Below are 126,766 nucleotides of genomic sequence, written 5' to 3' on the forward strand. Positions count from 1 at the left end.
CAGGAACACCTGTTTGTCGAAGCAGGCAAAGAGGGAGTGATTTTGATGCTTCCCACTAGGAGTCACATTTGGTTGATGCAGGCAGGTGGGGTCCGGGAACCTGGAGGGGATCCCCAAGGACCAGCCAGGAGGGTCCTGGCACCATGCAGGATAGAAATCAAACATGAGCCAGCGGGAGGAAAGCAGAACTCACTGAGGGTACGGAGAGAGTGCAGGTATAGACAGTGTCTGGGAGATCCAGAAAGGAAAAGGGAAAGAGTCTTTTCTTTGCTCTGGGTCTGGGGGTTTTACAGATTATGAGCTAGTGTATATGTCCTCTCAGGAACCTGGTAGAGCGAAGACAAGGGTCCAGGTGTCCTTCATAAAACAGTGATTCCTTGGGGCCCAGGGGTCTTGGTTGGGAGATGTCCATCACTCGTGGTCTGGAATGTGCCTATGATGGCTTTGGCCAGTCATTCTCACCAAATCTTTCCTTAGATGTTGTCTGTTGTGTCTGTTGTGCTGGGAGACTAAGAAATCATGAGCTCCTTGTCCCTTACAGGGAGGACATGCATTATTTGCACTATGAGGCACGTGTAAAGTGGGGGTCAGGTTCTAGCAAGAATAGAAGGAAAAGGAGCAAAACCCAGATTTTTATGGGCTCTCAGGTCCCCTACATCTTGGAGAACCTCAGTTCCAGCTGTATGTAACCAGAAAACCACAATGTCTGCTTTGCCAACCAGAGTATGACTGTGCAGGGCTGTGAGTGACAGCCCTGTTTCTGCTCAGCATTAATCAGGGTTCGAACTGAATTTTCAGATTTAAAACCATTTCCTCCATCTCTTGAAAAAAACAACTTTCTTTTTCTCAAAAAAAAAGTATTTTAAATTCAACCTTATTCAGCACAGGAATTTGGGTTTTTCTTGGTTTTGACACCTTCTGACAAGTTACTCAGAAAAGGGGTATCAGTACACTGGGTGAGAAGTACTTAAACCCATAGATGGGGTTTAAGTCAATGAAAAATGGATGTATCGAAGTGAAAACACACACCCACACAAAACCTTGTATATAGACGTTCACAGCATTTTTATTCATAATCGCCGGAAAGCAGATACAACCCAAATGTCCATCATGAGGTGCACAAATAAAGAAAATGTGGTACCCATACACTATACCCACATTAAAAAGGTGGATTAGGGCAGACATACTGTTCCATCTTCAGCCCTCTGTCTTATTCATGTTTGCTCAATTGACCTCTCTTGGGGCCACGTGTCCTGGCCCCCTTGGAGATCAGGATCCACACCTTAGAAACACCTCAGAGGGCCCAGATCAGGGAAGGCTGGTTTTGGCCTCCCATGAACCTGTCAGAGATGACATGGTCTTTCCCCCTCCTGATGCACAGGTGGTAACACAAGATCCAGTTAACGGTTAGCTGTCAAGTGCAAGCAAACCCTCTGGTGACGCCACCGTGTCCTCTGCATGTCCCCCTCACTGTACAAAATCTATGGACTAAGATCCAGACCTGCGGACAATAACCGCACAGCTGGATCGCCGTTTGCCGGATCCGTCATCAGTGAGTCACCCCGAGTAAACTGTGTGAACTGGGTGGAGCGGCTGGCTTCATTTTCTGGTCTCAAAGTGCCTTCTTGGTTTCGGGGACACTTTACCAACCCCCACTCCCGCCACTTCTAACAAAAGGAGTGAAGTGCTTGTGCCCTGCCACAGCACAGGTGAACCTTGAAAACGTTTTTCTTTTTCTATTTTTTTTAAGATTTTGTTTATTTATTCATGAGACACACACACACACACACACACAGAGGCAGAGATATAGGAAGAGGGAGGAAAAGCAGGCTCCATGCAGGTAGCCACACCCTGAGCCAAAGGCAGAGGCTCAACCGCTGAGCCACCCAGAAGTCCCCAATTTTTTCTACCTGAAAGAAGCCAGACAGAAAAGGCTACCTATGGTGCAATTTCATTTATGTAAAATGTCCCAAATAGGCAAATGGATCCAGGCAAGTTTGGGGGAGGGATTATGCGGTGAGGGGATAGGATTAGAGGAATAGAAAGTGATCGTTTCATGAGCATTGGGGTTCTTTTGAGGGGGAGATGAACGTGTTTTGGAACTAGGTAGTGGCAATGATTATACAATGTGGCACACATGCTAAAGCCACTGTATATCATTCACTGTACCATTAAAGTGGGCACAGCAGTGAATTCCATGTCTTAAAAAACATAGTCACAAGATCCAACCAATCTAGCTTCAGAATTTCAATCCACGCCCTATTTGATGATTCTCCCAGAGCCACCTGGGATCCTGCGGGGTTGGGGGGTTGGGGAGTGTCTTTTCTTGACTCATCTTCCAGTTCCAGCCTGGTGAGGAAGGAAGGGCACAGGAGGAGGCTCCCCATCCCTGGGGCTGCCCCCTGTAGGCTGGCACTGGCTATGAGTGGGGGCGTGGGGTCTGTAGAAACCCCCTGTGGGATCTCCACCTGGGTCTCCCTGGGGGTGGACCGCTCCCCTGGGCTGGGTCCCATCAAGACAACTTGAGGACAGTCACCCTCTATCTTTGTGACCTGGTGCTGTGTAACAAATCACTACAAACCTCACCTCTCAAAAACACACACATCTCCTCTTGTGTCTATGGGACAGGAGTCCAGGCATCGCTTAGCTGGGTCTTCTGCTTGACATCTCAAAGGTAGAAATCACGGTGTCCGTCGGGGCTGCTTCTTGTCAGAAGCTGCCTGAGGGGAGGACCCAGCTCATGGGATTACCAAACTCACGGGATTATTGGTGGCACTTATTATGGGCTGCGGGAGCCAAGGGCCTCAGCTTCTTTTTTTTCTTTTTAAATATTTTATTTTGAGAGAGGAAGTGAATGAGAAAGAGAGCACAGGAGCAGAGGCAGAGGGAGAGGAAGAAGCAGACTCCCCGCTGAGCCGCGATTTCCACCACCCCACAACCACCCATACCTCCACCCACCCATCCCTCCCCCGTCCCTGCCCCCTGCCCCCTGACTCCCTTTGACTCGGGGCTTGATCTCAGGATCCCGAGATCATGACCTGAGCTGAAGGCAAATGCTTCACCAGACTGAGCCACCCAGGCGTCCCCAAGAGCCTCAGCTTCTTGTTGGCCTGTCCTGGGTTCACCAAGTACAGCCAAGGAGGAATGCACACTCTTGTTTATTATTAATGATGATGATGATGATGGTGCCTTACTTAGATTTGTGGAAAGCATTTAACCGCATAAAACACACAGGGGGCCGTTTACAAAAAAGGCCATGTTTGTAAACAGCAGCAAGGATCCAAACGGAACACAGGATGGTAATGAGGGGAGCCTGCAGGGGTGTGTGTGGCCAGCCCACTGGGCCCCGAGAGTCCCCTACACTGATTGAGACATCATGTGGTGCCATCTGCAGACATTCTTCTCCAAGACACAAGGCACAGCCACTTCTGGCTGAGCCCAGCATTCCAGCATGAGGAGCTCTTGGTCACGACACATCAGTCCATCAGGGTAGTGGACCCCAGTAAACGTCTCCCCATCTTCACCGTGTGGCTGCTGGTAGCAGCAGTCATGGACAATCAGTGCGCCATGGACCCTGTCCAGCATATAGGAGGACTGCAGATTCTCTGGACAGATGGTTGGGAGCTTCCTTGGTAGAAGTTTCTAAAACTGGGGTGCCTGGGTGGCTCATTGGTTGAGCGTCTGCCTTCAGCTCAGGTCATGATCCCGAGGTCCTGGGATTAAGTCCCACATCAGGCTCCTCTCGAGGAGCCTGCTTCTCCCTCTGCCTGTGTCTCTGCCTCTCTCTGTGTCTCTCATAAATAAATAAATAAAATCTTTTTTTAAAAGTTTCTAAAACTATCACGCCTCTGTCATGTTCCTCTCTGGCAATGATACCGACTCTCATGGATCCACAGAAAGTCCTGTTGGGGGGCACTGTCTAATTAAGGGTGGGCAGGTCAGTAAGTTCTTGGCATTTTCTCCAATTTCCCTTTTATTCAAAAGGTGTCTATAGAAACCATCCTCCAAAACTTCTTGTCTGGAAGTAATTTCAGAACAGGTGGCTTTTTTTTGGCCAGTGTTGGTAGAGATGATGGTGAAGGCCAAGGTGACATGTGGGTGAGACTGGCTGCAGCTCAGGGGAGCAGCCGCCCAGACGGCCACCCCAGCCCAGACCACCAGGATGCTGGACAGCAGGTGCCCGACGAGCCTGTGGGGATGGAATTCGGACAGAGGAGCCTGCTCACACCTCAGCTGCCCCCACAGTGCCCTGCCACCTAGGTAGTGACCTAGTGACCGGGCAGCAGGACTCAGGGTGGGCATGTCTGCAGGTCCACATTTTCCCCAATCGCTCTGACATCGAGGTAGGTGGCTGTCCTGGTTCTCTTCTTCTTTTGGTATTTTTCTTAAAGATTTTATTTATTTATTCATGAAATACAGAGAGAGAAAGAGAGAGAGAGAGAGAGAGAGAGAGAGAGAGAGGCAGAGACACAGGCAGAAGGAGAAGCAGGCTCCATGCAGGGAACCTGACTTGTGACTCGATCCCAGGTCTCCAGGACCAGGCCCTGGGCTGAAGGCGGCGCTAAACCACTGAGTCTGAGTCCGGGCCTCACCCTGGGGGGCAGAGACCAGGGTCGCAGCCAGGCATCCCTGGCCTGCCCAGCCCCAGCCCAGCCCCCCTTGTCTGAGGTGGGGGCCACAGCAGGAGCTCCAGCTGATGGGTGCCAGTGGGAGGTACGACTGTCCTCCTGGCCTGGGATGCTGGGGAGTGGGAGGCCATGTGGGCCTGACTCTCCCTTGCTGCCTGCTGGGACCCCTGAGTCAGCACTTGGGGCAGAGGAATCCTGGAAAGCGGGGAATGCAGAGTTGATTTGTTAATCACAGGGTTGAGCGCCTTGAACGTCTGCAGCCTGGTTTTGACATCTGTGGAACAGCCATGAGAACATGTGCCACTGCAGGCTGAGCAGGGGTCTGAGGTTGGGGGCCTGCCCAGTGTAGGGAGCATGTCATGCCCACTGACCTGTGCCCACTGAGCCACCGGGCCACCTGCCTTTCTCTCCTAATTTGTCCAAGACACAGTTTCTCTTCTTACAGAAATGCATGTATCATATTGTTTTTTTAGATTTTATTTATTTATGTGTGAGAGAGAAAAAGTAAGAGAGAATGAGGGGAGGGGGAGGGGCAGAGGGAGAGGCAGGCTCCTTGCGGAGCAGGGAGCCTGACCCCGGCCTCGATCCCAGGACCCCAGGACCCCCTGAGCCAAAGGTGGACGCTTCACCGACTGAGCCACCCAGGGTTAGAGCCACAGGATGGAACTGTAAACTGTAAATGAGGCTCCCTCTGTGACTGTACCATACCCCATGCATCTGGGGTCCTGGGATGTGCAGGTCACCTTTGCAGTCCTTGGGGGCTATGTCTCAGAGTTTCGGAGCAAAATAATTACTGGATTATTATAATTTCTTGGAAACGATGAAGCACAAAGCTGTGCCTCTGAGGGCTCTGGCCACCTGCCCCACATTTGGCCCTTGAATGGCTGCGCTGTAGGGGATGAAAGGGACCCCACCCCTTCTGATCTTTCAGGTATTGTGGCCCCCCCAAGGAAGAGCATCTCGTCCAGGGTCAGTGGAAGAGCTGGGACAACAGCTCAGCTGTGTGTCTCCCCAGCTGGGCCTCACCACCCCAAGAGGGCCACTGTTATTGCCCCTCCTTGCAGATAGGGAGAGGCTGTTGGCAGAGGGACTGGGCGGGGTCTGAGGCTTTCTTCCTCATGACAGGTGACAGCGAGCCCCCCTTGGCAGTCACACTGCCCCCAGCAGAGTGTCAAGGCCCCAACCCTGGCTCAGGTGGCCACTGCAAACGCATATCTGTCCCGCATCTGTCCTGCATCCTCTCTGCTCAGCACCCAGCATGGGGTCAGGTAGGGGGCTGGCTAGCTGAATGCCATGGAACCAGGGAGGAGATGATTCTTTCACGGGAACTGGACACTTTCTCCGTGGGGGTGAACAGGACAGGGCTCCTGTACTCATGACCCCACCCCCCCAATGCCCTAATCCTGCCTGGACCTGGTCCTTCTGCTAGTCGGTGGGGTCTGCTTCTCTGTCTCTCTCTCTTTTTTTTTTTTTAAAGATTTATTTATTTATTCATTCAGAGAGAGCGAAGCAGAGACACAGGCAGAGGGAGAAGCAGGCCCCATGCAGGAAGCCCGATGCGGGAATCGATCCCAGGTCTCCAGGATCACACCCCAGGCTGCAGGTGGCACTAAACCGCTGCGCCACCAGGGCTGCCCTGCTTCTCTCTCTTCCTCTGCCTCCCACTCCACCTGCTTCTGCGCTCCTGTCTCTTCCATTCTTTGTCAAATAAATGGATAAAATCTTAAAAAAAAAAAAAGTTAAAAAAAAGTTAAAGAAAAAAGTTGCTGGTGATATATCCCAGGGGATGAGAAATAACAGTGTCACTGGGAAACTGGATCTCTTGAGGAAACTGCAGACTTCTGGATGCTGAGGAAACCTCAGGGTTTTCTGTAAGCAGGGTGAGTCAGAGGCTCGTTTCCCTCTGTAGCACCCTGCTCCCCCATCTGCCACCCTCCCAGCAGAGTCTGGCATGGCTGCCCTGGGAGCCAGGCCACGCACATTTCCAGGGGGGACCGGGAAGGGGAGCACTGAGTAGGGGGACAGGGGACAGCTCTGGATACCCGCAGCATCCTGGAGTATCACCACTGGTGTCTACATACCCAAGAGTTAGCCCAAAGGACCCAGAAATCCTGTCTGTCCAGATTTTTTCTATCCCGAAGTGCTGCATGACGCCCTTATAACCATCATCTGGGCTTTGGGCCAGCTGTTCCTGTAACGTTTTTTCCACCCAGCTTTCTTTTCCTTGTTCATTTAGAAACAACCTGTGGCATGCCAAGGACATAAAGATAATTTATGGGGATTCTGAGGCTGCATTGCGGTGTGGTGGCAGGCTGCTGACTCAGGCTCTGCGGGAGTGGATGGGTCTGGCTCTGGGAGGAAGCGGCTCAGAGCTTTCTCTCCAGAGCCACGCCCTGGTATTAAGATGTGAGAAGCTGTACCTCCAGGGCACCTGTTCCCCGAAAGTGAGTGGATGGGCTCCCCCTGGGGATCCAAACCAGCCTGTGGGCACTCTCCTCTGGGGGACAGTCCCCAGGGGTCCAGGCGGCCTGAGGCTGGCACAAGGCCTTCCCTCTGCCCACCCCGAGCCCCATTCTTCCTGGAGCTGCAGGGGCCGAGCTGGAGGGGCCTGGAAGTAGGAGTGCCCCTCTCTCGGACCCCACTGACCAGCCTCTTTCTCTTCACCTGTTACCCTCCATGTACTGTTGGGGGCAGGGGGAGGGTGTCAAATGTCCCTTGGCTGTGGCCTGTGAGGTCTGTGGCTAATTGTCCCCACCCCTCCTTCAGCGCCATCTGGGCTGTCCCTGCAAAGGCAGGCCCACTCACTCTGGCCCTCATGGCCATGAGTACTGGGGCTGGTGGCCATGGTGTAATCAAAGCAAGAGCTGGGCTGGGGACAGTGGGGGGAAGGAGATAGGGGGAGGTTGTTGTGGGGGGAAGAGGTCAAGCAAATGGGCCTCAGAGCCACCCGTAATCTCAGAGCTCCCAGAGTGGGCAGTACCACCCATGTCCTCAGTGGGCTCGTCAGACAGTGGACGGGACCCCTGCTTCCTGGCACTCCCTCAACAGCGTGGGCCTGCTTCCCACTGTTCCCTGCAAACTGCACCCCCATCCTCCCCTGGATCCCTCCTCTCCATCCCCCTGGCCTTGGCCTCAGCCCCTCCTGGGCATCTGCAGCCTCAGACAGCCCCTAGCTGGCATTGTGTCTGTCCCAGGGAAGACCTGCTCACCTTTTCAGAAGTCCCCCAAGAAGAGAACACAAACTGTCTGTACTCGTTTATTTCAAGGGATGGCGCACAGACATCCCACACTGGGGGCAGGGAACAAGACCGTGGCTACGGACTGGAAAGTGGGACGGTCAGTTCTGATGGCACTGCCACCGCGTAGTTTAAGGCTCTGTGTGTCTACACACGCAGTCATGCACACACGTGCACGCACACACACATACAGGTGGCACTGGACACAGAAAAAGAGGCAAGACGCCAGACGCTGCTTGCAGCCTGCCTAAAATATTGCAATTGCGTTTATTAAAAAAGTGTAAAACGGGAAGACTGTGCATCTGTCCGAGCAAAGTGGCAAACTTGGGCTTCCCTGACTCAGGGAACACCAGTGCCGGCGAAGCCGACCCCACGCACCACTGCCCACACACACACACCTGCGCTCAGGTGTGCCCGCCCGCCCTCCCACCCCCGCCACGCCCAGGCTGTGTGAGGTGGGATGGATTCCACTGGTATGTATCGTGGGGATCCTGTCCAAACAGCACAAAACCAGACTAAAATCCAAATGCTCTCTCCAGAGTAGCTCCAGTCTGCCCCAGATACCACTGGAGGCCTCTCGTGGCACGACTCCGGCAATGCACGCTGGGTGTCAGGACGGACAGCCCTGGGCATCCGGACGGAGGAGGCTCTGGGAACCTCTGGGACTCCTGGCTTGCTCTGCAAAAGCTCCCTACTCACCCTGGCTGGGGAGTGACCAAGCAAAGTCTGGGCAGGCCCCTCACCCCCGCCTCCGTCCATCACGCGGGACAAGTAGAAGCTGACCAGGAAAGAGCAGGCGAGTTGGCCAAGGGGTGTGAGGCATGACGAAAGCTGCATTTGGCTTTAGCATTAAGGCCGGCGCTGGGCGGAGGGTCCCACAGGAGAGGGACCTCCTCCCCTGGAGGAGCCCCGGGTGGCCCTCTGGGGCCCTCCTGCCGTCCTCCTGCCGCCCCTCTGTCCACAGCGGCCACGCTTGCCGGCTCTCTCTGCCTCCCCCGGGCTGGCTTAAAGTGCTAGGTGCCTGGGAGGGAGGGCTGGGGCTGGCCGAGTTCTGCAGGCGCTGCCCGTGCTGCCCACAAAGGGCTCTTATTTGAGGATGTAGTTAATGAGCAGCTGACACGCCAGGAACACACAGAGCAGGAACCAGGAGCGGGGGCTCTGCAGGAGGCCCGGGGCTGCTACCTGCCTGGCCCTCGCCGTGGAGCTCAGCATGGCCGAGAGGTGCCTGCAAGGACAGGGGAGGGTGGCGGCTGAGCCAGGGTGGGCCCAGAGGGAGTGCATCCCTACCCTTGGCAGACGTTATGGCAGGGGCCCCAGGGCACAGTGGATGCCCCGGCACACATTCCAGGGAGAGGGAGTCACGGCTGGGGGAGCTGGGCCTCTTGCAGCCTCTTTCCCATTCTTGCCGTGACAGGCTGAGCTGCACCACCCCGCCCCAAAAGTCATATGTCAGAGTCCTGAGCCCCAGTACCTCAGATGGGACTCTATTTGGAGATGGGGGGTCTTTCAAGAAGTGATTCAGTTGAAACGAGGTCATCGCAGTGGGCTCTAATCCAGTATGACCAGTGTCCTTATAAGGACATAAAGGACACAGACACACATGGAGGGACGACCCCCTGAGGACCCAGGGAGAGCATGGCCGTCCACACACATGCAGAGAGGCCTCAGGAGGACCCCGCCTGCCCGTGCCTGGACCTCGGGCTTCCAGCCTCCAGGATGGGGGACAGCGAGCATCTGTGGTTTAAGTCCCATCCGTGGGACTGTGTCACGGCCACCCCAGGGCACTCATATCATCGCCTGGGACAGCCACGGTTGTGTGTCTGCAGGCACTTCTGGCTCTTCCGACCACCTGTTTCCTAGCCAGCCTCCTCTGGTGCCAGGTGACTGACTCAGTCTGACCTACCCCAGGCTCCTCCAGCCCACGTACGGACTTTTCAGGAGCTACCAAGCATCGCCAGCTAATCCTGTTCAAGTAGGACTCCCTACAGCCTGCCCCTCCCCATCCCACCCCTGCCCAGGGCAGAGCTGGGCACCCCTGCCCAGGGCAGAGCTGGGCACCCCTGCTCAGGGCAGAGCTGGGCACTCTCTTCCCATCCTCATGCCACCAGGCCCTCTCAAATCCTGATGGGTCTAGCTCTGAGTAACACTGCAGGTCCATGGCCAGCCAGCCTTGGCTGCACTGCTGGCTCTCCTGCCCTCTCCGACATGGCACCCCAGCCGGGTCCCTGGGAGCGAGGCCTACCTGTGCAGCTCCTGCTGGGCCTCCCGGATGGACACGATGGCCTCGTGCAGTGCCTGCAGCCGCCGCGCCTCCTTCCCACACCGAGGGCAGGGGCTCTCGCTGCCTGGGATGTCCGGCCACCGGTCATGGGACACAAGGGACAGGGGATGGAGGGAGAATCAAAGGCGAGCTGGCATGTTCAGGGAGCCGGCACGTAGGGTCCCGGGGTCACGCCCAGCTCGGGCCCCTGCCCCACCTCTTGGGAGCCTTTGGGTGGAGCTAACAACATGGGGAGTCGAGGGGCAGGCACGGAGGGAACCCCCAAGCTCAGCTGGCCTCCACTCAGCCCTGGGAGACAGAAACGGCCAAAGCACAGCCTGTGTACTGGAGAAGCGTGGACAAAGTCGGGGAGGAGCAGGCATGCCCATGAGGGTGATGGGAAGTGGAATCAGAGGCTCATGCACGGGTCAATGCTGTCCAGCTCATGCACAGCCCCTGCCAGCCAAGGGAGGCACCGCAACCTCGGAGTGCACCCCCCTGGTCTGCCCCTGGGCTCGGGAAGGCATATTAGAGGACCCCAGGGAGGATGGGCAAGGTGGGCCATACACCTGACTCTTCCCACCCTGCAGAGTAGCTGGCCCAGGAGGGCTCACCAGGAATGAAGTCACCGTCCTCCTCCTCCTCCTCCTCCTCATCTGAGAGCTCTGGGCAGGACTCGGGTGTGGAGCTGCTCTCGGTGACCTGGCTGTGGCCAGAGGGCTGGTCGCTGGACTTGCGGAGCCGCCGCTCTGGGCCAGGACCCTAGAGAGAGATGGAGCCACTGCAGCTGGGAGCATACCCACGTCCCCTGTCCCCTGGCCTTGGGGACAGGGCAGCATGTTTATGTCAGGACCGCTCCAGGAGAGGGGGTTGTGCACAGTTCTGACTCATGGGCCAGGACAGCTGGTCCTGCCTCGCTGTGCAAGCTGACAGCTAGGGTTCCCCCGATGTGGAGCGGACAGCTCCAGTGGGACCTCGAGGATTGGCTGACCCCCGATAATTCCCCAAAGTACAGGCCAATTGGAGAGGCAGAGGGGGACCCAGGGTGCATCCCGGTGGGTGCCTGTGGGGGGGGCACCTGGCCTGAGGGGCTACCACAGGTGGGGAGGGTGGGGACATGTGGGCAGTGAGATACTGCAACCCTTGCTGGCTGGGAAATTGGGGTCACCAGGCAAGAAGGGCATGCCCGTCCTGCCCATGTAATCGCTCGTCTCCAGTCCTGCGCGTGGTAGGCAGCCACCACGGGCGCAGAGAACCTGCAGCACGTGGGGTGCTTGTCACACGGTGGCCTCCGTCCATGTGGCACCGTGCAGAACATGCCAGGCTTCCCTCACAAGCCGCACCCTGGTGTTTGTCTCAGGAGATCTTGGCATGCCTCCTGGAGCCTCCCTGCCTTCATTCCTTGCCTCTCCTTGGCACCTCTGTGCAGGTCGCTCTTCCTTTCACCTGGGCAAGTCCCCAGGCTGCCCTGAGCCTCCACTCCCTCCTCTGCAGGCTGGCTCTGTGGGCTCATAACATTATGGAGGGTGGCTCTGGGGAGCAGTGGGCTGGGGGCTAGCATACCTCTACCTGGTGCCCTGCACGCAGGGGTGCCCCATGAACACAGCCTCCTGCAAATCCAGGCATCTTGAGTGCCATGCAGGGCAGGGCAGGGGATGGCTGGGGGCCAGAGGAGGCCCCTCTGGGAGGGGTGAGTGTGTTTGAGCCGGTGGGGGTGGGGGAGGGTGGTAACAGAAGAGGGAGGGGCAGGCAGGTGAGAGTGAGGGTGGGGGTCCAGCCTGACAGTCCCCTCCCGCTGTGGAGGTCCACCCCAGGCAGGGCTGCTGGGGCTGCTGACCTGGTGCCTGGGCCCCGGGCTGCCCAGGAAGGCGGTCTGGTGGGCCATGGTCTCCCGCCGCATGGTGTACAAGACCCCGTCTTGCTCAAACTGGGCGATGTCCTTCAGGGGATCCCAGGGGCTACGGCTGGAGGGTCCAAAGGGCGTCCATCAGCAGGGCCAGCGGCCGTTGAGGGGAGGGTGCCCCATCTCAGCTTCCCAGCAGTGGCCAGAGCCCCCAGGGAGGGACCGTTGCCTACTCGTGTACGTAGGGCCCTGGGCAGCGGCCGGCCAGGGGAGCGCCCACAGAAGCCTCCCTCGCCCCATCATGCACTCCTCCAGCTGGGCAGGAGCCCCCAGGCAACCACCCACCGCCCGTTGGCACTCACTCCTCATGTCGGTAGCACCACTCCTGGGTGGTGGGGTCCAGGTGGAACAGCTGTGGTTTCCAGGGCATGAGGTTCTGCTGGCGCTCGCGGGTCCGCTGCCGCTGTGCCTCCTCCAGTGAAAACTTCTCCTGCGTGGCCTTGTGCTGGTCACCCTCGCTGATGGCCCTGGTGACGTGCTGCCAGAGCCTGCGAGCAGGGCACTTGCTCTGAGCGGGTGACCTGGACGGTCCCACCCCTGTGGCCTTGGAGGGGAGGCTTAGAGCAACGTCCACTTGCTTGCCCCTAGTGGCAGGGGGCTCGCTGTCTCTTGGGATGCCCGTGTGTCCTAGAGCGGCGTTGATTCACTGCGAGAGGGTCCTCCTGACCCCGAGCTCACACCTCCCTCCTGCAGGGCACTCCCTGTGGAGCTGCCAGGCACCTAGGCCTGCTCTTCCTGGGCGGGGGGCGAGGGGGTGCTCCTCTCAGCTGCCCCAGCAGGACGAGTCATCTGTCACAGGGGTGCGCTCCAGCCCCCTCCCTGCCAGGGGACTCCCGGGACGTGCTCGCAGCACGGAAACCCTGCCCGGCCACGCCAGGCCTGTGTCAGCGGGTCCCGCGGACGCCAACGGGCCTCACCTCTCTGATTCTAGCTCCGTCTGCTCCTCAAATAGCACAGTGCGCCGTTTCAGCCTCTGCCCGCGGACCTCCCCGCTCGGGTTCCAGAAGAGCTCCGTGCTTCCTCTGCCCTCCTCCTTGATAAACACTTCTCTGTCCTGTCCCAGACAGGGGCAGAGGGGTCGGCCCCATGGTTGTTCCCGCAGCCCATGGCCCGCCTGCGCCTGCCCGACGGTGGCCTCTTACCCAGTGTCCGGTGAGACGTGCCAGGACTTCTTCTCCTGACATGATCTTCCCCGAGATCTGGTTGATGCTGGTGCTGCCCCCAAAGAAAGGCTGTGGGGGCACCCAAGACAGGGCTGCTGAGGGGCCAGCCGCCTCTCCAGGACCTTTGTGCCCCTCACTGAGCTGGGGTTGGGGGAGGCCCCTTCCTCATGAGGGTGCTGGCTCTCAGGCCCCAGGACGCGGGAGGCTGGCTCGGACAGGACCCAAAGCTGGAGGCGGCCACGCTCCCCCAATGCCTCTGCTTGAGCTCAAGGATGCAGGGGGCCTACCAGGCCTGTGCGCCTCACACGAGGAAAGGGTCTGTGCCTTTCCTGGCTGTGCTGTGTGGCCTGCGGGAACCCCTTGCCCTCTCTGGGCCCAGGCTGTGCTATGGAGATGCCAAGAGCTGTCCTCTCCTCTGTGCGCATATGCTCCAGAAACCACCCTGGGGTGCAGAGGGGGCTTCCCCGTGGCTAGGGCCCACTTCTCTCCAGTACCCACCCCCCACTTGGGGGCTGATGGTGCCTTGGCCTGAGCTACCTTGAGTTTGAATTCCAGCTCAGCTTGGAAGTTGTTCTTCTCACACTCGATGGTCACTCTACCGCCCAGCTCCATGGTCATGGTGCCATACAGGATTCCTGAAACACAGTCCCTGTCAGCCCCATCACCTGTCCCAGCCCAGCAATGCTGACCCCTGGCCCCGAGGAGGCTGCTGGCAGCCCCTAGGAGGGTGAGAGGGATGGGGGAGGGGACAGGAGCCCCAGGGGGCAGAGTGTCAGGGATGGAGAGGAGCTGGTGGGGGGAGGGTGCAGAACCCAGGGCCACGCCTGGCTCCCAGAGACCCTCTGTCCCCAGAGATGGGGTCTCTGCCCCCAAGGCTGCTCCGTCCAGGGAATGTCCTGGCCCTTGCCAGCTCCTTCCTCTAGGACTCCCTTCCCAGGCTCCCTGCTCCCAGGACATGCTCATCAGCATCTGTCATTTGCTCTGCTGTTGGGGCCTGAACGTGGGGGCCTTGGTCTTCCCTGCTCACTCCTGTGCCCGGGACTGGCCTGGCGGACTTGTTTAGATTAATACATAGATTTCTCAATTAATGAATCTTCTGTTTCTGGACAGCTAACTAAAGAGAAGAGCTGTGTGTATTATCAGACACTTGGACGTGTGTGAAAAAAATGAAAAGAAAAAAATAAAAGGACAAGCCAAGTGACACAGCAGAAGGGCTGGAAACACCCCGGGGTCCGCCAGTGCTTGGGCTGGGAGCCAGGGTGCTCCTGGATGCCCCTTGCCCTGGGGGCCGTCCTGGATGCTCCTCACCAAGTGGGAGGGGCTGCTGTGGGACTCTCCACTGCTGGGGTGGGGGGTGGGGGGGTCGCTGACAGAGATGCCGCCTTCTCTGACTACACCTGCTTTTAAAGTTTTGACTTTGGATCCAGGAAAATACTGCATTTCCCTAATTACAAACAAAAATGAAATAAAAAAGCAATCACTAAGGAGCAAAAGGAAAAAGAAACAAAAGCACGGGGGAGGGGGGGGTGTCTGCCCCAAGGCAGTTGGAGGGGTCATTGCTGATGGGGACTTTCAAATCCCAGTAAGGCTCACTTAAGACAAAGTCTTAAAATGAAAGCACAGGCTCTTTAAAGTGAAATGACCAGCCGGTGAGAGTCACTCGAAGCGCTGTACAGGGTGTGTGATGTAGGACCAGGAGAGAAACCACACCTGTGTGATTTACAAAAAGGGCCTTTCGGGGATCCCTGGGTGGCTCAGCGGTTTGGCGCTGCCTTCAGCCCAGGGTGTGATCCTGGAGACCTGGGATCGAGTCCCACGTCGGGCTCCCTGCAAGGAGCCTGCTTCTCCCTCTGCCTGTGTCTCTGCCTCTCTCTCTCTCTCTATGTCTATCAAGAATTAAAAAAAAAAAAAAAGGGGCTTTCCCGCCTCCGGGAGGTCGGGGGAGGGTGTGTGTGGGGGTGATGGGTGGAGAGAGGTTGTTTCTGGCCAATGGGAATTACCAGGCACTGGGCTGACTTGAATCGGAAATGTGTTAACTCGTGATCTGTCTTTAAGAAGAAGAAAAAAAAGGTGCTATGTTTTTTTTACTGGAAAGTGCCCGAAACAATAACAAAACCACTCCCAAGAAGCAGAACTGTCTTGTGATCTGTGACCCCTGAAAGCTGGCTCCTGAAAGGAAGTGGTCACTTTGGAGTGAAATGCTAGCCTGCATCAGGAGGTCCATTCCCAGCTAGAAGGCCTGGGGGAACCCTCAACAAACAAACAAACAAGGACCAGAGCATCCCCCACGGAGGGCGAAGGCACCAGCCTGGGCTCTGCCCGCCGCCCGCCCCCCCCCCCCCCCCCCGCCCTGGGGGTGCTGGAGACAGGGGTGGGGGTGGGGGGTGGGCCCTCTCACCTTTGCAGTGGGCGTAGGGCATAGTGAGGGTATAATCCTCTGCCCGGTTCAGGAAGGTGAGCGTGGCCTTGCCGTCCAGCAGAGCCGACAGTGAGTTCCCTGCAGAGATGGGGGAGGGGACCAGTGAGTGGACACAGACCCTCAGGACTGGGGGAGCCCACCCCCTGTGTCGTGTGTTCTGAGCTCCTTTCCAGCAGGTGCAGACAGTCCCCGGTCCCTCCAGCAGTGACTGTGGGCGGCCGGACCTCTCGGACTTCACCTGCGGAGCACTTCCTCTCAGAGACTCAGATTCTGGGAAAGCCCCACCCAGGGTGCCCAGGGCACGTCTCCCAGGAAGTGAATGTGCCACGGACACCGAGCAGCAGGTAGCCCAATCGCCTGCTCTGATTTTGAACATCCCTGAAGTGGGGGCATGGACGGACAGGCAAAGAGAGGACAGTCTGGAGGGATGGGAGCACAGGGGCAGGGGCGGAAAGGGTGGGCCCAATCTGCACACCCTCTGCAGGCCGTTGGCACCTGTCCACCTGCGGATGTGATAGGCGAATAGAAGCAGATGCTTTCTGGGTGCCCACAGGGCCAGGCTTGAGGGCGGCACGGCCCGACACTGCGGCCATGGGAGTGTCCTATCCTGTGCTGACACAGTGGCCGATGGCCACGGTGGCCATGGAGTGCTTGTGATGTGTCTGGGCAACCAAGGAGCTGTGTTTCCAGTTTCACTTCATTTTGATCAGTTTATAGGGAGATACTGCCCCAGACAGCTCAGCTCTAGACGGCACCGGTGAGCGCGGGTTCTCGTCTGGGACCCTCACCGCATCCCCACAAGGGGTGCCCTCCCCACAGCTGAGGGGTGGAGGCCCGAGCATGGGCTCTGCCTGACTCCAGGGTCTGAGCCCTGCACCATCTATGGGTCCCTGACCCAGAGAGGCAGGGAGGGAGATAAACCCGGTCACCAAATCCCAGGTGCTGCCCCCGCGCCCCCCTCACCGTAAAACCGGGACTTGGCTGTGATGCTGCCACTAATGCAGAAGCCGTCCTTGCGGTTGCTGACGTGGAAGGCGGACACGGGTGGGTGGTGGGACACCTGCGGGCAGACAGGCACTGTGGAATGGCTCCCGGGAGGAGGGAGCCTGGCTTCCTGCCCCTGCCCCCTGCACCCCTCCGGCCCCAGGAGTGCTGTGGGGCTGTTCCCAGCTCTCCCTCCTGCTGCGCAGGGAAGTGGAGACTGAGTCATGGGCCTGGTTGTGGTCTGGGGTCCCCGAATCCCTGCAGAGTGCCCTAGGGGAACGGGATGTGCAGCTCCCCACCCAAGGAAACACTTCTGCTGTCACAGTGCTGTGCTGTGTCTGCGCCTCCCAGGGGAACCCCGATGGGCATATGGGGGGCCACCGAGAATGGGCACAGGGGTCAGACGGTCCAGCCTGGATGCGGCCAGGGCCTTGCCTGCTCAGCTATGTAGAAGGTGTGGCTGTTGGTCTGGGGGTGGAACCAGCAGCAGCGGAAGGTCTCCCCCAGGATGGGGTTGTAGGGCTTCTTAATCCCCTGCAAGCAATGAATGAAAAGCTCGTGTGAGGAGCTGGGTGGGCCACGGACCCCAGTGGGATGGGGAGTGGACCGATGGACAACTTGGGGAACTGCCCACTGCCCATACCCCCAGATGCCCACAGCAGGGAGGTCTCTAGACGAGATGGCCTGGCAGGCCTGTGGCATGTGAGGATGCACCCCATGTCTGCTTTGGAGAGAACATGCTTTGCCCATGGTTTACATTCTGGGGGTGGGGGTGGGCTGCCTAGGAGATGTCCTGCCCAGTTCTCGGCTCCGAGGGGGACCTGACACCCTCACAAGGTCATGCCATCCCTGGACTCTGGACAGAACTGGTACACAACCTGTTCAAAGTCCCCAGTGGCTTCTACTGACCCTTTAATAAAATCCCAAACCCCACAGCCCTGCTCCCCCGCCCACCTCTGCTTTAGCCACTCTCACCACCTTCCTGCTCCCCAAAGGGCCCAAGTCTATCCCCACTGCAGGGAACAAGCACAAGCCCCCCCCTCAGGAGAGCCCTCCTTCCGGGCCCAAATGTGGTCCAGCTCAGGCCCCCTGACCTGGTCTGAAGCAGCCAGCGGCCCCTCACACCACCAGCTGGACTGTCACTTCCAGGTGTGTGCGTGCACACGCCTCCCCCTGCAGGCCGGGCTCCCTGAGCAGTCAGTGTGTGCAGATGCCCTTGAGGACACCTGCCGCTGCCCTTCTGAGCCATGTCTGCACTCAGGCCTGCTGAGCCTGGGTCCCCAGGTGCACACGGTGGAGAAGTGGAAGCAGGGTGATGCTTTTACACTCACGTCCTGCGGTCAGGGGACGGGGTGGGGCTGCAGGACCCTCCTGTCTCTACCACCTCAGCAGCCCTTAGTTCTGGGTTCTCAGGAAGGTTTCCATGACTCTGAGACACACCACGAAAACCACAGGTCCCAGGGGCCCCTGAAGATGCAGGGTGGAGAGCCCCTTTCCCGGCACCGTTGCGTGTGGTAGCTGTTTCTTCAAGGTGTGCAGGGCCCTTCAGGGAATGAGGACCGCCCTTGTGAGCCTGGCCTGGCTAGGGGGCCTCCCTAGGTGGAAGTCAGGGCCCTGCCCCCATCTTCGAGCACCTGGGGCCACGGTGGAGACCATCGGGACCCTTCAAGGCCATGTGGACTCTCTGGGGGGCAGGTAGCTACGGGCCGGGTGGTTGGCACCCCACCTCCCCGCTGGAGCCTCTCACCTTGGGTTTCTTGTAGAAGCCGGACAGGTACCACTGCAGGACAAGCTTGATGCGGCTGTAGGCATCTCCCTCGAGGGCAGCCCTGTGACAGGCCGGGAGAACCCCTCACTCCAGGCCGGGATCCTCGGTCCATGCTCTTCCCTCCCACCGTCTGTCCACTGGGCTGGGAACAGGCCACTGGGGCCCCTCCAGGAAGGGAACCCCCACTCTCCCCCAGCCTCTCTGTGTGGGCTCCTGAGCCTACAGCTCTCTTTCTGGCCCCCACAGCCTGTAGGGTTCAGTTTGCAGGCACTAAAGCCATGGCCCTGAGCTCAGGACACTAGAACGTGCTCGGGGCCGTCCCACACTCACCTGTGATGGCTGGGGCCTGGGCCTGACGCGCAGCTGCCCCTCCTCCCTCTTGCCCCAGCTCCCTCTGGGACTGGTCTTAGAGACCGGGCCCTCCAAGGGGCTGAGCCAGTGGGGACAGTGGACTGAGCTTAGCCCGGGGCCCCAGGGCCCCTCCTGGAGACATCCACGGGGGGAGAGGCAGGGGCTATGGGAGGCTGGGGTCTCTGGGGGTGCATGGATGCATGGGAGCACCCCCCCCACTCACCTGGACAGCAGGTCGGCGTGGTAGTAGTAGTCAGAGAGCTTGTCCAGGAAGGACCGCGGCTCTAGGACGAACGTTGGCAGCACCACACGGGACAGGTCCATGCCCGGCCGCAGTTGCCTCAGCAAAACCCACATCAGACTCTTGTTCTCCTCGGACACCGTCTCCACCTGGGACGCCTGGCCCAGCTGCGGGGAGAGGGGCTGCGGTCAGGTCCCCAGCCCCGTGCTGCCCCAGGGATCCACAAAGTGTAGGTGGCAGGCCAGCCACGGCAGGCTCCGGCTGGAGGAGGTGTGCTTCCTCGGCCCGGCCCCTGGGGCCCAGCCACCCTGCCCCGCCCCGTCTGACCCTGGCCGTCCCCAGCCTGTGTCCCACCTTGGCCCAGGGGGGCACCTGCAGGCTCCCATCTGCCTCTGCTCCTTGCTGGCCTGGCCGACCTGGGCGCTCCCTCGGTCTGTGCCACCACCCTGCCCACCCCGGCTGCTGAAACGCGTCTGTGCATCGTGCCCAGCTCTGCGGCCGTGGCAGGATGCCCCTGGCAGCAGGTGCCACACGCACAGGGAGCCTCCCGCCCCTGCCCGCTGAATCTTCACGGCTGCCGGGTGACGCAGGTGATGCAGGGGCTCTGGGCCTGTGTCTCCCTTAGAAAGGAGCACCCACTCGTTGATAAGTACCTTTCCTGATACGTCTGACCTTTATCACAGCTGCCAGCACACGCGTGGAGACCGACACGGGGCCTTGTCCCTCTGGGTCTGGGGCCCCACCTCCCACTCCCCGCCAACCAGCAAACCCCCAAGGCAGCAGAACCTCAGGGAGGGTCACAGCAGCATGGCCAGCTCCATGGGGTCCTCACACGACAGGGCCGTACCGCGGGGACACTGGCCCTGGGGGAGTCCCAGCCAGCCTCGGGCAGAAGTCCAGCCCATCTTCCCTCGCTGGGGACCCTACCGGCTTCCTGCCATCGCTGCCTCCGCCTCAGGCCTGGGGCGTAACTGGACTTGGCCGCCTACCCTCTGAGCCCCACGGAGCCCCAAGCTGGATTCGGGTGCAGGAGGCAGGGAGTGTCCCATGCTGCCTGCGTGCCCCTTCCTTCTCCCAGGACTTATTCTTTGCAGTGGCCCCTGGGCACCAGCACTGTGGTTGCCCCTGCTTTCTAGAGGGGACAGGTGACTCGCCCAAGGTCACACAGCTGGTGGGATGTGAGCTCAGGGCTGTGTTTGGGGCCTCACAGCAGCCACCCCCAGGGAGCCAGGAGCCAGGTTGCCAGCAGCCCGTCCTGCATCAACATCCGTCACCACCCTCCTGGGCCGCCTTACACAAGTTGCTTTGCCTCTCTGTGCTCTCACACCTGTCCTTGAGACCCCCTGCCAGGCCTTCCCAGGTTCCCCCGCGGAGCCGAGCCTTGTCTGTGCTCAGCCTCTGGAGAGTCCCTGGGGCTGCTCGCACTCTGCCCCGAGACCCTCACATGCATCATCTCCCCCATTGTGGTCCTGTCCCTACTCCCAGCTACTACCTCACCAGTGCTGTCCCAGCTGGACTGGAACCTGTCCGTCCACCTCCCATGTGTCCTGAACCCCGATTTGACCCTTGTCCATGGCTCCCCGGGACCAAAGCACCCTTGTCTCCCTCCTGACAGCAGCTCCTCCCCAGGGACCAGGGGCTTCTACCTCCACCCCTTGGCATCCCAAAGGCCTCACCTGGATCCGGGGGGCCCCTGCCTAAACCCCCCAGTGGTTTCCCCAGCACCCTCAGCCGAGCCCTCGCCAGCCACCTGCTCTCTCAGGGTCGTGGATGTCTTGACCTTCTGCTCCCCAGCCCCTGGGGACAAGGGGCTGGCCAGGCACTGTGGCCTCTGCTTGCATCAGGGAGGCGGGTAAGGTGCAGGGTGACATCCGGCTCTCTGGGGGGGGGGGGGGGGGCAGGCTCTCACCTCCCCGAACTCCTCGTGGACCTGCTCCACATATGTCGTCCTCCTCGGCAGGCGGCCCTCCAGGGTCTCTGAGTGGGCACCCCCACTCTCGTTGGTCTTCCCGCTGTGGTCCTGGGTCTCGTTATCTGACTCCTCAGCGTTCTCTCTCTCCGACTTGTCTGAGAACGCATCGTTCTCCAGGGAGGACCCGTTCAGCCTGGAAGGGAAGGTGGGCTGTGGGTCTGAGGTCTCAAAGGTGCGGCCCAGGACCCCCCCACTCTGCCCCTGGGCAGTGGAGGAGGCCTGCCTCCTGATCTGAAGTTCAAGGGGGCCAGACTCCGTGGTGCTGGGCCCCCAGCCCCCCTTCCACATACAAGGAGACCCCACATGTCACTCCCAGTGATAGCGAGGGTCCTGGGGTCCCCAGCAGGCAGGAGACCCAGGCTTCTGGGAGGGGCCAGCCCTCGCCCGCTGCACCCCTGCTCACGGGCACAGGTCCTGGTCGTGGATGGCAGCCGAGGAGGGCAGTCCACAGAGCGAGGGGGGTGATGCGTCAGGCGAGGATCCAGGCTCCCCGTCTCGGCCCTGCTTGCACGTGCTGAGCCGTAGGAGGCTGGAGCAGCGCAGGGCCAGCTCCAGGGCGTCTAGCCAGCAGCGGCCTGTGGGGCGGCATGGGGTGAGCTCACTCCAAGCCCAGGAAGGCTCCCTCCTCTGCCAGGGACACCCCTGCCTCTTCCCTACCCTCCTGGAGGTCCTGCCCAAAGTGGGCAACGCTGCCGTGTAGGAATGCGTGGGTGCGAGTGGCAAGGGCTTACGTGGGCAGGGACAGAGGCCTAGCCGGTGAGCCCCCATCACAGAGAGACGTGTGCCGGAGGAAAGTGCCCTTCAGAGGATGCTCACAACACTTCCTCAAGGTCACAAGTCACTTAGCAAGAGCCCCACCTGGACACCTGAGGCTTTTGCATAAGCGATAGGTTTCAGGGGGCACAGGAGGCTCCCACTGGCCTGTGGCACAGGCCAGGAGGGCAGGTGGCAGACTGGAGAGGGTGCTGCTGACCGTGGCAGGCAGACTGGCAGACCAGGACAGGAGGTGGATGTGGAGGCAGAGCCAGCCAAACCCCTTCAATCCCTGCTGCCCTCCTGGTGGAGGCTGCCGGTGGGTTACGCCAGCACCACCTCCGTGGCCCGGGGAGGTGTTAAGAGCTGTGGGGACACATGTCTACCAAGGTGCCTCCTATGTCCTGCTGTGATTACTAGCGGTGGGCCTTCCACTCACAAGCATGTTGCACATTACGTGTAATTCTGGGGGGCGTGGCTGGGGCCTGGCACGGGAGGCAAGGATTTGTAGGGTTGGTAGCCCTGGTTCTCAAGGGGACATCTGGGGTCCCTACAGGGTTTCACTGCAGGCTTGACTGGAGCTTGAGGGGCCAGCCTGGGCTGTGCATTCCTGGGGGCAGCTGAGGGGGTGACCAGAGCAGTCCCCGCAGGACACAGCCAGGATGCCCAGCACCGCTAAGCGGGGCAGGCTTTGTGGTTGCCACAGAGGACTAGACTCCTTGATTGCTATGCATCCTTTGAAGCCATTCCAAGACTCCTTCTCCTCCTCCAGGAAGGCCACTCTGACCCCACAGGGGCCGTGGTCGCCCTTCCTCTCTGCTCACAGCCCCCTCGCTCATCAGGAACCCGGCTCATGCTTCAGTCCCATCGGCCTCGTCTGAGAGCTTCTTGCGCCCCCACAACCCCAGCCCCAGACTGTGGGCTCCCCAAGAGCCGGGGTGGGGAAGCGGCGTCCGGCCACCAGGAGGTGGTGTGGAACCAGTGGCTGGGCCACCAGCCGCACCGACCCGGAGCAGCCACCGGAGGGCGCTCCAACCAGGTGCGCTGCCCTGGGGAGTCTGCGGACTGGGATTCCCATCCAGGCTGGCAGGTTCCGTCAGTTAAATGAGGAAGATGACAGTGGAACCTACTGAGTCAGTGATGCCTGGTACGGGCTTCGCGCACAGGAGTTGCAATCCGGTGGCTTTAAATACGATCATCGGATCGTCACAATGACTGGGGAGCCGGGCGCTGCTATTCGTGTTCTGTCTTGGGGAAACTGAGGCTCAGGGAGGGACTAGTAGTGGCAGGCCTGCGTGGCCCGAGCTCAGGCTTGTCTGGTGACATGTGCTGTCTCCTTCCTGGGTGGCAGTGGAAAGGCCCAGATAGGGACCATGTGCAGCCGGTTTGTAATTCCACCGGGGCACCCGCTGCCTGTGGGGTCACCAGGGAGACTGCAGGGCAGGCAGGGACTCACCGTCCGACTCAGAGGCGGCCCTGAAGATCAGATAGCTGCTGGGGAGTGGCTGCGTGATGGAGCCCACACTCTCACCCTTGGGGCCCTGGAAAGAGAGAGACAATTGGGTGTCACTCGGGGGGACACCCAGGGACACGGGCAATCACGCAGTCCCACGCTGACACACACACTCGGCTTCAGGATCCCCAGGCGGGGTCAGGCACCCGGCAGCAAGACAGGAGTCACTGATGAGCTGGGGGCGCCACCCTTGGCTCTCTAGCTCTCGAGCTCTCTGATTTAGGGTGGCCAGAATCGGCACACGCAAATTTAGGAGGCCCAGTTAAATTCAAGTCTTGAGAAATAGTAAAAGTCTTTACAGTAGAAATATGTCCCATGCGATATTTGGGACATCCTTATACAAAAACAAAAAACAAAAAACAAAAACCCTATTTGGTGTTTGTCTGAGATCCTAATATAACTGGCCATTCTGGATTCCACCTGGTAACCTGCCCCCCGTTGGTCCTGGGCTGGGCAGCGTCCTGGCAAGGAGGTGGCTGGGTGAGGTCTGGGCTAGTTCCCCGGCCTCTGTCCATTGTGTCACCAGGCCGGGAGCCCCACTGCATGCTCTACCTGGAGGGCCACACCTGAGCCCCAGCCACCCAGATATTGACCCCACGGCCCCCGGCTGCTGGGTAGTAATGGGCCCATCCGGAACCCCGAGATTGGCCTCCCGGCCCCCCCTCAGTGTCTGTCCCTCTGGTCCCCTGGGGCCTGACCTCCTGAGCCCCGGGCATCCACCCCCACCCCCTGGCCCCCCATTACCTTCACGGCCCAGACAGACTGGTCCAGTGGGTGGAAGAGCTTGAAGCAGAAGCCATCCTTCTTGGACGGCCGCTCGATGAGCTCGCAGCAGTGCAGCAGGACGGTGCCCACCCACTGGCCCACCTTGGGGGTCTTGTAGATGAGCAGCACCCCCGGCTTCAGCACACACCACAGTTTGGTCCAGCTCTTCAGGGTTCCCCGGATCTGTGGGGAGGGAGCCACTGTTGGGGAGGCCAGCACCCTGGGGGCACCCGGATGGCTTGCCGGGGGCAGGGGGGCCGTGGGCAGAGTTCTCTTCTAGCTTTCAGGAGGAGCTTCTAAATCATAGTGAATCCAGGCAAATGCACTGCAGCCAGGAGCAGATTTCCTGGTGAGGCTCGAGGCCGGGTTTGAGGCCCTCCCAGGGTCCCGGGGAGCCAGCAACGGGTGCAACTATTGTCAGCTCTGTGAACCCTGAAGCTTGTCATCGCTGTTCTCGTTCCAAATAAATATTTGCTTTTGTACCTCACTATTCATAATTTTGTAGGAGCGAGAAAAGGAGCCCACGTGGGCCTAGGTCCTGGGCAGATGACCGGGGGCTGGTGCACCTGTCCTGTTCGCCCTCTGACGCAAGCCCGGGATTTGGCAGCTTTCCCTCCACCACTGCTGGGGTAGACGCAAGCCCCCGGGGCTGAGAGCACCACAGGCCGCCTCCATGAGGCCTGAACACTGGCCTCTGACCCCAAGCCCAGAAGCCGTGCAGTGTCCCCCTCCCCTGTCCCCCTACAGGCTCTGCAGGCACCCTGTGACCCCCATCTGCAGGCCAGGTCCCCTCTCAGCCTGTGCAGCGTGTCTAGGAGGCCTGGCCTGGAGCACTGCCTTTCAGATTTAGGCAGGTGAAGATGAGGCCACATGGGGGTGGCGGGAGCCGCGACTCGATGACATCTGGACACAGACACGGGAGGGGCCGCGTGAGGCAGAGGCTGGAGTCATGAGGCCGCAGCCCAGGGACGCGCGGAGCCCCGGGAGCTGGAGGGGCAGGAGGGACCCTCCCCGGGGGCCTCCGGACGGAGCACGGCCCTGCCTGCTGCTGGGCCTCGGGCTCCGGCCTCCAGAATAGCAACAAACAGCCGACGGCCGGGACTCCGATCGGGGGTGGCCAAGGGGGACAGCACACCTTCAGGCTGTCAGCCATGATGACCACGCTGGGGTCCGTCAGCGCGCTGAACAGCTGCCGCGTGGCTCGCTTCTTCTCCTGCCGGTAGTTCTCCTTCTGTACCTGGGCCAGGGCAGCACGGGCAGGTCAGGGGAGGGGCCACGAGCCGCAGCTCCCCCGCCGCCAGGGCCCCGCGGTCCAGCCCTGCGGGGGTGAGGACAGGGACAGGGAGACGAGAGGGAGGAACGGGGGCGTGGAGGCGCCTGGGGGTGGCCTGTCCCCCACCTGCTTCGGGAGGCTGGGGCGTGGGAACCTCACGGGCCCGTTCATCCGTCCCTTTCCGGGGCCCGTGCCCACCTTGAGAGCCTCCTTTTTGGTGACCTTGGCTGTTGGGGACACACATTCCTTGTCGGACCCGTTGTACAGCCTGTACTCTGCCTGCAAGAGAGAGTCAGGGGCATCGGGGTGCGGTTGGGGGCTGCAGAGGGCCAGGCGGCAGCCGGGTGGGCTGGGGGGTCACAGAAAGGTGGTCCTGTCCCCCACTGCGCAATCCCAGGGGCTGGGGACACAGAGATGGGGCCTCATGGTGGCCAAGGACAGGATGTGGACGAGAGCTCAGAGGTGCCCGGAAGCGTCCGCTCTAGCCATGGCCACGTGCCCAGCGTCTGGGCGGGGGCCACACGAGCAGCGGGGACTCCCATCCCCGGTGCCCTGGGAGCTGCTGAGCGCAGGGCCGTTCCCCGGGTGCTCTCCTGAGCCCACCCACGGCTGCAGGGGGGCGGGTGGGCCGGGGAGAGGGCTCAGCCTGCCAGGCCTCCTAGACACGCTGCACAGGCTGAGAGCAGTGGTCAGGGATCTGGGGCTGGAAGGGGCCGCGGTCCTTCAACAGATGGGGAAACTGAGGCCCTGAGGTAGGGTGAGGGTAGTTAGGAGACAAAGCCAGGCCCAAAGGCTAGCGGCAGGGCAGAGCAAACCACGGTCCACAGCCCACCCTCCACCTGTTTCCGTTCAGCCTGTGAGCTCAGAACAGTTGCCCATTTCTAAGTGATTGAAAAAAGTCAAAAGAATAATATTTTCTGAGACATGAAAGTTATCTGATGCGTGGCTGTTTTCTTTCCGATGGTAGCACGAGCACTTGAGACGGAGCCAGGGCAGCCTCAGATACTCGCTCTCGGTTCTTTCCAGAGAGTTCACCTGCCCTGCTCTGCTCTTGGGCTGGGTGCCCTGGGGCTCTCGCCACCACCGCTCTGAGCCCCTAGACCTGCGAGCAAGCCCCCCAGCCTGCCGGAGGGGCTGGCGGGACGGCAGGCAGCTGTTGGCGCCCGGAGGATCTGGGAGGTGAGGTGCTCTGCTTGCACGGGCTCACCTAATTCCCACGACAGCCCGCAGCACGGGCCCAGTTACTGTCCTGTTCGATGGACTAGGAAACCGAGGCCCAGAGAGGTAAAGTCACTTGCCGAGGCTGCGAGGCAGGAAGTGCCGTCCAGCAGGCCGGTCATCCCCACAGCACCGCATGCCAGGCCTGGCTTCAGGCGCTGGGGGTGGGAAGGAGAGTCAGACCAGCCACAAGTCACAGAGCTGCGAGAGCCAGGGGGTCATTCTCACTATCCACATCCTGCACAAGAGGAGATTGTGGCACAGAGAGGCTCAGAAACTGCCCAGAGTCACACAGCTCATGAGGGAGGGGCTGAGCTGGGATGGATCACAGAAGGGCAGGGGTGCCCTGGGAGCCGCTGAGTGCTGGACCGATGCCCGGGCACTCTCCTGAGCCTGCCGACGGCAGCCTCTGCTCTAGAAACAGTCTTTGGGCTGAAGCAGAAGTGACGATGTGTGTGCTAGACATTGGCAGCAGGTGACCGGTCTCTGGGGGCTGGGGCTGACCCACAAAGATGCTCCCAGCAGTCTTCCTGGGGAGCTGGGCCTTTGGTGCACGGCGCCCCAGCCCCCTTCACACAGGCTGTTCCCCCAGCCCAGGATGCTCTTCCCTGCTGCTGGGAGGCCCCCGCTCCTTCCTCAGGCCCCACCGAGTCACTCCCCGGAAGGCTCTTCCCGCCCTGCTGGCCTCACACCCTGGCGGCATACACCTGCCCTTGGCCGGCCCAGCGCCTTTTGCAACTGCAGCCCCATAGACAGTCCTGCTTGTTGTCTACAACTCCTGCTGGGGGCAGTGCGACCCCAGCACGCACGGCAGCAGGGGCTCAGTACCTATGTTGAATGAATGAATGAATGAATGAATGAATAAACGGGGTGACCTACCACCCAGTTCTCTTCCAGGTGTGGCTCCATGCAGTTGTGCTTGTTTTAGGCAATAGAAGTGGGCTCGGGGCCTGAGGGTCCAGGGACCTGGGGGCGGAGGGCAGGATGGGGCATCTGTGCCCTGTACCCCCTGTGCCTCAGTCCAGCAAGGCCACTCGGGCTCGGGTCACTGCAGCCCTGTCTGCCAGCTCCTCTGCCCTTGTGGCCACCCCAGGACCCTGCCCAGGCACTATCGTGTCCCCAGGCCCTTCCTCACCCTCCTGCACGCTGCTGCACATCAAGGCACAGTGCGATCACACACAAGAAACCCGAGTCAGAGCGAGGACCTCCAAAGTCTGACCATAGACACGCAACCTGTGATAATTACTTAGAGAAGCCATTTAGAACAAGCTACAGGACAGGGGCCCAATGTGCAATGGCACATCTGACAAGAATGTGACGTCTATCATATAAAAAGAGCTCTTGGGACGCCTGGATGGCTCAGCGGTTGAGCATCTGCCTTCAACTCAGGTCATGATCCTGGGTCAGGGGATCAAGTCCCACATCGGGCTCCTTGTGAGGAGCCTGCTTCTCCCTCTGCCTGTGTCTCTGCCTCTCTCTGTGTGTTTCTCATGAATAGATAAATAAAACCTTAAAAAAATAAAAAAAAATAATAAAAAATAAAAAGAGCTCTTACAACCCAACAACAAAGACAAACAACACGATTCAAAGACAGGCAGAGGACCTGAACAGACATTTCTCCAAAGCTGTTGTATGATAGTCAAGAAGCACATGAACAGATCATCAGTCATTAGGGACCCGCAAATCAGAACCACAGAGAGGCACCACCGCATACCCACTGGGACCACCACAACAGCAATGAAGGAAAACCCAGAACATCCAAGTGTGGTGGGGATGTGAGAGAGGGAAGCCCTCCCTCATTGCTGGTGGGCTCATAAACCTCAAATAGTTAGATATAAAATGCTTGAGAATTCCATGTGACCTCAGAACAACCATCTGGCCCCACAATCCTGCTTTTGGGGGCACCCCGCAGAGCTCAGTGCAGGGGCTCCAACGTGGTCGCAGGAGCAGAAGAACAAGGACAGTGCAAATGTCCACCAACGGATGAATGGACAGGCCGGGTATGGGCCGGGCACACATGGAATATTACTCAGCCCGAAACAGGAGTGAGCCTGTTACACGCTACACACCACTCCGTGGGTGAACCTCAGAACACGCGTAGAGCCAGACGCTAGACCAAAAGACCACACACTGTGTGATTCCATTTCCACGAGATGTGCAGAACCGGCAAATCCACGGAGACGGGAGGTGGAGTCGGGGCTGCCGAGCTGGTGAGGCGGAGCAGGGAGGCTCTGATGGGACTTTGGTCCGGGGCACAGAAATGTTCTGGAACTAGACAGAGGTGGAGGTCGCACAGCATGGCGGAGGCAGTGAGTGCCAGTGAAGCGGGCACTTAAAACGGCGGGGTTTATGATATTTGAACTTCACCTCACAAAAAAGATAAGATCTCTTGTGGGCTCGTGTCTTTTCCCAAAGCTGCGCCTCTCAGGGCAGCTCCAAGTGGCCCTTAGGAACCTGGGGGTGTAGGCACCTCACCCCCCGACCAGGCTCGGACGTGCTGCAGGCTTCCTCTTTCTGTCACCCGCCAGGACGTGGGCACCAGGAGGGCAGGACTCCGCTCTCTCCATGAGCCCCCCGTCACTGCACCCACAGCCGCACCTGCTCTCAGGAGCTGCTCAGACCTCATTATGGAATGGTTGGGATCTGACATTTGAACCAAGTCATGTGTTTCTGACTGTGTTTGTATGTTTTACTGGGTTGTAGAAGGTCACAATTATGTTTTTAGTGTTTTTATGCCATAAACTCATTTCTTGAAAAAATAAATAAGCCCAGTGCCCCCCAGAGGGTTAATGGATTAACAAGATACAATCCATCCATGCAACGGAATACTCGTCAGCCTGAAAAAGGCAGGACATCCTGACACCTGCTACAACACGGGTGGACCTGGAGGACGTGGTGCTGAGAGAAATAAGCCATGAAAGGACAAATATTGCGGTCCTCCTATGAGGACCTTAGAGGGTCAGTGTGTCCTGGGGACAGAGAGTGGACGGTGGTCACAGGGCCGGGGGAGGGATAGGGTCCGTGTCTCCTGGGGACAGAGAGTGGACAGTGGTCATGGAGGGAAGGCTCACACCTCCAAGATTTGCAAACAACAGAAGGACCCTGGGTCTTCCTCTTGTGGTATCTCCGGTCCCTAAATGCCACCCAGCAGCCCACACAGCTCTTCTCCAGGCCCCAGCCTCCTTGGCCTCTGTTCTCCAATAAACCAGCTAACAAGCACCATTTGTGACTCCGTCCTTGTCCCAGGCTCCCCGGATGCGGGGTTCAGAGCTGCTCCTCCAGGCACACGTGGGAGGGGGTGACAGGCCAGCTCGGTGCCATCTGCTAACCCCCATCCCCTCCCCGCTCGCCCCCAGCTACTTCCTGTGGCCCCTGGACAGACTCCCCATCCTTGAGTCCTCCCCCCAGTCACTCTTACCGGAGGTCCCTTTGTGGCAGAGCTGGGGGTCGGAGGTCCTTCATCCCTCGGTAGCGATGGGCCATTGGGCTCCATGTCCTTCCCTGCAAGAGTGGCCAGAGTAAGGACCAGGGCTGGCCCCTCCGCTGGCTGCCCTGTGTGTGAGGCAGGGAGGGGTGGGCACGGTAGCCTGGGCAGGGCAGGAAGCCAGCTGAGAAACTGAGTGACACCTGCCAGGGTCCCTCCTAGGAGGAGCCAGGAGAAGAAGCCCAGCTCCCATGACCTGCCGGGAGGAGCCCAGGCACGTGGCATGCTGGTGCAGCATGGCCTCTGGGGCCCCACAAGGCCAGGCCCCACTTTCAGAGGGAGAATGCAGTGTCCCGGTTTAGAGACACATGGCAGTTCAGGGTCCCCTCTCGCCCTGACCCTCAAGGAGCCAGATTCTCAGAGGGAGGTGGCCAGACACAGTCCCTGTACCCCGATTGGGCAGGTGTCCATTTCCCTCTCCGGCTTGGTTGAGGAAGACGAGGGAAACTCCAGGTGTCTGGATTTGATCCCGGGGAACAGTCACCCCTTCCTCAGCTCCATCTGTTTTGAAGAGGGTTCCCAAAGCTTGGGTATACAGGCAGGGGGTGGCCTCAGAGGAGGCAAGACAGTGTGCCCTCCAGCTCACTGCCGGTCCCGGGTGGAGAAGCAAAGGTGGTAACCGCTGGGGGAAAGCCATCCTGGTGGGGCCTGTGGACAGGAGCCCACAGAACAAGCCCTGGCAGGTGCTCTGCAAACCCAGGAGCCTGGGAAGGGGCCGGGGGCCTGGGGACTGAGCATCCTGCCCTGCGGAAAAGCCAGTGTGGCTGCCTGAGGAAATGGCTGTGTCCCTGGGAGTCCAGGTTCACGTGGGCCAGGAAAGGCCTAGGGACAGTGGCCACTCCAGGTGCCAGCTGGGGAGGCTCCCTTGATGCTCCTGCTTCTGCACCTGTGCCCTGATCCCAGGCCCGGGTTGGGTGGTGAGCACTTCCAGCCTCCCCAGTCCAAGGGCTATCTTCGGGGGTGTGTCCTGTAGCTGCCTCTCCTGGGGTGGGTGCTGCCTGCTGGCCTGGGGGGCTGGGGACCCTTGGAGCACCCACAGGAGTGGCTCTGTGGCAGCTGGAGGCCGGCACTGGTTCCTGCCCCTGCCCCCCTCCTCACCCCTGCCCCCAGGATCTGCCGCTCCTCCCCTCCTGGGAGAAGGTCCCTGCTTGCTGGGTCCTGGCTGCATGGGCCCACCTGTAGGGGATCAAAGACCCCTTAGACCGGTTGCCAGCCAGGACCTGTCCTCTCCCGCCCCCTGCTCCCAAGAGGGTGCAGCAGCAGGGAATGGAGGCTGGATTTACCTCCCCAGGCATCCTGTGCCCCTGGCCCATGTGATCTGACAAGGCGCATTCCATGTGGCCTGTTTCTGTATCTGCTTGTGGGGTTCTGGGTGGGAGGTCCCCAGAAGCCCCCCAGGTCCTGACAGTGTGTTGGCCTGAGGCTCTCCTGCTGTCTCCAGGGGTAGGATGGACGCTGCCAGGAAGGGCTCGGGTCCTCTCTCCTCCCTCCCGAGGCAGCGGGCGAGGGGCAGACAGGCTGGAGAAGGTGAGGTCTCCCAGGATGGGAGGAAAGGCAGGCCTTGAGGAGCAGTGGTCATGGACAGCAGGAGCACTTAGCTTAGTCTGCTGGGTGGCCAGTGAGGACTTAGTGATGGGGTGGGGAGCACGGAAGCCAGGAAAGCACCAGCAGGTGCACATGACCCTGTGCCCCGTGGGCTCTGTGCTTATCTACCAGCGGCATCCAACAGTGGACTGTTCCCTCTCAGAGCCTGGGACTCCTCTATAGCTTGGAGTACGTATTAACATCCCCATTTTACAGATGAGGAAACTGAGCCCTGAGAAGTCCTGCTGGCCCAGGGTCACCCAGCCAGGAGAACTGGGGCTGGGATTCAGGCTGTCTGTCCTGGGAGACTAGGCTTGGGGCCACCCCACCACAATGCCTCTCCAAGGATGAGCTGCCCCCAGAGCTGGGGGAAGGGAGTCCCCTGCTGACCCCCACCACCGAAAGGCTGTCACCTGGCCCCACTCGTCCCAGGGCTTACATGCCCTGCTAGCCCTTTTGTAGCAGCAGCACCTGGGTGGCGGTTAGCAGAGCGAGGCTGTCGCCCTCCCAGCTGGGGCGGCACAGAGAGGGGAAGGGACCTGCCTGAGGTCACAGAGCCGGGCTGCAAAGCCAGGAGGACCCAGGCCCTGCAGCCACCCCAGCCCCAGCAGCCACCCCAGCCCCTGCTGGCACTGACCTGGGCTGAGGGGGTAGAGCTCATTTTCTCCACCAAAGAGGAGGTTCCGGCTGAGTTTCCGGGGGTCAACTTTCTGGGGGGTGGAGGAGGGCGGACACAGTGAGAAGCGGCGCCGGAGAAAGGCCTCCTCCTTCATGGCCTGGGCGCTGGGAGGCTTCTGGAAGGAAGGAAAGAAGGAAAAGACCTGGTCACACCTCAGGCAGAGAGCAGTGGTAGCCCCAGGGGCTGGCAAAGAGAGCAGAGGCACTCCAGGGGGCCGGGGTGAGGGTCAGCAGCGGGGGTCAGCCCCGGACTTCCAGGGCCCACGAGGGAGGACAGAGCCCAGGCTGGAAGCCAGGCCCAGACCAGCCCTGGTGAAGTGCGTAGAAGTCACGGGTGTAGCAGACACCCTTCTCTGGGAACACCCCACCCCCAGGCCCAGTGCTATATTGGCTCTGTAGGACCCCGGCCACAGCCAGGTGGACCTGAGATGTGCCACTGACCCATGCAGGGCCACCAGACTCCCTAGTGACAGAGCTCCACGCGGGGAGACAGCTGCTGATACACACAGGGGAGGTGGCCAGAGCTGCCCCGAGAGGGGACAGGCAGCCCAGACACCAGGGGCAGCTGGCCTGCCCATCCTGCCTAAGGCCCCCGCTGTGACACCCTGCCTCCTGCACTCCCTCCCTCTGCTTCGGCTCCTCCTTGGGGGGGTCTCTGTTGCTGGCACCCCAACAGCATCACACAGAGAGAGCACAGGTGTGCTTAAAGCCAGGGGTGCCCCAATTTACACCTTGCCCAAGCCCTGACCCTCCTGAATGTGCTTTCTTCCTGCCCCAGGCCCAGCCCACCACTCATGAGCCGACCTCGGCCTCCTCCTGGGTCCTCCTGCCCCCTCACAGCCCAGTCCCGGGCAGGCCTGGGGCAAGCAGGTGACAGATGACAGTAAGTCCCCCAAACCATCAGCCCATTTTACAGAAGAGGAAGTCACAGCTTGGGAAGCTGAAGGCCTTGCCCCGTGGCAAGCAGGGACTCCGGCTTCTACTCCTGTGGTCTGTCCACTCCCTGAGGACGCGCTCCAGAAAGGCCCACTGCACCATCTCTCCTCCAGGTCTGGGGCCACTGGACCACCTCCCTGGATGGGCGCATGGCTCCCCGCCAAGCCCAGGACAGAGGCCCCACCCATTTCCTCCCAAGGCCCTGGGCCTTTCAGGGCAGGGCTCAGACACAGAGAGCCTTTCCTGCCGTGACAGGGCAGGGCTTCGGCATGGGCAGGCGGTCCTGGGGCATGGGTGGCCCGGGTCTTCGGTGGCAGCCCCAGAACCTCCTCTGTGCCCCCCGCCAGCCCTCCAGACCCTCCCTTTCTAACCACTATCTTGTCACCTGGCTGAGCTTGTTACCTTTGCTGTTTCACAGACAGGAAAACTGGTTTTGGACAGGTTGGGATTTTGGCCGAAGGTCACAAAGCTAATAACTGGCAAAGCTTGTGCCTGAGCCACCTGGGACTGCCTCTAAAACCTGGTTCCCAGCTGGCACTCCCACTGCCTCCGCTTGGCTTCTGGCAAACCCGCTGCTAGGCCAGAAGGGCGGGTGTCTGGACGGCCGAGCCCTGCTTATCAGTGTCAGGGGACACGTGCAGCCTGCCCAGGTGTATCAGGCATGCGCTGGACCTGGAGGGGTCCCCAGGGAGAGCGAGGAGGGATGCAGGCTCACATAGGCCTCCCTCACCTGGAGCCTCACTTCTCTTAGGGGTCAAGTCTTGCAGAGTTGGTGCAGGTGGAGGCGCTCTGGCTCACACTGCCTGAGACTGGCTCACAGCTCAGGCTCAGCTCTCCAGCTGGCCCGTCTGCCCCGCTCCACCTAGGGCGGAGTGGGGAGGGCGTGAGGATCCTGGCTGCCTTCTCAGACCCCCTAGTGTGCCTTCTCCCAGCACTGCTAACCGCCAGTGGGACTAGTCTGTGAGCTCCACCATCCAGCCATCTACACCGTCCTCCCTCCTCCTTCCCTCCTGACCATCAGCCACCTACCTACCTATCCTTCCATTCTTCCACCTACCTATCCATCTACCCAACATCCCAGTCATCTATTCATCTATTTATCCATCCATTCACTTGCACATATACCATTTATCCACCCATCCACCCATCCATCCACCCATCCACCCATCTATCCACCCATCCATCCATCCACCCATCCATCTACCCATCCACCCATCTATCCATCCATCCATCCAAGTCCGACCTCTTATCTCTCCCTCCCTCCCTCCCTCCCTCCCTCCCCTCCCTCCCTCCCTCCCTCCCTCCCTCCTCCAGGGATCTTTCTAGCCAGTCAGCTCAGCAGCCTGATATCCCTCCTTCCCTTCCCATTCGCTCCCTATTAGCCCAACAATCAGACCCATCAGAGGTGACATTCAAATGATTGAACTGCTGGCATGGACATCCTGTGATCCGAATGCAGTGTGGGGTGTGCACCAGCAGACATGCCCTCTGTCCTGATGCCCCACACCAGTGCTCGGCCCCTGCAAGCTGCCTCTGACCTGCTCAGACAGGGAGGGCAGGCCTCTCATTCAGTAGGGCTCCAGGGTCTACTCGGCTCTGCTGAATTCATACCTCCCTTCGTCTTTCCACTGCCCACCCCAGCTGCTGCAGACACCGGGTGCTTCTCTCTCTGCTGCGGTGAAGGCCGGGGCGAGGTGCTGGGCAGCGGATGCTATTTCGTCCACAGTGTAAGTAAATCCAGGTCATGTCTACCCGGTGGCAAACAGTCCAGACTCAATCCCTTGGCCCAGTCTTACAGGCCCTTGAGACCCGCCCTCCCTCCTACTCACTCTCCCAGCCACACGGGCCCCCTCCTGTCCCTGGAAAATGCATGGCCCGCTCCCCAGGGCCCAGCTCTGGAACGTCCTCCCTGGAATGCCCTCGCCCACATCTCCTCCTGGCAGGGGGGTGGGGGGGGTGTCCTTCTCACACTCTGTTTAAATGTCACTTCCCGGAGGGCTGGCCCCCCGACGCCTCACACAAGCAAATTCTCCACATAACACGTGGTGTTCTGGAGCCTTCTCCCAGTGTTCCCTTCTTGCTAACTGTTCACATAGAATACACGTTCTAGGAGAGGGGGTGGCATCTGTCCTGTTCACTGTCTAATGCATGCCAGGAGCAGGGGCTGACAGTGGGGCCTGGGTCTTGGGGATCCCAGAGGTGAACAAAGGCCACACAACCAAACGCCCCTGGGCCTCGTTCCTCCTTATCCACAGGTCAGGGGAGGATCCCCAGAGAGTGGCCAGGGTCACAGGGTCCTGTATCCCCGGAGACGTTCCTGTTCCCATCTGCCTGCCACGCCAGGTGTACGGTGAGCACCGGATGACCGAGCCCCGTACTCTGGGCACTGCCAGGAGGTGGGGTAGGGTAGGGGTGCCTGGCACGGGGAGGCTGTCAGCTGGGAGGACAGTCAACCTGATGCTGGGCAGGTGGCGCCTCCTCACAATGAAAGCTGAAGGCTCACAGGCCCTAAGGGTGCACCCCTGCCCCCTGGAGCCCAAGGGGAGGGAGACACGGCTGAAGAAACAGACGCTTCGAGCCAGCCCCCAGCTGGGGCTGCACCCATGGTGGGCAGCTGTTCCTCACCACCTGCTGGGATGCTCCCCAGGCCTAGGCTCCAGCTGCCCAATGCCTCAGGTGCACCCCCTCTGGTCTCCCATCTGGGGCACAAGAGCCCTCCAACTTCAAGGGGCCATGGGTCCCCTGTGGGGCTGGCCCAGAGCTCTGTCCCCGCCTGGACTCGCCCCATGTCCCCGAGTTCTTACACTTGTTTGGGCACCTGCCAGGTGCCAGGCTCTCTGATGCTGAGCCAAGGCCGACCGGCTGACAGCAAGGCCTGGGGAGTGGGCACGGAGCCCACCCAGCCCCTGGCCCTGGGAGCCAGCACACTGCCCTGCCCCCACCGCCAGCTGCCTTCCGGGCACTTTCCTGCCTCTGAGCACCATCCCCTCCACCGGCGCCCAGACGCCCACCTTCGGGCCAGAATAATGGGATCCTTATAAAGAAAGGTCACTGGTGCCTTATCAGGGCTCTGCAGGCCGGACGCACAGCCCGGTTTTCTGGGCCAAAACTCACCAAGCCTTAGCTCTCAGGGAAGGGCTGAGGCCGAGAAGGAATCTAGCAGAATCCAACAGAGTGGACTCTGCCCCCACTGCCGGCAGGCGCAGAGGTGGGGGGACGGTTCTGCTCACAATCCTCCCATCACCTGCAGGGGTCTGGGGACCACACGGAGCCAGGGAGAAGTGTCTAGTCTCTGATGGCTGCGTGCCACGGCTAACCACACTCGTCTGGGTCTCTACGTGTAAATGGACGATTCCTCTGAGCGGGGGGTGGCAAAGTCCCTGGCCCAGAAGGGCCCAGAAAGGGCCTGCAGAGGTGGAGACAGAACAGGTGAGCCCCACCCCCCACCATGCATAGGGGCCTGGCCAGCTGTCACCAGCAGCCAGCGTGATGGGCTGGCCCCGCTGGACCGGCAGGAGCAGGAGAAGCAGGTGCTTGCGCTCGACCACCAACGTGGCTGTGCTTGTACTTTCATCTGAACCCAGTGGCTTGTAAGAGGCCGTGGGGAAGATGCTCCGAATCACAGGTAAGCTCAGGGATGAGGCAAAGTAAGGCCACCTTTTCGGTTCTCCAACCTCACGTCTGAGGGAGAGGTCAAGGCTGCTGACTGTAAGGACCCTGCAGATGGAAAGCCACTTGGGTCCTCAGAGCCACTCCACGGAGGCCACCACCCGCTCCAGCCCAGCAACAAGGGCCCTTCCTGAGAGCAGACACCAACGTGAGGTTCCAGAAACGTGCTGGGCCGCCGCCCCCTGGCTGCACCGACCACTTGGGCTCAAACTGGGTGACGTGAGTAGCCCTTGTGGGAACCTCTCCAGAGCACCCGGGCATGCATCTTGGTGTGTGGGAGCTGGTCCCTTGGGGTCACCCATGCCCATCCCCGGTGCATCTGGACTGGTGTTCGGGCCCTAAGAGGCTTTGGAACTGGGGTGTTTCCAGTCCATGTGCTGTGCACCCCTGAACCCCTTTATCTGTGTTAACCCACTGGGTGTGATGCTTATGGCTCCAGAGAGGTAGGGAGAGACGACCTTATCATCCTGTTTTATTTTACTTTATTCATTTTAATTTATTTTAAAGATCTAATTTTAATTTTATTTCGTTTTAAGATTTTATTTATTTATTCATGAGAGACACAGAGAGGCAGAGACACAGGCAGAGGGAGAAGCAGGCTCCCTGCAGGGAGCTCGAGGCAGGACTCGATCCCAGGACCCCGGGATTACGCCCTGAGCTGAAGGCAGAGGCTCAACCACTGAGCGACCCAGGGGTCCCTCATCATCCTGTTTTTAAGATGCAGAAACCAAGGCCGCCAGAGGGGAAGCGACTAGCACTCCTGGGCCCTTTCTGGTGCTCAAGCTTCAAGCCCTGAGTCCTTTCTGCACTTTGGAGGGCTGAGGCCAGGGCCAGAAAGGAGAGAAGGGGACCAGGCTGGGAGGGGTGGGGTGGGGGAGGCAGAAGCAGGGCTTCCCTCGGAGAAACACCCCTAGACATGGCCAGGGAGTGTGGCTGAGCCGTGGGGAGGGGGCAGAAAGTGGCTTGCAGGCTTGGGTGTGCTCAGGCTGACTCAGCCCAGTCATGTGGCTGTGGGACAGGGCCAGGCCCTGGCACCCGCCCACCTAGCCTCCTGACCCACACCTGGCCTATGGCAGGCTGAGTGCCATGGTCCGCTGGTCCGGGCACCACCCACTGGCACTCCCTGGTGCACAGTGTTCCCACCCAGTTCTAGGGAGTCCTGGTCCCGTGGCAGGACTCCACGTTGTCCCCAGCAGACCTGACCCCACCATGTCTCCCCAGACCCTGCCCACTGTCCCAGCTGAATGGGGACTGGTTTTCAGATTCAGACAGCAGCCTGGTGGTGATGTTCCCTGGGGCAGGGCTGTGGTGGGGAGGGTAACCAGAAGAGGGGGCATCCTGGCTCCCAGCTAGGAGACCCGAGCCTGCGGGGCTCCCTGGCCTACTCTCAGGGTCCACATCTGAAGCAAGGAAATGGCTTTGAGCCCCAGGGGGATCTCATGCCCCCTTCTAGGAGAGATGCTCCCCGTCCCTGTTGGGGGGCTTGGCCTCTATGTACAAGTCCTCACCACACCTGGCGTGCCATTCCCGGGGAGGCGGCCCCACAGGCCGCTGCTGCCCTGGTAGCGGGAGGGACAGGCAAGCAGTCAGGCGGCTGCCACGGGGGGCAGGTGGCCAGAGCTGAGCGCACCGCCATCTGTAACCCTTGGCTGCTCATCTCCCCCCCATTATGGGGCTGAGCCTTGAGCGTGGGCTGGCAGCTCCGACAGGAAAGCTGGACAAAGTGGCTCGAGCCACGTGTGCCTCACTGCCCTCCCCCCAAGGCTGGGACCCCGAGGCTACAGGAGGCAGGGGCCCCCATGGTTGGGGGAGGGGGGCACTGCTGGCCCCTGGGGAGCCCTGGTGCTTGGGCAAGCCTCACCCCATGCCACCCTCATGGGACCCTCTGTGACTCTGGGGTCAGTAGGTAGGTAAGTGTGTGGGGCCCCCCTGGAGGAGCCAGCAAGCAGAGGGAACCAAGGACAGGGGGCTGGGGTGCGGGGAGTGGAGAGAAAACTGAGGCCGGGACCAGACCCTGCTGGGGCTCTGGGAGGGAGCATTAGCCCTGGGCTGAGCAGTTGGGAGTGGCACGGGCAGGGGTCCACCTGGTGGCAGCCCTGCCAAGGATCTCCCGGTGCAGAGGGACTCCCGCCCAGGCCCCCTCAACAGCCCCCACGGTGTGGGATTTCATCAGCAGGGTGAGCCCTTAGGAGGACTGAGGGGATGGCCCCAGGGCGCCCTACCCGCTCAGACAGCTGGGTTCCACTCTGGGCGTCTCAGGATGGGGTGGCCCGTGGGGATGCCCGGACCACTCTGTGCCCTCTCTCCAAGGCAAGGTGCAGGCTGTCGTGGGCTGTCTTAAATGCCAGCCTGCCCAGCCCCAAGCTGCTCAGCACTGGGTGGGAGGCGCCCTGGCACGAGCAGGGGAGATGCACCACCATTCTTGAAGGAGCCCCTGGTCCTGTGCTGCTGGCATGTGGGATCAGTGGAAATCGGACGTCCAGTTTTCCCACAACATAAATCCTGCCTGGGCTGGTTCTGGGATGAAACTGGAGCATCATTCCCACACCATGTCCGCCAGCCCAGCCTGGTCCTGGGGCCCTCAGAAAGAGGGACAGCCTGGACCCCTGGGGGTGGGCAGGGTCCTCCCACCCAGCGGCTGCACGACATCAAGCCAGAAACTGGGGGGCTGCTGGAGGCTCCCGGCTCCCCATCCTCTGGGCTCATACCAGCCTATATGCACAGACACGGACACACAGACACAGACACACAGACAGGAGAACCCCGCCCGATGCCCCGATGTGACGGTGCTCTCTCGCCATAATCCCCAACAGGATCCCCACAGTGAGAACTCTAATGCAGCAGGTGGGAGGCTGCACCAGCTGGGGGGACCAGCCACTCACCTTCTCTGCCTTGGTGTCCTCACCTGTGAGGGCTGAGAACAGCACCAATTCGCAGGCTTACCGTGGAGGCCGCCTGAGATAAGGCTCGGGAGGGGTTGGCATAGTGCTGAGCGTGCCCACAAATGGGAACCACTGCTGTTGGTAATACTAAGCCCTAAGGAAGTGTGCCTGGTGTTTGCAGGGTGCAGGGGGTGCCCCAGGTCCCGAGAGGGCTTGGTGCCAGGGCCCGCAGAAACCAGTGTATCCTCCCTTTGCAGGGAGCCATCCCCTGGGAAGCCACCACTCTGGGGAGACGAGTCTGAGGGTGGGTGGCCGGGTGCTGCAAGCCGTGCCCCACAGGCTGCGGAGGCCAGACGTGCATGCAGGGACCCCTCAGCCGCCTCCGCTAGTCTGCTCGTGACCCGGCACAGTCCATGAGAGGTTCCCGCAGACCCTGCCCTGCTGCCCACTCCTGTGATCTCTCGTCTGGGGGAACGTAACTGAACTTAGGCCAAGAATATCTGAAAACGCGTCATAAAGAAGACGCACGTCCAACAGCCACCCGTTCAGCGTAGGATCCCAGTGCTTCCTCCGGAATGCCCACCTGGCTCCGGACCACACAACCACTCCCTGGCCATGCAGGTCCCTGGGTTGGCATGAGCCTCCTTTCTAACCAAGCCCCCCGATCTCTGCTCTGCGGGGAACAAGGCTCCAGATCTGGCGGGAGCACTTCCCTGCCCTGGACGGCTGCAGACACTGGCCCCGAGCTGTCCCCTCTGCTCCTCAGTGTCGGAGGGGGACAAGGAACCACGAGGGACCCGCACTCGGACTCTGAGGGGCGTAATACTGGTTGGTGTGCCAAGCCTGCTCACTTAGGGAGCAGCACCCCTGCCTTCCTCTTCAGCCTCTGGATCCGCCAGCAGGAGCCACTGAGGCCTATTTCACATGAGACCACGACCCAGAACTGTGGCCGCTCCCGCCAGTGGCGAACCTTGTCTCCACCCACATGCGGTTGTGCAGACACCCGCTGCTTCCTGCTCATTTGCAAGTGGCTGGCACCGGTTTCCTCCAGGAGACACTGCACTGGAGCAGGGCATGAACCCCAGACTCCCTTCTGCCCTAGCTCAGAGCCTAGCCCCCTGGCCCCTTGCTCCCTCCCTCAGAGCGGGGTTTCCAAAAGGTTTCAAGCTCATGCTTGCTCAGCATTGAGACGGAAACAGGTTTCATGTGGTGTTGGGGGTTCTGTCACCACTTGAGGGGCATGGAAGGGACCTGCCTTCTGTGAATTCAGAGATGAATCCTTGTATACACTGGAAACTCCCTCCTCACCGACGGGTCTCCATTCTCACACAGCAGAAGCTCCACCAACACGCGCACACTACCCCTGCACTGCGTCCTCACTGGCCCCGGATGCTGAATGAGTCAGCAGGTGGGCAGTAGGCACGATTCCCTTCTGCCTCCCACTCTGTCCAGGGACAGGAGGATCCAGTCTTGAAAGTGAAAAAGAACCCAAGCATTCAAATGCTTCCTTTTCCTGTCTTCTCTCCATTTCACAGATGCAGTAACTGAGGCTCCGAGAGCGAGCTGACTTGCCTAGAGCCACGTGGGGGGTGGAGGTCCCCAATACCAGGCTCGGCCTGGGGCAGGTGATACTGGACCCCCACATCTCCCCACATTTGCTGGGACCGTTCTGAGAGTCAGGACAGATGCTGAGCTGCAGCCTGCAGACTCCTTGCTGTATCCCCAGGCTTCCCGGCCCTGGAGGGGAGCCCAGGAGCCTCCTGAGCAGACACACTGTCCCTCTCACCCCCATTTCCAGGTCCTGCACACAGTGGGGGCGGCTGTGGCCCACTCCCACGGCCCAAGGCATCAAGCATCTACTATGCGCTGTGCTGCCCTCACCCTAGTGCAGCCCGACCCTGCAGGCTTTGCTCAGCGGGGGACTGGCCGTGCACACTTCTCCCAGGTGAAGCTGGTGGGGAGTCTCCCACGGGGTCTCCCATGGCTGCAGGCTGCCCTCCCTTCAGCCTCCAGCATGAGGCCTTATTCCCCTGCTGACTGGCGGGGCAGGCAGCTGCTGGGGTGTGTGTGTGGGGGTGGGTGCTCACTTTCTAGGCCCTCCTGTGATGACCAACCACGGCAGTTCCTGGTGACCCCGAGTCAGGCTGTGGGCAGCCCAGAGTCCCGGATTCCACCTGCCCCTCCCTGGTGGCTTATGGGGAAACTGGTTTTGTCAGAAGTCATGTGTCTGGCAGAGAAAGTGGCCCTGCCAGTCAGGCGGGACCAGGCTGGCACAGAGCCAAGCACCCTCTTCCCATCCGGCCATGAGAGGGGACAATCCAGGGAGGCCACCTGACATCTTAAGGATGTGGTAGCCAAGCCTGCAGCCCCCAGGCCCACCCACCAGCCCCCTTTGCCTCCTGGACCCTTGAGCCCACTGTCCCAGCCCTGAGCAAACCCCACATGAGGGCCCCCAGCCTCCTGCTGAGAAGTGTCATGTGACATTGGCCTGACCCATGAAACATGGGGTTCATGCCAAGGATCCTCAAAGAGGCCAAAAGAGAAACCAAGGCATGTCCCCACGGCAACGTAAACATACATGTTTGTGGCCATGGCACAGACCCCTGCCAGCCAACGGATGGATAAACAAGCCTCAGCCCGTCCACACAGAGACCAGTACTCATCCATGGAAGGGAGAAAGTCATTAAACGCCACCACTCAACAGGCTCGTCTGGAGGGCGGTGTGCGGGAATGCCCGCAGTGGCAGCTTTAGGCGAGAGGCGCCACTTTTTAAAAAAGCTGAATTTTCGGGGCACCTGGGTGGCTCAGTGGTTGAGCATCTGCCTTCAGTTCAGGGAGTGACCCCAGGGTCCTGGGATCGAGTCATCCACCGGGCTCCCTGCAGGGAGCCTGCTTCTCCCCCTGCCTGTGTCTTTGCCTCTCTCTGTGTCTCTCATGAGTAAATAAAATCTTTAAAAAAATAAAAAAAATAAAAAGCCAAATTTTCATGACTTATCCCACTTCCATTGAGTATCTTGCCTGCCAGAGTCTGGCTAACCTCAAGCTGCGTGGCACTGACCTAGGACCTGAGGCCCTCGCTCTAGGAGCGTGGTTGGCCTGCCCAAGCCCATTTCACAGACCCTGAAGCAGCACCCACCCAGCCCCAAATCCTGCCACCCGTGAGCTGAGCTATCCAGTGGAGTCACTGAGACAAGCAGAGGGGTCCAGAGACCCCCGGTGAGCCGGGTCCCCAAGGCTGAGCCTCCCAGAGCTGTCAGGGCTGGGAAATCACCCTCGGGGGAAACGAGAAGGCAAGGTTTACCCCAACGTTCTGAGCCCTACATTTCGGTCTGTTCCCGGACACACTGGTCACACTATGAGATGACAAGTTCCAAGGCATGAAGCACCACCAGGCACCTCATGAGCAGCAGGTGACAGCTAAAAACGACACTGAGAGTGACAGGGGGCTGGCCCTGGGTCACAACATGTCCTTCTGCCCACCAGGTCGGGTCCTCACAGCCCGCGCAGTCCCTTCATCTGCACCCGCTTTCGGGGATGCCCCAGGGAACCCCGCCTGCCAGCTGGGGTCCTGCCCTGGGAACCTCCTTGGTTCTGGAAAAGCTGCAACTCCCAGTCCCCAGGATAGTGCTCGCTGGGCGGGGGGGGGGGGGGGGCGCTTCCCCATGGTCCCCGGCCCCACATGGGGTCAGACCTCTGAATCATCAGTGTGTGGGAGGGCTCCTCACTGGGGTGACCACACGGCCCCCTCCAGGCTCTCCTGTCTAACAGGGGCAGGACATTTGTCATCCTCCAGAGCCAACAGTGGCCAGTGGAGACGAGGTAGAAGGCTGGTGGGTATGGTGGGCACTACCCGGCAGGGCTGGGTTCCCTCCTCTCCTCCGGGTGAGAAGCCACGCAGCAAGCACCAAGTCCCGGGTCCCATGTCAGCCACCAACAGCAGAGGTGGCCGGTGGGGGCTTCACTGGGTCTTGATGCTTTTTGAAGAGAACTAACACGTTTCCCCAAAGCGGGGGAGCATGGGTGTCCTGGGGCTGCCGTGACAACCAACCACGTGCTGGGCACTTGGCTGCAGAAATTTGTTCTCTCCCGGCTCTGGAGGCCAGAAGTCCAACACCCAGGTGTGGGCAGGACCCCACTGTCTCTGGAGGCCCCAGGGGAGGGTCCTTCCTGCCTCTTCCAGCACCTGGGGGCCCAAGCGTCCCTGGGCTCTGCCCACCTCTCTCTCCCCGAGGTCACAAGGCCCCTCCCAGTGTCTGTTTTAAACTCCCTTCCCCATCCCTTAAAAGTCACTGGATCCGGGTCCACCAGACAATCCAGGATGACCTCCTACCAACTCCCTTCATTTGGGTCCATCTGTAAGTTCCAAATTCCAAGTAAGGTTCCATTCATGGGTTCTGGGGTTAGGACTACGACCAATGTTTTTGGGGGGTCACCATTCAACTTATTGCAGGGTCCCCCAGTCCAATGGAGACCTTTGGGGTGGGGGTGACAGGGGCTTGCAGGTACACAGTGCTCACCTTTGCTTGTAGGAACCGCCCCCTGGCCCTCATCACCTCTGCTCCCCCTCACCCTGCGCAGGCCCCTCGCTGCCCCTGATCACCCTCAGCAGAGCTGCCGTTTACCCCCTCACCCTCGTGACCCTCCTTGACTAACCTCCTGGGGCTCCAGGCCCTGGATGAAGCCTCAGAACCTCCTGCCCCCGCCCCTCCAGCATGCAGCCCCAGCAGACACTGGAAGGTGTCGGCTCCTGCTCCTGCACCGGCGCCTCCCCGCTGCCCACGGCCTCCCCTGGATTTGGCAGCAGCCCGACTCGGCCCTCACCCGCTCTCACCCCCCCACCCCACTGAACCACCCAGCGAGCCAGCGCCACTCCCTGTGTGCCCAGCCCGGCCACCACAGAGGATCAGACCTGGGTCCGCCCAGGACCAGCGCGGGACCCCGAGGCTGGGAACCACCGAGTCCTTCGGGGCCTGTGCATCCCAGGGGTCTGTGCCAACAGGAAGCAAGTTCTGGAGGAGGTACCCCGCACTCGAGCCCTTAGACCCTGCCCAAACCAGCAAGAACCAAGTGCCATTTAGAGCAACATGCGTATCTTACCGATGAGAACACCAGGGCTGGGGAGGGGACGGGTCTGTGACCTGGAACAGGTTACAGGAGGAAGGTCCTGCCAACTCCCGACACACCTGGAGGGTCCGGGTGGGCCGAGAGCTATCCGGGACCAGCTAGAAATCTCGCTCCAAATAGTCACAGGTGCAGCTGTGCCTGTGATCCAGGGCCTCCCCAAGAGAGGCCCGCCCGCTGCCCCGCCCGGGCCACACCGGCCACAGCACCTCGGCCCCAGGAGCCCAGAGAGCCACCTATCTCACTTCTCTCTGGACAGTCCTCTGGAGCACACGGAGGGAGGGGAGCCAGGGGGCTCTCTGTGGGAAGGCGGGAAGGGGGGGTCTTGCGAGCCAATCCCCTAAGGGGAGCCCCTGAGCAAAGGGGTGAGAGAGAAAGAGAAAATGCAAGGAGCCTGGGGCCTGAGAGGAGGCCAGGAGGCCCCCTCAGGCAGGGAGGCGGGCCCCCGGGGCCGGGTGTGGGTTTTCCGCAGGGCTGTTAAGCTGTTGGTGGCCGCTGGTGGTAGGCTGTGTCCCCTGGGCTCCTGGGAACGGGCAGGTTTCTTTTCAGGAGGTGGGCTGAGCCCGGGGGACCTTGCAGGGCTTGGGATATACTGCGTGGAGCCCCCGTCACTGTGGAGGGGGGGCAGCACCTCTGATCACTCCTGTGCCTCCCACACTCCTTCCTGCCACGCCCAGAGTAGAGGGGCTGGGATTTTAGATGTGGCTCAGGGGAGAGCAGGGGGGCTTTGGTGCTACAGCTGCCCCGGCCCCTGGTCCCCAGCGATAAACACACAGGCCACACCTCCTCGGAGTGGGGACGGAGTGGGGACAGGCGTGCATGGCTGGGCGAGGCGGGCGGAGGCCAGCACTGCTCCTGGGGATCTGCTCGCTCACCTCACCCTACCCCCAGGCTTCCGTTCTCCCCAAGGCCAATCCCGGCACCTGCACCTGGTGAGGTCACTTCTCCCTCCCAGCTCCCAAGTGGGAAGAGACTGGGATCCCAGCAGAGGCGGCTTTCCCAACAACAGCACCAGTGACCGGCTGCATGCCTCGCCCAGGCCCGAGGCCACCAGGGGCGGGTGTTGTCCTAACCGCTGAGCCTGGGGCAGCCTGCCTGGACACTGGGACTGGGCGGGGGTCCCGAGGGCCCGGCTGAGCCTGGCAGAGGCTGGAGAAAGGTGCTTGGCTGCAGCCCTCGGGTTGGATCTGCCTTACACTGTGTGCCCCCAAAGGGCTTGCTGTGGGCTGCCCTTGACCTCGAGATGCCCGGGGCAGGAGGAGGGGCTCGAAACAGGCCGAGGTCGGACCACAGTGACAGATCAGGGACCCCCACCCCACCCCCGTACCCTGCAGGTCATGCCCCGGGTCACCCTGCTCAGAAGCAGGCCCCGTGAACAGTGGGTGATGGAGGTGATGGACGCAGGGACTGCGGAAGGGCAGTTTGTAAACATGAGTCAAAACATCAAGCCCTCGAATCCTCTAAGCCGTCGATCCGACTTCCAGAGATTTATTACTGGGAATAAAATCCCATCTCCTCGATATCTGCGAGAAGGAGGTGCTCTATGGAGTTATTTACAGGAGGGAAAATGCCAGCACAGGTGGGAGCTGGCCAGTGAGGAACGTCATGCCGTGGACACGGAACGTGGCCACACAAGGGTAACGGGATCTGCGTGTGTAACGGGTGTGGGGGGTGGTGGTGGCACGGTGCGAGGCAGGGCTGCGACAGTGGGACGATCGGCATCCGTCTGTGTGTAACCAGCGTGCGTGGCAAGCCTTCTCCATCGGGGCCCCTCAGTGAGTGTGTGTGGCTTCACAGGAGGAGCCCGCCCCCAGCAGCGCCAGCACCAGGCTGAAAATAAGTAAGGAGACGTGGAGGCGCTGCTTCCTGCGGGGGACGCAGGGGACGGTCGCCCGCCGGTGCCCCGTGTCCAGCCAGCATTGGGCAAGGAAGGTGCTAATGAAGGCTGCCCACCCAGCGGGATGTGTATATATTAGGTGCTTTGTATGCGCACCGGGCTGACTGAACAGCTGATCCCGCTCATCTTCAGAGCAGACCCCTGGGCAGCCGAAGTGGCGAGGAACAGACTAGGGGTACACCAGGAGCAGGGGAGGCACCAGAGGAGGCAGATGCTGGGGACTCTCGCCCCAGAAGCCCACCGCTCCAAGAGGGAGGAAACAGCACCCAGAGTCTCTCTCGGGCATCTCCAGGGAGGGTGGGCTCAAAACCACCGGGAGCTCCTCAAGGCCCTGAGGGTCTCTGGGGTGTGACCTCTAGAACCTTCTCCACCGCTTTGTGCTGCGCAGTGCGGGCCTGTGGGGCCCCAGGTGTGGATGACCAGGGGCGCTGTCCCGGGAAGGGGGCACTGTCCTGGGAACGTGGTGTGGACCTGGAGGGGCCCCGGGGCCCCGTGCCTCCCACACCTCCCGGAACACAAGGCTCTGCTCCTCCAGATGCCTCCCTGCCCATGGTTACAGAGGCAGGTGGCACAAGGACAGCAAGGCAAGGGGAGAACAGGAGAGCACAGAGGCTATTTTAAACCACACTCAGGTGGATGAGACGCAGCCGCCTTTGGGGTTGGCGTCAGCGACAGCGGGGTGCTCCGCTCCACTGTCCCCTCTGCTTCTGTGGGTCTCACATTTTCCGTGCCATACAGTAAAAAAGGAGAGGCCGAAAGCTTTCTCTTGAAGGCATAAAGGGAGAGTTTCCTAAAAGCCTCAAAGCAAGAGAAGAAATGGGCACATTTGAGTCCCATCCTCCCAAGTGAGGCTCAGAGTTTAAAAGACTAAAAAGGTGCCGGGCACCTCCAAGGATGTGGAAAAGGTGACAGCCAGACGGGTGGAGGCCCCCAACCCTCCCGAGACAGGGAAGGCGACCAAGATCCAGAGCCAGCGGGGCCACGAGGGGAAGAGGAGGCTGCGGCCACTGCCGAGAGTCCTCGCAGGCCTGCAGCCCCTCAGAGCGTGGACTCCCAGTGGTCGGGAACCCGGCCCGGCAGGGCAGCCCCCCGCAGGGCCCCCCAGGCCTTCAGCTTAGCCCCTTCCAGAGGCCCCAGCCCAAAGACACGGTCGCCCCCAAGGCCCCTGCCCCAGCACACAGCAGCCTCCTCTCCCTTCCTCCCTCTCTGATCATCCCACCTCTCCCTGACCTGACATGTCAATGGGCAGCCTCTGCCCTGGCCAGGTTCCCCGCAGCTTGGGGCACAGACCAGTCTGCTCCTTGGTCAGCAAATCAGGAGTGATCCACCACACCAGCCCTGTCCTTAGGTTCTCCCCTCCAGGCCTGGGGTCAGCAGAGAGCCTCCCAGTGAGGCCACCCGATGGGGGGAGTGCCCAAGGCACCCAGACCTGGCCACTGCAGCAGGAGACAGGGAGCCGTGGGCCAAGAGGAGCTGGGTCTCAGAGGTGCCGGTCTCCTGCACCTTGGATGCCGGGGCCGGTGGCTTGTGCCCAGGAGGTGCAAGTGCTGTGGACGTTCCCTGGATGTGCAGGTGAGGGGAAGCAGGGCTTACCCTCTCCCTCCTGGAGGATGTACCCCAAGCAGTCACACCCCATGTTCATTCCCAGTTCAGCTCTGGGCACCTGTGTGACTCCTTGCCTCTCCAGAGGCCTCAACAATCTTGCATATAAAACAGGGCAGTCCCCCTGCCCACATCCAGGATCCCTGGGAAGACGTACCTGTGGTGTCACCTCCGTGCTTCCTGAACCTTCCCTCTCCTCCCCACCATCCTGGTCAGATGAGCCCAGCTCTTAATTCTCCCTTCTCTGGGTCACCGTGAGCTCCTGGTGCCGCCCGCGGTGGCCACCCTCTCCTGGGTGCAGTGGGTTGAAGGGTGTCCTCCCTTAAAGACAGGTCCACATCCACACCCCAGACCCGTGAATGTGGCCATCTTTGGGTCTCTGCAGATGTGACCAAGTGAAGATGAGGCCACAGCAGGGGAGAGTGGGCCTGGTCCAACGATTGTGTTCCTGTATGAGGACAGGACACTGAGAGACACAGGAGGGGCCCCGTGAAGATAGTGGAGAGGCTGGAGTGATGCAGCCACCAGCCCAGGGACACCTGGAGCCCCAGAAGCTGGACGAGGCAGGAAGGACACTCCTCAGAGCCTCCAGGAGAGGGCCCCGCCCACACCTGGATTTGGGACTTTGGGCTGCAGAACCAGGAGAGTAAGTTTCTGTGGTTTCAAGCTCCCTCCCCGCCCCACCCCTACCCCCACCCCCGTCCCGCTCCAGTGTGTGGTCCTTTGTACAGCACCCCACCACCACCACCCTACAGGACACCCTCTAAGTTCAAGATCAAAGCCGTAAGCAAGAATGGCCTGAACCAAAGGTGAGTGAATGCTTCCTTCTTCTGCCCCAAGGATGAGGCTGAGGGCCCCCTGCTCTGGACACCACCCAGACTGGAAGAAAGTGACCTTTGCACATGGCAGGCAGGAGACCAGGTGGGACTGGACGGCTCTGCCCGAACATGAGCACCCCCCCCTGCTCCCCATTGGGGCCCGTCCAAATCAGCCCCGTGCCCTATCCCCCGTGAGAGCTTCGCACGCCCTCCTGGCCCCGTGCAGCTGAGCACACCATTCCCAGCATAGGCTCGGTTAAGAACTGACCCATGACGCTGCAGATGCCAGCCTGTCCCCCGGGAAGGGGTCTCCAGGCAACGCAGCAACACTGCGGCCCCGGTGGCCAGGGTCACCTCCTGCTGTCCGTGCGACAGCCCGGCCTTCCCACTCCACTGGCTCCTGGAAGCCCCTGGAATTGGCCACCGAGGGCCTCCTCTGCCTCCAGAGCCAGATTCCAAAAGTGCACGTCATCTCCATGCCCTGAATGGGCAGACACCAGACAACGCTGGGTGACCATGGAGGCACTGATCCTCGCTGGTCTCGGGGACAGCGTTCCTCTCTTTAAACTCTCTCTCGAGCCCCCGGACTGACAAGGGAGGAGAGTCCTCGTCCTGCGGGCCACCTGCCTGCCACCGTGTCAGGGAGGCAGGGGGACTGGGGTGCCGGGCGGCTGCAGACATCCAGCACCCAGCCGCGGGGCTTCGCACGGTCCCCTGCTATTTAGCACAAGTGACGATGATTCTCTAGTTTGCAGCAACAACGGAAAGGTTCTTTTTAGATACCAATTTGCTTATGTAAAAATAAGTGAGCGGATTTACAGAGCCATGCTTCCAACAGCAGAGGCGGCGGCGGACAAGTGAAGCCACAGAAAACCACCGGAAGCTGTCCCGAAAATGCCAGAAGCCACTCAGAGTCAAGGGTGGGGAGGGGGTATCCCCAGCCAGGCCAGAGGCCTGTGCTCCCTTCGCCCAAGCAGGCCCAGCCCTCGATTCCCGGGGTCTCAGCCACAGCAGCCTCTTTTGCCATAAAATAAAATGTAAATACAGAAAAACCACACAGACGTTCAGCTCCATGAGCTTTTCTAGACATGCACAATCCCTGTCCCCTGGGGTCAGAACCTGAGCTGTCCTGCCACCCGAGGCCATTGGGGGCCGGCCTTCCAGAGCCCATCAGACCCCCCACTCAAGCTGCACCTCTAAGGATCCAAGCTTGAGTCCTGCCTGCTTGGAAACTTTTGCCTCCTATGCCTCTGTTCTGTAGTCTGCTCCCTGGCTCACAATTTATGTGAGGCCACTGGCATCTGACCATGAAGCTTCTGGACAGGCCGGGGGCTCTGGCGCTCACAGGCTGGCTGGCTGGCTGGCTGGGCAAGGCCTGGACTGCCGGAACCCTGGGCGTCTCTTGAGCTTGAACAGAGCAGACACCTGTGCACCGCCCCAAAAGTCTGAGCACAAGTGGGCACGGACACCCCCTGGCTGCTGCTAATAACCTTGAGGGTCCCGGGATCCCTGGGTGGCGCAGCGGTTTAGCGCCTGCCTTTGGCCCAGGGCGCGATCCTGGAGACCCTGGATCGAATCCCACGTCGGGCTCCAGGTGCATGGAGCCTGCTTCTCCCTCTGCCTATGTCTCTGCCTCTCTCTCTCTCTCTCTCTGACTATCATAAATAAATAAAAATTAAAAAAAATCTTAAAAAAAAAAACAAAAAAAAAACCTTGAGGGTCCCCACTAGACCCTGGGCTGGAAGGGAGAGCACACAGACAACAACGCCTTTGAGCAACCAAGTCAACATCTCCATTCAGAGTCTTGTTCACGACTCATGGACAAACCTCAGGTCCTCTTACAGCACCCACTCATTCTTGCTTTGTACACGTTTCTAACAATCTTATTTATCTGGTTGCTTCCACAGGAGTGGGCTAGAAGCAGAAACAAGCTTTTTTTTAAAGATTTATTTATTTATTTGAAAGATCAGAGAGAGATAGCAAGAGCACAAGGGGAGGAGGGGCAGAGGGAGAGGGAGAAGCAGATCCCCGCTGAGCAGGGAGCCCCATGCAGGACTCGATCCCAGGACCTGGGATCCTGACCTGAGCTGAAGGCAGACACTTCACCCACTGAGACACCCAGGGGCTCCTGAAACAAGCTTTTTAAGAAGAAAATAAAATAAAATAACTGACAACCCTCCAACAAGAAACATAAGAAAAGGAGTCTGAGGCCACTGACTTGAGGGACAGACAGCCACCACGGCCAAGTTGTCAGAAGGGAGGCCATGTGAGGAGGGGATTCCCATCCCAGCCGCATTGCACACAGAGCGGGTGGTCTCGGGCAGGTTTCCTCGCCTCTCCAAGAGCTGGTGTGCCCGTCTATCAAATGGGGACACTAGTAGGGCTCCCTGCATAGGGCTGTTCAAAGTGTTAAAGGCGACAGTTCATTTCAAACCCTTCGAAAAATGTTAATCACTAGTAAAATTAATTGTTGTCATGATCCAAAAAGAAATGTCACCGGAGGTCCTGGGACCAAGTCCCACTTGGGACTCCTTCCTCAGCAGGGATCTGCTTCTCTCCCTCCCTCTGCCCCTCTCGCCCCGCACATGCTCTTGCTGTCTCTTTATCTCTCAAATAAATAAATGGATAAAATCTTTTAAAAATGTGTCACTGCGAAAGGGTTAAATTATTTCTCACTTACACCTTAAGGTTGCAAGGCATCATGTGGACATAACTCATTTTGGAAAGACTTCCTCTGAGTGTGTTCAAGGGTCTGCGGGGTAAGCCTCCCCTCTGGCCTGAAGGGGTGGGTCCCCGGGGGCCACACACTTAGTGGGGTCACTCCCGCTCTTGCAGGCAGCCCGGGGCGCGACTGTCCAGGCTCAGCCCAGGAAGTGATGGATGGCCACGTCGGGGAGAACAGGCGCACCGGAGATAAACAGCATGTTCCTTGCGCTTTCAAGATTTAAAAATAAACTGAAAAGCAGACACAGTTCAAAATAATGATCAGGTTGGGAGGACAGTCATTTGCCTGTATGTCTTCCTCCTGCCGTTTGTTAAATCGCAGCATAAAGCCCGACGGGCGGCCCGGGCTGCCCTCTGGCAGACGGCGGGAGTACAAGCTGGCAGGGCCCCGCAGCGGGGGCCAGCAGAGGTCCCGAGTGGGGGTCGCGGCCGGGGGACCCACCTGGCCTCACCAAGGGTGATGGACACATGTCCACTTGGCCTGGAAGAAGTCTTCCTCCCTTTTTTTTTTTTTTTTGCTGCACTTGGAGTTCTGGGCAGGGCTTAGAGGCCCCATTTACAGCTTCCGTGGGCAGCCCCACCCAGGTCCTCCCGGCACCGCCCGCTCTTCCCACCCGTGCTCAGGCTGCTTTGATGGCATGGGCCACAGACAGCTGAGCACCCCCTCCTCCTCCTGAGTGTGGGGCGGAGGTCTCCACCTGCCCCTCACCGCCTGGCCACGTGTTTCCATCTGGGCATCTCTGGACTCTAACCGGCCTGGAGCAGAACTCAGCCGGACCCTGTCTCTCCGGACCCTGGTCGCCTCTGGTTTGGGCTACTTTTGTTCCCAGCTTTATCGAGGTACGACTGGCAAATAAAATTATGAGATATTTAAAGTGCACGTCGTGATGAGTCCACAGCCATGCACGTGGTAAAAGGATGCCCCCCCCCCATCGAGTTAATACATCTGTCACCTTGCATCTTTATCTTTTTTGTGGAGGTGAGAATGTTTAAGTGCTACTCTCTTAGTACATTTCAATTCCTCAACAGAGTCATCATGTGACATATATCTGTTGTTTTTAATGAACGGGCCGCATTGGTCACTGAGACCCTCCCCTTGGGGGACCCTGGCAAACATCTTTGTAGCATGTGCCCCTCTGGAGAAGCCATCAGCCTGCAGCCCTGTGCTGAGGCCAGAGGAGACCATGGGAGAGCCTGTGGGGTTCCCGTGGGGACAGATGCGATGGGTGGGACCCCAGGGCAAGGAGCGTTGGGGGACTTGCTGACAAAGTATGTCTGGAGCCCAGGACCCTGGCCCTACTAGGAGATGCGGCCCTTGCCTACCCCTCCTGGGCCTGGGCCCTGGGAAGACCCCCACTGCACGATTCCTTTGTGACTTGAACTCAACACTTTCTATGTGTCCTTTGTTCCAGCTGCTCTGGGGAGGTTGGGTGGGAGGCTGATACCCCCCCCATCTGCTGGGGTGTCACCAGAAGCCACTTGGCCACATCCAGCTGGGCTGTTCACGTGTGCACCCTCAGACCCCGAGACCCCACCTCAGGCCAATGCCTCGGAGCAGCTCTTGCCTCTGTAACCAAGGAGCCCCTAACACAAAACACACTCCAGGGATAAAATGGAAACAAGCCAAACGTCCCTCAAGAGGAGAATGGAAAGAAACTGGGCCTCCCTTACACAAATCAGAGAAGGTGAGCACGTTGGACCAATCACTTGTGACCATGCAGCTCAAGAGAAGTTGCAAAAGGCTGTGTACATGTGTTTTTGAGAGTTCTCTGCCACTCTGGAATGATGAGGAACGAGAGGGCATGAAGGGTACATTGGCCAGAGGAGCCTGCATTTGTTTGCAGATCCATCCGTGTATAGTCAAAACATAAAAACAGCCCTGGGAATGTCAGCTCGGAAAGCCTCCGGGAGGCATGGCACCATGCGGGCTCAGGCGGGCGCCCAGGGCCCTGTGCTCTGCTGGACCGTCCAGTCCTTAAACCTAAAGCAAATGGAGACAGACATCACGACCTTGGCAGCATGGGGATTGGCTGGCTGTATTCCTTTGTGAGGTTCCTGTATTTAAACATTTCACAATCATTAGCCATTAATCAAAGTTTTCATTGATGATAAGGAGTTGGTGCCTCCCCGTTCCAAGAGCCCAGTGGCTTGGCAGCGCCTGAAGCAAGTGGAGGGCCAGCTCTGCACCTCCCACATTGCCCTAGCCACTACGACGCCCGTTTCCCAGGTGAGAACACCAAGGTCTGGACGGTCAGAGGAGTCCCTGCCCTGTGTGTGGACTGCTGAGCCCGTGTCCTAACCACCAGGTGCTGGGCATCCATAGAGCCCCTCTGGGAAGTCAGGGGCATCTTCTACAAGGGGCAGCATTCCCCGACCCGGGTATCCGGCTTAGTGAGCTCCAGCTACCTGCCTGCCTCTGCGTAAAACAAAACACCCAAACCAAACAAACAGAAGTAGCAGCTCACTGACCGGTCAGCAAAAAGCAAATAATAGTTTCTGAGCAAGTGGGAAGGGGGAGCCGGGGCACTTAGATTGGAGGGAGTTGGGCCAGGAGCAGGAGAGCCAACACATATGAAGAAGGGAAAGGGCACAGGGGGTGAGGTGGATTCCTGCCAGATCACCCCAAAGGCCATGGGCTCCACAGAGAAGGTGCCAGGCCAGGGCTGACCTTCCCTAAATGTCTGGTCCCTTGCAGGATTGGAAGAGCTTTCTGGGCAAGGGAACAGCATATGCAAAGGCAGAGAGATACAGGTGGCAGGACTCACCTCCTTCCATCTCACTATACTTACAGCTCAGCTTGGGGCTTTAATGCAAAGTCCCAGAACCCCTTCCCCTCCCCAGCACCCCCGCGGGCCTACTGTGCAACTGGCCTTGGGTCAACATGGATGTGTGGTTCCGAACCCACAAGGAGCTGGGCCACAGCCACCAATGTGCGGTTGACGCTTACCCAATGAGGATGTAGGATGCCGTCTCCTGATTTCTCACGGGACTGCTGTGGCCCGCATTTACAGTCGGGCAAGGGAAGTTTCGGGAGGTAGAGACTGCCGCCCCTAGCAGCTGGGGTTGAGAATCCCTGAGCCATATCCTCCTCGGCCAGGCCTCCAAGCCCACCATGGTCCCTGACACTATCTACCCTTCAGCCCCTGCCCAGCCTCACCCCCACCCTGATACCCCAGGTCCCTACAGGGCGCTGGGGGCCTAGCTCAGGCATCTCTGTGGCTCCAAATCCAGGCTGTTGAGCCACCTCACTGCCCTGCTCAGCCTGGGGCAGAGCTTGGTGGGGTCGGGAGGAGGAGGGGACAGGGATCCAGGGCTCCCTGGGACAGGGTTACACTGCTAACCCAGCACTAACCCAGAGACCCCCCGAGAGGGCTTTGTTCAAGGGCCCATTGCAGAGAGGTCGGAGGATGCCTCGCACCCTGACAGCCACTCTGGTCTTCAGGTTCCAAGCGGGAGGCAGGGGGCAGAGCCCATCCTGTCTCCCAGGGCTGGGGCAAGGAGCCCACAAACCCACGGCAGACCCCTGGGTCTCCTGAAGGCCTCGCCACCTCCACAGTAGAAATGGGAAGAACGTGAAACCCACCCCCGCTCCCAGGTGAAGGAGAGGTCTCCTGGAGCGGCTGAGGCACAGAAACCCACATTCCACTGACACCGTAAGTAACAGCAGAAGGGCTCTTCCCTGGGCTCTGACGGGCAGCACGGGCCCCTGGCAATAGTTCTCATCCCAGAGCTTCGGGACTTCAGGTCTGAGTGCCACGGGTCCCACTCCTGGCCTAGGGCTCTGGACTTGGGGGCCTTCCTGACAAGTGGGGTGGGCTCCATCCCATCAGGCAGATCTGGCCTTTCATTTCACTGCTCCACTGATCGCTGGTCCCCTGGGGCCGCTGTGCTCAGGGAATCTGGTGTGCAGGTGCCTAAAGGACCCTCTGCCAGGTATGCCCCATGGGCGAGCGGGAAAATCCCATGGGCACACCCCCACATCCCGTCCCGCCTGCTCAGCATCAGCTGGCCCTTTAAGCGACCTCTTGGTGCCATTCACCCCAGGAAGCCACAGGAAGGCCTCGACCACAGGTCCTCCCTCCTCTTGGCCTGGATGCATCTCTGGGATCTGGGATCCTGGGGGCAGGGATTCCTTCCCTACGGATCCCTGAAGCTCTCCCAGGCCGCCTCACACCTCGGGCCTACAACATTCCTTGCGCCCGACAGCTTATTCCCCAGACAAAGAACTCCAGGCCGGACCCATTGTTTTGCCCCCATCCCCAGTCCCTGCCCAAGTCCTGGTTCTCAGTCCGGCAGGTCCTGACCGCATGGCTGGTGCCCACTCCCCTTGGCAGCAACACCAGGCCAGCAGAAGCCAAACTCACACCCGCCCACACACGGTCCCGGGGCCCTGGCTCAGAACAACGGCCGTGCGAGAGGAACACCATGCTCCGAACTCCAAATTCTTTATAACCAACCACGGCTGCCATGCCCTGCAGAGACTCCCCTATCTGCTTAGACATCTCCCCAGACCAGCAGCCAGCGCCAGGAGGGTTACCGATCCAGCCCGGCTGCTGCAAAGCCTCAGAGAGCTCATCCTTGGGCTCTAAGTTCTGTTACCTGGACCTGTAGGCTTGGTAGGGTATGGGGCAAACCTGGCACCCAGAACGGCACCCTATTCCTTCAGGGCGGCCCTGAGCAGCACGAGGACCTCCCAGGGTGGCCACCCAGCACCGTCCTTCTGTACCACCCAGCATCTGGCCCCCCAACACGGGATGGTGCCACCTCTGCCACTCCCCACAGCCAGGCACCCAACCCAGGGGCCCCACGGGGGGTCGGGGAGGGGGATACTGCATCTGACGGTTCCCATCATGCCAGGATGTCCGAGTCCTCTTGCCATGCACTGTGCGCCGCTGTGCTTGCCCCTCTGCAGCCCCCATCCTGGGGCTCAGGCCTCACCCATACAACTGTGAGTGGGTATGCAAGGTTTCTCAGCTGCGGCTGCACACCTGTCGCTTGAACAACAAACGGGTAAGGGGCGGGGCATGCTTCTATCACCTTGGGTGAGACCCCCTCCACCTGCACATTGTGTGTGTGTGTGTGTGTGTGCATGCACACTCACACTGGCTCAATCACAGAATCAGCAGAAAGCACAAGTAAAAACACAGCCACCAAAGACCAGCAGTCTTCAAACCACCGGCTCCACAGGGAGGGTCTCTTCCCTCCCTGATTACAGCACATCAGGTTAGTCTCCCAGCTCAGGAAGCTTCCAGGGAGAGAGATTTCAGGACAGACATTGATCCTGGACATTCTCAGCATAGTAAATACCATCCTAAGGGGGGAAGGGCTGCATTCGGCATTCTGTAAAGAGCCAGAAGCAGACCTTTGAAGACAACAGATTGGTGGCCTGACTTCGCACCCCCGGGCCCAGGAAGGAGGAGCCTGCAGTTGGCTTCCAAGATGCCCTGCCCAGGCCTCTGCACAGGCTCCCCCTCCCAAGACAAGGCGGGTCACAGGGCCCTCGCCTGGCTCATCTGCTTTGTCACCTTTTCTAAACACAGACAAGACAAGAGACACCCAACAGACCCACTCAGTGCCTGCCTCCCTGGCACCTCGGCCACTGCCCCACACACGTGCCGGCAGACAATAGGATCTGCAGATCCGGAGCTGGGAGCCTGATGGTGGGCTGTCAGATGCCCCTGAACTGCCTCCAATTCAAGGAGCCACAAGACCCTGCAAGACCAAGCAGTTGGGGTGAGAACACAGCCCAAAGACCACTCAGCCTGCTATTGCTGAGGCCAGGGTTTCTGCCCTCTGGGGCCTGGATCCACACAGCGCACACAGACCCAAGGACACACACGTCTAACCCAAAGGCTGTGCCCACGTCCCTAGCTGTGACACCCTTAGTTTGTCCCCAGCCTGCGGGCTGTAACCTGGAGACAATTACAGAGGTCCACCTGTAAAAGGCATTTTGAAGGGGTTCAGGCAGACGGGCAGACACATATCTATATGATTTCTTGTGTAGACAGAGCAGCAAAGTGTGAGTAAAATCCCAAATGGCAAAAGAGCAGGAATCCAACCAACTGCTCCAGCAAGGCCAGGCTGGGCCCAGCGCAAGGATGCGTGGGGGCCCGAGAAGCCTACCTCACCCCGCAGGACCTGTCCACATCCCCAGACATTGGAAATCCTAACTCCAGCTGGCTGCTGACAGCAGACAGCCCGCAAGGGGGGAGGGGCGGCGCCTGGGGAGCCCCGGTCGGTAAGTGGCCCCAGGGGCTGCTGACAGCGCCCCCTCCCCGGCCCACCTCCCCAGGACCCTCTGGTTGACTCCGGTCTGCCCTCCCACTTGCTAAGTCTCTATCTTCAGGGGGTCGGCGGCCCAGAGGTGGTGGCTGTGGCTGGTGGGTGAGGCAGGGTCTTCCCCCAGCCCGGGCAGCCCCTCGCTCCGTGGCCCAGACACCGCTGCCCCCGGGAAGGCGCCGGGCGCGGCGATGCCACGCGCGGGGGGCGCGGGGGGCGCCCCGACCCAGGGCGGCCGGGCTGGGGGCGCGCAAGCCCCCCGCGTCCCCAGTCCAGGCCCCGCGGAGCGAGCGGGAAGCCTGCTGCGCGCGCCGCTCCCACTCCCGGGCCCCCGCGCCCCCCGGGCCCCCCCGGCTGCGCCCCAGTCCCCCGCCCGAGGGCCGCGGTTCGGGGCTCCCCGACCCCCGCGCCCGCGGCTGGCGGCCCTCCCGACGCGCGGGGCCCTCCCGGCCGCGGCCCCGCCGCCCGGCCCCGGCCCTCCCCGCCGCCTCCCCGGCCGGCCCCCGCCCGCCGCGCCCCTGCGCCTACCGTGCGGAGACTCGGTGCCGGCGGGCGGGCCGGGCGCGCGGGGCTCAGCTGGCGGCGGCCCGGCTGCAGGAAATGCCAGAGGACTGATCCAACCGCGGAGCCCGGGGAGGGAGCGGGGAGGGGAGGGGAGGGGAGGGGAGGGGAGGGGAGGGGAGGGGGCGGGGAGGAGGGAGGGCGCGGGAGGAAGGGAAGAGGGAGGAGCGGGGAGGAGCGGGGGCCGCGGCGGGGAGGGGCGAGGAGCACGGGGAGGGCTCGGCGGCCACAAAACCCGGGTGGGATCCCGGACTGGGGCACAGGGACCCCAGGCTTCCTCGCCCCCCTACTCCCTACCCGGGTCTGGTATGTGGCAGTTGGATCAGGCCCCCGGGCAGGGTTGACGGTGGTGAATGAGCCTGGGGGGCCAGGGGGGTAGCCTGGAGGGGTCCTCCCATTTACCAGCTGCCAGATGGTGCGGTGGTCACAGATGCTTGGCCGCTTGCAGCCCACCCTAGCAGAGTCCAGGGTGCCCCCTCTCTCTTCCTGGGCCCCAGACCAGTTTTCTTCCAGGCACAGAAGCCACCAGAGCATAGAAGGAACCCCAGAAACCCAGGCCCTCTGTCCTTGTCTTACAGGTGTGCCAAAACCCCATTTCTAGCAGGACCTCTGGCCAGGAGCTTACTGGGGGCCCACCTGCACGTTTCCTCCGGTGCATCCCCCTCATCCCTTCTGCTCCCAGAGAGCTTTTTAGATCTTGAAGTCCTGTTCTATTAAGTCACTCATGCTGCAGGTGGGAGCCCAGCAGTGTGAGAGGTCTCCCCAGCCCTGGCCACCATGCAGTCTTTGGAACTGCAGGGGCCTCCTGAGAGCATCTACCTTCCGGGGGCAGAGACAAGATGAACCTGGTCCCTTCCAGGCACCCCCAGCCCGGGTAGGCCATGCCAGGGCGCAGAGCCTTTTCCAAATGGAAACCCTCAGCCAGTCTGCTCCCCTCCAAGGAATGGGACACCTTGGCCAAGCCCCAATCTCCTCTCCCAATCTGAAGCTTCTGGCTCACAGGTGAATGTCCACCTTTTTATTTATGTTGGGTCAAGGGTGTCCCAAGGGCCGCCCCTAAGCCTGATGGTCAGGGGGATGCAGCAGGACCACTAGGCAGGACTGTGGGGCAAGCCTGGCACATTTGACTGCCCACTGGGGCCCCTTTCAGGCCCTGGGACTGGAAAGAGCCAGTCTCCTGGGGAAAGCCACTGCAGGAAGGCCCACTTGAGCTCTGCCCCCAGCCAGCTGGTGTACCCCCCAACCAAATCCCTTCCCCCAGCCTCAGCACCAGGCCCACCTCTTAGACCAGGTGGTGGTTTCCAGGGGCACAGAAGCACCAGCCACTGATGGTTATGAGGGGCTTTGGGCTAGGGAAGGGGGTACTACCTTGGACTGCTCTGAGTGCCTCCCCAGGACTAGCCTCCTCCCACCCCATAGTCACCTTGCAAGGCCTTCGGATGCAGAACTGCTCAGACAAGATGCTCAGGGCCATAGCAGACTCCTGCTCTGCGGCCTGCGGCAAGTGGCCCCCCCTTCAGGAAAGGGTCTGCTCAATGCGCAGTGCAGGGCAGATGGACACCGGCCGGGACTACTCCTCCCTCTCTGAAGCCTCTGCACAAGCTGGGGTGTGGTGGCCAGGAGCCTAGCAAACTGCTGGTTGCTGGGCCAATGCGTGAGGGACCGAAGAAGAAAACAAAGCTGTTCTCTCCTGGGGCGGAGGTCTCAGGGGCCACTGTAGGGGAAGTTTCCAGTCACTGATGATCCTGGTGACTTGCAACCATCTTGATGTCACAAAATGACGCTGCTGAGGTGTCAAAGGGACACCTGGCCGAATATAGGGATGGGGGTGGGAAAGACTGTCCTCCCAGATGACAAAGGGGGGTGGGTCACAGGGTGGAGTCTGGACAAGCTTGATGCACTCACTGCGATGGATCACCAGGTGGATCAGCAGGTGACCACCTGGGAAGCAAGGAAGGTGCCACCCTGTTAGACCCAGCACTAGGTGTCAGCAGCATGGCTGACCCTGGACTCTTCCAGAAAGACCCTTTCCAGCTTCTTGCCTGGTTTGGGAGAGGGAGCATGCTCCAGAGAGCAGCTCGGTCCCTGGGCAGGTGACCTGTTCCTCTGGGCCTCAGCTCATCCACCTGTCAAATGGAGGTGGTGTATGGGCATTGTGGTCAGTGTGGAGGACCAAGACTCTGGAAAGGCTCGGGGATGAGTGGAGTGGGGTGGGCTAGCTGCTGGGAGCTGCGGGGTCTTGGGCAAGTCCCTGCAATCCTCTGCCCTGGTTTCCTCACCTATAAATGGGGCCAAGAAGAGTAGCTTTCCTTCCTCCCCTGTCCAGAGTGGCCATGCGTACCTCGGGCAGGAACACACTTCTGAACTGAACCCAGGGAAAGGAATGGCTCTGGGGGCACCTGAGTGGCTCAGTGGTTGAGCATCTGCCTTTGTCTCAGGTCATGATCCCAGGGTCCTGGGATTGAGTCCCACATCCAACTCCCCACAGGGACCCTGCTTCTCCCTCTGCCTGTGTCTCTGCCTCTCTCTTTGTGCCTCTCACGAATGAATAAATAAAATCTTGATAATAAAAAAAAAAAACACAGGTGCAGGGATAAAGCCTCACAAGCCCTCACCCCTCCCTCTAGACCTGGCTAACTCCCTGGTGAGGGTTGGGATAGCCAGAGACCATGGAACACACCTAGAACACACCTGGGCCCCTTTCAGAGACGGTGGCTGCAGGGATGGGCTTCCCTGGGCTCCCTCCTCTGCAAGGCCCGGCACTGGTGGGCTGACGTCCCCGGGGAGGAGAGCTGAGCCAGGTGTGGTGCCCGCTGTATCCTTGCCTCTGCTTTCTGAGCCGGCAGGATCTGCAGTACAATTTCTCCCCATTTCTCAGGTAAGGAGACTGAGGCCTAAGTTGTAAGGGTGTAGGTGGGATGCCCTACTCCTAGCTGGGCCCTGATCCTGTTACTCTGGGGGTCAGGGGGGCAACCTGGAGGTTTGGCCAGGGCAGGTGAACCTGGGCCCGGCTGCCTTCCCTGCTGCCCTGAGGGCAAGTCCACCCTGGGGGTGTGGCATGCAGAACTTGGGGACAGCTCTGGAAGCATCTCTGCTGTGAGACCCTTCACTCCCTAGGCTGTTCCCTCACCTGGGCAGTGGGGCTAAGGTAACACCCACAAGTGGTGTATGTTGAGTTTGAAGCCCGATGGTCTCCAGAACACAACAGCTAATTCTTAAAAATGCTTGTGGCATTTATCCATCTGTCACCATGAGTCTGGCACTGTGTCCTCAGCTTCTACGTGTGACCCCGCTGCATCACCCGCTCTGCATAGGTGGGGGTCACCATTGTCCCCACAGCAGGGAGGGGAGGTAGAGGCAGGGCTTCAGGCCACGCATGGGTCAGGCCAACCCCGCTGGCAGTGGCAGGAGGCAGGCTCTCCCTCTCTGAGCCTTGGGCCTCGGGCCTGGGCGGGCCTGGGCGGTACTGGTGTCTGCGGCCTCAGCTCCCACGGTGGAGGGTGGCGCCGGCAGAGCCTGAGGGGGGGCCCGGGGAGGAGCAGGGAGGCTCTGTGTCCCCTGACATGACCCTCCTTTCCACAGAGACGCCGCTGTCCTCACACCCTGAGTCACCGAGCCAGGTGCGGGGGGCTGAGCAGGGGCCGTCTTCTGTTCTCTCAGGGAACCCGGGGAGAGTCCAGCTGCAGACTCTCCTTCAGAAGGCTGGGGGGTTCCTGCCTCCAGGCTGGGGCTTCCTGAGCAGGCCTGCCTCCCGGGTGGCGCTCACACGTGCCCTCTCCGTGTCTCTTACACACATACCCGTCTTCCAGAAAGCCGCGGATTCAGGCAGACATCTGATGGTAATAAAGACATGCCTTTCCCACCTCTCTGGGCGACAGTACTTGTGCTACCTGGAGGGATGAGAAGGTGCTATTTATAGGGCAACACCCCCATATCTAGACTTGGGAGGCTGGCGTGGCCTTCGGGGCTCATGAGGAGCGTGTGTGCTGTGTGCTGGTGAACGTGCTCATGCATCCGTACTCGGACCCCCTCGCACATACAGAGTTGGTTCTTGCAGGTGAAAATCTAGGCCAGCAGACATGTCTTCTGGCTCGTGCATGGGGCTAGTGCCTGCAGCATCCTCTGGGGCACTGAGCACTGAGAAGGGAGCAGGACCATGATGGGGCAGCTGCGAGGTGGGGTGATGTGCTCAGGGAAACACCCTGAGGGTGGGCAGTGCCCAGGGGAGGGGGGTCAGCTCACTCACCCCCAGCCATACTCTCCGGCAGGGCCCACCTGCAGCTTAGCTGTGATATCCACTGTGTGTCAGTGGCCTCTTCTCTGGGCAAGAGCAGCACGCAGAAGCTGGAAGTCAGCCGGAGGACATGCTGGCAATCTTTGGAGTTTCTTGGCCTGTGGTTGCATCCCTCTAGCCTCTGCAGCTGTCGGCCCACCACTTTCTCCCCTCCCACCTCTTGTGACACTGTCTTGAATCTCCTCCTTCTTCTTCGAAGGACGCAGTCATTGGGTTTAGGATCCACCAAGATCATTCAGAATGATTTCATCTGGAAATCCTTAAGTACACCTGTACTTACACCTTATGTCCAAATAAGTCCATATTCACAGGTACTGGGGGTTTGGACATGGATGTGTCTTTCTGGGGGACACACGTCACCCCACTATGGCAGGTAACCATCACACCTGCAGTGCTTGTATTAGCGAGCTTGTCCTTGGTACGCTGAGCTTCTTTCCTGTTCTAAATGCTTTTGTTCTGGTCTTCATGTGAGGACACAGCTTTAGGGTCCGGGAAGCCAATGACTGGAGCAAATCCAGGCTGGATGCCTGAGCCCTGCCCTCCCTAGCCCCAGTGTAGAGAGGATAGAATGAGCAGGGAGGGCTTTCCCTGGAGCACTGAAGGCCTCAGCCTTCCTTCGGGGGCTGCCCTATCTGTCTGGTGATCACCAGTCAGTTAGGGTGACCCAGTGCCCCAAGGCACAGGTTTTGGAAACCCGCTGGGGCTGAGGTCTGGCTTTGTACAGTCTGTCTTTGGGAGAACCGTGGGGAATCTGGCACATTCTCTCTTCCAAGTCCGGGGAGGGCTTGGGGCTGCTGCCTATGACACATGGACAGTGAGTGCTGAAAGAACAGTTTCCAAGGCCGGATCTGCCTTTGGGACTCTGTGGAGGGAGCAGCTGGGGGGGTATATGTGCCCAAGAGAGGTGCTACCCTTTCTTCTGTGGAAAACCTGATGTGGAAACCTGTCCTGGGGAGGGTGGCTCTGCAGATTCACGGTGCTGGGTCTGGTGGTGGTCAAACGTGCTGCTCCTGTCACCAGGACACTGGTCAGCAGCCACTCTCTTATGGGGCTGGGTTTTGGTTAGCAGGCATAACTTGTCCACCAAGAGGCTGATAAGAAGCCCAGCAACATTATGGGAAGGTAACTGAGAATGTGAGGAGGGAAGATCATGCAGGTCACATGACATGTCACTTTGGAGCATGCACAGCTCTGGGGTGCTTCTTTGCCCCTGCAGGAACACCAGGGCTCCCTGCAGCTGCGATTGTCTACACTTACTTTGGAGGATCTAGAGTAGCAGTTCTCAAAGTGTGAAATTGGAACACTCCTGGGCGTCTCTGAGACTGTTCCAGAGGTCCAAAACACAAAAGATTATTATGCTTCTAGAATGCTATTTGCCTTTTTCACCTTTATTCTCTTAAAATCGACAGGGGAATTTTCCAGAGGCTACCACCATGTGATATTTCAATATGGAACATGGAAGCAGATGTGAGAATCTAGCTGGCTTCCATTAAGTCAGATGTTAAAAAGACTCTCAAAAAATGTAAAACAATGTCATTCTTTCCAACAAATACTTTTATTTTGGAAAATATAGTTTTCATAAATAATGCATTATTTGTGTTAACATAATGGGTTTGTCATTGTTATTTTCAAATGAATAATTAAATAAATATATTTTAAAAATTAGAGTAAACATTGACAGACTAGTCTACAGAAGCAAATGTTCTCTGTGGTCCCAATAATTTTTTTTTTTTAATGGAAAGGATCCTGAGATTAAAAGGTTTGAAAGCCACTGATATAGAGGATGCTAGAAAGTGGATTACACAGATTTCAGTATGGTATGCTGGAATTAATTTGGGCTTTAGAGTCAGAATGAGATGTGAATCCAGGCTTTGCCACTCTCACCTTCTCCTCTCCTATTATTATCATCTTCATCACCATCACTATCATGATCATGTTCATGATATTCACCATCATCACCACCATCATGATCATCACCATCATCATGATCATCATCATCACCATCATCTCCACTACCACCATTATTGTTGAACTCACCATCTACTCTCAGTACACCAAAGTACATGAAACACTTAAATGTAATCTAAAAAATATACAAAAAGTCTATTTGCTGAAAATACAAAACACTGATGAAAAAAAACACCAAATAAGACATAAACAGGGGTAGTGGCTTAGTTTGTTAAATCTCCCACTCCTGATTTTGGCTCAGGTCATGATCTCATGGTCGTGAAATTGAGCCCCCCACCCCACCCCCACTGCCCCTGTGCTCAATGGGAGGTCTCCTTGAGATTCTCTCCCTCTAGCTTGTCCCTACTACTGCTCCTCCCCCACTACTTGTGGGCATGCACACTCTCTCAAATAAATAAATAAATAAATAAATAAATAAATAAATAAATCTTTTTAAAAAAAGACATAAACAAATAGCGAGACATACCATGTTCATGAATTGGAACACTCAATACTGTTAAAGGCAAAGGTTAATTTGCCTTAAACTGGTCAATAGATTCAACACAATCTCAATCCAAATTCCCGCACGATTTTTTGGTATAGAAAGTGACATGCTGGTTCTAAAATTTGTGTGGAAACTCAAAGTAACTAGAATAGCCAAAACTGTTTTGAAAAAATAAAATAAAATTGGAAAACTCACACCGCTTTATTTTAAGACTTACTCTAAAGTTAGAGAAATCAATCTTGTGCAGTATTGGCAGAAGAACAGACACAGATCAATGGGACAGGAACAGAGCCACACATATATGGTCAATCAATTCTTTACAGAGATACAAAAGCAATTCAATGGAGAAAGGAGCATCTTTCCAGCAAATGGTGTTGAAATAGTTGGATATCCACATGCAAAAATAAACACACATATACCTAGACCAATACATAAGCCTTGGTACATACCTTATGCCTTAACCAGAGATTAACCCAAAATGTGTCATAGACCTATATCTGAGACATAAAACTATAAAACTTCTAGGAAAAACATAGGAGAAAGAAAATCTTTGTGATGTTGTGTTAGGCCACATTTTCTTAGCTATAATACCAAAAGCACAATCTGTACCAGAATAAAATGGTAAATCAGACTTTGGCACTTCATCAAAATTAAAAACTCCTATTTCAAAAATGCTGTTAAGAGAACAAGAAGATAAGCCACAGGCTGAGAGAACATGTTTGCAAAACACGTATCTGATAAAGGACTGGTATTCAGAAAATATAAAGAATTCTCAAAACTCAGTAAGAAAATAAAACAACCCTATAAAAAATGGGCAAAACATTTGAGCAACCATCTTACCAAAGAAGCTTTGCCTGTGGCAAATAAGCACATGGGAAAGCTTTGGTCATTAGAGAATTGCAGATAAAAACCATGATGAGCTAGCGCCACACACCCGTTAGAATGGCCAAGGCAGATAATGAGTACCCAGGGTGGGCAGCAACAGAGCCCTCCACACTGAGGAGAGCAGTGCAAAGTGGTGCAGCCAGCCGGGATGATGGTTTGGTGGTTCCACATACAGGAAAACAGATACTGACCATGAGACCTGCCTGTTCTACTCCTAGGTATTTACCCAAGTGAAATGAAAACTTACGCCCACATGAAACCTACATGAAAATGCGTATGTACAGCAGCTTGACTCCTAATCATCCAAGGCTGAAACAACCAAATGTCCTTCAATGTGAGGGGGTAAAGAAAATGTGGTACGTCCCTTCAGTGGAAAACTAGCCAACAATCAAAGGAGCAAACCATAGACACACTCAACAACATGGATGAAGTCTCAAATCGCTCCAAGTGGAAGAAGCCAGACATAAACGCCTACGCATGGTATGATTCATATGATGTTCTGGAAAAGGCAAAATATAGGGACAGGAAACACGTTGGTTTTGCCAGTGGTTCAGGGTGGAGTGAGGATGGACTGACCACAGGGAGACACCAGGAGATTCTGGGGGGTGCCAGAACTGTTCTTTACCTCACCTCGGTTGTGGTGGTGGTTACACAACTGTATAGCTTTGTCAAAACGCTTACAGCTATACCCTGAAAAGGATGGACTTTACAGAATATAATTACATATCAAAAGGCATCTTGGTGGAACAATGAAAAAGTGTACATATAATTGGTAAGCGACAATTTGAAAATAAATAACTGAGGTCTGCATATCAAAAAGAAGTGAGTGGGGACCAGACAGCTTGGCTTGCATGGAGACACGCACCACGCCTTATAAGTACTCTGGAGAGGGCCCAGCATGTACAGGATCATGAGCTCCAGCCCTTTCCAAAAGCACCTCTGGTCCTGGTTACCTGGAGTCTTATTGCCAGGGCCAGGGCAGGGGACCCAAGCCTTCAAAGGTATGGCTCCCAGGACATAGGGGTGCCTATGGACATAGGTCATCAGCCAAGGCTGGTGTAACAGCCCCGTGGGGCCAGCTCAGGGTAAGGGAGCCGCTGATGCTCAGGCTTTGGAGGGCTGCCCATGGGTCTGCAGTGAGAAGGGCTGGAGGTGGCCCATCATGAACGTTGAGGCCTTCAAAGTCTCTGAAAGTATACCTAGAACCCAGAGTGTGCCCAGCCAAGGATGACCACAGCCCTGTCTGGGGTGGGAAAGAAGCAGTGTCTGTCACTGCAGGCCTCAGGGTCCTCCATCTGGCCCTCTCTGGAGGAGTTTGGCCACAAGTATGGGGCCATCCTCCCAGACGTGGCTCCTGGCTGGGGGTCTGGCGCTGTTCCTAGATGTGGGTGTGTGCCATTGGAGGCGGGGCACTCAGGCCCTTCCCTATCGCTGTTCTCCTTAGCTGTCAGGGCTGTGACAGCCAGCCAGCAGCAGCCCTGCAACTCACACCTTGTATTGCTGGCCAACGAGGAAGGGGCACGTGGTGGACTTCTGGGGAAGGGGGTGCTGCAGGAGGCTCAGCTTTGGAGGGGCCTGGGCCATGGGTGTAGTGGGAAAGGCTTCACTGAAGATAGACAAGACAAAAGGGAGGCTGTGGATTTGTATAAGGAGGAGAACAGGGCCTAAGTCTCCTGCCTGGGGGCGCACAGGTCCGGGCTGAGCCTGCAGCTCCTGCATCTCCTTGGGGTTGAGAGGTGGACTCCAGAGAAGCCCTCTTGTGGGCACCACTAGCGTCCACCACTCCCTCTCCTTCCTTCCTGCTTCATGATGAAAATCAGTTCCTTGAAGTCCACGCCGCCCATCAGAATTGTAACTCTGCCTTCCAACAACTGACCATAATTGCCTTGATTTTTATTCGAGGCCCTATTTTGTGGAAAGAATCTCAGCCGGTTCAGACTTGGGGATTTTTATATTTCCACTTTGGGCCTCTTGCAACTTAGCGAAGTCCAGGCCTGGATAGCGATGTGCGAGGAACGGAGCTGGATCCCTATCTTAAAGCACACACATCTCAGCTCCAAGTGGATGAAAGATCCAAATGAGAGACCAGGAGCCTTAAAACTCCTAGAAGAGAACATAGGCCGTAACCTCTCTGACATTGGTCTTGGTGATCTGTTTTCGGGCCAGTCTCCTCAGGCAGGGGCAACGAGAGATAAAATTAACAAGCGAACCTACAGCAAACAACAGCTTCTGCACAGCAAAGAAAACCACCAGCAAAACGACATGGAAGAAGACATTTGCAAATCATGCATCCAACAGGGGTTAGTATCCAAACCATATAAAGAACTCCCTGCAAGTCATATTAAGAAAAAAGCCAACCTGATTTAAAAATGGGCAGAAGGCACGAACAGACATTTCTCCAAAGACACACGAAAGGCCAGCAGGCACAGGAAAAGATGCTCACCATCCCTCACCACCAGGGAAATGCAAATCAAAGCCACGGCGAGATACCACCTCACACCAGTCAGAATGGCTAAAATCAGAAACATGAGAAACAACAAGTGTTGGCGAGGATGTGAAGAAACTAGACCTTCTTACACTGATGGTTGGGAATGCAAGCTGTTGCAGCCACTCTGGAAAATAGTATGGAAAAAAAAAAAGAAAAAAAAAAAGAAAATAGTATGGAGGTTCCTCAAAAAGTGAAAAATAGAGCTACCTTATGATCTAGTAATCACACTACTGGGTATTTATCTGGAAAAGAAAAGAAAAGAAAAAAAAAGAAAAGAAAAGACTAATTTGCAAAGATATCTGCAGTCCTGTATTTATCGCAACAGTATTTACAACAGCCAAGATATGGAAATGATCTAATTGTCCATCGACAGATAAATGGATAAATGGATAAAGAACTGGTGTACACACACACACACACACACACACACGCACCCACACACACACGATGGAATATCACTCAGTCATAACAGAGTGGAATCCTGCCATCTGTGACAACATGGACAGATCCAGAGGATATTGCAAATAAAACAGGTCGGACAGAGAAAGACAAACACTACATGGTCTTGCTTCTGTGTAGACTCTAAACAAAACAAAACAAAACAAAGCAAAACAAAGGATTCTCAAACAGAAGCAGACCACAGAAACAAACTGGTGGGTTCCAGAGTGGAGGGTGGGACGCAGGCGCAGCAGGGGAAGGCGGCTAAGAAGCACAAGCTTCTGGTTGTCAAATAAATAAGCCACAGGGAGGTATGGTTCGGCATGGGGGAGGCTCTCCACCGTGTAATGACTTCGCAGGGGACAGGTGGTGGACTCGCTGGGGGAATCACATCCTACTGCATCACCATGACGTACTCCTGAGACGTCAGCTGTGCTTGAAGAAGGAATATGCTGATGACCATTTTAAGTCTCAATCTTAACATATCAGTATATTTCTCTTTGATAGGTGCCATTTCTTCCCTACTGTGCATTTTTATCAGATTTCTTGCACCAGCCCAATATCCTCTAACTTAAGGTCACCTGAAATGGTGGCTCACCTGCTGGACCCTACGTGTCCCATGGGCCTAAGGCAGGTGCTCTTCAAACAAGAACAACTCAATCAAACGTGGCGGTTGGACTCATCAGAGAAGCGTGAAGATCCGAGTCCCTCAAATTCATGCGAACACCTCTTCTGTGGTAGCTTTCTGGCCCCTAAATTGATCTGTTTTCCCAGTTTTCAATTCCGGCTCCACACAGAACACACAATCAATGTCACACGAGCCACATAGCCCAGCCAGGAGATACTCGACAGAAGATTAATCCCGGGCAAACGGACTGCATGAGTCACTGTGTGTACAGACAATTAGCTAGCCCTTCTAATCCTTCTAAATCTTGATGCGTTCCAGTAATAAAGTGCATTTAGCTACAATTTAACTGAAAATGCTCTTTTAAAAAAATCATCTCCTAGTTCTGCCTTAAAAGAGAGAAAAGCCATCCTGTTTGATTTTTATTCTCAGACTTGGTGACAGTAGGATTTCATGTAATTCTTTTTTATTATTGTTCAGTTGCTGGAATAAAGAGAGGAAACTTAAAAAAAAAAAAGTCTAGGATGACACCATTCAACCAAACTTTCTGAAGCGATGGAAGTGTCTGGTAAGCCCTGTGGCCCAATTTGGTGGCCACCAGCCATGTGTGGTTGCCGAGTGATTGGAATATGGCTCGTGCAACCGGGGAACTGAATTTTAATGAATTTGGCATCTGTTTGAATGGGCCAGTGTGACTAGTGGCTTCTGTGAAGTACCGTGTGGGTCTAGACTCTGAAAAGTACTTTATCTGCTTTTCTGTAGTGTCCTCTCTCCCTTCACACTCTCTACCTGGTGGAAAGGGTCCAGGGCAAAAAGGAACTGCCCACTAAGATGTCCGTAAGACTCAAAGTAATCTACAGAATCAATGCAATCTCTAGAAAAATCCCGGTGACTTCTTTGCAGAAATAGAAAAATCCATCCAAAAATTCATATGAAATCACAAGGGCCTCCAAACAGACAAAATGATGTTGAAAAAGGACACAGCTGGAGGATTTATGCTTTCTGATTTCAAAATTAACTACAAAGCTACGTTATCAAAACAGTGTGATCCTGGCACAAAGACAGATGTACAGACCAATGGAATAGAGAGCCCAGAGATAAACCCTCATTTATATGGTTAAACGATTTACAACAAGGTTGCCAAGACCACTCAATGGGGGAATTTTCAGGAAATGATGTTGAGAGAACAAGACATGAACATGCAAAAGGATGAGGTTGGACCCTACCTAATAGCATGTATGGAAATTCATTCAAGATGGATCAAAGCCCCAAGTAAGAGCTGAAGCTATAGAACCCCTAGAGGAAAACACAGAGAAAAAGCTTTGTGACACTGTGGTGGGCAGTGATTTCTAGGATGTGATGCCAAAGGCACAGGCCACAAAAGAAAAAAGTAGATAAAATGGTCTTGATTAAGATTAAAAACTTGGGGCAGCCCGGGTGGCTCAGCGGTTTAGCGCTGCCTTCAGCCCAGGGTCTGATCCTGGAGACCCAGGATTGAGTCCCACGTCGGGCTCCCTGCATGGAGCCCTCTGCCTTCTCCCTCTGTCTGTGTCTCTGCCTCTCTCTCTCTCTTTCTCTGTCTCTCATGAATAAATAAAATCTTTTAAAAAAATGATTGAAAACTTCTGTGTGTCACAGACCACTGTCCACGGAGGGAGAAGGAGACCCACAGAAGGAGCAAATATCTGCAAACATATGCCTGATAAGGGGTCAATATCCAGCATATATAAAGATCTCCTGCACCTCAACAACAATAAACTCGATTCTAAAACGGGCACAAGACATGAAGAGACACATCTCCAAAGAAGACATACGAATGGTCAATAGCACATGGAAAGATGCTGGACATCACCAATCCTAGGGGACATGCAGATTGAGGCCACAAGGAGATACCACCTTATGCCCATCACGTCAGAGGAGCGGTGCCCTTGCCCCCCACTCATGGAGCAGCTTTCCCCAAATCCTGGAATGCAACTATGGAGCACGTGGTGCATTGAACCATCTTCGTGTCCTCATGCATTCGTTCCTAGGCCAGGGAAGATGGGGAAGAAACAAATGTTCACAAAGGCTCATGGTATGGCCTATTTTATGCATCAGGTTGACTGGTCTAAGGGATGTCCAGGTGTCACAGCACTCTTCTGGGTGTGCCTGGGAGGGTGTCCTGAGACCAGCACCTGATGCAGCAGACCCAGTAAAGGACCTGCCAGTGGGGCGAGACCAGATGGACCAGGAGCCCAGATGGGACAAAGAGGTGAGGAAAGATGAATTCTTTCTTTCTTCTGGAGCTGACACATCCACCTTCCCTTGCCCTCCTGGTTCCCAGGCTTTCGGACTCTGGGACTCACACTTGCCCCCCCCCAACCCTTCCCTTTTCAGGCCTTCAGACTCAGGCCGAAGCACACCACTGGTTCCCTGGGTCTCCAGCCTGCTGTCTGCAGATCGCAGGACTTCTGGGTCTCACAACCACATGAGCCAACTGCTGTGATAAGTCTCCTCCTGGTACAGACCTCTCTGTGCCCCACCGGTTCTGCTCCTCTAGAGACCCCTGGCTGATACACCCATAACACCCTGTGCAGGGGAGCCTGGAGTGGAGGCGGTGGGGTGTCCCCGGTCCCCCAGGGCGATGCACCTCTGTGCTCAGGTCTGAGGCCTGGGCGGGGCATCCAGCAAGGTGGTCCTTGGCAAGGTCCTTGGAGGGCACCAGGGAGGAAACCCTGAGCCTGGCCATCTCGCAACTGAGTCTGATGGTGGGCGGGGGGCTGCCAGGGACGCCCTGTGCACCTGCTGTGGCCTGCTTTGCTCTCTCTGAGTCTGATCATCACTTTCAGTGCCAGTGGATAAGGGATTCTCTGTGAGGTCACTGGACAAGTGCTGCTGCACCAGGCAGTGCCATTCATCCTGGCTGGGGGTGGGTGGGCTTAGAAATTCAATGAACCTGCTAACTAAGCCTGGCCCAGGTGAACACAGTTTCACAGCCTGGACATTCTCGGTTAACTCAGCTCTTGGAGGCCCTGTCCCAAGGATGCACACGTAATCTGCCTGGCATCTCTCTCTGTCTCTCTCTCATATCCCCCTTCCCACCAATGGTGGAGGTGACAGATGCCTCCTGCTGATGGCTGGATGATCCCTGGGCCCCCACTGCCCCTGAGGGTTGATGAGCAGTCAGGTCTACGGACGGCAAGGCCTAGGAGGCAGGACGGACAGGTGACTTATGGGGACCTTCCCGTGTGCCCACTGGCTTGGGGGGGGGGCTGTCACCGTGGTGCTCAGCACAGATCATGCCGTTGCCAGTTTATGGATGAGGATTTGAAGCTCAGAGAGGTTCAGCACGTTGCCTGAGGTCTCACGGCCCCAGTGACAAAGGAAGGATTTGACTCCATGTGTGTCTGAGGGATGATTTTCCCGGCTGTGGGGGTGGCTGACCCTGCATGTGCACAGGTGAGTGTGAACATCATGACGGGGACAGGTGAGCTGAGAAGCCTGGGCACTGGTGGCTCTGGGCTCCCAAGTTCCCCAGACACTGGCCCTCAGGCTAGGACTCACCCAGGGCCCTTAATAAATCCAAATATATTTTTAAAAGATTTTACTTATTTATTCATGAGAGACACAGAGAGAGAGGCAGAGACACAGGCAGAGGGAGGAGCAGACTCCAGGCAGGAAGCCTGATGTGGGACTCGATCCCAGGACTCTAGGATCACGCCCTGAATTGAAGGCAGATGCTCAACCACTGAGCCACCCAGGTATCCAAATAAATCCAAATATTGTCTGAAGGAGAACCTCATTAATTTGTTACTGGGGTGTGTGATACAGATGCTACACATACATCCTCCCCCTACAGACACACTTGGGTCACATTAACAGAGGTATAGTGTGTGTATCGTAGGAGGTGATGATCCTGATATATCATAACCTGTTTAAGTCCACATGAGCTCTTGAGATCAGCAGTGGGCACAAAGAAAGACACAGATAATGGGAGTGGGCCCAGAAGAAAGCAGACTAACTGGTGGGGGGTCATGTGGTTGGGTCCTGGGGTGCATGTGTGGAGGAAGTGGGGTGCTTGAAAGTGCTGCCCTGTTGTGAGTGACCCCAGGGGCAGAACCAGGGCCCATGCATTCTCAGGAGGACTCGGAGGCCGCAGCCAGCTTGGTGACTGGTGACTCCCGAGGTCTGTGTGGGTGAGCCGGTGGGGTCAGCCTCCTGCGCAGGGGACACGGCGGTCTGGGGTGGGAAGTCGGGCGGTGACTGTGTGTCCTTCCAGCCCCGGGGTTCTGCGACGAAGGTGTATGCTACGGGGAGGGACTTCACTGAAGATTTTTTTCTGTAGATTTTTATTAATAAAAATAACCTTGACTTGAACCACGGATTTCAAAGCGTTCAGATTGGGGATGTTTACGTGGTGTAGCTGATGTCAGCATAAGCAGGAGCGTCAAGTCGAGGAACCGGCGCAGCGCAACGCCAGTCCCTGAGTACAAGGAGTCGCACGCGGTCAAGAGCAGCAGCGGCCTAGGGGGCAGAGGGCAGGATGGGCCTGGGGGCGGCCGGGGAAGGGGGCGCACGGCCTCGGGCCTGCACTCTTGCTGAAGCCAGGATGTCAGTGGATCTTTGATTCGTTGGGTCGCTGCTGCCGTGAGTTTCACACGAAGGCGGACGTCCGGCCCTCGGGGAAGCGTGAGGAAGCCCTGGGCCCGACTCTGCCTGTGCTCGGCGTGGGGGCAGCGTCGGGGGTCCGGGCACACCCGCGTAGCAGCAGGTCGGCGGTGAGCGCCCGGGTGCGGGCAGGGGGCTGCTGGAGCAGACGCGTGTCCCCTTCCTGGCCTGGCCTCATCCAAAGGGCTGCCGAGGGTCAGTGCCCAGGTGGGCCCGACGTGGGGCTGGTCAGCGCGGGTGCAGAGGGGATCTGGGGCTCACCAGGGCGGAGTTCTGAATGCAGATTCCAGGGCCCTGGCGGAGACCAGCTAGCTCCTGGGGGCGCCTGGGTGTTGGCATTTTCCTCCAGCAGGTGATTCTTGGGTTCAGGCAGGCTCCTCCCCCTGAGGAGGGCTGCAGGGAAGGGAAGGTGCAGAGCAGGAGGGAGCAGGCCTGGGGAGCAGCGAGCTTCTGGGAACCCGCAGCTCCTAGTGGAGCCAAGGGGTGTGAACGTGGGAGGTGACGCCGGGACGTGGGCTGAGAAGGTGAAGGGGAAAACCGTAATACAGTGGCCAGGCACGTCCTGCCACCTGGCGTCCTCCCTCCACAGGGACGTGCCGTTCCCAGCCTGCACAGTTCTCCTTCAGCTCTGGGCTCCGGCCTCACTGCCTCCTGGAAGCCACCCTGGACATCCCCTGGCTCACGCCCCTTCCGTGAGTCAGGACCATGGAGCCCAGTGGACGGATGGATGGACCTGACTGTGAGCACCGGGGGGAGGCCCCCCATCTGTCTGCGTTGTTTGTAAGGTTCCTGGGAGGTCTGGGGGCTGAGCAGGGCTGAATGTCCAGCAGGCGAGTCAGAGGAGATTCCGACGTCCTTGGTCCTGCGAGGTCTTACTCTCCTGTGGTTTTGGTCTGGGAGGTTTGGTTCCGTGTATCCGCGTAGCTATGAACCAGCTCTCTCGGTGGCTCCCCAGAGAGCCCCCCTGTGATTGCTGGGCCCCCTCTTCCTTATTTCCAACCTGTGTTCCGAGTCAGGTCATTGGCCTCTTGTGGAGCCCCCACCTCCTCCCATAAAGTCCCTCCCTAGCAGCCTACAGGCCTGGCCCAGATCCCCCACCCCCCTGCCCAAGTGCACCCCCAGGGAGTCCTGCATAACTGGTGGTGAGGAGGGGAGGGTCCAGGCCTCAGGAGTTTAACAAGCGCCCCAGGTGATGTGACTGCACAGCCCGGCAGATGAGCTGGGTCCTTGGGGCAGCCCCCCAGTCCCCAACACCGCAGGGAGACCACAAACAGAGCCCCCCAAATTGGCTCATCCGCTGAGCCAGCCCCGGGAACTGAACACCAGACACGAAGGGTCCTCCGAAGGGTCACGGAATGGAAAGGAACAGGGACGGAGGGACAGCTTGGCTGGAATTGGCTGCTGTCCTATAGAAGCAGGAGGTCCGGAGGGTGTGGGGACATGACCCCCACCCCCAACGCACGCACAAACGCCTCTCTATTTTAGAAATAGGTCACTTGGAGCAAAGCACTGAGTGGTAGTCTCACACCACCCCTGTGGGCTGCTGGGATTTCAGCCCGGGCTTGCGGAGGGGGTATGCCAGGGGGGCGTAAGGGGAACCTGCCAGGGGCCTGTTACCCCAGAGAGTCACCGGGGCCCCCTCGGCACCTGGAGAGAAGGGGGGAGGCTGGTGTGTCAGAGAGCTGGCCTTTGTGGAGGACGGTGAGCTGGAGCTGTCCCCCTTAGGGACATGCTCTGGGGGCAGCTGGCACGGAGCCCCACGGCTCACAGATGAGAGGGTGTGGCCGGGGCTTGGATGGGACAACTGTCCGGGAAGCCCCCGAGGCCTGCCGCCAGCCCTACTCTTTCCCGCTGGCCCATGTGCTCTTTCTGGCATGTTCTGGCTTCCTGGCCAGAGTAGGTCTTTAGGGACCCTGAGTCAGATCCACACAGGGGGCCCGGGGGTGGGGGGTGGGGAGGTGTTCTAGGAATCTTGATCCCTGCCCTCCCGTCCTGGTTAGGTCACCCCTTTCTTGGCTAGAGAGAGGAGTAGCAGAAAGGGGAGCCTCCTGCAGGGCACCTCCACCCCAGTGCCGGGTATGGGGGTTTCTGGGGACTGAGACGGCCTTCTCGGCAGACCCAGATGGGCTCCCTGTGGGGCCCTGGCTCCTCTGTAGCACCCTCCTCACCTCCCCAGCCCCTCCGTCCCCTCCCTGCCTCAGGCTGACCAGGGGCTCATCTCTGCAGCCCTGCAGGTACCCCCAGTCCCTTGGTGGGCAGGGTTGAGGGTGGACGCTCTCTTTCTGCAGGACCAGCTGGGCACCTGCTGCCTTCTGGGCTCTCTTGCAGGGTGCACCCCCTTACTTAGGGAGCTCCCCAGGTGCTCTGAATGTGCTTGATGGTCCTGGATACCCAGTGCTCCACGTCCTGGTGTGCTGACCAGGCCCTAACAGCCCCCCTGCTCATTCACACTAAGGGTGTGAGTGATTGCCAGGAGCTTAGACTAAGAGGCTTTGCGTCCTTCCTGGGAGGCAAACCTTAATCATCTCCATCCGAAGGGATGTCCGATAAGCATCTCTGCCTCAGAGAATAGCTGTTGAACTAGGGGGTGGAGAAAGGTGCAGATGAATCATCAGATCTGAGACTCATTCCAGCCGACAGCTCCGGGTTATGGGTTATTGTGCCGAGCCTCAGCCTCCCCCTCCCATAAAACGGGGCTTTTATTTAATTAATTTATTTATTTAAAACTGGGCTTTTAACACCGCCTTCTTGGCCAGGTTTTTTGGAGAGCTCGATGAGAGAATGCCTGTGAACAGCAGGGCCCTGTGCCTGGCACGCAGCGGGCGCTCCACTGATGCTCTGTGCGTCTCAGTGGCCAGGATGGGTGAGCACCGGTGTGGGCGAAGGCCTGGCCCCGCGCGGCGGGCCTCATGAACGCATCAACTCGGAGGTGCCGTCGGTCGGTTCCCTGGTTCCCTGTCGCCAGCGCTGGCCTTGTGAACATGGTCACCTCTGGCTCCCGCTGGGCACTGCTGGGCTCCACTGGGGTCTCTACCCTGCCCACCCGATCTGCCTGGACCTACTCCTCCCCCTGGGCCCACCCTTTCCCCCAGGCGTACCTGCTCCCCCTGCACCCACTGGCTCCCCCTGGGCCCACCTGCTCCCCCTGCACCGACCGGCTCCCCCTGCACCCACTGGCTCCCCCTGGGCCGACCCGCTCCCCTGGGCCCACCCCTTCCTTGAGTGGGACTGACTCTCCAGGGTCCAGTTTAGCAAACCCTTACCCCACAGTGACCTCTGCTGGGAAGAAGGGGAGTTGCTCCAGGGAGAAGTGGGAAGTAGGAAAAAAACCCTCACAACTGCCCAGGGGCAAAACCCACCAGCCTGGAACTGGCCCCTGCCTGGGGCTGGCCAGGGCCACAGCCAGCTGGAAGTCTCTCTGTGGGCTGTGGGGCCGGGGCTGGCAGAGGGCCCTGGGGAAGGAGGGCTCAGCTCACAGGGGAAGCAGCCAGCCTGGGACTCCAGGCTGGGATGCGGTGATGCCTCTACCCGCCAGGAAGGCAAAGTTTGCCAACGACCACCAGAAGCCAGGAGAGACGCCTACACCTAAACCCCCTCTGTCCCCAGGAGGAACCAGCCCTGCCGACACCTGATCTCAGGCTTGCAGCCCCTGGGTCTGGGCAGAAGTAAATGCCTGTTGCGAGCCCGCTCTGTGGTGCTTGCTTACAGCTGCCCCAGGACACTGAGACACACCTGCTGTGCAGGTGGAAGAAGGAGGCATCCCGGGGCTCGTGAGTGGGTGACAGGTGACAAGCAGGGGTCGCAAGGGCACTGATGCCAGGTGTTGATCACTTGGCCTGTGACTGGCCCTTCCCTGCTTTGGAGAAAGGAGAAAAAGTCTCAACTGCAGGTCAGAAGAGAGGGGCTGGGGGGTGGGGGTCTCACGAGCTCAGGATCCTGCCTGGCCTTGGGCCCCAGGCCCTCCCCACCTCCTCTGGGGAGGCCTCTGGCAGCTTCAGGCAGCAGGGCCCCGAGCCCCGGGTCCCCTGCTCACGCCTCTTTGCCACCCCCCTACCCAGCTCTCCTGACTTCGTTGATTTTCTAGCTTGACTGTGAACCCTGCCAGCTGGGGTGGTGCCCATGCTGGTCTTGAGACCCCCTTGAATGTTTTGTGATGTGTGGGGGGCCAAGGTGACGGCATCTGTGGGAAGCCCTTAGCCCGGGCCCTGGCGCCTGGAGAGGCCTCCTTGCTGATGTGCTGGCCGTAGCAATCCTGGCCTACACACCTCCATGTGTCCTGTGCCCTCTGCATGATGCAGAGGACCCCGGAGGGGCAGAGAGAAATGAGTGAGAACCTGCCCAAGGAGAGAGGGAGGAGACAGCCTTGCTGACAGGGGGTGAGCTGTAATTTAAGGCAGCTGACAGGCCCCGTCTGTGCCAGGAGGCCCACGCGAACTTCCTTCTCCTTCACACACCTGCCAAGGACGGCCAGCCGAGGCCACTGCAGGTGCTGTCAGAGCTCGGGACCCAGGAGGCTGGCCTGCATGGGCCTGGCTCCATCCACCGGTGTCCTCTTCAGAGGGGCCCTGGGGGTCGGGTCTGCTCTGCAGGTGGGCTGGCAGGTGGTGGCCTCGAAGTTGGTCAGTCGGGGTGTTATAACCAGGCTGCCCTGGGCTGCATGCTGAGTGCACCTTGCAAACCTCACGGGGAGCAAAGCAGAGAGGTCTCAGCTCCTGGCTGCTGCCATCTGGGCCAACAGACGGTAAATAGGGAGACAGAGGGCAGCAGCTCACCCAAGGGCAAGTCACCCCGGAGACCCTCTCTCAGAGCCCCTCCTCCCCGCCCCTGGTGGCTCCCAAATGTCCTCAGCGGCAGGGGCAGCCAGGCCTCTTCTTGATGGCCGGGGCTCGCCATGAACCACTGTGGATCGGGCCTGGGATGAAGGAGTCTCTCCCCTGCTCCATTCTGCCCGCTGCCACCCAGGGGCTTCGGCTGGGCTCCTGCCTGGGTAGCTGGGTGCTGGGCCTGGAGCCAACCCAAAGGCCCTGCGTGCCCCCCTGTATGGCCAGGGCATTAGCTTCCTGCACCCTTGGCCTCTTCCTTGGCACTCCAGGCCAGCTCCCTGCTCTGACGTGGCCCCGGGTTTCCCACCCGCATGTGCCTCCTGGCTCCTGCTCGCCTGGGCTTGGGACCCCCTCCCTGATGGGCTGGTTCCTTGGACCCCAGCCTCCTGGGTTGGTGACCACAGTAAGAGCTGTTTGACCTTGAATGTGACCGAATCTCTGGGGCCCGCAGAATTCTAGGTCATTCCAATGACCAGATGAGCCCTCCTTGGGCGTGGGAACATGTGAATTGGAGATATTGCTCCCGTGATGGTGTCAGGTGACTTGCAGCAGGGCTCCTTGCCAATTAATGGAGGTCCCTGATCAGTTGTCTTTGGGGTCACGAGAAGGGAAGTTAGCAGGGTGGGGCTCCCGAGTGTGGTTTACAGATGGAGGGGCCACATGGCAGGGGACTTGGGGTGGCCCTGCTGGCAGCCAGCAAGGAAACGGGGCCTCAGTCCCACAGCTGCAAGGGATTGAATTTGGCCAAGCACCCGGATGAGCGTGGAAACAGACTTGTCCCCAGAGCCCACAGGAGCATCGCTGGCCAGCACCCTGATTTCTGCCTGTGAGCCCCTGAGCACCGGACACAGCAGGCCTGCCAGGACGGTTGGCCCACAGGAGATAATAGCTGGGGTCATTTTAAGCTGCTAAGTTTGGGGCAATTTGTTACATAGCATGAGTTAACTAATACAACAGCCACATGCCTCAGTTTCCCCAGCTGTAAACCGGGGTCATTGCGGCCCTGACTCACAGGTAGTTGTGAGGATTGATGGAGGGGCTCCTGGGTCAGTGCACTTAGGAAGCAGGAGGGGGGCACGTGTCACTGTGATTGAGTCACTGTGATCGTGAGAGGGCCCCACACTGGGCTGGCCCTGGGCCTGACTGGGGCCAGGGAGCCTGCACACCCCCCACTGCTCTGTTACTCACTTGTTCCAAGTCTTTCCCCTGGGGCCTATGGGTCAGGGGTGGAAGGGTGGGGGCCCCGTGTAGCTCTTCCTTGCATCTCCTCGCCGCATAGGACTGGACAGGGCCCATAGATGTTTGGTGAAAATATTCACGGCTAGACAGAGGAGCCGCTGGTCAGAGAAGGGGTGTGGAACCCACGTGGGGTCTGGCGAGCCCTCGCTGTTGAGGGCAGAGCAAGCCTGACTGAGGGAAGGGACGTGAGCTGGGGGCTCCTCCCCCCGCCTGCGAGCCTTGCTCCTGCAGAGCCGGTCCTGATGCCCAGATGGGTCTGGGGAAGGAGCCAGGGCAGCTCAAGGGAGGGAGGGCAAGAGCCAGGGCCCCAGGGCTCCGCGGAGGGCAGGGGTGTGCAGGAAGGGCACATGTGTGACGAGGATGGACAGGCCAGCCAAGGAGGGCCATCTGGAAGATGCTCCTGGCTTCTGGCTCCGGTGGCCAGCTGTAAATCAGGGCCTAGAAGGACTCCGGGACACATCCCAGGTTGCCTGGTGCTGGTTCCCCTGGCTGGCCGGGTCTGTGCATCCTTGCCTGCCCCAGCCTCACCCAGGGGCAGGGAGAGGAGGAGGGAGCCCAGCCTGTGCTGGGCTGGGGGCGGAGGCTGGGGGGTGGCAGGGGGCAGCCAGGGTGTGCCGGGAGTCTGGGCAGCAGGGCCCACGTGGGACCCAGGTGGTCCAGGGGGGCTCCTTGGGAAGGGAAGCAGGAGCCCAGCCAGCAGGCTGGGTTTGGGGCTGTCCAGCCCCCCTCTCATTGCTTACACTGGCCCAACCGCACCCCCAAAGTACCTGGAAGAGTCACCTCCTTCTCAGACTCCTGCCAGCTCCCAGCCCCTGCCCCCAACCCTGCCCATCACCACGGGTTCCCTTCTAGAGAAGAGGTGGGGAGGGGCCAGCATCAGGGGAGGGACCCGGGACCAGCACCTCAGCCTCTGCCTCTGCCTGGCTGTGTGCACAGCACCCCAAATCCAGGGCCTCCCTCCTCTTTCCCGGGTCCCTGGCTGCGGGGGAAGAGATTGAAGATGTGAGGTTGCTACTTAGTATTCCTCTCCTCACCTCCTCCATGCTGGCGGCCAGGGCGAGGAGCCAGCCAGAGGCAGTGGGAATGTCGAGGAACTGGGAGCTATGTTCCCTGAGCGGCCGCAGGCAGGGTCCAGCCCCGGAACCCACACATGGTGTCTCCTGGGAGGGTGGCCGGCCAGCCTGGGGCAACTTCAGGGGCTGGGGATGCAGAGCAGACCTGACGTCCCCTTGCTGTGGAGGCCGGAAGCTGCTATGGGGCAGTCTGTGTGGCTCCCCTGCTGGCCCCTGGTGGTGGAGGGATCTTACCTGCTGGGCTGGGAGGCTCAGACCCAGGCAGGCAGCGGCGGGGCAGGGCCGTGGGGCCAGCCACCCTGGGGGCAGAGCCCAGAGGGACACCGGGCCCCTGCAGAGAGCCATCTGTGTAGCCTGCATTTATGGGGCATTTCACCGAGCACTGCTGCCCCCCGTCTCCAGCACGGGACTTGAAGCTCCCGGCCTGTGGGTACTGTATCTCGCCCCTACAGGCCTGTCTGGCCCCTACCTACCTGACACATAAATTTGGTTTCCCCGCAAAGATGAGTGGAAGACACAACATTAAAGCTAATGATTGTTTAGTTAAATATCCAATGACAACAGCCAACATACAGGTAAAGCATCATGTCATGATGGGCCACTACCCCCCCCACACACGCACAGAGGGGGTCATTTAATGCTCACAAGGATGGCCAGGTGGGCACAATTATTTATACGACCGTCTCCATTTCACAGGCGGGGAAAGAAAGGCAGAGAGAGGGTGTGGGAGGACACACAGCTGGGAAGAAGCCAGGTTGGGGTCCAGGCCCCACCGTGCCGTCCCCATTGGGCCACCCAGCCCAGTCCAACCAGCTCTTGGCCAGAGAACCCAGGGCTCCAGCCTGAAGCCTTCCCCCGCGAGTGCACCGAGGGTCCTGAGCGGGCCACTCCTGCCCCCGTGGGCGCTAGCGGGGCTGTCCTCTCCTGGGTTGTGCCACAGTAGGCCTGGGCCGCAGCCACCTCTGTTACATAAACACCGGAGGAGAGAGCCCAGGGGAGGGCCACCGCCAGCGGGACCAGCACCAGCACTTACACAGCCGCAGCGGGAGGGGCGGGTGGCTAGAACTGGGAAAAGTGAGGCACTCTCATCGGAGGACGACGGAGCCAGGAGGGAGCTGGCACTGCACCCGCTTGCTCTTTCTGGGCACCTGAAAGTGACCTCCAGCTGCCCCACACAGGAGCCTTCGGTGACACTGTCCCCCCATGATGCTGGGGGCCCCGGATCTCAGGTTGAGGGGCAGCTCCCCCTAAGTCTCAGGCCTGAGGCCAGGCTGCCTCCGGCTCCGCTCTTCACAAAGTCCCCACCGGCCTGGGGGGCCCGGGGAGCTGGGGCCACGGACCCCACGATGAGCTCCCAGGTCCAGAGGAACCCCCCACTACCACCCAGAGCACCCCTCGGCCTTGTCCACCATTCTGCCAATGCCCCTTGCAAGTCTGGTTTTTAGAAAAGAAACAGTTGAGGGAAAAGAAGTCACTGGCGTTGAGAAGGGGAGAGCGCGCTGCACAAGGGACCGCGAAGGGGGCGCCTGTCTGCTGACGAGTCCCCAGGATCCCGTCGCCAGTCGCCGGCTGCCCTGCCCCGGGAGGAGGCCGGCTCAGGAGGTGCCCTGGAGGTGGCGCTGGCCCGAGCGAGCGTCCGGGATGTGGGTGCAATGCAGCACCGCACGGCCGCCCCGGCCCGGCCCCCCGCCCACCGGCTCCGCGCACGACCCCGCCGGGCTGGGCGCTGCTGGGGTGCAGGCAGAGCAGGTGCCCGCGGGCCGCCTGCAGCCCCCAGGGAACTTGAAGAAGTCAGCGGAAACCCGGCCGCTCCCGCCACCTGCCGCTCCCAGGCCCCCTCCCCACGGCTCCGGTCCCCAGTCCCGCGTCCTCAGTGCCCACCAGCCCCGCCCCCCGCCTGCAGGGGGGTGCCCTTCCCCGCGGGGCCCAGGAGAGCCCTCCCTCCTGCCCCACTCACCGTGCAGCAGGGCATGTGGGCGCCGGCTCGCTCCCCGCTCCGGGTGGGTCCCCTGGAGTCTCAGCCTGCAGAAGGCTCGGCCGAGGCCACCGCCCAGGTGCCCTGCGCCTGGGCTCTCCTTGGCGGGGGCCCTGCGCCTCCTGAGCTGGCCCCGGCTCGCAGGGACTCTCTGACTGGTGGCCGGGGATGGGGCCACCCGCAGGCAGCAGGGCGTGGTGGCCGCTGGCCGGGCAGGTCGGGGGTCACCGCAGGTCCGGCCGTGGAGATGCCGCTGCACTCCCGGCTGCTCTGCTTGCACTCTCGGAGCCCGCAGCCGCCAGCAGCGGGACCAGCTGTCCAAGCCGCCTCCTGGGCGCCAGACAGATCTGGTTCCAGCCCTGGCTGCGTCCTTCTGAGGTGCACGAGGTACAGGCTGGGGTGTTACCTAACACCCCCTGCAGCCTTGCCTTCTGTCTGGCAGGTTGGCTTAGGGATTGCAGCGGGAAACACCTGAAGACCCTCGGGACAGGGTGGTAGGGCCCCTGCTGACCTCCTGGCCTCTCCCTCCAGGCAGAAGTGGGGCAGAGCCTGAGGCACAGAGAGGGTGGGTGACTGCCTGGGTCACATAGCGCGTCAGGGGCACTGGAGAGTCTTCCTGTATTCGAGTGTAATTCCCCATCCCCTTGGGTGTCCAGCTCCTCCCAGCACCACTGCCAGCCTGGCCCAGGCTGGTCCTGCTCAGCTCTGCCCTCTCTACCCTCCCCTTCCTCACCCATCCATCCAGCCCAGCTCACCTCTGCTCTGCCCACCCAGTCCTGCCCTGTCCACTCTCCCCTGCCTCGCTTGTCCATCTCAGCCCATCCCATCCCAGCCCTGAGCTTTCCACCCTCCCCTTCCTCGCCCATCCATCCAGCCCAGGCCACCCGTCTCTGTCCACTGAGTCCTGCCCTGTTCCCCCTCTCCTGTCCAGCCTGTCCAGCCCAGCCCTGCCCTGCTCTGCCCACCCAGCCCTGCCTGTCTACCCTCTGACCAGCCCAGGCTGGTCCTGCTCATCCCTGCCCTCTCTACCCGCCCCTGCCTAGCCCATCCACCCGGCCCAGCCCAGCCCTCTCTGCCCACCCCTCCCCTGCCCAGCTGTGCCCAAAAGAAGGCCTACAGCTTTGCAGGAGCAATAGTTGACAAATATTTTTTGAGAAGCTGGGCTGGAAGAGCATCCACATGACTCCTCGTAGGAGTTAGGGAAGCAGGCAGTGGAGCAGACGGTCTTCATCCAGACTGTGTCAGAAATGCCACCCCTGGGCCTTGGCTGTGGGTGTCTCTGCCTCCCCAGTGCCAGCCTCTCTTTGGGCTGCAGAGTCACCCTTGGGCTGCAGGATTCAGGGCTTGGGGTGGGTGGTGGGTGCAGACAGTGACCTGGGCGGCCAGAGTTTCAGTCCACTTCTCCCTGCATGGTCTTCTAACATGACCCTCGCACTACTCCTTTGCCCAAAAGTATCATATTGAGGCGGAGGCAGAAAACCTTGGGCATCCAAGGCCTGGGCTTTGTTGACTCACTTTGCCACCCTCTGGGCAAGTCCCTCAGCCTCTCTGTGCCTCGGTTTACCTGACCTTGTTGGGATATGGAGTGGTGATCTCTGTAGGGAGACATAGCCGAGTTCACCGTGTGTAGTAAGTGCTCAATAAACACACTGTGAACCATTCTTTCTCTCACTTGATCCTCATAACACTTCCCGGCAGGTGGCAAGCCCCCGTTTTCCAGATGTGGACACGGGATCCCTACGAGGCTCACTGAATCATCCCGGGGTCCCTGAGAGGATGTCTCAGATAATGGTGAGCCTCCAGCTGGTGTCTGATGTGCCCCAGGGGGAAGGGCAGCTGGGCTGAAGGAGGTTCATGGAGATCTCCGGGGTGTGGGGTGCAGGGTGACAGTGTGTGCACCCAGAGGGGCTGCTGGAAGATGGAGCTGAGATGGCGTAGGCGAGGCAGGGGACTTCCCATTTTGACACCAGTGAGGTGGAGGCAGCCTGTGAGCCAGGATCTCTCTGGGAGAGGGTCAGCATGGCAGAGGAGGGAGTGGGGAGGTGGATTGGAACCCAAGTGGTGAGCTCACTCTCCCACACATGCAAAGAAGTTTTGGAGCTGAGTCACCTCCAGAAATGGAGAACCCTAGCCTGTTCCCACACAGCCTGTGGCTATGAGCCCGTAGGCCCTCCCAGGGCAAGGCATCCAGGGACTGGCCATGGCTCAAGGCTGTGACGTGGCCTCTCGAGACCCAGGACAGGCTGCAGGGAAGGTAAAGCTCTGCTAGCTGCCCTGCCGTCAGCCTCCAAGCCCTGGCGTGTACTGGGACCTGCCCCGGAAGCTTCTCTGATGGAAGGTGATGCCAGGAGGCACTGGGCTGATTTGTAGGATCCCTGGGACAACCCTGACATCATGATGGCCTGGGATCACAGGAGCAGGGGTGAGCACCCCACATCCAAGCCTGAGAAGTGAAGGCTGACAACCCCCCCCCCCCCCCCCGCCCAACTCCATAACATCTTAACTCCCAAAGAGACTCCAAGCAGCACTCTTCTCACTTCAGAGATGCTCATCTGTGGGTATATCTGTCATGTTCATTTCTGTCTCATCCATCTTGGGGGCTCTTGGCATTCTAGGATATTCTGCACGCATCAGCTGGAGCCAGGGGCTCCCAGCATTTGCCCCTGAGAGCTCCTTGTAGGTCCGAGGACAGAAGACATGACTGTGTGGCCAGATAGAGGCCAAGAGGAGCCAGCTAGAGTCTTCCAGGTGTCAGGACAACAATGTGGGGGTTGGGGCTATCTGATGGCCCACTCCCACCAAGGGACGGGGGCACCCCAAGCAGATGTGAGTCACAGGGGTTTGGACCTCTGCTCCTTGGGCTGGAGCACAGCTGAGTGGCCCAGTTGCATACCCTCTCAAGCTCCCTGTAGCCATCAGAATTCTGTGGGTGTCCAAGGCCTTCTCTGGGCCCCACGCCTTGTGTTTTGGACCCAGGACATTGGGAGTTTTTGGAACGGAGTTCAAATGACCTTGCTCTGATACAAGGATCAGAGGGAAACTCCAGTCTGGTAAACAGGAAGGGCAAGGTGATGTGTTTTCATTTGAGTTTCCTTTTATTACAAAGGGCAGACATTTTGTCCTTTCTGACGAAGGGAACTTCACAGAACCACCGGGTTTGGCTGTGGCCCTTAATCAAGCTGTGTGTGGCTTGGGAAGCTTTCATTTTCCAGGGAATTTGTGAGTCTCAGCCAAGAGGGAACATTCAATCTATTCTTTAGCTGTCCCTCCTTCCCTCCCCCACTCCTTGTCCTTTCTACCCACTTCTTTCCCCTCCCTCCCCTCCCTTCTCTTCTGCTCTCCTCTCCCTTTCTCCACCCTCCACCCTTCCTGTTAGTGTTTATCAAGCCCCTAACAGGCTTTTGCCTGAAACAGAGAATATCAGAACATGGCTCCCCATGCCCGTGCTCACCTGAGCTTACAAACAGGTAAGTATACCTGATGAGTAGGCTAGTGTCAGGTAGGATTTAGAGATGGCTGAGGTCAAATCCAGGGACCTCGGAGACTCTTCCAATGGAGGAGACCATGTGTGTGTTCACGGCCAGGGAGGGAGCCGAGGCACACAGAGGTGAGTCTTGGGTAGGTCATGAGCTGAGAAGTGGAATGTGGAGGTGTGGGATGGTTTTCTTCCTTCTTCTTTCCTTTGTCCTTGGCAGAGAGTCGGGGATGCCTTGAGGAGAAGGAGGAGGAGTGATGGTGAAGAAGATGGTGATTGTGATTATTATGATGACGATGGTGATGATTATGGTGATCATGATGTGAAGATGATGGTGGTGATGATGGTGACAGTGATGACGGTGATGGTGATGATGATGATGGTGATGATAATAGTGATGGTGGTAATGGTGATGATGTTGTTGATGATGGTGGTACTGGTGCTAGTGATGGTGATGATGGTGGTGATGGTGGTAATGGTGAGGATAGTGATGATGTGATGGTGGTGATGATGATGATGGAGATGATGTAATGGAGAAACAGAGTGTGCTGTGTCAGTCCTGTGGTATAAGGTGGCATCACTGACCCTAGGGTCTCCTGGAGGACTTGTGGGTCCCCCACACCCTCTTAGCATTTAACCTTGAACATCTCCTCTTCCTGCAGCATGGTTTCTGGCCAGCCCTGTTCCCAGCCCAGTCCTAGGAGCCACTCTCCATTCTGCCATCAGTTTGTCTCACTTTACCCCCAAGTGTGATGCTAATGATAGAACTTCAGATCCCATGAGGGTCAGCAGAGGCAATATTTTAGAGCAGGGAATAACCCCATCCTCAAATCTGTTTCAGAAAGGCTGCCCTATGATGGGGTTGGCCTTCTCCCTGGGCACAGATGCTGAGCGGAATCCTAATGAGACGTTAATGAGGAGAAAGCTTGGCCAGGCTGGCCTTGCTGGCTGCAGGGGTACCTCTCCATCTGTCTGCTTGGGGCTCCCAGGTCTCTCTGGCAAGACAGGGCCTGGCTCCCCATGGGAAGCTGCCAAATGTCCTTAATCGGTGTCTCTGCAGTGGCCTCCCCGCCTTCCTGCAGGTCATTAGCCAGGCTGCAGGCCACCTGCCACCCCCTTGCCGGAAGGCCTGCACACTTGTCTGTAAGGCAGGCAAGTCATCCCTAACAGATCCTGCAGGGTCGAGAGGAGGAGGGTCCTCTTCAGAGCCCTCAGGGTGTGTGGCTCCCAGCATCACAGATGTGCTCACACATCGGTGGGAGGTGACCTGGCTCTGATGCTGCCCAGCCGTGTAATCTGAGGCAGGGTACTCTTTGTCTGGGCCTCAGTTTCTCCTTCTGTATGACGAAGGGGTCCAGTCAGGGTGGGGTGAGTTCTCATCCTTGGAGGGGAATTCAGTGCCGTGTACTTTTTGTTGCACATTAAACATGGAGGAATGTTCATAACCACAATGAAATGAGCCCTTTCTTCTTTTTTCCTCGAGGGTCTCTGGGTCTGTTTTTCACCAAAGAAACAGGAGCAAAAGGACCCATTCACTTTCCTCTTTAATCAGTGAAGAGTGGTCTTGGCTCAGGATGACATCAAGGAAGGGGGTCCTTGAGGTGTGTGAGGCACACCTGCATAAAGCCAGGTCCTCCTGGCCCCACCTTTGTGGCCAGGTGGAAATGCGGGTAAGGTTTGCTAATCTCTGACATTCAGAAGAGGCCAGAAATCTGTTTGCTTATTGTTCTTTTTTAAAAGATTTTATTTATCCATTCACGAGAGACACACAGAGGCAGAGACACAGGCAGAGGGAGAAGCAAGCTCCATGCAGGGATCAATGCGGGACCCGATCCCAGGACTGCAGGACCACGACCTGAGCCAAAGGCAGATGCTCAACCGCTGAGCCACCCAGGCATCCCAGAAATCTGGGTTTTGATGTGAAATTTCTCAATTGTTAAGTGCTGACAATTAATTTAAAAATATTTAATCTCTATGAATGCCAGAAAAGGTACCCATCTGCAGTCTTGCAGGTCACCAGTTGCTGACCTCTGGCCCTGTGTTGTGTCAGTTGAGCCCTTGAGCCAAGCAGGGTTCCGGGTTCCCAGGAGGGGTGCTGGGAGGTCTCCAGGGTATGAAGTGTTCTTGTCAGCTGCTCCAGACAATGAATTTGAAGGAGCTGGGTTTCTTTTCAAAACCTTTGCCTGGTGCCTGGGATTGCTAGAGGGTGGTCTGTTGTAGACAGATAGTCCCCAGCAAGCTCTGGCTGGCAGACGTCAGTCGGTGGGTGGGATGCCAGGATACTGTATGAGGGCACAAAGGGAGCACAGGTCTGGGCAGAGGGCATCCCTGGACCTGAGAGCTAAGTTTTCCTTTAGCACGTGCGGTAACTGCAATCTTTAGTTCCTGCCTGGGGTCAGGTCTGTACTCCGAGAGGAGCACAGGGCTGAGTGTGGAGACTCAACACCCAAAGGCACAAAGACGCATGTTGGGAGGAGTGATGGCAACCCTTGGGGCCCCTTCTCTGGGAGGGGGTATGTTCACCAACAGGCACCTACGGAAGGAAGACACCAGCTCTCCAGCCTAATTGTTCTATCACTAAGTCCTGCTGATTTACCCGAAAGTCATAGGCCTGTCCCTCCCCTTTCCCTCCTTCTGGCCATAACCAGCTGCTATGGACTGAATTCATATGGCGAAGCTCTAACCCCCAGGGCGGCAGTATTTGGAGGTGGGCCTCCAAGAGGTGATGAGGTTGTGAGTGTGGAGCTCCTGTGATGCACTCAGTGCTGTTGTAAGAAGAACCACTAGAAGACGATTGAACTGTCTCCACTGTGGGAGGACAGTGAGAAGGCGGCCACTCCATCACACAACCGTTGGTGTTTTCTCTCTCCAACTCTGCTTCTACCATCTTCTTCCTGCTGCTTCCTTTCTCTGGCCCTCCTGTCTCCTTTTATAAGGACCCTGGTCTTTAATACATTGGGACCCCCAGATCACCCAAGGTAACCCCTCATCCCAAGATCCTTAATTGAATCACATCAGCAAAGTCCCTTTTGCCATGTAAGGAAACATCCACAGGTTACATGGATTAGGATCTGGAGGTCTTTTGGGAGCACACTTCAGCACACCACAAGCACATGTGTTTATAGTTGTGTCTTTTTGATGGACAGATCCCTTCATCATCAAAGATAAGTCCTGGTTCCTTTCTAGTAACAATTTTTTACTTTTTTTTTTTTTTTCAATTTTTTACTTAAAGTTGATTTTGTCTGCTATTAGCCTAGCCACTCTAGCTCTCTTTGGGTTATTGTTTGCATGACAAATCATTTTGCATTCAACCTATTTGTGCCATTGAATCTAAAGTGTGTCTTCTATAGATAGCATATAGTTGTATGATTAAAAAACATCTATTCTGGTCATCCATGCCCACATGTGGAGTATTTACATTACAAAGGGCGTAGACATTGTTGGGGAGGCATTATTGGAGAGGCTCAGTGAATCCCACCAAGTAGAACGAATATTAAAGCAACCCCTTCTAAGCACTTTGTGGTCAAGCTGCTGAAATGCAGAGGTAAAAAATTCAAAAGGACCCAGAGAAAAAAGACATACTACATTGAGAGAATGAATGATAATAATTAAATCTGACTTATCCTCTGAAATAATGGGAGCCAAATGCCATGGAATGACATTTTTTAAATGCTGAGAGAGAGAAAATCCTATTAATCTAAGTTTTATATTCAATAAAAATATCCTAGAAGATAAAGGGAAATAAAGACACTTTCAGACAGACAAAAGCTGAGAGAAATTATGGTCATTAGACATTAAGTACAAAAGGAAATTTTCAAGGCTGAAGAAGAATAATGCAGATAAAAGAAATGGAGAGCTCTGGGGATAAATATGTGATGACTATAAATGGACACTACTTAATTTATTTAGAATTCTGCTGACCATTTAAAGCAAGAGCAATAAAAATGTAGGCTGAGGTTTATTACATATATAGAAATAAAATATATAGCAATAGGCCAAAGGTCTGGAGAAGGGCAGGTGAAATGTTTTGTTTTGAAGATTTTATTTATTTATTCATGAGAGACAGAGAGAGAGGCAGAGACACAGGCAGAGGGAGAAGCAGGCTCCCAGCGGGGAGCCTGATGCAGGACTTGATCCCAGGACCTGGGGACCATGACCTGAGCCAAAGGCAGACACTCAACCACTGAGCCACCCAGGCGTCCCTGAGGCAGGTGGACTTGATCACTGCTGCAGGGTCCTTGTATTGTTGGTGAAGTGCTCAACTATTATTTGTGAATAAATTAAAGGGGCGGGTCACAGTCTCTGGAGAAATCTGCCAGAATAAAAACAGAAAGCCAATAGAGAACATGAAACAGAACACCAAATATTTTTTTTTTATAACCCAAAAGAAGGCAAGAAAGGAAGAACAACAGGATAATGAACATGAGGATAAATAGGAAGCACATGACAAGGTGGCAGCCTGCACTTCACCTTGTCAATAATTATGTTAAATGTAAAGGGACTACGTGCTTTGATTAAAAAGCAGAGATTTTCACGTTGGATAAAGAAAATATTACCCAACGATATGCTGTTTACAAGAGACACACTGTAGCTATAAAGATGCAGGTAGATTAAGAGAGAAGAGTGAAAAGTGTGCCGTGTTGGCACTAATCACAAGACAGCCAGAGTCACTGTATTAATTTCAAGCTGAGCAGACTTTCAGGCACGGCATTGTTAGTTTTTTTCCAAAATGAACAGCGGAGAAAAAAACAAAACAAAACAAAACAAAACAAAAAAACCCAGCAGAGCCAGGCAGTAGGTTCGAGAGTGCTTTAATGGGGAGCACTCCCGGGTGAGGTTCCATGACCCGGAGAGGTGCCCCGAGTCAGGGAAGTCGCACCGGGGTTGGGGAGTGTGGGGGTTTTTAAGCCTTATTGGTTCCGGGTCTGGATCCGGGTGGGTCCCTTGCCATATTAGGTCCCTAGGTGATTGGCTGGGGGTGGGTCAGTACAGACCATGGGGGGTGGTCCCTGGCTGGAAAGTCCTGGATGGAAAGTTTAGGTTTCCCGTCTAGGCTTCGATTTGCTGGAGATGATGTGGTGGTCATGGGTGCTTTGGCGGGAAGATCAGCCACTTTGACCCAATTTGAGATGTCTTCAATTTTGGGTGCCCCTGTGTCTCAGCCAGCCCAACAGGCATATTCCCAGAGACAGAAGGGCATTTCATTATGATTGTACTAGTAATCAATGGCTTCATAACAATTTACTCTAAAATTTTGCATCTTAAAACTTTAATAATCTCACTGCTTCTGTAGGTCAGGAATTTGAGTGGGACTTAAGTGAGTGGCTCTGGTTCAGGATCTGTCACGTGGCTGCCATCAAGCTGTGGACCAAGTCTGTGGTCACATGACGTCTCCACTGGAGCTGGAGCATCCACTTCCAAGATGGCACACTCACTTGGCCGCTAGCTCCTAGCCTTAGTTCCTGGCCACATGGGCATCTTCACAGGCTGTGTGACATGGTGGAGGATCTCCCCCAGCACCAGTGACCAGAAAGGGCAAGGAGAGAGCCACAGTGTCTCTTGTGACCTGGTGTCTACACCACACATCATCATGTCTGCTTCGGCCCATTCTTCCAAGGGATTAGCAGTGCCTCCCTCCAGGCAGGGAAACAAGTCTCCATGCTCAGGTGGGAGGGGCTAATAATAATCTCTGGATTTATTTTAAGATCCTCGCATGAAAACGTGGTCAGTTACAAGAAGCACCTAATAATTCTAAATGAGTGTGGGTCTAATGACACAGGTTCAAAATACTAAAAGCAAAACCTGGTTAGAAATAAATGGAAAAATTCAGATCTTCGCTCACTGTTGGAAATCTTAGCACTCCCCCCCTCAGTAATTGGTTGGACAAGCAGTAAAATCACTCAGTAAGAATGTAGGAAAACTGGGGCGCCTGAGTGGTTCAGTGGTAGAGTGTCTGCCTTTGGCTCAAGTCATGATCCTGGGGTCCTGGGATTGAGTCCCCCATTGCGCTCCCTACAGGGAGCCTGTTTCTCCCTCTCCCTATGTCTCTGCCTCTCTCTGTGTGTCTCTCATGAATAAATAAATACAATCTTAAACGGAAGCATTCCTTGAAAAAGAAGACTTTCTGAAACTAAGGGAGCAAAAGAAAGGAAACCTGAATAGCCCTCTATATGTTAAAGAAATTGAAATTGTGTTCTAAAACCTGTTCACAGACACTGCAGACCTGGATGGCACAACCCTGGAGAAGTAGTCCTGGCCTCAGCCACCCTGTTACAGAGAACGGAGCAAGACGGGGTAACTCTGATCCCCCAAACTGACAAGGACGTTACCCAGAAACTGAGTGAGAGACCAGCTCTCAGGAACATAAATGCAGGTCCTCTCATCACAATATTGGCAGATCAAGTCCATTGATACGTAAAGAGGATAACAGTATGGCCAAGTGGGTTTTATCCAAGGAACACGGGGTCAGCCTTGAGAAATGAATCGGTGTAATTCAGGTGAAAAACCTTATCGTTGTCTTCATGCATCAGGTTTCTAGTTTTTTCTTTGCGGGGGGAGAGAGAGAGAGAATCCTCAAGCGGACTCCACACCCAGGATGGAGCCCAACGAGGGGCTCAATCTCACAACCCTGAGATCATGACCTGAGCTGAAAATCAAGTATTGGTTGCTTAACTGACTGAGCCACCCAGGCGTCCCTATATTGCTGTCTTCATAAATGAAGCAAGGTATTTGATAAAATTCAATACCCGTGCATGACTTATGAAAACCCAAACTCTCAGAAAACTAGGAATAGATGGGAATTACATCAATAAGACAAAGGACATAAGCAAAAAAGCTTACAGATAACATTGTGTTTAATGGTAAAACAATAAACACCTTCCCTATAAGATCGGAGTAAAGCAAAGGATGTCTGTGTCTACCATTTCTATTCAACGTGGTGTGACAGGTCTTGGCCAAAACAGATGTGGAGGCCAAGAAAAATCAAGGCCATCCCACCTAAAGTTTAGCATTAGCACAAGTATAGCCATCTTAGGTCCCTGTGAATAAGAGCTGAACTTTAAGGGGGGGGAGTGGGGGAGTGGGAACTGCAGAATGTCCTCAATGTCCTCGGCAGGTAATCCCATATCAGAAAGACAACAGAGCCCTCGCCCATGGTAGAAAGTCTCATATTAGAAGAGAACAGAGCTCAATGCCCTTGAAAGCCCCACATCAGAATGTAAACAGAACTTGGAGAAATTCTTCCACCCCTTCTGAAAATCCCCTAGACCAGCCTATAAAAAACCCAGCTGTAACCCCCTTCGGGGTCCAAGTCCCTGCTCCACTGTGTCGGGCACACTTGGACCCAAGCTCGAGCTTGCTAATAAACCCTCGTGCGCTTGCATCGGTGTCGACTCCTTGGTGGTTTCTCGGATTCGCAATCTTGGGCACAACACAGAGAGAAAGTCCAAAGACTATCTCGATTTGCAAATGGTGTGATCATTGCATAGGAACTCCTACATCATCTTCAGAGAGACAACTAGAAGTAATTAGTACGTTTAGCAATTTGTCAGGACAGCTGTTAGATCATATAACCAATTGAGATCAACCTAAAAAAAAATATCCAACAAACTGTCAACAAACAATTGGAAAACGAACTCCAAAGGTTAGTCCATGCAGCATCACGAAAACTCAGGTACGTGGGACCAGATTTTACAAAGCATGAACAAGGTACCCACTACAAAAGAGAACCAGCAGACACCCAATACTGAAATAAATGGCGTGTGTGGAGTAAACCACGCGCGTTAATTGGAAATCTCCCTACTGTGAAGATGCCCGTTCTCCATGAATTTTGGAGAATGATTGAATGGATTCAACACAATCTCAGTAAAATTTTCAGTAGACTTTTGAAGACATTGTCAGGCCTGGTCCTAAAATTTATACAGAAGCGCAAGTCTTGTCATTGTAGGACGTGGACCACTGTGATTTTATGACAGGTTATCACACTACAGTGACGGACTCGGGTGGTGTTGGCATAAGGCTAGGCAAGTGGAGCAGGGAAACGGAGTCCAGAGATAGACCCACCACGTACAGCCACTTGATTTACACTAACGGTGCCAGCGTGCTTCAGTGAGGTCCCCATCTTTCTCTTCTCCACAGCAGGTGCCGTGCTTCAGGCCCCCCCCATCCATGGCAGCCCTTTCCTCCTCACCCCACATTACCTTTGGGAAGCTTAGGCAGATACTCCCTCCTCTGGGAAGCCCCCCAGCCTTCTGAGTGAGGATATGTGACCCTCCTCCTCACTTCCCTCACACTAGGGCACCCAGGAGATTTGTCATCCACACATGGGACACTTGGGAGTACAAAGGAACACTCTATTGGCACCAGGGCAATGTTGGTAAGCTGGGAGTGTCAAGGGCAAACTGGGGCCCTCCCTCAGCCTCTGGACACTTCAGTGCACAACCCTCACTCACATGCTGTCTTTGAACAGTGTTCATGCCCATCCCTTCTCCAGACCCCAAAGTCCATGGGGTCAGGGACCACACCATGGTGCATCTGCATCTTTTTATTTTTTATTTTTTTATTTATGATAGTCACACAGAGAGAGAGAGAGAGAGAGAGAGAGGCAGAGACACAGGCAGAGGGAGAAGCAGGCTCCATGCACCCGGAGCCCGACGTGGGATTTGATCCCGGGTCTCCAGGATCATGCCCTGGGCCAAAGGCAGGCGCTAAACCACTGTGCCACCCAGGGATCCCGGTGCATCTGCATCTTGAGTTCCCATCCAGCACTCACCTCGGGGTTGGCTCTAATGATGTCTGTTGGCTGGAAGGGGAGAGTGTGGCTGAGAGGGCATGAGGGGCTGGGGTAGCTGGACCCTGCAGGGGGCAGCCCGGGCCCTCCTGTAACCAACATCCAGCTCAGAGTTCAGGCCCTGGTCAGTATTCAGGCTGGCCAGGAAAGTTCTAGAACCCAGGACCAGCCTAGTCTGATTCCACTGAGTTGCACTTCAGATCATTGATCCTTTGACTGTATCATATATGTGATTACCCATTCGCCCTTCTGCCTGTCCATCGTTCAGTCAGTGCTCCCTGAGCCCCTCCTTCTGTCTGTCTGAGCTCCCAGCACAGGGGAGGCAGCAGTGGATGCAGTGGATGAAGCCACCTGCTCCCTGACCTCCGGAGCTCACCTTCTAGCCAGGTACATGGACAAGGACAGGTGAGCAAGTAAGGATGCAGGACACAAGGTGGGAGGCCTCTCTGGGCCAGGCGGTCACCTTAAGTGCTCAGCCAGGGCAGGTGTGCACCAGAGAACATGGTGCCCACTGACGGCTGGGTAGGGATGTGCTGAGAGCTGCAGGGTGGGGTGGGGTGTCAAGGTCAGGGCTGGCTGGGGACATCTGCAGCTCTGCTGGATCTGGGAGGCAATACAGTTGGCCTTGAAGGTCAGGACAGGCGGACAGCACCTGAGGTCGCCTCTCCTCAGGACAAGCTGCTTTGCCTTTGTTGCTCTGGATCAGATCTGCAAAGAGACACTGCTCCGCCCCCGATGCAGCCTGGGCTCTGGGCTGTCAGGTGACTTGCTGGAGGTCACACAGCTAGAGAGGTGCCAGCAGGATGGGAGCCCAGCGCCGTGACAGCCTCATCTCTCCAGGATGGAGGACACCTACCGGCTTGTTTGGGCTCAGGCTGGCGTCCCCACGACGCAGCAGCGGGTTCCTGGCCAGAGGTCCCTGCGCTCCCCATCTGTCTAGATTGGGCTGTTTATCACTCGCCCCAGACACTGCTAGCCGCCTGTCCCAGCCTGTCCCCCCACCTGTCCCTGCCGGCACACAGATGGAAGGCCCCACAGGGGGCCCCACAGCTATTTCCTAGGGCTGGGAGGATGGGGCACCTCAACTCTGAAACCACGCCCCTAACCCTCATCCCATTCTGGGGCCTTCCAAGAAGGAGGCCACACCCCTCTTCGGGGTACGACAAGCAACGTCACAAGAATGGACAGCCCCTCTGCACCCCACCCCATCCCATGCCTAAAGCAGACTCCCCGACCTACTGGGGCCCCGGGAACTGCACCTACCCTCCCCAAGCAGCAAGATGGCCTTTAGACTTGCTGAGGAGAACAAAAGGAAAAGACGTGTAGATAAAATTAAATGTCCTTACAACCTGCAGCCCATGGACAAACACTAGAGCCAGGCAGAGTGACCTTCCTCCGAGAACTCCCAGCTGCCTAACGTTACTGCTTTGCTAGCGGCAAAAAGCTTCTTAGCCTGACAATGTCCGAACCTACAGGATCCCGGGGGTCTTCTTTAACATATGAAAATCCTCTTGGAAACTCCCCACACCCTGCTCCTCCCAACTTGAAAGTACAGGATCACCTTCCCGCCCAACCTCTGTGCAGCTCTTCCAGCCCGCGGGTCCTGTCCCCCGGCTTTAATAAAACCACCTTTTCGCACTGAAATCATCTCAAGAATTCTTCTTGACGGTTCGCTCCCGGCCCCGCCTCACGTCAGACCCTGATGTCCTCTGCTGGCGTCACGGGCAGGCAGGGTCTTGGGGAGACCAGGCAGGGGGCTCGGCGGCGAGGCCAGAGCCCGCTCGCCCTTCTCAGGAGGCACAGAAAACCTGCAAAAGCCGGTGTCTGTGGGTTGTGGGTGCTGACAGGTGACCCTCCTTTCCACTTCTTAAAGCCCTCCGAAGTCCCCAAAGCAAGCAACACATCATTTTTCTGGTGAAAAACATTTATAACTTTCTAAAACAAATCTGTGCTTGTAAAAAGCTTTGTTGTGACAGGTACAGAATTAGCGTGAATTCGGTGTCCTCTGGGTAACAGCTGCTGTTTCTGTGGGTCTCTCTCTACTGGAGACAGACGTAGCAGAGGGTTCTCGCCCAAAACGTCTCCCTTTGGCTCCAAAGAGATTCGGTGATTCATCTTTTCAATATTTTCTGTAGGGCTTCAACATTTTGACAATGACCATGGACTATCCTTTTTTCTTAATAGAAAAGACGTAAAGTGATTTGCACTTTGAAAGCTAAAAAGCATGGCTTTGTGTCCCTCCCTCTGTCCTCCCAGTCCCGCCCCGTCCCTCCCCGTCTCTCTCTCCCTTCCGTCACAGGGAAAGCCTCAGGGTGAATCCCGCCGAGCAGGGTCTGCAGGAAGCAGGCAGGGATGTGGCAATGGGTGGGAGAGCTAAGGATACCGGGGAGGTGGGGAGGATGAGGATGAGGATGAAGTCGGGGGCTGGGGGCTGGAGCACCCCTGCGGGTAGCAGGGTGTCCGGGGACCCTTGGTAAGGGTGGGGCCGGGGCGGGGCTGGGGCCGGAAGGGCAGGAGTCCAAGCTCCGCACACCCACCCCTGCAGAGAGCTAGCTCCCTGCTGCGCACTTTGGGTGGGGGGTGGCTTAGGTGAGGACACAGCGCCTTCTGGCGGCCGGCGAGGAACTCCCAGGGGGCAGGGGACGTCGGTGGGGCGCAAAGGCCGAGGCTGGCTGGGTTCTATCACCCTGCGCGGAGGAAGCGTCAACAGCGTGGCCCTAGTGGGCGTGGAGCACGGACATCCCAGCACAAGCAGCCACCCCTCCAGCCCCTTCGTGGGCCCTACGGGGCCACCCCTCCTCAGCCCCGGTGCCTGCAGGGTGGGGGGAGGCAGGCGCTGGGCCCGCGGACTCCCTTCGTCCCCACTCCCAGGCCTCCCCGACCTCCTCAGGCTCCAGGGGCTGCAGGGGTCAGGACCCCCACCCTCCCTCTGTCCCTGATCAGCCCTTAGGTCCCCTGGGCCGGTGAGCTGGGGCTGGGGGTCACCTGGGAAGGATGGGGGGGCGGGCCGGGCCAGGGCAGCCCCTACATGAGGCTCATGGGCAGGGACAGCCCGCGGGCCCCCCGCTGGGCCTGCTCCCCCAGGGACCTCTGCAGCAGGGCCCGCAGGGGCTGGCGCGGGCCCGGCCGCCGGCCGGCCATGAAGTGGAGGAGCGGCTTGGCGCTGCCGTGGACGCAGGCCAGGAGCACGGCCAGCGGGAAGAAGGCGGGCAGCGGGAAGCTGAGGAGGGGCTGCAGGCTCCAGTAGAGGACCAGGGGCAGGCCGCAGAAGCAGAGCAGGAGCGCGGAGCCCACGGTGACGCCGAAGAACTGGGGCCGCGGGCGCTGTGAGCAGCAGGCCACCCAGATGAAGAGGACCAGTCCGGCCACGCAGGCCACGCAGGCCAGGGACAGCAGCCACGTGACGCTGGCCGCGTGGTACCGCAGGCAGGTGAGCGGCCGCTTGCTGGCCCGCAGCAGGCCGCAGGTGTGGGCCGGCAGCAGCACGGCCGGCGGGGTCAGGGCCCAGACCAGGCCGCAGATGACGCCCGAGGTGTGCCTGGGGCGGTGGCCCTGGTAGCAGGTGGGGAAGAGGAGAGAGAGGCAGCGCTCGGCGTTCAGGGCCGCCAGCAGCCAGAGCCCCACGGCGAAGCCCACGAAGGTGACAGCGAAGTAGAGGTTGTCCTTGGAGCCCAGGGCGGCCTGGGCGATGGAGAAGCCCACCTGGAAGCCGAGGAACAGGAAGTCCGCGGCGGCCAGGTGGAGGACATACACGGAGAAGGGGCCCTTCTTGATGTGGAAGCCCAGATGCCAGAGGACCAGCCCGTTGCCCAGCAGCCCTCCGAGGCCGATGGCCAGAGTGAGGTAGAAGAGCACGTTGGTGAAGGCTCTCCAGAACCCGAACATCCTGGCTGGCTCGGCGGGGGGCGGGCCCTGGAGGAGGGGGCGTGGGGGAGTCGGGAGGTGGGTGGGCAGGAAGCATCGCCCCAGGTCGCGGGGTGCCAGCCCCGGGGGCCACCCTCCCTGGCCCACACCTAGCCCTGCAGGCCTCAGTGACCTCTGCAGGAGGAGACTTGATCATAAGGCGTGCGTGGTGCAGGGTGCCTGAGGTGACGATGGCTGGCGGGGTGCTGGGGGGTGCGGACCCTGGCCTCGCCCTGGCTAGCTGGACCCAGTGAAAGCACAGAAGATTTATAGGACCCTGCACGGTGGCAGAGGTCAGCATTGGGCGGGACAAATCCCTGCAGGTGAAGGGACCCCCATGTGGCCCACTTGGGGGCTTCCCGCCTCCTTCGTCAGAGACACTGCCTCAGGCTTCCCACAGGAGGGCCTGGCCTGCACTCCTGCCAGGTCCCTCACCCTGGAGGGTCTGCGAGGTGGTGTCCACTGATGGCCACAGGGACACGTGCTGTGCTGGTTAGGGAGGAAGAAGGACGTGGTGGTGGGGACAGCAGGTGGCTGGGGGGTGGAGGGAGCCCCTGGCCTCCCCTGGATAGAGGTTAAACCACTGGTACTCCTGTTGCAGGTGGCTTGAATGTGGTGCTGCTCAGAAGGCTTGGGGTGACCGTGGGGACCGTGGTGACAGGTTGCAGGGTCCCGGGTCCTCTGGGGAGAAGCTAATGCAAGTGTTTGCCACCAGCTGCTCTCGGGAGCTGGAGGCCCCCAGTCCTGTCCCAACCCAGGCCCGGGGCCCTGTGGGGGCCCTGTGGGGACAGGACGGTCTCCAGGGCAGGGAGAGCTCTTGCGAAGCCCTTCCCTGTCCCGTGCCCCTCCCCCAGGACCCACAGGGTCCTAGTTTGCAGCCCAGAGATGTAGACCCTGGCTCCAGGTTAGGGGTGTGGGGTGCGAGAGTGATGGAGGGAGGACAGAGGCAGGGATGGGTCCCCCAGTGCCCTTGGGGTTCCCCCACACACCTTTGCTGCACTGTGTCCCTGTCCTGGGCACCCTGACCCCATCCCCACCTCCCTGTGACCCATCTCCCTTAGGGACCAGCTCCTCTTTCTGTCCCTGCTCTGAGCACCTCCTGCTCCCCACCCGGCACCCCAAGCATCATCGCCAGCACCCTCTGTGGTTGCCCTTGTGCCCAGTGGGGTCTCGCCTTTGTCCCTTCGAGCCTTGTCCCAGATCGGGGCTTAGGGCAGCTCCTCCTTAGAGCCAGCAACCCGGGTCGGCCTTTGGTGTCCTGGGGTGACTGCAGTGACCCTCCCCTCTCTGGGCTGCAAGGTCCCCAAGGTACACCCAGGGGACTGCCCAGACTTTGCTGCTCAGAGGGAAGTGGTAGTGAGGCCGGGCTGTGCCCGGGAGGGCGGAGGGGCCCTGCCTGGAAGGAGGTGGGAGGCTGGGGTGCTGGGATGGGCCGCCTTTTGAACTCAGAGCAGTACACCTGCCCATTCACCTACATGGGGACCCAGAGCGCCAGCTTTTAAATAATGCTACGTCGTCTGCTTCCCCATCCCTGTGCCCGCCTCCCAGAGTCCTCGGGGAAGTGTCTCCTCCCTGGGGGGAGCAGGTGCAGGGGCCCTGAGCCTTCTCACCTGCTGTTGGGAGCCTCTCTGCGATCCACGGGGGCAGCTGCACTCACCACCCGCCCTGGGCCCTAAGTCCTCTCGTGTCCTCTGGGGCCCAGCTGGCTGGACCGAGGGCGTCCGAGCCAGTTCCCTGGAAATGGGAGGAGTGTGCTGCCCGTTCAGAGGCATGAGCTCAGAGATGTCCTCAGTGTGGGCTGGCCCATGCCTTCCTCCTTGGCCCATCCTGCACGAGAGGGTGCCCTGCGCCCCTGCCCGCTGCCTGGAGGGGAGGAAGCGGCACTGGGCACCCCAAGTCCAGCCAGGAGGGGCCTCACCTTCTGGGCGGTTCCACTGAGGTGGTGCTTCCTCCCAGGGTCCTTTGGTTTAGTGCAGAGATGCATGTGAGGCAGGAGCTGTGGGCGAGTCCTGACCCTCTCCGGCAGTGTGACCTTGTGCCTCAGTTTCTCTGCTTCTCGGACGGACCATTTGTGTCCAGCGTAGTGCCTGGCTTGGGGCTGGACCTCATGATGGGTGGGTGTTGCTGAGGGTGGTCCATAGAGGTTGGGCCTCCTTCACAAGGGCGCCCCAACCCCGTTCCCACCCACACGCCCACTTTAGACCCTGGCTGGGGTCCTGGCCATCAACAGATTCTTTGGGGTTAAAATACTTTCCCCAGTTTTGTTCTGCAGAGCCACGTAGCCCAACACATTCCTGACGAGGAACTTCCTTTTCCGTGGACTGTGTTCTAGCTGCTGGAACTCTCCGAGCTCACTGTGGCTCAGCGTCAGAAGTGATGTCGCAGAGCCGCTGTTTCTCAGATGGCTGCGAGCTCATTTCCACAACACGAGTGTCCTGCCCTGGAGGGCCAGTCCTTCAGCACAGCCTGAGAGCCCGGCCTGAGGTCGCTGATTCCCCAGCTCCTGGCATTTCTGCACCGTGCCTAAGGCTGTGAGCAGTGTGTGCAACCCGCAGGCCCAGTGGCTGGGTGTCATTCTGCAGGACGCAGCCAGCCACCCGCCTTGCCTGCTCTCCCTGCACCGGGCTGGTGCCTTGGGACCCTCCTCAGTGTCTCCGGATGCCCCCTTTCCCCCCACACACCTGCAAGTTTTCCTCAAAGGTCACCCTCCCTGGGAGCTGTCCCCAGCATGTCCCTGTCTCCCTACCATGCTGATTGTCTTGTCCCCACCCCATGGGTAGGTCCTACCTGGTGTTTTCTATCCACTGCCACTAGCGAGGCCTCATACGTGCCAGGCCCTCAGGTGGTGGCAGTGCTGACAGCAGCAAACACCTGCGTGATGTCTGCTGTGGTCTGAATGGGGCCGTGGGAGATCCATCCGCGTCCAATCCCTGCCAGTTATGGAGGTGGCCTTCCTGGAGCAAAGGGTCTTTGCAGAAGTGAGTGAGGGTTTTGAGAGGAGAGCATCCTGGATTATCTGGGTGGACTCTAAACCCAGTGACAGGTGTTCTTAGAAGAGAAAGGAGACGCAGACACAGAGAAAGGAGAGGCCATGTGACCACAGAGGTAGAGGCTAGGGGCGTGAGTAGGGTGAGGGACACGGCCACAGCCCAGTGGTCCCAGGAGCTGGAAGAGGCCGGAAGGACCATCCCTGGAGCCTCCAGGGGAGCCAGGCCCCGTGACACCTTGATTCAGGCTTGCGGCCTCCAGGCTGGGAGACCATCAAGTCTGCGGCAAGCGGCCATCTGTGGTCCCCTGTTGTGGCTGCCCTGGGACAGGGGCAGGAGGCCTCTCTGCTGTGCGCTCCCATGGGGCATCTCACTTCACTCCCGGTGCTGCCTCCAATGCGTTGGGTCCCCCGAGCTGCGGATGGGCACACTGGGGCTGGGGAAGCAGCGACGGGTTATCTGAGGTGGTGTGGACCTCATGGGGCAGCAGGGCGGTGGCCGAGCGGCTGTGTCTGTGCGTCTCTCCCCAGGAGCATCCGGGGCGCTCAGGTCTGGAAGCCTCCACGTTCTCAGACCCTCAGACTTGGGGTGGAAACCAGAAACATCACGTGGTGTTTGGACTCGTCTTTCCCGAGCTTCTTTCACAGCTGGTACCCTGTGTCCTGTCCCCAATCCTGACCCTGCCACCTGAAGTCTCCACTGTGTCCAGTGGCTGGAGTTAAACCACTTTGACATACAAAACAGGCCACTTCACACTGTTCAAGCCCAACTCAGCTCTGAAGCTGCGGGTGGGCCAGCATGCCTCCCTGTCTCCGGGTCCGGGTCTGCAGGTGTGGGCTTGGCCACCTCTTAGGGACATGTCTCAGAGACGCAGTGAGGAGCCCATGCTGGGAGAAACGAGGTGGGGGTTCTACAGTCACCCTCCCATCTCAGCCTCAGGACAAAATCACCCCCTTCTGAGACTCAGACCCCTGGGGGCAGATGGCAATAGGGGGCAGAGGGAGGCAGCCCTACTCTTTGGCTATGGGGCATCCCAGTGCCGCACCCAAGCCACTGGCTGGCCTACAGAGGTGGTGAGCGCATGCCTTAATGTGGGCATTACTGTTCTCCAGACACATCAGAGGACGATTGTCAGTGGAGAGGCAGGTCGCTGGGGACCCCTGCCAGAGGCCGCCTGCGGTCAGGATGCAGCGGGAGGGGGATGTGTGGGCAGGAGTGTTTTCTGTGGTTTTGGTTGGGATGGGCAAGGCCGGGTGAGAAGGCTGAGGATGGGCCGGTCTGCGTAACTCAGGGGCTCCAGGGCGCAGGGGCCATCCCTGCCGTGGGACACCTGTCCCGGGGGGGGCTGGTTAGGGCAGGAGAAGGTGGCCTGTGGGCTCCGTGTGGCTGCTCTGCATTTGAAAGCACTTCCCTCCCAGGCCTTGGTTTCCTGTCTCTGGGAGGGACAGTCCCTGCAGGATTCCCCAGAGCCTGGGAAGCCAGAGCTTCAGAAATACATAGAATAAAGGGAGATGCTGCGGAGGGAGAGCAGATCTGGGTCTGAGGCCCTCTTGGTTCTGCCTCAGGCTCCCGGGCTCCCGAGGGGGAGGCAGCTGCTGGGCTGGGAGCGCCCCACGCCTGCCCGGAAACCAGACCTCTGGGCCTGCACTGGGCCCTGCTGCCTCCGGTGTGGATCCTGGCCTGGGGTGTCCATGTTCTGAAACCTTGGCTCCCCACAGCTTCCCTGTGCCGTTGGCGGGCCGTCGTGCACGTTAAAGTTTGATCCTTTGTCCAACGCGAACCCTTGACACGTGGCGGCTTTTTCTACCTTGATGGTAGCTCTCACGGCTGCAGGGAGCAGCCGAGGCTTCTCTCAACACACCGTTTCCTTCTAAGAACCAAGCGCAGCCCCCATCACGGCTGCAGGGAGCAGGTGCAGGGGAGACGGCTGGGTGCAGACCCCCGAGGCCCCAGAGCCGTCCCAGGCACCCTGGAGGGGTGGATGGGAGCAGGTTTGGGGGGGAGGGTGAGGCCTTCCAGAAGGAAGTGGGGTGCATTTTCACGAAGAAAAGGCCAAGTAGGTCCAGCAGATCTCGTGTTTGGGGTTGAATATTTTTGTTGTTTTTCCCCCTTCTGAGGTAATTAAATAGCTGAGCCCTGAGCCAGCCTCACACAACCAGGACACACCCCTGCGAGACAGTAACCCTCAGGCTTCATCCAAGTTGGGGTGGGTGGGGAGGGCGGGCGGCTCCCTGGGCCCCTGGCTGACAGGCTGCCCTGTGGCCCTAAATGCGCAGGCGTGGGGCCAGCCGCCCTCCCCACGGCCCCGCAGAGGGGGGCAGGCTCCCATACCCTTCCTGGGAAGGCCTGGTTGCCTGATCGGGGCCCAGTGAGGGGCCTGTTCCCAGGAACACTGTCCTGAGCAGAGCAGGTCTGGGGGCTCCTGGGGTCCTGGGAGTGGGGGGCACTGGCTCTGGGCCTGGGGTCCGGCCTCCTCGGACCCTGACCTGCCTCCCTCCCTGGTCTGTGTCAGGACACTGGCTGAGGTCAGAGAGGGTGCAGGTAGGGCAGGGAGGCGGCAAGTGCAGGCTGTGCTTGCTGGTGGAGCTGGAAGCTCTGCTCCCTGGTTGGCCAGTGGTTCCAGCTGGAGGGCCGGCCCGCCCGAGGCCAGTGTCCTGGGATCTTTGAACCCCGGGACAGGCCTAACAGGCCAACCCCAGCTGGCCTCAAGAACACCTCACCAACTGCCTGGCCCATCAGGCCACACACCTGCTGTCACAACCGATGACCAGCGATGAGGTTGAGCCCAGTCTCCATAGAAACCCCAGAGCACGTGTTTCTATGATTCTTCAGGGGAGGTACCTCTGCTCACCCCTGATAAGGAGGCATTTAGTCTCCCCAAGCCCTTGGACACTGGGGGTGGGCTCTTTGGGAAGGGCTGAGCACAGAGGGTCACTGACCTGGGTCTTCCCCAGACAAGGCAAAGGAGGGGTCAAGGACGGCCAGTGTGGGGCTGAAAGCCTGGCTGGCTGCCTTGGGTCCGGTAAGGTAGAGGGCGTGGTCCGAGGAGTCCTCGGAGGGATCTGCGGCTGTCTTGTTGGTCTTGAGGGTCAGTGTCTGAACCCTCAAGGGGGGATCTTATCTGTAGGATGGGAGCGCTGTGCCCTTGTGCATGGATCCCCTGGAGTAGTGTCCACAGCAAGGTTCTGAGTTGTGCTTTTTCTCCTGGGCTCTCCCTTGCCTGGGGGAAGTTTACACCCGGGGCTGAAAGCAGAATTTGAGGCCACTTCCTCTTCTGGATCTTGTTTCTGCAAACTGAGTGATGGAGTTGGATAATCCTGTCCTGGAGGTGATGAGGACACTCTGTACCCCAGGGCCACGCCTGGCTCCTGTCATGCCAGGAGGTGGCAGGCACCACGCCGCGGGGGCTTCGAGGTGCTCCTGGGGAAATGGGCCGGCCTGGGGGCTTCTCATCTCCTGGGACTCCTAGACCGAGTGTGCCATGGCACTTGGGAGCCTGGGGCAGGGCACCATGGCAGTGGGTTGTGGCTTTTCCACCCACCCAGGGTGCTTCCCCCTTGACTCCCGGGGCAGTCAGCTTCCCTGGAGCTCTGGGTGAGCTGTGCATTGCACAGACCCAGGGAAAGAGAGAGAGAGAGAGAGAGAGAGAGAGAGAGAGAGTTGGGGGGGCTCCCGAGGCATGAGTGGGCCCGTGGAAGCAGCTCTGTCAGGCAATCGAGCCTCAGAGCCTTGAGCATTGGGCTGATTATAACGACTGCCCCTGGGGCCTTCTGGAAGCTCATCTTTGAGCCCCAAATTCTGCCCCTACATTTCGTCTTCTACACAGAAACAATAACCAGGGAAGAATGTGGGCTTCTGTGCTGGTAGAGGGGCACCATGGTGTAGGTCTGCGAACCACCTTGCTCTGTGATGTAACGAGTGGGTTCGTGACACGCACATTTCCCACTTTAACTCCCAATGACAACGTAATTAGCTGAGGAGAGGAAGGCTGCCAGCCACTTGTACAGGGTCTGCAGGGGGTCGGGCTTTGGATAGAATCTCCTGGAGTCTTCAGGTGGAGAGAAGAGCGGGCACCCAGGTGGGCGCTGGCCTGCTGGCAGAGGCGGATGTGGGGACACCCCGTGACTCCTGGACGCTGAGTCCTGCCCGTGGGCCAGTCTCCGGCCAGCAGGGTCCTCCAGGGGCTGGGCTCTAGCCCTAGTGGGAGATGAAGGCTCTTCATCATGCCCACGTGCTCCATACCCGCAGTACCTGAGGCCCCTGGAAGGCAGGGCTTAGGGCCAGGCAGGGGGTATGGTGTGGATGGGATTTCTGTATGTGAGGCTGAGTCCTGCTGAACTCCAGCATCCTCTGGCATCCCGGAGCTCAGCATGGCCTGGCTTGTGCCAGCCCCCGGGGGAAGAGACCCGAAACAGAGACACATGTCCTCCTGTTCAGAAGAGCCTAGCTGAGGCCCCAACACTTGGGCCCAAAGAGAGCTGCACATGAGTTTTGGGAGCTCCCGAGTCCACCAACCCAGACCCCTACCCCAGCAGTGCAGTGTGTGTGCAGGAGTCATCTCTGGGACCCACAGGGAAGCTCCCAGCCCCAAAGCAGCAGGTAGGGTCTCTCTAGCCCTGTGGTTCACACACAGGGCTCAGCCTGTCTCCTGGGGACCCTGCAGTGCTGAGAGGCTCAGTAGAGGTGAACAAAGGGGAGCAGACTGGAGGGAGGGCACATGCCCACAAGAGGGAAGGACAGGGAGCAGAGGCATCCAGCCACACTGTGCCTGCGGAGTCAGCAGTGGGGAAGGCTGGGCTTAGCCAGCCTGTGCTCACTCTGCGTGGGGGCCTGGGACCCTGGAGCAGGGTTCTGCCTCTAGGCCCGGCTTCCGGCTGTGGCTTGAGCAGGAGGGCGTCCTCAACAGGTGGAGCACTTATAGTAGGGTTACAGGGTCCTGGGGGTGGAAGACCCAACAAGGTCCTTCAGAGAGCGGGTGTGAAGGCAAGCATGGGACTCCAGGAGGTGTGGTGGGTGCAGGGGTGGATCTGCCTGCAGGTGGGGGTAGGCTGGGCCTGGCTACAGTCAGGACAGAGGAGCCATCAGTCCTGAGCCTCCGGTGCCTGGGCTCCTGGCCCTGTGCTGTCTCCTTGAACGTCCTTGAGAACCTGGCCCAAGATTCTCCTCCCGCCAGCATTGAACCCACAATCCAGACCAGCAGCGGGGGAGGCAGCATTCACCCAGGCGTTCCCTCTGGAATCAGTGCAGAGCCGGTCAGAGGCCAGGGCACAGCCCGTCAGAGGGTGGAGGCCAGAGCCAGAGGGTCCACTGTTGGCGGCATCGGACTACAGCCTGCTCCGGCTGCCTCCCCCATCTGGACAGGAGATGAGCTCAGATGCCCAGAGGAAGCCTTGCTCCTGGGCTGTCCCCAGGACCCTGCCTGAGCACTGCCACCAGTCCTGCTGCTCCCCGACCCTGGGAGCCGTCCCCAGAGCCCTGGCTGCTCCTGCTCTGGGTTTACCAGCCTCTGGGGTCATTGGGCCTGTGATGGCAATGGGTCCCATGGGGAAGGAGCCACAGCAGTGCCACTCTCTCCACCTTCCTCCCCTCCATCCTCTCCCCTCCACCTCCCCTCTCTCTCCCCCTTCCCTCCACTACCTCCCCTTCCTCCACCCCCTCCCCTTTCCCTCCTCCCTCCTCTTCCCTCCTTCCTCCTCCTTCCCCTCTCCATCCCCCTTCCCCTTTCCCTCTCCTCTCCCCTCCCTCCCCTCCTCTCTCCCTCCCATCCCCTCCCCTCCCTCCCGGGGTCTTACAGTGAAGGGGAAGCACAGCTAATATGCAAAGAAGTTCAATTTTTGGCTTCTGATCTTCCAAGAGTCTGGGTCCTGGAGACTCTGTCCTCATCTTTGTGTGTTGAAAAATGTCCAACCTAAACTCTTGCAAGAGTGGCATCAGGTTTACTACATGTTTACATTCCCCTCATGTGGTCTTTCCAGCGCTCTCTCTGAGCCTCGGGGGCGGGGGGGGGGGGGGGGGGCTCAAGTTTGGGACTCATGGCCCTTCCCCTGGAGAGCTGGTGCACATCTGTGAGCTCTGGTGTCCTCCTTTTGGACGGACAGAGCGGCCACCCTCGGAAGGCTGGACCCCTGCAACACTGTCCGACACAGCATGCCGACACACCGTGCTGCCATTTGTGATGGTTTTGTCTTAGCCCCAAACCCATCCTTCCTGTGGCTCAGGCTGTGCCAGCGGATGGGCTGGGCTGGGGCGGACGCTGCAGGGCTGGGGCACGGGGTCCTTCCAACTTCCAGGTCTGTTCCCTGTTCCTGGATTTGGTTTCTTGCACCCCAGGCCTGCCCCAGTGACTGCACACTTGACAGAAGAAGGTGGTCCCCGCCCTCGAGGAGAAGGCACCAGGCAGCCCCCGCAGGAACACCGGCCAGCAGCCTGGCTTCTAGATTATAATAACTCTGGTCTCGGGCTCATGTTCCCCAATACCTGGGGCTGCAGGTCTTGCAGTTGGGGGAGGCAACTTCCCTCTCTGCCTTTTTGGTTCTTCAGTACACAGTGGGCCATCCCTGATATTAAATTCTCGTGGTGAAAATAATGTGGGGGGAGACTTTGCTTCCTGACTGCATCCCTGCTGGCATTGAAAGTGGCCCTGGGGGGATCCCAGGAGAAAGGTGGCCTTCACTGTAGCCCTGCACAGACCTGGCTTATAATCACAGTTCAAGCTATTTAGCTGTGATTTTGTGGGATCGTTGATGGAGTTTAGACAATGTGCTCATTTCATTGCATTTCCTGACTTTACAAACCACCACCCATGTAAGGATTCTACTGGGTCATGCACAGGCTTTTAGCACTTTACAGTTTGTAAAGAGCTTTAGAGTTTTCAAACCATTTCCAGTTTATTGTTTCATTAATTCTGGCAGCATCATATTTCTCATTGGGTGAGGAAGCTTAGAGGGGGAAGCAGCTTGCCCCAAGTCACATAGGTCCAAGTGCCAGAGCCACAGTTTGATGCAGGCTTGTCTGAGTCTGAGTCCGTGATGATTCAGCTTACACTCAGGAACCCTCATCTTACTTGTTAGTGAAAAGCAAAATTCTGTCTCAACAAGAATTGAGAACAAGGCAAGAAAATCTCCTCTCATTATTCTGCTGCACTCTGGCTCTGCAGGTTCTTGCAAATGTAATAAGGCAAGAAAAAGAAATAAGTCACATACATATAGGAATAAACTGCCTGTATTCACAGAGAGCATGATTATTTACATACAAGACCCCAAAGAGGCTATAAACGGGCTGTCAAAACCCAGAAGTTAGTTTGCAAGTTCCCAGGAGACAAGATCAATATACAACATCAATTGTATATTAGCAATGAGCAAGTGGACATAGAAAGGAAAATACCATTTACAATGGCATCAAAATCATGAAATACTTTGGGATTTAAATTCAACACAAGATTTGCAATTCTATACACTGAAAACTGGAAAATATTGCTGAGGAGTTAAAGATGAAATCAATGCTGGGACACCTGGGTGGCTCAGTAGTTGAGTGTCTACCTTTGCCTCAGGTCATGATCCAAGAGTCTGGGCTGGAGTCCCGCATCAGGTTCCCCGCAGGGAGCCTGCCTCTCCCTCTGTCTATGTCTCTGTTTCTCTCTCTGTATCTCTCATGAATAAATAAAATCTTTTAAAAAACGGATGAAATCAATGTAGAGGGTCCTTCTACTATGTACAATGTACACAGCAGAAGAGCCAGTGTTAAGGTGTCTGTTCTAAAATTTCCTATAGACACAGTGCATTCCTGATAAAAACATCGTTCAGGCTTTTTTTGGGTACAAATTGTTAAACTGTTTCTAAAATGTCTATGGCAGACAAAAGAAGCTAGAGGAACCCAAATAATTTTGGGAAAGAACAAAGTTGGAGGAATTCTATAACTGGGTTTCAAGACTTATTATAAAGTTATAGTAACCTAGAGTCAACATGCAGATCAGTGAAACACAACAGAGTCCAAAAATATATCCATATACATGAGGCCAACTGGGTTTTGATCAGTTGAATAACTGAATGCTTACGAACCACAGCATGTCCACATGGGAAGCAGTTTAACCCCTACTCCATTGACACGAAACCTAACCCAAATGGGTCCCAGGCCTGTGTATAAGATCTAAAACCGTCATACTTCTAGAAGAAAACTGGGAAGAAGATCTTCGTGACACAAAAAAACACGAACCATGAATGAACCCATGGATACGTTGAACCTCAACAAAACGAGAACGTTTTGCTCCTTGAGAGACACCGCGGAGGAGGTGAAACAGCAGGCCCCAGTCTAGGAGGTGGTATTCCCAGTATGTGTGTCTGACGGAGGACTCGGGTCCAGGACATACAGAGAATGAAACCTGATGGGAGAACAGCACCCAGCCTGATAAGAAACGGACAAAAATCGAGCAGACACTTCTGTTCAAAAGATAGAAGAAGCATCAAGGATGAAGAGATGCTCAGCATGGAGCACACGTGCTGCAGCCCATGCGGTGCGATCGCCCGTCCACAGAGAGGCCAGACGGGAGGAATCACCTGCAGGTGCTGGCGGTGAGATGGGGACTCCTGCTCTGCTGGCCGGGACCCAGATGGCACAGCCTTCCTGCAAGTCAGTTCGACGTTTTCTTATTGAATTAAATCTACACTCACTATGTGGCCCAGAACCTGTTCCTTGGAGTTTACCCAAGGGAAATAAAAAAAATTATGTCTAGACAAAGATCCATACTTGAAGATTATAGCAGCCTGTAGTAAAAAGAGTCTGGATGAGCTAGGCTTCTCTCAACACACCGTTTCCTTCTAAGAACCAAGCGCAGCCCCCATCACGGCTGCAGGGAGCAGGTGCAGGGGGGACGGCTGGGTGCAGACCCCCGAGGCCCCAGAGCCGTCCCAGGCACCCTGGAGGGGTGGGTGGGAGCAGGTTTGGGGGGGGGAGGGCGAGGCCTTCTGGAAGTGGGGTGCATTTTCATTAAGAAAAGGCCAAGTAGGTCCAGCAGATCTCGTGTTTGGGGTTGAATATTTTTGTTGTTTTTCCCCCTTCTGAGGTAATTAAATAGCTGAGCCCTGAGCCAGCTTCACACAACCAGGACACACCCCTGCGAGACAGTAACCCTCAGGCTTCATCCAAGTTGGGGTGGGTGGGGAGGGCGGGCGGCTCCCTGGGCCCCTGGCTGACAGGCTGCCCTGTGGCCCTAAATGCGCAGGCGTGGGGCCAGCCGCCCTCCCCACGGCCCCCGCAGAGGGGGGCAGGCTCCCATACCCTTCCTGGGAAGGCCTGGTTGCCTGATCGGGGCCCAGTGAGGGGCCTGTTCCCAGGAACACTGTCCTGAGCAGAGCAGGTCTGGGGGCTCCTGGGGTCCTGGGAGTGGGGGGCACTGGCTCTGGGCCTGGGGTCCGGCCTCCTCGGACCCTGACCTGCCTCCCTCCCTGGTCTGTGTCAGGACACTGGCTGAGGTCAGAGAGGGTGCAGGTAGGGCAGGGAGGCGGCAAGTGCAGGCTGTACTTGCTGGTGGAGCTGGAAGCTCTGCTCCCTCCTGGGCCAGGGAGGGCCAACCGGCCCCAGGCCAGCTCCCTCTGGAGTTAAAGGTCAATGTCAGCCTCTGCCCAGGACCCAGTGGTCAGTGCCCCAGGGCAGGGGGCAGTGTCAGACTTAGCTGGGCCAGAAGGACAGGGGATTCAGTCTGCACCGTGGGGAGGGGCGCGGGGGGTGGGTGCGGGCGCAGGCCGGTGGTGGAGGAGGAGGATCAAGCACACCCCTCACCAGAGAGCCTCCGGAGCTTGTCCCAGTGTGGACGGTGTGCAGAGTGCGACCGAGCTGACCCGGGGTGGTTCCTGCCGGGGGTGCCGGGGGGCCCTGCCGACCGCTTTCTGTTTTCAGGGAGTTTCCTTCCTGATTTGATTACTTTGTTCCTTCCTTTCTTGCTCTGTTTCCTAACTCAGCTGAGAATTTTTTCCCACCGAAATGAATATTAAAAAACTATAGATTTTCTTGTCTGCATTCCTTCAAATGCATTCCGTGGATCCTTGTGCTTTCATCATCGTTGTGTTTTGGAAATTCTGAACTTTCGGGTTTCACTTCCCGTATCATTCAAGAGTTGTCTTTAATAGGGTCTACAAATGTTCACGAGGAGAATCTTTTCCAGTTTGCACTGTGCTCTTAATTTCTAGCCCTACGGCTTCATGCTCATAGTTCAAGCCATTTAGCCCTGATTTTATGGGATCACATCTGTAGGTTCTGGAATGTGAGCATCTTTTTGGGGGGATTGGAGTTCCATTCGCCCTGGTAGCACTGATCCAGAAGGCATTGGTAGTCAACGTGGATTCACTAGGGAGCTTGCCGGTGGGCTCACAGACGTGACCTCTGCGCATACGCACAGTGTCCACAGGTCACTCTCCAGGTCACTGCCCACCCTGCCAGTGTTCATGTCCACAGAGTGTGGTCCTGGAGCTGCCCCCTCGCCTGGCCGTCTAGAGGCCAGCTCTTGGGACACGGCTTCCCGGCCTGCTGTGTCTCCTCCATAACTTCTCTCTGGGACCCACTAGGAAATGTTCAACGACATGTTCCTGCTTCGCAAAACCATCCCAAATCGTAGACTCTCTGGTGTCTTCTGATCTGCGAGTTGGCTGGACCAGCTGGGTGGCTCCCCCTCGGGCTCTCTCTGCAGTTGCAGACAGGAGGGCCGCTGGCCTGGAGCCGTCTGGAGGCGCCATGGGGCCGGAGGTCCAGGAGAGTTTGCTCTCCCGCTAACGCTGGCTGTGTGGGAGCCCCGGGGACTGCGACAGGACCTCCCACCTGCAGCATCTGTAGAGTGGGCCCCTCCCAGCCGAGGGAGGGCTCCAAGCATGGGATGCTTTAAGGCTTCCCACGACCTCATCTTGGGTGTCCCGAATGTCACTTCGACCTCATCTTGGGTGTCCCAAATGTCACTTCGACCAGGTGTTATTGTTCAGGAGGCCGGCCCAGAGCTAAGTGGAGGGAGGCTACACCCCAGACTTTCTAGCTCAAGTTACCACCCTGACTGTGAAAGCCGTGCAGCTGTGGCAGGGGGATGGCATGGCAGGGGACGGTTTGGGGGGAGGGAGGGCCATGGCAGCAGATGGTGTGGGGTAGAAGGAGGGCCATGGCAGCGGACGGTGTGTAGTGGAGGGAAGGCCGTGGCAGGGGATGGTCTGTGGCAGGGGACAAACGCTGCAGTTCTTAGATTTGTGTCAGGTGTCAGGAGGCCTGCCACCTACTCTCCAAGTGTAGGGAGAGAGCAAGCGAGCAAAACATTAATAGCAAGTCTAGAAAAGAACACTCAGGTGTGTTCCCTATACTGTTCTTTTAATTCTGTGGGTTTGAAAATTGTCAGCATAAACAGTTGGGAGAAATTGTCCCGGGGCTCCTTTATTAGCACCATGTGGCCATTGGCTGGCAGGAAAATGAGGAAAAATCAATCTCGACTTAATAAGAAAATTTGTTTTATTGCTTCTCAAAGATAAAATAGAGGCAGTGACATCTACTGTCCAGGGCACTGCGTCTGGGCCCTGAGGGGCCGGGGCTCCTGGTGACTCGCTCCCTGGGGACGGAGCTGCTTCTCCAACACCGAGCTCCTCGCAGCACCACAGAAGCTTGTGGAAGCATCACTGGGTTCCACCGTTTGGAACGGTTATAGACACAGAGGTCTCTCAGGAACGTGCCCTCTGTTCATTTAAAAGGTAAACAACGCGTACGTCCCGCGCAGTCTGCCTTCTTTCCTAGGGTCTGTCCATCGTGTTTCTGCCTCGCTCGCCTCCTTCCTGCCCAGGCTTCCGGGTTGCGACTGTGGGGGCACGATCTCAGCACGCCAGCCACGCCGGGTCCCACCCTTGCGGATCCCATATGGGGTGGGACTCGGGTCCCACTCCGCCTCCCGAGGGTGGCCCCTGACAGCTGGACTTTGAGACTGTCAGGGGCTGTGCGGGCCGGGGGTGGGCTGCGCTCTGCCCCCCACACTCCCACCTTCCCTCCAGTGTCACCGTGTGCAGCACCGGAGGCCGGGCTGCCCATCCCCCATCTGGCGGAGCTGGACTGTCCCCGGGGAAGCATGGCCCTACTCTGTGCCCGACACCTTGGCGTGCCCTGTGTCCGTACAGCAGTTCCCCCTTGTTTCTGGCACCATCTCCAGTGACCCTCAAGTGGTTAATTTGCTTCCCAGCAGTGGAAGTTCCTGCTTTTCAGTGACCTTTCCCGGGGAAATATAAGCAGTAAAATTAAGTATTCCACAATCAAATTAGATGTGTTGCAAAAATCAAATTAGTGTGATCTCTTACTTGTGTTACATGTGACAAACCCACCTGGTGCAAATTTATCAATTATAGTACTTGCTCTCCCTGGACAGGGAATTCTAATGACCCATAATTGGGCCAAAATATTAAATGCAAGTATCATGTGGCTGACGACAAGTATCATGTGGCTGTCTGGGGTCAGGTTTCTGCAGTGGGGAGACTGGCCGTGATACAAGAATCCCAGAAAGGAGGAGCGGGTTTGAGCTGTGTCTTTGAGTGCTCACTCGAGGGGATCCCTGAGTGGCTCAGTGGTTTGGCACACCTGCCTTCGGCCCAGGGTGTGATCCTGGAGTCCCGGGATCGAGTCCCACATCAGGCTTCCTGCATGGAGCCTGCTTCTCCCTCTGCCTCTCTCTCTCTGTGTCTCTCATGAATGAAGAAATAAAATCTTAAAAAAAAAAAAGTTTAAAAAGAATAATTTATTGGCTGAGCTTGGCAACCTGACCCTGCACGGATGGAAGTTATCCTCAACTTTGAACATCCTGACTCGCACGGGGCCAGCCACCGGGTTCTGTTCTTCTGCTTGACCTGACTCACCATTTCCACTTGGTACCTCACATAAGTGCTGCCTCCCCCGGTCTGGGGAGCACGGTGCCTCCCGTCCATGAGCTCTGGACGTGCTTTGTTCACTCACTACTCAGGGAAGTGTGGACTTTGCCCTTCTCCAAAGACTAATCTCAGGGACTCTCCCTTTCCTGCCAGCTGCTGGGACTCCCACTCACTGTGAGTGTCCTGTGAGTGTTTCTCCCAGGGTTGTGTTGCTGTGCTGGTGGCTGTTACATCATATAGAAGGAAATAGGAGTTTGGTGACTTCCCCTTTTGTGGTTACTACATCATGAGATGTAGGATCTTGGGCTGATTAGATCTGATTTAGTGCAAGAGAAAAATTTTTCTCTGAAGGTCTGATTCATTTGCTCTGTTTTCTTGGAAGATTGAGGAATGGACACAAATGCAATGGTCAGTTCTTTTCCTCTTTTCTATTCTTTATTCACTGTAGGGAATTGAAGGCGATATGTTGATTCGATTCGACAAGGTGAGGCATGCTCCTGGAAGGAGCATCTAGGAGGTGCTTCTGGTGGATTTGTTTTTTTCTTCTGGATAGAGAAATACCTTGTGGATTATTATGAGTGTCCACTACTAATCTAAAGATGTTACATGGAGGCATGGTGGTTTTAAAACCTACTGCAAGTGTTTTTGCCAGCTTTCCTATCAAGAGGCAAGGCATGTACCTCCTTTCTTGAATCTACCTGGCTTTGTCCAATAGGGCATGGCCAAAGTGGCACCCTGTGACTTATGAGGCCAGGTCCAAAAGGGCCAGGAAGCTCCCTCCTTGTTTGCTGGGACACCTACTGTTGGAATCTTGAACCTCACGTACAAAGTTAACCTTTTCTGAGGCTTCCACGTGGTGGGGAAGACCGAGCCACGTGGAGAGGCCATATGCAGGCATGCTGCTTGACTGTCCCCAGTGAGCCAAACCTTTCATGTGTCCCAGTCAAGGTGCCCGTCAGTGAGCGAAGAGGCTTCCAGGTGTCTGCAGCCCCCATCTGGAGGCCTCTTCATTCACTGCTGGCTTGAGCTTTCTCCAGGGGTGCCGGTTCATTGTGAAAGCACCTGAGTCTTTCCAGCGGAGGCTGCGATGCAGTGAATTAGAGACCATCATCTCTCCTGTGCTCTATTTTCCTAAAAAAGAGAATCCATGAGCATAACAAAATGGTTCAGGTGTTTGGGGCCATTTTAAGGGGTGTTTGCTATACAGTAACAAACCAGAACTGGAGGATTGGCCTTAATTCTTCACTCTCGTCCACGAGTGAACGGTGGCCAGTTGTCTCAGTGGGGCAGTGGGGGTTACAGGGGAGGATTTTTCAGTGATTGTAGGCACAAGTGATGGTATTATTAATGTCCTGTCCACATCTGGCTGTCACAGGAGTCCAGTGGGTACTTCATCTCAGCCTGCAGATCCAGGACCCAGCACTCCTACAAGACTCATTCCAAGGCTGTATCCATTAGAAGCGTGGCCACAGCAGAAACAGACAAAAGGCCTAAGGACAGCTGAGGGGCAGACCCTCATGTAAAGCAGTGATAGATACGTGGTGGGTGGGATGGCCAGCCAGTGGGCCAAGGAGGGGCTGTCCAATGAACCCAGTGGGACTCTTGGTTATCTATTTGGAAAAAGTGGCCTTGATCTATACTTTACTCCCCTTGATCTGTACCTTACTCCATACGTGCTCCATGGAGACCTACGTGAAGGATATAACTTAAATGTTTTTATTTTATTTTATTTTATTTTATTTTATTTTATTTTATTTATTTTTTAACTTAAACGTTTTTAGAAGAAATTACACAGAAGAATATCCTAGTGGCCTCAGGGTAGGAAGAGGTATTAGGCAAATCACAAAGAAATGGCAAAATATAGGGAAAGAGCAATAATAGCAACTACAGTAAATATCCACACTTTTGTTTATCAAAAGCCGCCAAAAAGAAATAAGGCAAGCTGCAGGCTGGGAAGAGACTTACAATAAGTATGATTAACAAAGGATTATGAGTAGCCCTGTAAAGAAAAGGATGGAGAGCACGAAAATGGGCCATGATATTCAAAACGTCCACAGAAGAGGAAACCCACATAGTCTATATGAGTGGAAAAGGTGCTCAGCCTCCCTAGCAAGCTGGTAACTGAAGATGACAACCCCAGGGAGGCACCACCTCGTGTTCCTGTGTTTCGGTAACAAAATGTCTCGAATCCAAGTACTAGTGAAGACATGGATCAGCAGGAGCACTGACTGCTGGTAGCAGAGTGACAGGAGCCTGGCTGTTTTGGAGGGCCCATACCTAGCACAGCCCAAGATGTGGTGCCCGGGGACCTGGAAATTTCTTCTTTCCTTCTACCACGTGGGTCCAGGTAGGAAGTTGTGGGCAGATCTCTGAGGTTCTGGGGCAAGGACAGGCCTTCTGTGGTAGAGAGTATCAAAATTCAGGAAGAAGCTCCCAGGGTGTCCTGGGTCAGTAGTAGAGGCTGAGAGCCTGGCTGTAGGCTAGCAGGTGACCATGTGCATGGGGCCACCCACCCTGAGCTGGGGTTTGCTAGACTCTCTGAGTCCAAATCAGCCAGGCAGGCAGCAATCCATCCTTAGCCAATGTGGTGCTTTGGGGTTGGGTATGAGCAGGTCCAGCGGGTCCAGGAAGTTTTAGGAACAGGTGGATCAGACCACCGTGTCACCAAAGCCTCTACTTTAGCTCTCTCTTAAGGACTTGAAGGTGGTCCCCTGGGCCAGATGGGGGTGTGTGTGTGGGAGAAGACATGGGTCTTATTCATGGGTAGGTTGAGATGTTGGTCTAAGCATAGCATGAATGGCTTCCACAGCATAGCCCTTACCAAGGGGTACCCGCAGAGGAGAGAGGGGAGGGGTCATCCTCACAGTGGATGGAGCTGTGGGCATCGGGTCCACGTTGTGTGGAAGGAGAAGTGGTCTGAAATAAGGAGGTACGCGTACTCTCAAGCAGCGGCAAATAGCATGATTGGAAGACCGCGAATGGGCAACCCAGCAGTCGTGGTTGGTAAGGGCTCAGAGTTCCCAAGAATGAAGTTTTGGGTCACCCTCCTAGGGAAGCAGCCACTAGATAGAGAAATGCCGCATGAGTCGTGGATGACAGAGATGATGAATAGTACTTACAGCCTTGGGGAGCAGGCACTGAGCCCCGTGAACTGTCTTCAGTGAAGAGTCCAGTTGGTCACTACCATGAAGGCTCCGTAATGGGTTGGAGTTAATATAGGGTTCAAGTGGGTCTGAACAGTGCAAGGGGCCCACTGGCTCAGATGCCTCTTATGCCTTACCCAACATCTTCCCGCCGTCAATCTGATTCCAGGTGCGAACAGTGCCTACATGAGAGCTTCACACCTTTCATTTTGTGCTTCTCTGGCACCAAGATGTGAGAAGCAGGAAGGAGCTCGCTTGGCACAGGGGCAGCCCAATGGGATGGGAGGGCTAACACACCCTGGCGTGGTCCTCGAGCGATGGACAATTGGAGTCAGTGGGCGAGTACTCGTCTGTGTCAGGCCTGGGGTGAATAATTCTGAGAGGCTTTCAAAGGTTCTGGTGGATCTATGCCAGCTGCCCCACACCGTGGCCAACTCAATGCTCCCCTGTGCTGTGATCTTGTTTACTTTTCCAGGGTTCCCATTCCTGCCTCCGAGGACCACCTCCCAGATAAACCACTTCCACCCAAATCCTGCTTTCAGGGTTTGCTCTCAGGGGGGACCCAGGTTAAGACATCTTTCACACAAATGTGAGTTCTCTGTGCCAGGCATGGGAACCTGCTCCTGAGAACATTCCAGTCGCGCAGCCAAGTATTTCCTGTGTCTTCAGGAGTCATTTCCCTTTTGTACCCTGGTATGAAATTCAGACACTGCTGGCTTGTGGTGACCTTGGTTTGATGTCCATCCTCAGCCCTGCTGCCTTCCAGTGTGTCGAGGAGCCAGCGGCGGGGGTGTGGGGGGTGGGGGGTGGGCCACAGATGTGACCTCAGAGGAGGAATAAGTAGTGTGCACTCCCGGACTCTGGTCTCCACACAACTGGTTCACTCCTCGCATTTGGACAAGTTGCTGTAAATGTAAGAGAATTTGCCAGTGGAGACTTTATGCTAAAATTTTCTGAAGTCTCTCCCAAATGCTGGGGTGGACTTTCACTTCCGGACACAACAATCTGGTGAGCCAGTTATGTTGAAAAAAGTCCTGGTTATAAAACAATTGAAAATTCTTGGTAAAAAAATAAACATCCTTTTGAGTGAGTCACTGTGCTTCCTGTAACTTTGGGGGAATTCCAAGGACATGGGAAGCAAAGGGGAAGCATCACAGGAGGGGATGGCCCTGAGGGATGGATGTGCCACTTTCAGGAGCTTGGAGACTCAGGTTTAAGGGGAGGCGCAAAGCTGGGACATGGGTTGCTGCCCACTCTGTGAAAGGCTGGCCCGCCCGTGGGTTCTGTGTGCCGGGACAGGGTGCTGGGGCGGGTGACTTTGGATCTGGGAGCTGGGCCAGAAAGGGCCACTCCTCTCGTTTCACTGTTTGGAGCTTTCCAAGAAAACCAAGACAAGTTTGGTTTCATATCCACTTGGGTTCTCCCTGGGGAGACCTCTCTATGTCTTGGGACTCCCCTGGCTCACTGTCCCTCCAGAAAATTCTCTAGGGCCTGAATGTGAAGCCATCGCTGCAGCTGGCTCTGTCCTCCAGCCAGTGCGTCTGGCTTTTCTGTCATCAGCCACCAAATGGGTCACCCTGGAGACCCCGCCGCAGGGCCTCCTGGAGTATCTTGTGTGTGAGGGAAAGCCAGTGCGTTAGGAGCAGGTGCATTCTCACTGTGACGTCACAAAACCCCAATGTGGCATGAGTAGCTTCTGGGTGTCATTAGAGGCTACAAACTCAGTGAAAAAAATGACTGCTTGAAAAAAATGAACTATCCTTTCTTGTGTATACGCCCCTCCCTTTCCATCTCTTGCTCCCATTCACTGTGAGCTTCCTGAAGGGAGGCTCTTATTCCATGGGAATTTGAGAAACCCTTGAGCAAGACTCCACCATAAAACGATGGCCTCTTAGCCACACCAAGACTGCGGCTTGTCAGGACCAGTCCCCTCCCCAAACCCAGCCAACCAAACCCAACAGTGGCGTGCTCCCCCGTGGGCCAAGCTCCCCCATGATTTCCCACAGCAACGTTTTGTATGGTCAGTGTCCAGGTCCTTCATGTCTTTCCATAGGTTTATTCCGAAGTATTTGATTATTTTAGAATTTATTCCTTCGTATTATAAATAATGTTACTTCTCAACTTCACTTCGCAATTATCTACGGAGAGTATCCAGGGACTTTGCTACGTTTACACGTTGACATTAATAGGTTCTTTATGGAGGTTTGGGGCTTTTGTTCATATGGTCAGGTCTTCTTCACATGATGACGATTTTGCTTCTCCCGTTGCAATCTTTGTATCTTTATTTCTTTTTTTTTTAATTTTTTTAATTTATTTATGATAGTCATAGAGAGAGAGAGAGAGAGAGGCAGAGACACAGGCAGAGGGAGAAGCAGGCTCCATGCACCAGGAGCCCGACGTGGGATTCGATCCCGGGTCTCCAAGATCGCGCCCTGGGCCAAAGGCAGGCGCCAAACCGCTGTGCCACCCAGGGATCCCTGCATCTTTATTTCTTGTTCTCACCTGGACCTACTAGCCTCTCTAATTGCTGAATGCAACATTCTTGCCTTGTTAATAAACTCAAAGATAAAGGGTTTTGATTAAGTATGTTCGCTATGGGTTTTCATATCAGATGAAGAAAGTTCCATTCGATTTCTAGTTTGCTGAGGGTTTTTATCATCAACTGATAGTGAATTTTATCAAATGCGTTTTCTGTATCTGTTGAGATCATCCTATGATTTTTGTATTTTATTCTGTTTGTGTCATTAATATTTTTTTGGAGCATCATTATTGAGATATAATTTTCATACCATATAATTTACCCACTCAGAGAGTACAATTCAGGGGTTTTTAGTATAGTCACAGAGTTATGCGACAATGACCACAATCAGTTGTAGAGCATTTGTGTCACTCCAGAAAGAAACATGGACCCTTTAACTGTTACCCCAAATCTTGGTCTCTCGCCACCCCCAGCCTCAAGCATCAACTAATCTACGTTCTGTTTCTAGAGATTTGCCTGCTTTGGACAGTTCATAGAAATGCGATTACATAGTATGTGGCCTTCTGTGTGTGGCTTCTTTCATTGACCAGAATGTTTTCAAGATCCATCCTAGCTCTAGCAGGTGTCAGGGCTTCCTTTCTCTTTATGGCTGGGGATATGTCACTGTGGGATTTACCACCTTTTTTTTTTTTTATCCATTCATCCATTGATGGACATTTAGGTTGTTTCCATCTTTTGGCAATTATGAATAGTGCCACTTTGAGCATTCCCTTCTGTGCTTCTGTGTGGACACTGGCTTTTAATCACCCTGGGTGTGTCCCCAGGACAGGAACCGCTGGGCCACATGGGGACACACACGAGTGAAGATCTGCCAGACTTCGAAAGCAGGAAGTTAACGTTGCTCTCCACTGTCCTCTTTGGCCAGATCCCATGAAGTTTATGCCAAATGTCCCAAACACACGTGTTATGTCAAAGGGACCAGAGTTGGTGCGGATTTGAGTTACTACTTTCTTTTAGTCTTCCTGGCTCTGGAAACTTTTCAGTCTTCTTTAGCTTCCATGACCTTGATGTTTTGAAGGATATAGGTGAGTTATCCTATGAGATGTCCTCCAGGTTGTGTTGTGTGGTGTTTGCTCATGACCAGGCTCCGGTTTTGTGTTTTTGGTAGGCACAGCACAGAAGGGAGGCCGGATTCTTCTCTGGTTGCTTGATCGAAGTGGTGTCTGCCGGGCCCTCAGTGTCAAGATACTCTTCTACCTTTTGTAATTAATAAATATTTTGCTGGAGAGTATTTTGAGGCTAATTATCTTCTTCCTTATTAGCATTCCACTGAGTTGGTCATTTATTTATGTTAGCATGTACTCACATTTTCCTATTTTGCTCAGTGGGTTATAATCTTACTATGATTATTTATGTATTTATTTATTTATTTTGAAAAGATTTTATTTATTCATGAGAGACACACACACACACAACACAGAGGCAGAGATAGAGGCAGAGGGAGAAGCAGGTGCCATGCCGGGAGCCCAATATGGGACTTGATCCTGGGACTCTGGGATCACGCCCTGAACCAAAGGTAGATGCTCAACTGCTGAGCCACCCAGGCATCCCTCTATGATTATTTAGTTTCGTGATCTGATTATTCCTGATTTGTCCAATGGGAGCCCCTTCAAGCTGGCTCATGGGTCCACTTCGCATGTTTTCAAATTCTTTAAGTGCTTTCTTACTTTCTGGCATGACCAGGTGGTCCAGATCCCCCTTGTAATTTTCCAGGCTCTACCTCTGGTATTAGCCGTTTCTCCTAGGAGGACTCTGCTTTCTTTTCATGGAAAATGATATTTAGAAGCCAAGACCTGGGTTCTGGGTGTGCTTATAAAGCTTCTGGAATATTCCCTGTTCCCTTCCTCCACCTAAATTCTCCATCCAGACTGTGTCAGTGGACAGAGTGTATATATATGTGTGTGTATGTGGTTTGTGTGTGTATACACACATGCAGGACACACATTTACATGTATATCTATTTCTCTATCCTCTATTTTTTTATATCTTTTAATATTTAAACTGTTCTCTCTTCACTACATTCCAGAAAAGAGGAGAGGGAAGGACCACACTGTCTCTACTTGTCCAGGTGAGCTCAAGTAGTCAGCTGATCCCTTCCCTGGGTGGTCACAGGGTTCACAGTTGAGAATCTCTATTTGGAACCCCAAACTAGGGAACTGGGGGACCCGCCCAGCCCTCCTTTCCACTGAATGCAGACACAGGTGTGAGAGCCCAGGTCTCTCCTGTTATACCAGGCAGTGAAGACATTCGCAAAGATGTAAAATGAGACTGTCTTCTCACTAAATTCTGTTTTAAGCATTTTTATAAAAACACATTATATGTTAATATGGAATGGGCTGTGGGACATCTCATCCCCACCCCGAGGGCACCCAGCTGTCCCCTCCACCAAGGACCAGCAGCAGCATAGACTTAGATCGCTGATGGGAAGGCAGACTCAGGACGTGCACGTCTCCCCTTCATAGTTGACACCCTAACCCCCCAGGGTGACTGTATTTGGGGATGTGGTCCAAAAGGCAATGACTAGAGTTAAATGAGATGCTTGGGGTGGACCCTGGTCCAATGTGACCAGGGATGGACACTTGGACAGAAGGATGACAGTATGAGGACACAGCGAGAGGACTCAGGTTCTGCACAGCGCGGGCAGGGGCTTTGCAGGAAACCAGCCTTGCCGACCCCTTGCCCCGGAGCTTCTGGAGGCTGGAAGGGCAACGGGAGTCTCATCTTTGCATTTGAGTCCCCGGTTGGTGGTGTTTGGCTGTGGCAGCTTGCCGTCCCCCAGGCAGTGGCGTTTGGAGGTGGGGCCCTTGGGGACATGATTGGGCTTGGAGGAGGTCAAGGGTGTGGGGCCCGTGATGAGACCGGTGCCCCTGTCGGGGAGCCTCACTGGCTGAGGGGCCACAGTAAGAGAGCAGCTGCCTGTGTGCCAGGGAGGGGCCCTCAGCAGGAATGTGGGCTGGCTCCCGGATGTAGGACCTCCTGCCTCCAGAACCTTGAGAAAATCAATCTCTGGTGGAAGTCTCACATCTGTGGGACTTGTCAGTGACAGTGGCAGTGGATCGGGGATTCTGCTGTGCGGTCATCCAACAGCAGCACCACCACGTGTGAGTCCAGATCTGTCACACGCGTTGGGTTCACAGAAAGCTCATGAGTAGGACACGCTGCCCTGCCCTGCTCTGTCTGGGTCTGCGAACGGCTGAGAACCGCAGGGCTTGTTGTGATCCAAACATCCCCAGAGCTGCCTCGGTGCACGGATCCATCCTAGGAAAGAGGGGACGGAGGGCACACGGCTCGCTGGCGAGATCCGCACAGTTTACAAACGGGCTGACTTTCGGGCAACCAGGAAAACTGGAATTCACGTGCCTGCGTGGCGTGTGTTACGTTTTCCCACCAGGTTTTACAGATACTGTAGATCCATGACAGAAGCTCGGGCGGTGTCCCCGAGGACACGATGGTGAAATTCCGGCTCTAAGGTGGATGTCCTGCGGCAGGGACGCAGATTCTGAGCCCTGCGTGGTGGGTTAGAGGCTCACTCACCCTGCCGGCCAATGTGGCCTGAGACCTCACAGGTGGGGGCATTGCGCTGCCTGGTGGTCCCTGCCCGGTGGTCCCTGCCCGGTGGTCCCTGCCTGCTGTGGCTTCAAGTCCATGTGGTGAAGAACCATGACCTAAACAGATCCTAATACACAATACATAATAAAAGTAAGATAATTGTATTAAGGAATCAGGTGACAAGGCGGGGCGCAACAGGAGCGGGCACTAGGTGCAATGCTCCAAAGAAGCGTCTCTGAGGAGGGAATGGTGAACAGAGTGAGGTTTGCACCCAGCGCCGAGGGACAGGGCAGGGGGTTGCAGGGCTCAAGCAGGGAAGGGGTTCACTGTGGCCAAGGGGACAAGGTCGGAGGCACACCCGGGGCCACGCTTGGGGCACTGACACCACCCTGAAGATTATAGGCTCCCCTGGGACCTGGGCAATTGAGCCACGGCTGGGGCTGGGGGCTGGGGCATCCGGCTGAGTTAGAGACAGAGGACTGGTGGGGGGACCGTGGCAAGGATGGAGCCCGAGGCAGGTCACAGGGACGGGCTGATGACATGCTGCTAGTGGTCACGATGGAAGAAGTAGGCAAACCTGGGAAGGCTCCAGGGCAGTGAGTGTGGTGGACGGAGAGCCGGGGAGGGGAGGTGGAGGGACCACAGAGCTGCCTGTGTCTGGAGCCCAGACAAGGTGGGGGCGGCTACTGAGCACACTGCTCGGGCCTGGATTTCAGCCCCCTAAACCAGGATCAGCTTCCTTCAGATGCTGTCTTGGGACTATCCCCAAATTTCCAGGGAGGGGGAATATGGGAGGGGAGGCTTGGAGTGTCGGGGAGATGTGGAGGTGGGTCATCTGGGGGACAGGAGTGACAAGCAGGAGCAATGGAGGCCAGAAGTGTGGACAGAGGGAGGAGGATGCAGGACCCTTGTCCATTCTCAGAGGATCCTCCAGCGGGACCTGGGACAGGGGTCATCCAGAGATGAGGCGGCTGTGACCTGGTGGCTCTGAGGGCACACACAGGTGTGGTTGGTCAGAAGAGCGTCCACCCCATAGCTTCGTGATGGGGCTGACCCTGCAGCTGGCAGACTGGAGCCCTGAGGGTCCCCCCACCTTACATCTGCATCTCACTCAGCAGGGCCCACTGGAGGAGGGTTCTCAGGGAGCCTGGGCGCTGCCTCTTGCAGAGGTGCAGAGCCAGGAAATAAAGGGCCAGGTGAGCCGTAATGGCCACACTGGGCAGGAGCAAGAGGAGGTCAAAGACCAGGGCCAGGGACTCTTGTGGCAGGAGTATCACGACCTCGGGGTGGACCCGCGAGGAAGATGGTGATGACCACCGTGCAGATGGCTAGTTGGCCCTGGTAAGGGAGCACTGGGGCACCAGCAGGCCAGAGTCAGGCTGGACAAACATGTCCCCAGGCCCAGGAGCAGGTGAAGTGCCAGCAGTGCTGCACAGAGCTGGGTGCACACGGCGTCTCTGTCCAGGTGGTCACAGGCCTTGATCCCGGTGTGCAGACAGAGGGCCGGGGCCCAGCTCAGGGTGCTCGTGGCCTCTGAGGTGCACTGCGGGCGGCGGCCCCATGGGGGAAAGTGGGTGTCCACGTTGCGCTCGCTGCCCATGGCCGCCAGGAGATAGGCCCGCCGGGTTGGAGAAACTGGTGACCGTGTCCAGCACCATGGCCGTGGGCCATGTCCCCTGGGGGTGCTGCTCCAGGGTTTTCTCCGATGGGACGAAAGCCAAGCAGCAGAGGCCCAGGCTATTGGCAATGGCCAGGTGAAGGCAGTAGGTGGCTTAGGGGCTGCTGGGGACATGTGGGCGCAGAAGCCAGCACAGCATGCCATTGCCACCAACCCGCAGAGGACTGCCAGCGCCGCGATGGGGAGGACGAACTCTGAGGACAAGAAACATCTG

General features: G+C 57.4%; 2 protein-coding genes and 1 long non-coding RNA gene across 11 annotated transcripts; 1 reads left to right on the top strand and 2 right to left on the bottom strand.

Moving 5' to 3' along the window:
• Positions 1–8,100: 8,100 nt before the first annotated feature.
• Positions 8,101–83,757, bottom strand: OSBPL5 (oxysterol binding protein like 5). Of its 9 annotated transcripts, none has more exons than XM_049096404.1 (22): positions 83,604–83,757; positions 32,153–32,309; positions 29,866–29,948; positions 25,428–25,508; positions 25,092–25,193; positions 23,936–24,139; positions 23,135–23,219; positions 21,329–21,500; positions 20,863–21,058; positions 18,936–19,120; positions 18,341–18,422; positions 17,029–17,127; positions 16,573–16,669; positions 15,589–15,687; positions 13,728–13,825; positions 13,170–13,259; positions 12,945–13,081; positions 12,330–12,515; positions 11,962–12,088; positions 10,739–10,886; positions 10,107–10,209; positions 8,101–9,089 (listed from the first exon to the last, which is right to left on the bottom strand). In XM_049096404.1, exons 1-22 carry the CDS (start codon positions 83,616–83,618, stop codon positions 8,951–8,953), a joined length of 2,685 nt encoding a protein of 894 aa, XP_048952361.1. In that variant the 5' UTR covers positions 83,619–83,757; the 3' UTR covers positions 8,101–8,950. The 9 variants fall into 9 exon arrangements, with proteins under 9 accessions (XP_048952361.1, XP_048952363.1, XP_048952364.1 ...); XM_049096406.1 differs by lacking the exon at positions 83,604–83,757 and adding an exon at positions 58,650–58,784; XM_049096407.1 differs by lacking the exon at positions 83,604–83,757 and adding an exon at positions 44,778–44,928.
• Positions 83,758–86,813: 3,056 nt separating this feature from the next.
• LOC118351418 (uncharacterized) lies at positions 86,814–94,477 on the top strand. Its single transcript, XR_004806866.2, has 2 exons — positions 86,814–87,088; positions 93,309–94,477. It is a non-coding gene; the product is annotated as an uncharacterized LOC118351418 (long non-coding RNA).
• Positions 94,478–98,908: 4,431 nt separating this feature from the next.
• Positions 98,909–99,789, bottom strand: MRGPRG (MAS related GPR family member G). Its single transcript, XM_035702019.1, has one exon. It carries the CDS (start codon positions 99,767–99,769, stop codon positions 98,909–98,911), a length of 861 nt encoding a protein of 286 aa, XP_035557912.1. The 5' UTR covers positions 99,770–99,789.
• Positions 99,790–126,766: the final 26,977 nt, after the last annotated feature.

Source organism: Canis lupus, chromosome 18 (assembly GCF_003254725.2).
Source record: "Canis lupus dingo isolate Sandy chromosome 18, ASM325472v2, whole genome shotgun sequence".
In the NCBI taxonomy this organism is placed as follows: Eukaryota; Metazoa; Chordata; class Mammalia; order Carnivora; family Canidae; genus Canis; species Canis lupus.

Bases quoted from the DNA above. Each gene is read 5' to 3' on its own strand.
- MRGPRG (XM_035702019.1), bottom strand. From the start codon at position 99,769: ATGTTCGGGTTCTGGAGAGCCTTCACCAACGTGCTCTTCTACCTCACT.
- OSBPL5 (XM_049096403.1), bottom strand. From the start codon at position 32,176: ATGAGCTCTACCCCCTCAGCCCAG. The intron at 21,501-23,134 runs GTGAGTCCCTGC...GCCGCCCCACAG, and splicing joins GGCCGCCTCTGAGTCGGACG to GCCGCTGCTGGCTAGACGCC. The intron at 18,423-18,935 runs GTGAGTGGGGGG...GGCCTGTCACAG, and splicing joins CACGCCGACCTGCTGTCCAG to GGCTGCCCTCGAGGGAGATG.